The sequence below is a fragment of the Argopecten irradians genome, chromosome 1 (assembly GCF_041381155.1).
Source record: "Argopecten irradians isolate NY chromosome 1, Ai_NY, whole genome shotgun sequence".
NCBI lineage: Eukaryota > Metazoa > Mollusca > Bivalvia > Pectinida > Pectinidae > Argopecten > Argopecten irradians.
Window position 1 is genome coordinate 71,455,961 of NC_091134.1, and position 120,031 is coordinate 71,575,991.

At 37.7% G+C, this 120,031-nt stretch overlaps 2 protein-coding genes and 1 long non-coding RNA gene across 3 annotated transcripts; all 3 read left to right on the forward strand.

The window, feature by feature from the left end:
- Positions 1–6,102: 6,102 nt before the first annotated feature.
- Positions 6,103–47,632, forward strand: LOC138307414 (uncharacterized). The gene is made up of 3 exons (XM_069248157.1): positions 6,103–6,386; positions 37,406–37,472; positions 46,504–47,632. Exons 1-3 carry the CDS (start codon positions 6,267–6,269, stop codon positions 46,788–46,790), a joined length of 474 nt encoding a protein of 157 aa, XP_069104258.1. The 5' UTR covers positions 6,103–6,266; the 3' UTR covers positions 46,791–47,632.
- Positions 10,658–16,492, forward strand: LOC138307430 (uncharacterized). The gene is made up of 4 exons (XR_011205988.1): positions 10,658–12,272; positions 14,631–14,905; positions 15,173–15,262; positions 15,458–16,492. It is a non-coding gene; the product is annotated as an uncharacterized lncRNA (long non-coding RNA).
- Positions 47,633–53,433: 5,801 nt separating the features above from the next.
- LOC138307269 (uncharacterized) lies at positions 53,434–74,198 on the forward strand. The gene is made up of 5 exons (XM_069247919.1): positions 53,434–53,689; positions 61,617–61,674; positions 62,215–62,277; positions 62,667–68,712; positions 68,953–74,198. The coding sequence occupies exons 1-5, from the start codon at positions 53,645–53,647 to the stop codon at positions 70,208–70,210; spliced, it is 7,470 nt and encodes a 2,489-aa protein (XP_069104020.1). The 5' UTR covers positions 53,434–53,644; the 3' UTR covers positions 70,211–74,198.
- Positions 74,199–120,031: the final 45,833 nt, after the last annotated feature.

A 120,031-nucleotide genomic window follows, 5' to 3' on the forward strand; every position in this document is an offset into this window, starting at 1 on the left:
CTCCATTGATATGATGTTAACAGTGCATTAGCATACCTATAAACTCCATTGATATGATGTTAACAGTGCATTAGCATACCTATAAACTCCATTGATATGATGTTAACAGTGCATTAACATACCTATAAACTCCATTGATATGATGTTAACAGTGCATTAGCATACCTATAAACTCCATTGATATGATGTTAACAGTGCATTAGCATACCTATAAACTCCATTGATATGATGTTAACAGTGCATTAGCATACCTATAAACTCCATTGATATGATGTTAACAGTGCATTAGCATACCTATAAACTCCATTGATATGATGTTAACAGTGCATTAGCATACCTATAAACTCCATTGATATGATGTTAACAGTGCATTAGCATACCTATAAACTCCATTGATATGATGTTAACAGTGCATTAGCATACCTATAAACTCCATTGATATGATGTTAAAGTGCATTAAACTATAACTCCATGATATGTTAACAGTGCATTAGCATACCTATAAACTCCATTGATATGATGTTAACAGTGCATTACATACCTATAAACTCCATTGATATGATGTTAACAGTGCATTAGCACACCTATAAACTCCATTGATATGATGTTAACAGTGCATTAGCATACCTATAAACTCCATTGATATGATGTTAACAGTGCATTAGCATACCTATAAACTCCATTGATATGATGTTAACAGTGCATTAGCATACCTATAAACTCCATTGATATGATGTTAACAGTGCATTAGCATACCTATAAACTCCATTGATATGATGTTAACAGTGCATTAGCATACCTATAAACTCCATTGATATGATGTTAACAGTGCATTAGCATACCTATAAACTCCATTGATATGATGTTAACAGTGCATTAGCATACCTATAAACTCCATTGATATGATGTTAACAGTGCATTAGCATACCTATAAACTCCATTGATATGATGTTAACAGTGCATTAGCATACCTATAAACTCCATTGATATGATGTTAACAGTGCATTAGCATACCTATAAACTCCATTGATATGATGTTAACAGTGCATTAGCATACCTATAAACTCCATTGATATGATGTTAACAGTGCATTAGCATACCTATAAACTCCATTGATATGATGTTAACAGTGCATTAGCACACCTATAAACTCCATTGATATGATGTTAACAGTGCATTAGCACACCTATAAACTCCATTGATATGATGTTAACAGTGCATTAGCACACCTATAAACTCCATTGATATGATGTTAACAGTGCATTAGCATACCTATAAACTCCATTGATATGATGTTAACAGTGCATTAGCACACCTATTAACTCCATTGATATGATGTTAACAGTGCATTAGCATACCTATTAACTCCATTGATATGATGTTAACAGTGCATTAGCACACCTATAAACTCCATTGATATGATGTTAACAGTGCATTAGCATACCTATAAACTCCATTGATATGATGTTAACAGTGCATTAGCATACCTATAAACTCCATTGATATGATGTTAACAGTGCATTAGCACACCTATAAACTCCATTGATATGATGTTAACAGTGCATTAGCACACCTATAAACTCCATTGATATGATGTTAACAGTGCATTAGCATACCTATTAACTCCATTGATATGATGTTAACAGTGCATTAGCACACCTATAAACTCCATTGATATGATGTTAACAGTGCATTAGCATACCTATAAACTCCATTGATATGATGTTAACAGTGCATTAGCACACCTATAAACTCCATTGATATGATGTTAACAGTGCATTAGCATACCTATAAACTCCATTGATATGATGTTAACAGTGCATTAACATACCTATAAACTCCATTGATATGATGTTAACAGTGCATTAGCACACCTATAAACTCCATTGATATGATGTTAACAGTGCATTAGCACACCTATAAACTCCATTGATATGATGTTAACAGTGCATTAGCATACCTATAAACTCCATTGATATGATGTTAACAGTGCATTAACATACCTATAAACTCCATTGATATGATGTTAACAGTGCATTAGCATACCTATAAACTCCATTGATATGATGTTAACAGTGCATTAACATACCTATAAACTCCATTTATATGATGTTAATAGTGCATTAACATACCTATAAACTCCATTGATATGATGTTATGTATTAGTCATTATAACTATAACATTTCATAGAAATTGTTTTCTTTTCATTCTTACTTAAATTTTCGAGTTACAAGTTCTGTAAAATCATGCAATCTTATCAATATCAGTCTATTGTGTATTTTATTTGATTTTGGTATACAATAACAATAATGGCGTAAATATTTTGTTTACTTCAGAAGAGAAAAAATACGACAAAAGTGTAATGGAGTGATCATTTCGCGGGTTTCAGTCGGCAAACATAAATATGTGTCAGGGGCCACTTCAGCCCAATGGCTGATCTGTCTGATCAAAATAATCAATTGATCTACCCTCAAATACAATTTCGATAAATCAAAATATAACGGTATGCGGCATGTTAGTCAGGGAATTCGAACTCAGTGTATTTATTCTCAGACTATCAGACCGTCCGACATGGGCCTTAAGAGAGCTCTGCATTGTAATACTTGGAGCTAGCTTAAAGGATTTGTGCAGCCAAATTTTTTTTTTGATAATACGTCAGGATATTGCTTTGGATGAATGAAAAATTAAGTCCCACCCAACGAATCGCCTAGCTTTTAGCGCTATCGGTTGGTTTTGGTCGTGATTTACGGGTAGTGTCGACTATGGTTCAGAGATAATGAGCTAGGTGGTCACGTGGTCTTGTGATGTCACAGTAGTCCGCGGCTACACAAGGTAAGCCTAGTACTATACATATATACAGCATATATACGTATATGTTAGATCTACGATTTGAGTTTTTCGAGTAAATGGTTATTCTAGCTTTATGATGTAGATATTTTCAGTTTCAAAACATTCCATTTACACCATTTCAAAAATTAAAACAAGCATAATATAACTTTAGATTAGATAATCAGTCCAATTTGATAGTGATATCAAAATGATGTTCGGATCAGTCTGGACTGAGATGTAGATAGCATATGATGTAAATTTCAGTGTAATAAAAAACAGTATAATGTAACACTATCTTTTTACGAGTAGAATCCCAAAATTTAGCATGAATATATCTAGAATCCGTGTTTTTATTTCAAACTTCTGCTATAACGATGCAAACACGGCACAGTTTTTGAGTAAAAGTAAAATGTTGACGGTTATCAGTTATGTGATATTGGAGTAACAGTACCGAACTTATACCGAAAATAAAATGTATATCTATATTGTTGCGTTTGAAACCATCCATAACGTTTACTAAAAAGCAGAAATACATTAATGGTATTTCTGATATATGTTCCTAAATTACAGTTTAAGTGTAGATTTAAATTAAATCCTTAAAATAGTATATTTATTGTCGACCGTTTTGTATATGGTACCGAGATTTGATAGTATGATATATAAACATTTATCGTATAATCCAAAAAGTAACCACATAAAGTGTTCAAATGAAAATTGAAATTACTTGTATACAGGCATTATAAATAGATATATCTTGTACTTTTTTAAAAATATACTAAGTGATATTTAAATAAGTATATTTAGTGTGATAATGCTGTAACCCTTCTTGTATTTAGATTCGAAACGATGAAACTGATACATGCTTAGAATTTTTACTAATACCTTAGAAATTACGGAAGATTGCTATATGCCACGATTCCGTAATTACAGTACTAGACTGGAATAATAGTTGAAATAGTTTTTAGAACTATTTTTATTTCTGAATAAGTCACCTTCCATTTTTGTTTTACCTGTGCACGACGAGTGTAGGACAAAAGCCCCCCCGGACAAAAGCCCCTTGGGACATAAGCCCCTAGGACAAAAGCCCCTCTGGACAAAAGCCCCTTAGGATAAAAGCCCCTCCAGACAAAAGCCCCTTCTTTATAAAATAATCTTTTTTTTTCTTATTTTTATTTATCTAAAAAAAATATTTATCTGCTATATGGTACATTTTGATGTTATTAGAGAAGAGTGTCAAACATAACAAAAATACATAATTATAATGTGATCATTTGAATTCTTTTCATTTTTGAGTTATAGATATCAAAGAAAGATTAACAAAACATGTACACATATGTATACATAGACATTTGAATGTTATATATACAGCCATTAATGTTTTCTTTATACTAACACACCTACCAGGCTTGATGTTTTCATGCATAGGATTATGTAGATAATTAGGAAAGTATGTTTAATTCCAAAATATTTTTATCATATAGTGTCATAATTAGTGTAACATTATAATAATTTTTACTTTTTTTCTTTTATAAATCATTAAATCAATTTATCAAAATTTTATCAAAGTTTCAATAATCCAGTAAATTTCTATATTGTGTCTTATTTTTAACTATATTTGAAAAATAAAATTATTTAAAAATGAAAAATAATTTTCTATTACTAATTATAATTCTTTTACTAATTATAATTTTCTATTTCTATTTTTTAAAAAATGAAGGGGCTTTTGTCCTCATATCCATTATGTTACATGAACGAATAACAGAAATGAGAAACCAGCAGCTAAATTCAAAACACAATTTAATTATATATACAATATTATACAGAGATGGTTTACAATATCTAAAGTAATTGGTGGTGGTACAAGAGTAATACGATGATTTAAAGTGTTACTTATCTGTATGCGAATGTCCTGGTATAATCCTTGATCCTTCCAGGTTTCAAATTAACAATAATCAAAAATCCACGAGAAAAATGAATGTCCACAGATGATTTGTAAAGTTCCAGGCAATATGAATAAATCCACACAAAGTGTTGTAATAATCCACAGATCAAGTCACAATAGCTCTCCCAATAGAATCTTATATGGCGCTGTACAATTCTTGATATGTCTAATTACAGGTCTCATTACAGTTCTGATTAGCCTTGGACAGCTGGAGTATATATAGCTAAACCCTAATTCAAGAATATTGGAGAAAACTTCTACTTCTAGAAATATCTAACTAAAAACAGTAAACAAATAAACACACAGAACTTTCTGGAAATAGATCATTCTAGATCTCTACTTTAAATCAACATGTTTACAAACATATTTGTTTATACATGATAATATTCTAGAAAGTTCTATAACCTAAATCAATGATATGACCTTTATAGGATGTATTGATAATAAAGCTATAGGAGTTATCTCCCTTATCTAATATATCATACACATAACAATTAGTATGGAGGGGCTTTTGTCCAAGGGGCTTATGTCCTAGGGGCTTATGTCCTTAGGGGCTTTTGTCCGGGGGGGGGGGGGGGGGGGGTTCCGTACCCCGTGTACGACATATATATATATGTGTATGTAACAAGTAAAAAAGATCCGTGTCCATGTGATGTGTCCCTAGCGCGGTGACGGTTGAAGTAAGTGAGCTACACGATGTTTAAATGGAGTTTCTACAAAGTAAGGGTCATGACACCTCCAAAGGAGATTGTGGATTAACACAGTTATGGGTACTGTTTACCACCACAAGCGTAGATTTTGTGATTTTGGCTTGGTTTATGAGGTACCCATTAGAGCCGAGACGACATTTCGACCGGACAGGGAAATGTCTACCTAGCATATTTTTCGTAAATTTCCCGATTCATCAAGCCATAACTTCGTCAATACTTGGCCAATTTTGTTCATCAAGCACTCAATGGAAAGATAAATTATTTCTCTTTAAGGTAAGATATCCGTCAATGTTGTATAGAACCCATTTATTAAAATAATCACGATTTTAAAAAAATAGGTCCGTTTTTCTCGACCGCCGAGTTCATACCCTTGATACTATAATATATATATGTATACTATTGGTTAAAAATTTTCGTGCCACGTCCCTGTGTAATAAAGCCATTTCCAGCATAAACTGAAATTACCATTTTTGACTGCACAAATCCTTTAATAGGTTCGTTACATAATGTATGTACATAATATGTAATAGGGAACAGAATGTATTGTAAACATCTTCATGTGTATAGTGTGTCCGCGAATCACAACTGAGTCAAACGTGAGAAGGTTGTATAACTAGCACATGTATATTTTGATTGGCATGACCGAATATTAACTGTGCTATATATAGCCACAGCCTTGTAAACATGTGTGAGGAAATAAGTGAACATTATTAAAGACGCTGAGAGCACATCGTGCGCAGTGATTTCATTTTAGGTTTGAGGACAACAGTTCCTCTAATACAAAATGTTAGCCACCTCGAATGTCGCTAGACGAGTCGTCCACCATTTCATTAGGACAGTTACATCTTCAGGATGTAAACAGAACCTCGAGGTCGTAGGCCCGGATAACGCGAGCACGAGGACGGTGAGTCTGGTATTAAGGCAATGTTTACATCGCAAATCTATAAGTTTAAGTTATAGGATAAGTTTGAGTGTTATACGAGCTGTTTACTATAGCACACACGTTAGGGGATGTTTTTTTGTGTTTACCTGTGTACTATAACACACGTTAGGGGATGTTTATTGTTTTTACCTGTGTACTATAGCACACGTTAGGGGATGTTTTGTGTGTTTACCTGTGTACTATAGCACACATTAGGGGATGTTTTGTGTGTTATACCTGTGTACTATGCACACGTTAGGGAATGTTTTGTGTGTTATACCTGTGTACTATAGCACACGTTAGGGAATGTTTTGTGTGTTTACCTGTGTGCTAAAGCACACGTTAGGGGATGTTTATTGTTTTTAGCTCACCTGGTCCGAAGGGCCGGTGAGCTTATGTCATGGCGCGGCGTCCGTCGTCCGTCGTCCGTCGTCCGTCCGTCCGTCAACATTTCCTATAAATCGCTACTTGTCCTAGAGTTCTGCATGGATTGTAACCAAATTTGGCCACAAACATCCTTGGGGGAGGGGGAACAGAACTTGTATAAATTTTGGCTCTGACCCCCTGGGGGCAGGAGGGGCGGGGCCCAATAGGGGAAATAGAGGTAAATCCTTTAAATCGCTACTTGTCCTAGAGTTTGGCATGGATTGTAACCAAAATCAGCCACAAACATCCTTGGGGGAAGGGGAACAGAACTTGTATAAATTTTGGCTCTGGTCCCGGGGGGCAGGAGGGGCGGGGCCCAATAGGGGAAATAGAAGGTAAATTCTTTAAATCGCTACTAGTCATAGAGTTCTGTATGGATTGTAACCAAATTTGGCCACAAACATCCTTGGGGGAAGGGGAACAGAACTTGTATAAGTTTTGGCTCTGGCCTCCCAGGGGCAGGACGGGTGGGGCCCAATAGGGGAAATAGAGGTAAATCCTATAAATCGCTACTTGTCCTAGAGTTTTGCTTGGATTGTGACCAAATTTGGCCACAAACATCCTTGGGGGAAGGGGAACAGAACTTGTATAAATTTTGGCTCTGACCCCCCGGGGGCAGGAGGGGCGGGGCCCAATAGGGGAAATAGAGGTAAATCCTTTAAATCGCTACTAGTCATAGAGTTCTGCATGGATTGGAACCAAATTTGGCCACAAACATCCTTGGGAGAAGGGGAACAGAACTTGTATAAGTTTTGGCTCTGGCCCCCCAGGGGCAGGAGGGGCGGGGCCCAATAGGGGAAATAGAGGTAAATCCTTTAAATCGCTACTAGTCATAGAGTTCTGAATGAAATGTAACCAAATTTGGCCACAAACATCCTTGGGGGAAGGGGAACAGAACTTGTATAAATTTTGGCTCTGACCCCCCGGGGGCAGGAGGGGCGGGGCCCAATAGGGGAAATAGAGGTAAATCCTTTAAATCGCTACTAGTCATAGAGTTCTGCATGGATTGGAACCTAATTTGGCCACAAACATCCTCTGGGGAAGGGGAACAGAACTTGTATAAATTTTGGCTCTGACCCCCCGGGGGGCAGGAGGGGCGGGGCCCAATAGGGGAAATAGAAGGTAAATTCTTTAAATCGCTACTAGTCATAGAGTTCTGTATGGATTGTAACCAAATTTGGCCACAAACATCCTTGGGGGAAGGGGAACAGAACTTGTATAAGTTTTGGCTCTGGCCCCCCAGGGGCAGGACGGGTGGGGCCCAATAGGGGAAATAGAGGTAAATCCTATAAATCGCTACTTGTCCTAGAGTTTTGCTTGGATTGTGACCAAATTTGGCCACAAACATCCTTGGGGGAAGGGGAACAGAACTTGTATAAATTTTGGCTCTGACCCCCCGGGGGCAGGAGGGGCGGGGCCCAATAGGGGAAATAGAGGTAAATCCTTTAAATCGCTACTAGTCATAGAGTTCTGCATGGATTGGAACCAAATTTGGCCACAAACATCCTTGGGGGAAGGGGAACAGAACTTGTATAAATTTTGGCTCTGGCCCCCCCAGGGGCAGGAGGGGCGGGGCCCAATAGGGGAAATAGAGGTAAATCCTTTAAATCGCTACTAGTCATAGAGTTCTGAATGAAATGTAACCAAATTTGGCCACAAACATCCTTGGGGGAAGGGGAACAGAACTTGTATAAATTTTGGCTCTGACCCCCCGGGGGCAGGAGGGGCGGGGCCCAATAGGGGAAATAGAGGTAAATCCTTTAAATCGCTACTAGTCATAGAGTTCTGCATGGATTGGAACCTAATTTGGCCACAAACATCCTCTGGGGAAGGGGAACAGAACTTGTATAAATTTTGGCTCTGACCCCCCGGGGGCAGGAGGGGTGGTGCCCAATAGGGGAAATAGAGGTAAATCCTTTAAATCGCTACTTGTCCTAGAGTTTAACATGGATTGTAACCAAAATCAGCCACAAACATCCTTGGGGGAAGGGGAACAGAACTTGTATAAATTTTGGCTCTGGTCCCGGGGGGCAGGAGGGGCGGGGCCCAATAGGGGAAATAGAAGGTAAATTCTTTAAATCGCTACTAGTCATAGAGTTCTGTATGGATTGTAACCAAATTTGGCCACAAACATCCTTGGGGGAAGGGGAACAGAACTTGTATAAGTTTTGGCTCTGGCCCCCCAGGGGCAGGACGGGTGGGGCCCAATAGGGGAAATAGAGGTAAATCCTATAAATCGCTACTTGTCCTAGAGTTTTGCTTGGATTGTGACCAAATTTGGCCACAAACATCCTTGGGGGAAGGGGAACAGAACTTGTATAAATTTTGGCTCTGACCCCCTGGGGGCAGGAGGGGTGGGGCCTAATAGTGGATTTAGAGGTTAATATTAAAATTCCTTCAGAAAAGAAACAATGAACCTGTATTCAGAACATTACTTGGCATTGCAAACCAGGTGAGCGATACAGGCCCTCTGGGCCTCTTGTTACCTGTGTACTATAGCACACATAAGGGGATGTTTTGTGTGTTATACCGGTGTACTATAGCACACGTTAGGGGATGTTAATTGTGTTTACCTGTGTACTATAGCACACGTTAGGGGATGTTTTGTGTGTTTACCTGTGTACTATAGCACACGTTAGGGGATGTTTTGTGTGTTTACCTGTGTACTATAGCACACATAAGGGGATGTTTTGTGTGTTATACCTGTGTACTATGCACACGTTAGGGAATGTTTTGTGTGCTATACCTGTGTACTATAGCACACATTAGGGGATGTTAATTGTGTTTACCTGTGTACTATAGCACACATAAGGGGATGTTTTGTGTGTTATACCTGTGTACCATAGCACACGTTAGGGGATGTTTTGTGTGTTATACCGGTGTACTATAGCACACGTTAGGGGATGTTAATTGTGTTTACCTGTGTACTATAGCACACGTTAGGGGATGTTTTGTGTGTTTACCTGTGTACTATAGCTCACGTTAGGGGATGTTTTGTGTGTTTACCTGTGTACTATAGCACACATAAGGGGATGTTTTGTGTGTTATACCTGTGTACCATAGCACACGTTAGGGGATGTTTTGTGTGCTATACCTGTGTACTATAGCACACATTAGGGGATGTTAATTGTGTTTACCTGTGTACTATAGCACACATAAGGGGATGTTTTGTGTGTTATACCTGTGTACCATAGCACACGTTAGGGGATGTTTTGTGTGTTATACCGGTGTACTATAGCACACGTTAGGGGATGTTAATTGTGTTTACCTGTGTACTATAGCACACGTTAGGGGATGTTTTGTGTGTTATACCTGTGTACCATAGCACACGTTAGGGAATGTTTTGTGTGTTATACCTGTGTACTATAGCACACGTTAGGGAATGTTTTGTGTGTTTACCTGTGTACTATAGCACACGTTAGGGGATGTTTTGTGTGTTTACCTGTGTACTATAGCACACGTTAGGGGATGTTTTGTGTGTTATACCTGTGTACCATAGCACACGTTAGGGAATGTTTTGTGTGTTATACCTGTGTACTATAGCACACGTTAGGGAATGTTTTGTGTGTTATACCTGTGTACCATAGCACACGTTAGGGAATGTTTTGTGTGTTTACCTGTGTACTATAGCACACGTTGGGAATGTTTTGTGTGTTTACCTGTGTACTATAGCACACGTTAGGGGATGTTTTGTGTGTTATACCTGTGTACCATAGCACACGTTTGGGGATGTTTTGTGTGTTATACCTGTGTACTATAGCACACGTTAGGGGATGTTTTGTGTGTTATACCTGTGTACCATAGCACACGTTAGGGGATGTTTTATGTGTTATACCTGTGTACTATAGCACACGTTAGGGAATGTTTTGTGTGTTTTACCTGTGTACTATAGCACACGTTAGGGGATGTTTTGTGTGTTATACCGGTGTACTATAGCACACGTTAGGGGATGTTTTGTGTTTACCTGTGTACTATAGCACACGTTAGGGGATGTTTTGTGTGTTATACCTGTGTACAATAGCACACGTTAGGGGATGTTTTGTGTGTTATACCGGTGTACTATAGCACACGTTAGGGGATGTTTATTGTTTTTACCTGTGTACTATAGCACTCGTTAGGGGATGTTTTGTGTGTTTACCTGTGTATTATAGCACACGTTAGGGGATGTTGTGACTACACAATGTGTCTGTTTTACCGTTAGAACATAAGTTATGTGACGTCAAAATGACACTTACCTGTATGAATTATAATGTTTTAAGACCCCGTTTAAGCTAGTGATTGTTGCATGCCTAAATATCACTTCTTAGGTACATAACAATTTGATATAAAGTGTTTGTGCATCCGTCCTAACCTTATGTATTACGGTTGATCCGTAAATTGTTAAGCTGTTGGTAAATTTTTCAATTTGCAAAAAAAAAAAAAAATATGTACATTTCAGTTTTGCAAGTCCGCAGGTTTGGCGCATATGTCTGTCACCAACTAATCATGACATTATGTTTACTAGTGTTTATAGGGGCACTGGTTTGACCGAATTCGACCAGTCGACTTCACAGGGACCAACTCAATGAAAATGGATGTTGTCATACATCTTTTTATATTTGGAGGATGGACTTATGAGTATATATGACAGTCATGTGATTTTTTTGGGTTTTTTTTTTCAAAAAATATGAGATTTGAAAAATTATAAAAAAATCGGGATATTTACTATAAAACAGGCACAGGGGGCCAACTCAATGAAAATGTATGTTGTCATACATTTTTAACACTGCGCTAGCATAGCGCTTGTGTTTATGTCGTCTGGTTTGACCTCATTTGTAAGATGAGTTGTAGGACTTGCCCCACAACGACACCTAGTGGTGATTTTGTGCACTATTTCATTCATAAACTTCCATTCATTTCCTTTCAACCAATCAAAATGCTGTCTTCCAATTACTGCTTTACTAATCATTTTATTGAATGTATAAAATAAGTGAATAAAATTATTAAAACAATAATAAAGGTTTGCTGTATTTTATTGCACGCAGATTCGCATCGTATTTGATATATTTCAACGGAAACCTTACACTAGCTCGACCGTATTACAGTCATATCGTTACCTGAAATATAGTTCTGTGTTCTGCACATGCAACATTACTATTGTGCACGGAGAAGAATTATGGAGCAACCAAATTACATAATAAATTAAAGAGTAAAATTGTTAATTGGGTAGTCTAATGTGTATAATAATAATTCGTACACGTTAGTAACTAATTCGCCATCGCGTATTGATTTTAATCGGGCTTCGCTGCCATTCTGAACTCTTCGGGTGTCTCGAACCTGTCGAGAATCTAATCCTATTTCCCGAGGAGTTCCGGATGTCTTCGCTGCAAGGTTGTTCCACCTTCGACCCGGAAGAGATATCCACTAACACCACATGTATTTGCATCATCGACTGCTAAAAATGTAAGTAATGTATAAGAAAACATTTCGTGTGCCATATTTTACATGCCTGGATATTGTATTTCATTAATAATACTTTTGCGAGATCCATTTTTATCGCACACTTTCACCATCCAAAGTTATCGCCATGACAGTTGACTGATGCTGTTTATCAACATTCAGCAGTTCAGCTCATGGCTATGCGTCTATCACACTCTGACAGTATCTATGTGAATTAATGACGATGATTTTTTGACATTTGCCCAGTTCTGATAGGATTCGACTGAAAAACGATTGATTAATGCAGGTGCTCGCTTTGACGACATTTGTTATCTAAACGCTTATTTGTTGACATTGAGAACTCTCGACTAATCAACGTGCCTACACAGACTACTGAACTTGGACTCAACCAGTGTGTCTAGTCGTTACGGAACAGTAGTCGTGATTGTTTACATATTCTTCTGTGAATCCAGATTTCCGAATGACTGGAACTGCTAGCAAATGCTTCATGATAGGGTTGTTTTGTTTATGTGGAAGTAATGTGTTTTATGAGATGCTAAGAATTAAATTTTACCCAAATCATGACTACTGTATGTTCGTTCACGACTACAGCGTCCCATTAGCCTATTCTATCTTTAGCTAGAATTTAAATAGTGTTTCAGATGTTTAGCATTGTTCCCAATACACATGTATTCAACAATGTAAATATGCGACCATATGTTCCATTTCGACATGTTTTTAGTGCCAGTTTACCCCATCTTGTTTCTAGACACAAATTAATTTTGATTTTAACCCCCCCCCCCCCCCCCCCCCCCCCCCCCCCCCCCCCCCCACTGGCATCTTATTATTTTATTCATGGGTTAATTTTAGTCCTGTACTAGAATTTACAAATGTTAAATAATATTTATTTTGGGAGAAATGTAAACTGCATCTATTTGATAAATATGATTGTGCATGAGATTTTTTTGTCAGAATAATATCTGGCTTATTATATAATAATAGACCATCAAATTTTCAAATGACATTTAATTTGTGGTGTACTTTCATATTTAAAACATCTTTAGGCTACTACATCACGTCTTTATGTTTTTCAGAGATGAAATTTATATTCTTAACCAGATATTGAGATTGTAATTAAATCCTGATGTGAATATAAAATTAGTCCATACAATGGTTGATTTACAATTATACCTGAGCAAGAAGGCGTGTCATTTGGCTAACAAAATACAAAACAGGTTAAAAACATACAAAAAAAAAAAAAAAAAAAAAAAAACAACAAAAAAAAACCTGTCCAATCTTATTCAATTAATCCTTATGATTATCATTATCTTATCAAATTTCAAATATAATTTTAATAACTGATCAGTGATAATGATTGGCACTAATATGATAGTTGAAAGATGTTTATTCTAAAGATGGATTTAATTACATCTCGATAAACTGATATGTCATGAACAATATTGACCAACAGAAAGCTGACATATAGTGTTGGGAATCAATTGAAATTTATGGTCCAATCACAGGGGCCCGTAACTACTGTTTATATTATAAGATGTATTTTCTGTCACTGGGTACGTTATATCCCAGTATTGGGACCGGATATAACGTATTGGGATATACCATACCCAATGACTGAAAATATATATTACAATATAAACAATTACAATATAAACAGTAGTTACGGGCCCCTGTGGTCCTCATCAGTTTTATTTAAACCAATCAATGATCGATTAAAATTGATTATTTTATTCCTTGATGTGTAAACATAGCCTTCAAAGGCTAACTGGCTTACGATCGCGAGGCCTCTCTGTGCTGTAATGTTTTAATGTCGATTATTTTCTTCACAAATCATGCTCATCTGAACATTTAGATTACTACGTAGTGCTTATAAAATGCGCTCTTCAATTCGCTTAGACATTTGAATTGATATGAGTGACAACCACATACAAGGGAACGATTTTAACGAGCTTTCTATGATTTTTTTTGGCATGTTTTACTGATCAGCTACCTTTATACTTTGGTTTATCATGGTGTCGTAAAATTCCCACGAAACTGGATTACAGATTTCTTACTCAATTAATTGATCAAACACCTCTAACCTTACGATACTCGATGAACTCCATTAATCTGAATACCACTATTATCATATAATAATACATTTTTTATGTGATTATATGCATAAAGTGTGAACCTTGTTTTATGATGTTCAAATAGTGCATATGTTTGTTAAAAGTTTTTGCTCAGATCAAAGTGAACATGTGTTTCTCTTGCATTCTATCAACCGGCAACCCTCTGTCTTAGTGTTTCAGTATACCTAAAGTGCTAGCTACCTTTGGAAATATTTATTATCCTATCAGTGCAGTGTTTTTCATCTTTTAACAGATCCAGAAACCTGATGCATGAACTGTTCGGCAGATCAATATACGAAAGTGGCAAACAACCAACTTCACATGATCAGATAACCTGGTCCATAATTCAACTACTTGTGATGCCACCCAGCATTACTGAAGGAAAGGACCATGGAACTATCGAATCCTTTCACCATTGAGCAAAATTATCCTCGGAAAGATCACAGATCAAGAGATGTCTAGATATTTTAGCCGCCAGATGTCATCATATCTTGCCATATCAACAAGTGGCAGAGACAAGGTCTCAAGGTAGATATAGTCCATATAAGCTAATATTAACTTGCATGCGAGGAAAACATCTGTTTTACAATGTCATTTAGGATACTTTTATCTTGGATAGAAGACAATAATAAAAGATATATTAAAGTATACTACAAATTGATATTTTAGCACTGCATATCACTTGTTTTAAGGTATGTTAACAATTCATAATATATACTATCATAATGATATAATATCATAATAAATGATACTACCAGTCATTTCATTCTAACAATTCATCTTCTTTTATTTCAGCACAAATACTTGGTTTGGAGAATGGTACATGACTTTCCGACAATATGAATAGATAAAACCCCTTTAAAATTCATAAAGAAAATGCTATTGGTAAGTATTACAAAACTTTTTTTCCCGAACTTACATGTTAATTTTGATGTATAAATAAAGTGTTGCTAAAAGTAATATATCTGAGCAATTGTTTGATGCATTTGCAAGACATTCTCAGACTAGCAACAATAGGAAACTAATGTGTTTAATAATGATGCATATTTGACTCATTGAAAACTATTTCTTTTCTTCCAGATAAGAAAAATTAATGAACTGGAACAATAAACTTGACAAGTCAACAATTCTTCCCTTGTGAAACTGAAACAATGACCTAACATAAATTATAGAAAATTCTACGAGACGATTTATTAGCTAGCAGCAAAAGGAGTTCAATTTTATCATGGAAATAATTTATTCTTGGCCTGAGTGAAAATCATTGGAAATTGCTTGAGAAGAATCTACGTGATTGTTATCAATTTCCAATTAATGATATTGCAGCTATAATTCTGTAATAAGTATGTAATTATTACATATTACATACTGTGAATTGAACATTTTATTGAAAGAAATGTGTACCATTATGCATGTAATCCATGTATCTGTTTTTGTTAATTTCTGAATTGTATGTATTTAGGCCAATTTCCACAATATCAATAACAAATATCAAAAATTGAATGGCATGTTAAGATCATGTTACAAGAATGAGGTACATATCAATTTACCTGATGTTGTAAACTTGAGCTAAGCAAAATATCCTATTCCTAACAGCAGTGTTACCGGTATATAAGCAGAACTTTGACAGCTCAAAATGCAACATTTACACAATTAACAGAAATATTACATGGAAATACAATAACCTTGTGACTGCAAAACTGTGCATAACATGTTATTTAAACGTGGTACAATTGTGAAGTTATCCTTGTCTGTGATTTCTATTTGTTTCAAATATGCAGGATTAATTTACAGTGATGCTTATCATTAATAATTCATATTAATTAATCCATATTGTTGATGTTTACAATTAAAAAGTATTGAAACACTGTCTTGATGGCAAGTTAACTTAAGCACTCGTAAAGGTATGGCTTTAAATTCCGTCTATGTAAATGTATTATCAATGCATACATCTTAACATATGAACAATTTGATGCTAAATGTGTGAGGTTTTACATTGTGTGATATTTGAAAATTGGTTGCAAAGGCTGCAGCATTAGTTGTATCCTAAAATTGAAAATATATTCACGTGTTCCTTTGATATAATATCAATGTGAAAATAAATATGCAATACATGAACAGATTATTTCTTTGTTTTTTTTATGCTTTTGTCATTTCAAATTTCCTTAGTCACATCACATATTGACCAAAAAGGATACTTGCAGGAAGGTTACAGTGATTTCAACTTCCATTCAAGCAACAAATACATGTTCTTCAGATTTCATTGTTGAAAATAGAAGTCAACAGTGAAATATAATGTCTTAGTAGCTTTAAAAACTGTTTATTACTTCCATGTATATCAAAATCAAAATTTCAAAGATCTCTTTGAACAAAAAATTATTTTAAATTAACTAGGTTAGACCACAGGGGCAAGTAAATTATTCATTAAGTATAATAGTCAAAGTGCATCATATCCTTTTTTTAATTTTTTTTTTCTTTTTGCATAATTACATTACAAAACAATGTACACAGTCACATAAAACAATATACAGGTACACATATATATGTATTCACAATCACATATCACTCGCGAGCACACATAAAAACACACATACACACACCCACACATCCTCACACCCACACACTCCCACCCACACACTCACCCTTACACACACCCACATTCGTGCAAGAATGTACACACAAATATTTCATTTTAAGGGAAAATTTTAGAATTGAATTTTATAATTGTTATAAATAGCACAATATTAATATCAAGTGTATTGTTGTACTAGTTTAAAATACGTATTTGAACAGGCAATGTATTTTCAATCGCAACTTACAAAATCAGTTATCCAGTAATAAAAAGATTATAATGATTTATCTTGAAATATCTTATATATTTTACTCAAATGACTTGGTAAATATCTAATGAAAAACACATTTCTAATACTCAAATGTACATGTATCATTGTACTCTCACACATATTCTCTGCCTCAAGCGCATACACCCACACACAGTAATCACGGATGTGCATAATGATATATTACATTTACATGATACGCGAAAAAACATAAACATTTTTGTTGCCATTTATTTTTTGTGCATCATATCTTAATATTAGGATATGACATAAGGTGCTGATACCACTTTCAAGATCGACAATATTTAAACCATATTTATGTGCCCCTGTGATTTCAAAATGGTACCGGTAGTCAGTGTCTTTATGGCTGATCACAACTTTGTTCTGAATTTTGTCTTATGGAAGTCCAGTATAACAAACTCGTATTAAAGGAATATCTTTGTTGTAGTTATACAATAAAAAATATGTTTATTATAATAGCACTACAATAGAATGCAAAGTTGTAGAGATCAAAATGGAAAAATGTTTACTCTGCTTTTCCTGTTGAAAAAAAATGATGTACAGGAAAAGGAAATATCACTTCCAAAACTGTGTCCAATTGCATTGTCGTGACCTATAACTACAAGGACATCACATAATTTTCGTTCACCTTGTAATCAGTTTAACAGGCATATTGATTTCTTTAATGACTGTCTCTACATAATTGGGTTTGAAACCTTTAAAGGTGCTCCACTGCGGACAGCATAAACAGTACTATTAATATTAACAATAATTGGTGTTTAATTATGTATGTATATGTCTAATTAATACAACAATTAACATAATGTAATATTTGTGTTATTTCTTACAGATATAGCCCTGTAGACGTATTCTTACAACAGGACGAGACCACCATGCTTGATTCTTCTGTTTATTATATCTGCGCATGCTCATACAATTACATACACATATCCGGTTACACTAATAGTTAGAAACGGGTACGGTACGGAACCATCCGGATATTACGTTATCATTACATCTTCCCTTTCTTAAAAAGAAAATTAAACTTAAAGACTGTAGGGAATTAATTTTCTTGATAAATCATTATATGATATTAATACTGAATTAAGCATTATATTTTAGAAAATACCCAAATGATGTTATGCATGTTGTAAATAATACTTTCATTACTTTGTATGATTGTAATCATGAATCACACTGTCCATTAAACTTAATGATTTTAAATGTCTTTAAATTGTCAATATTTTGATTCACCAATTAACTTGTACCTATTAACTGACTAGACTGATTTGAAACTGAAATGTCAATAATCATAATGTACACTTTATACAGTCATTGAGGAGTGAAATGTTTACCAATTAAGGTCATTTGAGATTAAGGGTCATTTTGAAATGTTGATATTTCAAGTTAACATTTACCATTTGTTTTTTCACATATCCTCAATCAGTCTGTGGCGTGGAGTTACAACACGACCTGACCTCGTGGTTACTGGCACTGGTTTCGTCTGGTTGACGTACGTTTCCTGAGTAGATTGCGGAATCAGTTCGTCTTCGCAATCGTAAAGAAAGTGAATTGTTCATCATCAACAGGATCAAGTTCCTCGTTAATATTGACGGGGGATTACATTGAAGCAAACACACCTACCTACCAACAATGAGGTCAACCCGACAGACAAAGGCACTTACGCCATCTAATATTAAAAAGAATGAGAAGCCCCAGTATCTCTCAAAATCTTCACACGGTTTTCCAAGTTGGATGATATCACAAGTAAGTGAAACAAAACCTTCAGACATGAAGGGATAGTACTTCTCCAAAGACCACTATCAGACTCTGAGCTCTTAATTTCAACAGACACTTTAGAATCTTCCACAATAACACTAAGTTTTCTGACAAGGCTTTTGACCATAGCTAACACAGAAGTGAACTGACTGTTTACGCCTTTGCAACCTTACGCTGGAGAGAATAACACATCAGACATAGTAATGACCCTACTTACTTGCAGTAATTACAAACAGGACCAGAAGGAGACCCCACACCTGCCCTATGATCTGTTTTAGAATCCAGACTTAGTCCCTTATCACCTAATTTAGGTTTGTCGTTCGAGAGGGCCACTAAAGGTTGGGTTCCTAGGCTGATCCAAATTTACTAGTACCTGTGGTACTGTTTTTTGTTCTTGAGAACTGTTTAAACAAAAGTAGCCTTTTTGAGGGTGGAGAAAGCGTGTTAATCATTCAGCCATTGTAGATGCTTCGCATCACTATGTGTTCAAACTTTTCTCCTCATCTAAATGAATTTTTATGTTTGTTTGGAACACACGTTTTTAAACTCCTCTATCAACAATAATTGCCTTCATTTAGCCAAATTCCTCATCAAATTCTTTAGAATCACACCACCTATTAAATAATTTGATTCTTTTGCTCTGGGCCAAATTCTACATGAGTTTTGAGTTCACACTCTTTTCTCTTGATTTTCCGAAATTTCTGGCGGTAAGCCTCAGGAGCTAACACAACAAGCTATTCAAAATAGCTTTCTTGACTACGTTGGATAAATTTGAAATATCATCTACAGATAAAGAATAATAAATATCTCTAGCTTTTACCAATCAGGACACTTTTGGATAAGCAATGAAATCTGTATCGTTCAGGCTCTAATATAAATTATTGCAATTCATACTATCAGCTATTATTACACAAATGTAGAAAATACATTGTCAACAAATTCAATCTCTTGAAAAAGGAGGAACTAACCTAATATTTCAACTGACGATCAACCACCTCAGTTTCCATTGTAAACCCCCTAAAAAGTTGGATTACCTGACACCGACTGGAGAAGCAAGCTCTAATTCATTAATTCTAATTTCTGTTTCAGCTTGAATTTTTCTGCTTTCTCTAGTTCTAAATATCTGTATCTCTCTCGCGATCTCATTATTCTTTTAAGAATTTTCCTTTCAATAACATCAATATTTCTCATTAACTCCTTTTCTAATTCTCTTTCTCTACATATCTTCTTTCTCAATTTTGTTACAATATCATTTCATGTTCAAGTTTCCATTTGTCTAATTAGAAATTCTGAACAGAATTGTTTCCTCTATACTAATCTAATGCACTAGAGTCAAATTTGCCAATTGACAAACAAAAATAACTTATAATAATTACATTCCCGAAATTATCAGCTTTCCCTCAATTAGATATTTGACAGCTAGGCCTAAATGTTTACTCAATAACCAGTACATCCTTCTTATTAAACTTAGCAAAAGGTAACTATCAGGGATGGTCGATTTACCAAACGAGTATCTACCTGAATAGTAAAGTCCTGTTAATGTACTCTCGCTGTTGGTTTCAAATGTAAAGCTTCCAAGTTTTAACACAAAATATTGAAATTATCTTAATTAACTTTTTCAAAAGCTTATATTTCACAAAAATAAAAAATATATCTGATCCCGCGACAAGAGCCCCCCATTCTGATTACATTAAACTAATAACAGAAATGGAGAAACCAGCAGCTAAATTCCAAAACACTATTTAATTATATATACAATATTAATACAGAGATGGTTTACAATGTCCTAAAGTAAATTGATTGTGGTGGTACAAGAGTAGTACGATGATTTAAAGTGTTACTTATATCTGTATGCGAATGTCCTGGTATAATCCTTGATCCTTCCAGGTTTTCAAATTAACAATAATCAACAAATCCACAAGGAAAATTGAATGTCCACAAGATGATTTGTAAAGTTCCAGGCAATATGAATAAATCCACACAAAGTGTATTGTAATAATCCACAACAGATAAAAGTCACAATAGCTCTATGGCACTCCAATAGAATCTTATGAAAATGGACAGCTGTACAATTCAAGATTTGGTTTGGTTAATATACGTCCTTATTACAGGTAAGACGTGCCATGGTGGAGGAAACGGAGTACCGAGAAAAACCACTGAGCGGTTAGCCTTTGGCAGTCTCCCAGAGGAGGAGGGCTTATATATCGGACAGCTAAGCTCTGGCCACCGTAATTCAAGAATATTGGAGAACCTTCTACTTCTAGAAAATATCTAACTCAAAACAGTAAACAAATAAAACACACACATAACTTTCTGTGAAATAGATCATTCTAGATCACTCTACTTAAAAATCAACATGTGTTTACAAACATATTTGTTTTATACCATGATTATATTCTAGATAAGTTCTTATAACCTAAATCAATGATATGACCTTCATAGTATGTATTGATAAAAAAAAGCTATAGGAGTTTATCTCCCTTATCTCATAACTTACATGTATTTAGTGTCAATACATAACACAACCCGCCCCCTCCGTAAAGTGAAAAGAAAGTTTATCTTTGAAAAGGAAACTTTACGTTACACATTATCAAGTAGTTATATTTAAATTCCTTGATAAAGCATTCACATAAGAAATCATTGTACTTTGTCCCTTTAGCTATGTATTGATGTCAATATTGAGTCTCATTCTTGCAAAGTCAACTCCCCACCTGAGAATCTTTCTTTGGTTTTTTTTTTTTCATTCAATATTGCCCAACTGAAACTGTATCACAGGGTTGTGGGTCGGTGAAGACCAACACAGTCACAACTGGTAGTGCAGATAAACACAACAGAATTGTGTTCAAGGCCAAAATCAAACAAACGCATTAAAACATTCTTTCCTCAATGGTGGGGATATAATTTTCTCTGTTGTTTGTCAAACTTATTATCGAGAAATAACAAATATGCTGGTTCCATTTTTTCAAGCACCATTCTTGCATCAAAACATCACCAACACCTACAATCACTGGCGTCAACAAACAGTTTAAAACTGTTTAATAAAAATCTGGATCAGTCCAGACAACGGGTGACGTTTGAATAATATTGCTTACAATTTCTCAAATGCAGACCTTTCTACATTCGTCTTGACCAACAACAAATTTGTACATTTTATCTTTCTTTTAAACAAAGCAGTAAGTGGAGCCTGCTAAAAACATAGAAATTATGACAAAATTTTCTGTATGTAATCCAGCCGATAACCAAGAAATCTCATCAGCTCTCTCTTTCCTCCAGGACGTACTGGAAAATCTATAAGTGAATACTACTATAGGCCATAACAGTGTTTAAAACCTGCCCTGTCCCTACAACCTGGCCTAAAAAATTCAACAGTTGCATGACAAAAATTCACATTGTCAATGAAGTTTTTACAGTTCAATTTTTCATGGTAGTGGATTCATTCGCAATGAAAAATTTTTTTTTTTCAACAATACCGGTTAGTATGGTCTTCCCACGTGTCGGTGTAGTTGATTACGTCATCGATGTAATCCATATCACAGGCCTCATCCAGGACTGATATCACGCTGTTAAGAAAGGACGTTGACAATGTGCCGTGGCATTCTTCATACCAAACGGCATAACTTTGTACAGGTACATAACCCATGTAAAGTTACTAACTGCAGACACTTTCTTTAGCACTTTATCTGTTAATGGCACCGTGCCAATATCTCTTTCAAACAGTTCAAACTTGCTAACATGACTTAGGAGCGTTTTCAACTTTGTCAATACACACTGAGGTCACTCCTTTGGAATTTGCTAAGAGTTCTGTTCTACTGACAGAGTTTTACTTTTCTGAAGACCCAGTACAAGAACCGGTATGTTCTTGTCCTGCCTTTTGTACCAGAACCACACGGAGAAGCACCATTCACTTTTGCCTTGGTTCAATTAATATCAATATTCCCCCAACATTGTATTGAAAGTTTATTCTTTAAGTGTTCTTCTTTCAAAGGAATTACTACGGTAAATGATGTTAGTCTTGATCAGGTGGCGCATCGCCTACATCCACGTCGATTATATATAGCAATCTTGTTCTCTATGAGCCTGGTGTATCCGGTAAACAAATGTTTCGAAAACTCAAGTATCAAATCTTTCAGTTCATTTTGCGTTTTTCTTTCAGATAGATGACAACAGGTTCTTGTCCAAGTTTCGCGAGCACATCTGAATTCCGTAACTTAACACCACAGTCCTAAACCTACATCTTGTAACAACCACCATCTAAGTCCCAAATTTTACAAATATCAGCTGTACTTTCAACTTGTGATGGTACAGAGGTCCGAAATGTAGCAATAGGTTGAGAGGTCTTGCTCACGTGTCTCTATCTACATATTTCATAAGCATATAAACATGACATAATATGCGAGTTTTCCTTGTGCCATCCCTGGATTTTTGAACAAATGTAGTTAACACCCATCAACCTTATTCTCAACAATATAAGTCCCAAAATATCTAGTTTTGCTAAAGGCTGACCCGGTATTTGTTAATAAGAGCCAAAAATTTGTCACCTGGATCAAAACTTCCATGCACGGCCAACTTTTATCATACCTATGTTTTTCATTTCTTGGTTTAGAGTAAGGGTCCCAAATATCCTTTTGCCAATTCATCATGCCTATAGTCAATACCTTGCCTTAAAGTTACACAGTGGGGAGCATAAGCTAAAGAATGATTCCACTTTAGCAATTCTTCGTCCGCCCCCCCCAAATTTTTGTCTTTTCAAATAATTTCAAAGGCATCCACGTACAGATGATGTCCCAAAACACAAGTTCAAACATGGACTTGAACCAAGAGGATTCTTGTACAGATTCTCTAACGCCAAACAACAACATGTGTAATGGCCTTCGTCCCCAATCTCTTTTGTTTTTTCATAAACAATAAGAATCTCCACATAATCTTCAATGTCTGCGATTGAAAACGGTTCCTATACGCACCCTGAGACTCTGGATTGATAAGCACTAGACTTAATACAATGCTTGAATCTGGAGCTGGTACATGACTTGTTAGAAAAATACCAGACATTCTAAATTCGAAACCTTGGTCCGATTGGACAGCTTTTGGAAGACCAACCAATGTAAATGAATTTAACCAAAAGCCATGACTATGTTTAGGGGCTTTAAAAATTTCCTGAGTGGAATGGCTTCAGGAAAGCGTGTGGAAGCACACATAATAGTTAAAAGATACACCATTTCCCAGACTTAGTTTTGGGTAGAGGACCTACATCAGTCTATAATGACTCTACTAAATGGTTCGCTTCAAATGCTGTGAATGGTGGTGCAAAGTGTGCAACAGGATTTTTACTGATTAGGTTTTCCCTACCACCTGACAATATGACAAGACCTACAAAAATCAGCCACATCCCTTTTCAAACTTGGCCAAAATAGAAGTGATCTAAGATCCTGTTATAAATTCTTGGTCACACCTAATGCCCTGCATAGGTACTTCATTAGACAAACAGCAGAAATATCTTGCCTATACCTCGTTGTGACAAACTATTTGATTGTGACAACCTTCCAGTCTTCCTCGGAGACACATCAGGGGGGCAGCCACTTGCGCATCAACACGCCCTTGACCTTGACGGAAGTACACAAACCGGGACTTTCTCAGCCTCTTCCTCACTCAAATCCCGATTACACAATAAGGAGATTTCAGGATCTTTTTCCTGTTCTACTATAAGCTCCTCTCTAGACAAAGATGATTTGCTCATCATGTCAGACAAAGAAGTACCCTTGTTAGGAACAACTCTATCACTATCAAAGTCTACAGGATTGCTCAAAAGATCACACTTGCTCCCGACATCCTCTATATCATGAGCCAAGAAAGTGTCACCTAACCCTGGACTATAATGATCCTCAACTACTGCAACATCAGAAACCTTCTTACTCATTGAACGAGTTACAGCACAAGAAGGGAAAATACCAGGAAATTCCTGTTGAATAGTCTCAGCATCATCTGTTTTATCAGGGATACTGGACACTAAGGGATCTACCCTAACTTTCTCTCCAGCCAAGTCATTGCCTAAAATGAGCGACACGCCCTCTATGGGAAGTTCCGGTCTAACACCAATGGTGACAGGCCCAGTAACCAAGTCTGACTTTAAATAAACACAATGGAGAGGCACATTAACAAAACCTAACTCTACACCTTGAAGCAAAACACTACTACCACATGAGGTCTCCTCAGACAAAGGCACTACGCCATCTAATATTAAAGAATGAGAAGCCCCAGTATCTCTCAAAATCTTCACAGGTTTCAAGTTGGTGATATCACTAGTAAGTGAAACAAAACCTTCAGAAATGAAGGGAGAGTACTTCTCCAAGACACTATCAGACTCTGAGCTCTTAATCTCAACAGACACTTTAGAATCTTCCACAATATCACTAAGTTTCTGACTAGGCTTTGACATAGCTAACACAGAAGGAACTGACTGTTTACGCCTTTGCTCCTTACGCTGGAGAGAATAACATTCAGACATAGTATGCCCTACTTTCTTGCAGTAATTACAAACAGGACCAGAAGGAGACCCCACACCTACCCTATCATCTGTTTTAGAAGCAGACTTAGTTTTATCACCTAATTTAGGTTTGTCGTTGGAAGGGCCACTAAAGGTTGGGTTCCTAGGCTGACCAAATTTACTAGTACCTGTGGTACTGTTTTTGTCTTGAGAACTGTTTTTAACAAATGAGCCTTTGTGGGTGAGAGCGTAATCATCAGCCATTGTAGCTGCTTCACTAAGTGTTTCAACTTTTCTCTCATCTAAATGAGTTTTTATGTTTGTGTGGACACAACGTTTAAACTCCTCTATCAACAATAATTGCCTCAATTTACCGAAATCCTCATCAATTTCTTTAGAATCACACCACCTATTAAATAATTGTTCCTTTTCTCTGGCAAATTCTACATGAGTTTGTTCATCTCTCTTTCTCGAGTTTCGAAATTTCTGGCGGTAAGCCTCAGGAACTAACTCATAAGCTTTCAAAATAGCTTTCTTGACTACTTGGTAATTTGAAATCTCATCTACAGATAAAGAAGAATAAATGTCTCTAGCTTTACCAATCAAGACACTCTGAAGAAGCATTGTAAGCTTATCTTCAGGCCATTTCATACTGTCAGCTATTTTCTCAAAATGCAGAAAATACTTGTCAACTTCTTTCTCTTGAAAAGGAGGAACTAACCTAATATTTCTACTGACATCAAAACCTCTGTTTCCTTGTAAACCCCTAAAAGTTGGATTACTTGAACTGTCTTGAGAAGCTAGTTCTAATTCTTTAATTCTAAGTTCTGTTTCAGCTTGAATTTTTTGCTTCTCTAGCTCTAACATCTGATCTCTCTCTCGATCTATCTTTTCTTTTCTTTAATTTTTTTCTTTTTTCTTAATTCTCTTTCTTTGTTTATTTCTTTTTCTCTTAACTCTCTTTCTATTGGTCTTATTTCTTTTCTCTTTCCTTTTCTATTTCTCTATCTCTCATTTCTTTCTCTTATTTGTTTCATTTTCATTTCATGTTCAAGTTCCATTTGTCTAATTTGAATTTCTGAAGTGACTGTTTCCTCTATACTATCTAATGCACTAGAGTCAAATTTGCCATTGTCAACAAAATATCTTATAATTACATTCCTAATTTCAGCTTTCCTCAAATTAGTTTTGATAGTAAGGCCTAAATGTTTACCCAATAACAGTAAATCCTTCTTACTAACTTGCAAAAGAACTTCCAGGGATGGCGCTTTAACAAACTGTTCTACCTGCATAGTAGTCATATTTATCTAGCTGTTGGTTTCAAATGTAAACTCAAAGTTTGTACACAAATTTTGAAAATTTCTAAATTAATTTTTCAAAGTTAGATTTCACAAATTAAATATCGATCCCGGACGAGCCCCCAATTCTGTTACATTAACGAATAACAGAAAGGAGAAACCAGCAGCTAAATTCAAAACACAATTTAATTATATATACAATATTATACAGAGATGGTTTACAATGTCTAAAGTAATTGGTGGTGGTACAAGAGTAGTACGATGATTTAAAGTGTTACTTATCTGTATGCGAATGTCCTGGTATAATCCTTGATCCTTCCAGGTTTCAAATTAACAATAATCACAAATCCACAAGGAAATTGAATGTCCACCGATGATTTGTAAAGTTCCAGGCAATATGAATAAATCCACACAAAGTGTTGTAATAATCCACAGATAAAGTCACAATAGCTCTCCCAATAGAATCTTATATGGCGCTGTACAATTCTTGATATGTCTTATTACAGGTCTCATTACAGTTCTGATTTGCCTTGGACATCAAGTTCCTCGTTAATATTGACGAATATTGGATAATTCACTTTTTTACTAAAGTCCAGTCTTTTCGATTTCGACGAAGATCTCTCTTAAAATCAACAGTTTTTAGTTTTGATGACATGATGATCTCTGGAGCTATAACCTCAATGAGACCTTTTTACGACTGCTAGGGGGTTGTCCCAGGCAGTAACTCTGTCAACACGTCACGGATTCTAACTGAATCTCCTTGGCGTAGGGGAGGTAACTCGCGCACAGTTTTGTCATAGTATTGTTTTTGTTTTTCCTTGACAAGCATTTTGTTTTTCAGATACTCATCAGGATTCACCTTTACTGGTGTTCTCAACATCTGGTCGTTGATAGGGAGATTTGAACGGATCGTACGGCCATATATAGAAGCTCGGCGGGAGATTTTCCGTTGATAATAGGTGTTGACCTATAGCTTAGTAACCCTAGGTAGAAATCACTTCCATCTTCCTTCGACTTTTTGATGAGATTTTTCACGATGCTCACAGATTTTTTCCACTAATCCGTTCGATTGTGGAAAATTGGGACTTGACGTTTTGTGACTGAAATCATATTCTTTCGAGAATTTCTCAAATTCACCACATGCGAATTGAGGGCCATTGTCACTGAAAATGATTTTTGGAATTCCTTGACCCGCAAACACATATTTCATTGCATTTATCACAGAATTTGAACTTAGGCTTTTCAACCTACACACTTCCGGATAATTTGAATGATAATCACACAGAACAAGGTAGTTGTCTCCCTTGTATGAACAGATATCTGCACCAATTTTTTCCCATGGATAAGTAGATACAAGGTGTGGTTTAAGCGGTTCGGCCGCTTGTTTCGGTCGATATTTCGAGCACGTTTGACACGATGACACAACATTTGAGATGCTTTGATTCATTCCGGACCAATACATTACTTGACGAGCTCTTTTACGACATTTCTCGATGCCTAAATGCCCCACATGGATTTTCTTGAGCATATCATGCCGTAGTTTCCTCGGAATCACGACTTTGTTGTTTCGCATGATGATTCCATTCACGACACTTAATTCGTTACGTACATTCCAGTAATCATAGATTTTCGGTGAACAATCGGATGTTTTGTCGGGAAATCCATTTAAGATGGTTTCTGCCAAGACATTCATCTCCTCGTCGTTTTGAGTTTCGAGTTGAATTTCCTCCAGTTTCCTGTCTGAGACTTGGACGTTTGACATGACGAAGTCGACATATGTCTCGATTTCTTCCTCACCGGTTTTGTCAGACGGAATTGTAGTGGTGTCATACGCTCGTGACAACGCATCCGACGTATACATGAATTTTCCTGGCGTGTACGACACATCAAGACTGTACTTTTGTAGTCTTAACATGAGTCTCTGTATTCTCATAGGACAGTCATTTAAGGGTTTTTTGAAGAGCGTGATGAGTGGCTTGTGGTCGGTTTCCACAGCAACATCTTGTCCATGGATGTACTGATGAAATCGTTCACATGCAAAGGTGATGGCTAACATTTCCTTTTCAATTTGCGCGTACCGCGTCTCGGCTGACGTCATGGCTCGCGAAGCATAAGCTACAGCAGCCCACGATTCATCATGTTTTTGTAGTAACAAGGCTCCCAACCCAGATTTCGAAGCATCCGACGATATCTTGATCTCGCGATCTGGATCGTAGAATTTCAAAAGAGGTTCTGTACTGAGAATGTCTTTGATATTTTGAAATGCGCTTTCTTCCGCGTCACCCCAAATGAACTCATTTTTGTCGTCCATCAGGTTTCTCAGCACTGTTGTTTTCGTTGACAGATCGGATATGAACCGTCCTTGGTAATTAACCATACCGAGGAATCGTTGAATGTCCTTTTTCGACTCGGGTCGTTTGAAGTTCTCAATGGCCTTGACCTTGATCGGATCAGGGCGCATACCCTCGGAAGAGATGACATCGCCGATGAATGTTAGAGAAGTTACACAGCACTGACATTTGTCCTTGTTGAGCTTGAGGTTAGCCTGTTTTGTAGCCTCGAGTACCTTTGTGAGTCTTTCATTATGTTCCTCTAGTGTTCTACTCCAAACAATAATGTCATCCATTGTTATCGAAGCACCCTCAATATGTTCGTAAATCATATGGATTGCTTTGTGGTAGACTTCAGGAGCTGATGAAATGCCGAAAGGTAGTCTTAAAAATCTAAATCGACCTAAAGGAGTATTGAAACATGTCAGCTTTGATGATTCTTCCTCTAATAATGCGTCGAGCTTTGTGAAATAAGCGGCGTCTTTAAACTGAGCCATTATCTCTTCGCGGGTAGGTAACTTAAAATGTTCTCGAAGAATTGCGCGGTTTAGATCTCGCGGATCTAAGCATATTCTGAGCGATCCATTTTTCTTTTCGACTATTACCATCGAATTAACCCATTTTGTCGGTTGGTCTTCTCTAATTATTACACCAAGTTTCTCCATTCGTTCAAGTTCTTTTTTCAGACGGTCCTGAACAGCAAACGGAACTTTACGACATGGATGAATAACCGGGTCGACTTTCGGATCGACTTTGATCTTGTGCTCTCCTAGAATACAACCAAGTCCTTCGAACACATCGCTATAATCATCAATTATTTGTTGAGCTGTTTTCGGAGTTTGCGGTCCGACATTTTCGACGTTGAGGACGCGTTTGATCAACTCGAGCTTTTCGCAAGCTTTGATACCTAATATCGGTGTACGGGTTTCATTCGCGACATAAAAATGCATTTTTGTCATTTTGTCTTTCACGCGAACACTTAGGACACATGCACCTGCGACCTGAATTCAATTACCACTGTACGACATGAGTTTGACATTTGTCGAGTGAAGCATTGGTTTTGTGTGAAGTTTCTTGAACCTGTCCATCGGAATAATGTTCACAGCGCTTCCGGTGTCTAATTTGAATGACATGTTAACACCGTTTGTCTCAACATTTGTACGCCATTCCTCTTTGTTGTCGGTATTTATCGAATCGACGAAGAATTCATCTTCGGAGTCAGTGTTCGTAGAGTTAATGTCATGTACCTTTTTGTTTTTGTAGAAGCACATTGTACCAAAATGATCTTTCTTTTTACAGACTGGACAGGTTTTACCCATCGCAGGACACGAGTCTAGTTTGTGTTTTGTACCACACCTAAAACAGTTCGGATTTTGTTTTCTGTCCTTGTGTTTTGGTTTGTTTTGTACATGTCCACCTTTGTTGAACTGAAAGTTCTTTTTATTTGTTTTTGGTTTGACAGCATGGACTGGGGTTTCTTTATGATCATCGGCCAAATCTTTCATACGTTCTTTTGTGGATTCAGCTGCTCGACACATTGTAATAGCAGCTTCTAGGTCAAGTTTTTGTACCCTGAGTAACCGTTCACGAAGATTATTGTCCGGAATACCACAAACGATTCGGTCTTTGATCAACGAGTCAGTCAGATCTCCAAATACACATGATTTGGCTTTTGTTTTTAGTTCGTTTACATACTGATCGATTGTCTCGCCTGGTTTTTGCACACAAGTAAAGAATTTATGTCTCTCGTAAGTTTCATTTCTTTTGGGCGAGAAATAATCCTCGAATTTCTTTTGGATTTTTTCTAATTTCATTTCATCACCCTCCGCTTCAAATGTAAAGTTATTGTATATTTCAAGCGATTCTTCCCCTATAACGTGTAAAAGTAAACACGCTTTGGTTTTATCCTCTTTTCCCGCCATTCCGCTGGCTTCGAGATAGAGTGCGAATCTTTGCTTGAACCTTTTCCAATTTTCAGCGAGATTACCCGTTGTTGACATACTTGCCGGGGGTTCTAACTTTTCCATTGTGTGTTTTTAAAGTCTCTTTTTTGACACCATGCGATATTTGTGTTATTTCTTACAGATATAGGCCTGTAGACGTATTCTTACAACAGGACGAGACCACCATGCTTGATTCTTCTGTTTATAATATCTGCGCATGCTCATACAATTACATACACATATCCGGTTACACTAATAGTTAGAAACGGGTTACGGTACGGAACCATCCGGAATATTTTTTATCATAGTGCCATGGATTTTTTACGGGATGCAATTAACTGTTTTTAATATTTTTTATCTTTTAGTAGAATTAGAAGCTCAAACTTTCCAATTGTGATTTATCTGTAGTAGAATTAGAAGCTCAAACTTTCCAGTGGTGGTAATAATGTAAAGTAAGTAACTGAAGAAGAATACTTATTTGTCGTCTCCTGTTTTTGATAGAGAAAGCATACCATTTTCAGCGGTGGAGCATTTTTAAACCATAATGATAATTCTCTATACTACTGAGTATCATACAGTTGGTATGTCATACACAACTGTAAAGGATCCATTGAAACATTTAAATTTGAAAGGAAGTTTAAAGAGACAATTCAGTCTAAGAGTACTTTAAAATTTGCATATGTATCGGAAAGAAACCAATTTTAACGGAAATTAGATTAGTTGGTTTAACTGTCAAACCCTGGCTCTTGTCAGCGTATACGTAGTAAAGCAATTTCTGTCTAGAACTACTCAAATCTTTCTTACAGTAGTGTGTTAGATGCATGTTCTTGTCTAAATCTTATTTCACCAACTCATCAGTGGTTATGTATTGCATTTGTTCAACGTACGTGACTTTGGCACGGGTATGGGTACAGTATACATGTTATGCCTGAATATCGTGTTGATCAACGGTTTAGAATTTCATCGGTATCAATCAAAATACTTATGAAATTTAGCAATATTTTTTGTTATATGTTTTATAAAGAATGTCATATTTTGCTTTGTGGTTATGTAACAGAATTAGCCTCATTGTATTGTCCTTGTAGTCACTATTACAAAACATACATTTATATATGGATATGGTTATACAAGTGTATGCATATATGAATGTATAAATACAGAACATGTAATCAAACAATTTCAATATATGGCAAATTATTAAAAAGATAAGCAAAAATTAAAATATAAATATACATATATCATTAATTCAAAAGAAATTTCAAGCGTTGTCTCTTCACTAAATAATACATTTACTTATCTATGACGATTCACTATTCAGGAAAATAGGAAGATAATGAATGATAATGGCTCATGTATTCTAATTATGAAAAGACATTTGATTTCATTAAAAATTTTCTGTTTCTGTTGCGCAGTGTTTTCAGTACTTTCAGTACTTTAATTTGTATTTAGAGAATGGACTGATGGGTATATATGACAGTCATGTGATTTTTTTTAAAAAAAAATACGAGATTTGAAAAATAATAATAAAAAAAATCGGGATTTTACTATAAAACAAGCACAGGGGGCCAACTCAATGAAAATGGATGTTGTCATACATTTTTTTTGTATTTGGAGGATGGAATGATGAGTATATATGACAGTCATGTGATTTTTTTTCAAAAAATACGAGATTTGAAAAACTATCAAAAAATTGGGATATTTACTATAAAACAGGGAAAGGGACGACAGTCGCCATATTGGATTTTTTACCCCCAACTCGATTAAAGTTCATTTTTTTCACAATAATATACTTTTTTCCTAGAGTCATAGTCACGCATCAGTCCTCCGATAATCCATAATCACACACATACCATGCAAAAGCATACAAACGATGTCTTTATAGTCGAACGTAATATTTTAATCCAAAATTACCGGCGCTTTCTGACTTGTGACATCGAAAGCATTGTCCTAGTAAAGAGCGACTAGAGTGACTTCCCCTGCAGTGTAGTCCAATCGGTTTAATCAGAGATATTCCTATACGTTTGTTTTCGCGGAAATTTTAAATATTAAAACGTATCGGAATACCTCTGACTAAACCCATTGAATGACATTGCAGGGGAAGTCACTCTAATCGCTCTTCACTAGAACGTTGCTTTCGATGTCACAAGTTTTCATTGAGTTGGCCCCCATAGTAAAATATCCCGATTTTTAAAATATTTTTTCAAATCTCGTATTTTAAAAAAAAAAATCCCATGACTGTCATATATACTCAACAGTCCATCCACCAAATACAAAAATGAATAACAACATCCATTTTCATTGAGTTAGCCCACTGTTTCATAGTAAAATATCCCGATTTTTTAATAATTTTTCAAATCTCGTATTTTTTTGAAAAAAAAAAATCACATGACTGTAATATATACTCAACAGTCCATTCACCAAATACAAAAATGAATAACAACATCCATTTTCATTGAGTTGACCCCATGTGGTCGACTTTACAAAGGCATACACATCGAGTGCTTTTTTACCTTATCAGGATATATAGTATATACGGGACGTCCCAATTGATACTAGTGTACATCTTGCTATACATGCCAATATACGTGAAGTTAACACCGGATTCGGGATTCGGAATTCGAATAACAAATCCGGTGCCAGCACCTTATTCGCTTATTTTAACTTATCAAAAATGAACAAATAAGTAACAATTTCAAAACATAAAAAGCAGATAAAAAAAATTTCATAACCCTAAAAAACTAAAAACATCGATAAATTGTTGAAGACTTGAAAGTCGTAAAACACCTCCTTAGATCGTTTTTCGTTATTCAGTTTGAATTACGGTGGCTAATATTGAAAACCTAATAGCGAATACGGTGCTGGTACCTTATTCATTATTCTTACTGAATAACGAAAAATGATCCAAGGAGCTAGTAGTCCGCTAAACCTGCCTATATTATTAGGCTTTTATAAAAAAAGATTGCCTAATATATGCCTAATATATATATTAGGCAAAAATATATATCAGGCAAAAAAAAAATATTAAAAAAGCCTAATAATATAGGCAGGTTTAGCGGACTAAGGAGCTAGGTGCTTTCGTTCAAGTCTTGGAACAATTTATCGAGGTATTTAGTTATTCAAATCCCAAATCCGGTGCTGTTCAATTTTCTGAAAATCTGCATGTTTTGCCACAAATACGGCAGTTAAACATTTTTTTTTCTCAAAACCTGTCTTTCTTTCCTGTTCAGTGATCATAAAAGTATATAATAGACCTATTTCAGATGAATAAAATGCCTTCCTTTATCAAAACAAATTATGCCATATTTACATCAAATAATTTACAACCGCTATTTTCCGGTCCGCCAAGTTAAAAAAGGACTCTGTGCGTATGCCTTTGTAAAGTCGAATTCAGTCAAATCAGGGCTCCTACTACATGCTATAGACACTAGTAAACATAATGGCATGGCTATTTGGTGGCAGAAATATTTACTGAACCCTGTGGACTTGCAAAACTGAAATGTACAAATTTATGCATATTTTGCCAAAATTTACAAACAGATTTGGACGTTTTTGTGTATAAGTTATACTAGTAGCGTCTGGTTTCTGCACGTGTTCATTGTCATATTGACATTCTATCTGCATGAATTAACTGACGGCATTGGTGAGAAGCTCTATGTTGACGAAATACCTACATTTTATATTGTTTATTTTGATTAAATGTATATTGGGACAATATATACATAACTGATCTACCTAAACATAATGTTTGCTAGTTCTAAATATAGATATGTGTGTAACGGTTGGTGTTGAGAAGAGGGACAATATTTAATTTAACTTTTAGATGTAAATGTTTTCAATACGCAAAGCAATTCGAAATCTTTAAAGGCCCTCTTCCTCTCTTAAACGGCTTGTAAAATGGGACTGTAAAACGAGATTGATAATTGTGGAGTCGTAAAAGTTATTGCCTTATCGTTTTACTACACTTATCAACACCTTCAGAACAATTTAGTAAAATAAATTCAATGCTAATTTTCATAACGCGGGTCACATTTCCTGTCGTCGCCCTTATTACCGCGCGTTTCTTCAATGTTAATATAGATTACAAAGAAATCTTGCATATGTTAGCCCATGTAATGTCGTCTTAGATATAAATCTTCTTAAATTATTTTTGTTTTTAAGAAACCATAATTTCTTGTTTCGGAAATGTGGACCTTTAAGAGTTGTGATTGTAGAAAAACTTCAGGCCTTGGTTCGTCTTCACCTGAGCCAGGTGAATAGAATGTCGGTGAATTAGTCGTGTATACATACTCCTGAATTGGATGTACACAAATCAACCAAGTCAATAATGAAACAGACCTTTTCATGTTGGCTTTCCACGTTATTCAGCTTATATTACACTGTCCTCGTCAAATATAGTGCCAGCAAAGCGTGACTGACACTATAATACATTGGTAATGACACACCATATCTCACCCGAGTTAGTGGTATCATGGGTATATCAGACTTTTCTGACACTTTAGGCTTGCAAGCTTGGATTCCATTAGTAAAACAATTCTTTAATATTTATACAAGATCTCAAATTGTTCAGATCTTCAAACTAATTATCAAAAATAAATTGTATATTAAACCAAATTACTTCTAGAGAAAAGTAAATCGTCCATTAAATCGTGACTAAATCATTTCTAGAGATTCAAAGTAAACTGTTCAGGTACTAACATAAAATCGTGACTATGAATCGTTTCTAGAGAAAATTGTACATTAAATCGGGACCATCTACCACACTTAAATTTCGAAAAGTTACTGTTTTCTGGTATTCAGACATAATTAGTAATAATGCCAGTTCATGATCGATGTCCTTGATTCATGAGTGTGTGGCAGAAGAAGGTTTTGTGAACAATGAAGCCAGTGATTTGATTTCTGGTGACAAACTATATAGCTATATTTACACTTGCTAGGCTTGGTCACTATACGCTAATACTAGCCGATTTTGTTTACCATAACTGCATGGTAACATTGAACTTTGAACTTGCGTAAGGAAATGTTCTGTGCAACGTAAAAGGACTACTTTTTTTTAAAAAGAAACACATGGCCTTGTTTACATTTTGACGCAACATTACGTGTATATTGTTGTTTTTCATAGAATTTTGGAAAAATGTAAACAATATATACATGTTTTATATTTATATATGATTCAAACAATTTTTAAATTAACAATTGTATAAAGAAACGGAAAAATATCCCGACCGGGGCGACGTGCTTTCATTTTTGTTAAAAATGATGGGTGTCAAATGTAAACATTACCTCTGTGCCTATGTTCATCCTACGATCGAGCCTTTGGGATGGACGGGTGTGAGACACTCTGATAGAGGTCAGTTATAAACATATCCTCTTGTCTTTGTTCTTTGAGTATTTAATCATGTGTATTATAAAACATGCACCGCTAATAATCCACGTGTTGACAGTTCCGCGTCACCACAAATACATTGTATCCATCGAACACAAGTGAATTTGTTTCATCTATCGATGGCGATATGGATCTAAGCGTAGATTATATAATCACATGGCTCCAAAGGATGTAATACCGTCAAGTCAGACGACATCTCAAACACATTGAGCTACTTGAAAATCGGTGTTTTGCCAACTTCGGCAAACTAAAGTGTGTAAGCGTGCGTCAGCTTGGCCTCGCTGCACAATAACGGTCACCGAGTTCACACATGTGGCCGTGTACAAATTCTTTATGTTATTACGCTATATATTAACTTTTAGCAAAATTGAATATGTATATATTTAAAGTTCTGATCTGATTAAATAAAATTATCTCTGAAATTTACTTTGTTTGTCATGTTTATTTTACACTAAAATATTGAACTTTTTTGTCGTCGCGGAAGAATAATTCTACCTTACGTGAAGCGTCACCATTCGCTGTTCAAATGAGTAAGCTCCTCCCACTTTTGACCGACTTTTATTGAATAATTACGTCACTTTCAAATGACGATTTTATTGCATAAAATATAAATAAAAAGTCGTGTGAGTGTAAATATAGGGATTGGATTTGAGTGTAAATCTAGGGATTGGATTTCGTTTTTATGTTAACCATGCTTGTATGGAGGAATTCCGCTAAGAATATATCCAATATGGGGCGCTAACGCGCCCCATAGAATATATTCTTAGAGGAATTGCTCCACACAAGCATGGTTAACATAAAAACGAAATCCAATCCCTATATGACAAGATGGGGTAAACGCCTCTATGATTCACGGACTGTACTTTTTTTGTGGAAATCATCTGCATCTCTAATAAGACGAATTAAAGGTTGAATGAATGAATAGCTTCACTTTCAAATAAATGATAATTATAGGCGTTTTCTTGTTTTTACTTCAGGCTTGCCCAGACATTCAGGGATTGGGTGGTGACAGAACTACCTCCGCCGACAAACATACCCCAGAAGGTAGGCTAATAGTAAATACACTCAAGCTGGCTCCATCTTATTGGGAAAAAACCACATGTCATTTTAGGCTAATTATAAATACATTGTACAATCAAGTTGGCTTCATGATATTGTAAAAACGCATGCCATTTTAGGTCAATAGTGAATACCAAGTACGTTCAAGATGACTCCATGATATTGTAAAAACACATGACATTTAAGCCAATAGTGAATACCAAGTACATTCAAGGTGGCCCCATGATATTTCGAGCTTTTTCAATTTCCGCCTTCCGGTCGTTTGTCATTTGCGCGAAAAAAAGGTCGACCGGGAGCGGAATGCGTGTCATACTTTTAATATAATAACCTTTCAACAATTTTCTTTTCATAAATTATTCTAACGTAAATATATGGATTGAATATATTTTTCTAATTTTCATGGCCGCTATGTAAATTAGAAAAATACATTCAATCCCTATATGTAAAAAATGATGTCTCGATGAAAATTTGATATTTTATACGGTTCAGATTTATTTCCTAGTAGGTAAGAGATATAGCAAGCTTGATAAAATGCTTACAAACGTTTTAATAATGGTTTGCATAATCATTACTTTACTCCATTAGCAGTAATAGTCGCCGATTATAGCTGTAAAGACGACAACATTATCTACAAGCCTTTTGAGTTACAATATTGCAGCTAGGTGGCTCCATGATATTGGAAAATTTAGGCCAGTTATAATTACCAAGTACACTCAAGATAGCTCCATGATATTGGAAAACCCATGCCATTTTTAGCTCACCTGGCACAAAGGGCCGATGAGCTTATGTCATGGCGCGGCGTCCGTCGTCCGTCGTCCGTCCGTCCGTCCGACAACATTTCCTTTCGCTACTAGTCATAGAGTTCTGCATGGATTGTAACCAAATTTGGCCACAAGCATCCTTGGGGGAGGGGGAACAGAACTTGTATAAATTTTGGCTTTGACCCCCCAGGGGCAGGAGGGGCGGGGCCCAATAGGGGAAATAGAGGTAAATCTTATAAATCGCTACTTGTCCTAGAGTTCTGCATGGATTGTAACTAAATTTGGCCACAAACATCCTTGATGGAGGGGGAACAGAACTTGTATAAATTTTGGCTCTGACCCACCTGGGGGCGGGAGGGGCGGGACCCAATAGGGGAAATAGAGGTAAATCCTTTAAAACGCTACTTGTCCTAGAGTTCTGCATGGATTGTAACCAAAAATAGCCACAAACATCCTTAGGGGAAGGGGAACAGAACTTGTATAAATTTTGGCTCTGAATCCCCCAGGGGCAAGAGGGGCGGGGCCCAATAGGGGAAATAGAGGTAAATCCTTTAAATCGCTACTTGTCCTAGATTTCTGCATGGATTGTAACCAAAATTAGCCATAAACATCCTTGGGGGAAGGGGAACAGAACTTGTATAAATTTTGGCTCTGACCCCCCGGGGCAGGAGGGGCGGGGCCCAATAGGGGAAATAGAGATAAATCCTTTAAATCGCTACTAGTCATAGAGTTCTACATGAATTGTAACCAAATTTGGCTACAAACATCCTTGGGGGAAGGGGAACAGAACTTGTATAAATTTTGGCTCTGACCCCCTTGGGGCAGGAGGGGTGGGGCCCAATAGGGGAAATAGAGGTAAATCCTTTAAATCGCTACTTGTCATAGAGTTCTGCATGGAATGTGACCAAATTTCGACACAAACATCCTTGGGGGAAGGGGAACAGAACTTGTATAAATTTTGGCTCTGGCCCCCCGGGGGCAGGACGGGTGGGGCCCAATAGGGGAAAATCGAGGTAATCCTATAAATCGCTACTTGTCCTAGAGTTTTGCTTGGATTATGACCAAATTTGGCCATAAACATCCTTGGGGGAAGGGGAACAGAACTTTTATAAATTTTGGCTCTGACCCCCTGGGGGCAGGAGGGGTGGGGCCCAATAGGGGAAATAGAGGTAAATCCTTTAAATCGCTACTAGTCATAGAGTTCTGCATGGAATGTGACCAAATTTCGACACAAACATCCTTGGGGGAAGGGGAACAGAACTTGTATAAATTTTGGCTCTGCCCCCCCGGGGGCAGGACGGGTGGGGCCCAATAGGGGAAAATCGAGGTAATCCTATAAATCGCTACTTGTCCTAGAGTTTTGCTTGGATTATGACCAAATTTGGCCATAAACATCCTTGGGGGAAGGGGAACAGAACTTTTATAAATTTTGGCTCTGACCCCCTGGGGGCAGGAGGGGTGGGGCCCAATAGGGGAAATAGAGGTAAATCCTTTAAAACGCTACTTGTCCTAGATTTCTGCATGGATTGTAACCAAAAATAGCCACAAACATCCTTAGGGGAAGGGGAACAGAACTTGTATAAATTTTGGCTCTGAATCCCCCAGGGGCAAGAGGGGCGGGGCCCAATAGGGGAAATAGAGGTAAATTCTTTAAATCGCTACTTGTCCTAGATTTCTGCATGGATTGTAACCAAAATTAGCCACAAACATCCTTAGGGGAAGGGGAACAGAACTTGTATAAATTTTGGCTCTGAATCCCCCAGGGGCAAGAGGGGCGGGGCCCAATAGGGGAAATAGAGGTAAATTCTTTAAATCGCTACTTGTCCTAGATTTCTGCATGGATTGTAACCAAAATTAGCCACAAACATCCTTGGGGGAAGGGGAACAGAACTTGTATAAATTTTGGCTCTGACCCCCCGGGGCAGGAGGGGCGGGGCCCAATAGGGGAAATAGAGATAAATCCTTTAAATCGCTACTAGTCATAGAGTTCTACATGAATTGTAACCAAATTTGGCTACAAACATCCTTGGGGAAGGGGAACAGAACTTGTATAAATTTTGGCTCTGACCCCCTTGGGGCAGGAGGGGTGGGGCCCAATAGGGGAAATAGAGGTAAATCCTTTAAATCGCTACTTGTCATAGAGTTCTGCATGGAATGTGACCAAATTTCGCCACAAACATCCTTGGGGGAAGGGGAACAGAACTTGTATAAATTTTGGCTCTGGCCCCCCGGGGGCAGGACGGGTGGGGCCCAATAGGGGATTTAGAGGTTTATATTAAAATTCCTTCAGAAAAGAAACAATGAACTTGTATTCAGAACATTACTTGGCATTACAAACCAGGTGAGCGACTAATAAGTCTTATTTTCTTGCATTTATCATTTAAGTTTCAAATCTATGAAGATAAAAAAACAACATTTTTGTTTCTGTTAGAAGAACATAGTCTCAATTCTGTTGGGTGTTTTGGTCTCGATCTTGTTACGATAAAGCAAAATGGGTAACTGTTTATGTTAACTATCTACACCGGGACTGAATAGTGTTTTGATTGCGTTAAAGGTGGTATGAACGCAAGTGGATACATACGTATTCTACATGTAGCGCTAACACGATTATACTGGTTAGTCTTAAGAAAAACGGTATTGGTCGCTACATGTATGTTGGGTAACTACGGTAGTCAACATGACCAAAGATATGTAGTCCCGCTTGTTGAACGTAATAACTGACATTTTATTAGAAATGTGACATTGACACTTTTCAGTTTAAAAAAAAAGTTTTCCTAATTCCAAAATCTGATCGTATATCAATAATGTCCATTAAAAAAATGGAGATAACCAAAGCGGAACGACTACCGGTATGTATCGCTGTCAGAGTAGAGATAGGCGGAACGACTACCGGAATGTATCGCTGTCAGAGTAGAGATAGGCGGAACGACTTCCGGTATGTGTCGCTGTCAGAGTAGAGATAGGCGGAACGACTACCGGTATGTATCGCTGTCAGAGTAGAGATAGGCGGAACGACTTCATTTCCATGAACTTAACATACTTAGGGTCCAAATGAGATGACGTCAGAGTCACGTGATTCAGAGACTAGAGTTATTTGGATTCAGTTAGCAGTTTTGTTTTCTACTCCTGTTTTTACCGTTTATTTTCGAGGATATCTACGTTTTCTGTGATCTAGATTACTAGATCGGGACTTACGAGTTTACACTCGTTATTTTAACAGTGATCTCAGGACAGCCGACCCTCGTGGTCCTTTGTTATGATTGTTTTGGGTCATCGCTTCGAGGTCATCTCGTGAACTGTCGACGTCATGACTGACCCACAAAGATTGACTCTTGTAAACACCATTTCTGGTGGAAATGACTCGACCATTTCTGGTCACATACCTCCCATTCCTGGGAACGTCTCCAATAACGGACCGGCATCTCTGCCAACTGTGATTATGTGTGACTCGCTCACAACACAGGCCACGATCACCAATGTGGATAATCGCCATTTTGATGGGTTAATTCCGGCATCTTCATCAAGCAGCATAAATTATGCAAATGAGCGGACTCCGCGAGATCTCGCGAGCTTCACAGCGAATTCCCGAGACAATACGGGATCCAATATGGCTGCGCCCGTGCAACAAAACAACACGGTTTTAACTGATGATTTTTGGAAGCAATTACTGGCTCAAAATCAATTAATGCTGATGATTTTGTCAAAACTTAAAAAGAATCAGACAACGATTCACAGTGAAACGCCGACGACACCGTGTACGAACAATATAGACAATTTTAGCGACCTTCAGTCCAACGATGACAGTGTTGATGATCACCGGTCCCTACACGATGTAAGCTCCGATGAAGAAGATACAGACTTTGATACTCACGATTTCTTAAAAGATCTTGATCAACAATTTAGTAAGGACAATACTTTCTCGCCGAAAGTACACGACGGGTTGGCAAAAATAGTGAATGACGGATTCAAACGTCAGTTAGATCATAAACAACGGAAAGAAAATTTCCAAAAACATTTGTGCCCAGAGAACTGCAATTCACTAGTGGTTCCAAAAATCAACAACAACGTCCTAAACACGCTGAAGAGTTCCCACAGGAATAGAGACAGTGGTCTCAGATTGACACAAACATACATTTGTGGAGCAATGTATCCACTAATTCACCTCACTAACATCTTGACACAAGGCAATAAAGGACTGCCACCGGCAGCAGTGAAAGACTATCTGTCACTGGCCCATGACACATTTCGACTTTTACAAGTGGGGTTCAGTGACGTAACCTACAGAACACGTCAGGCCTTAAAACCAATCTTACACCCTGACTTCAAAGCTCTCTGCCATAGTACAGAACCACCAACACAATGGTTGTTGGGTGATGACCTTGGAAAACAAAATCAAGGAACTGTCAGATGCACAACGCATCAGCAAAAAACTGGAAAATCGTCAAATAGATATTCACCATACCAAACCTACAACTCTGGCAACCGAGGTGGTGGTTATCAATCCACAACATCCACACGTGGAGGACGTCATTATCAAGGACAACATCAACGCCATACCTTGAACACGCATAGAGGCAGAGGAAACCACCATAAACCCAGCCAGTTTTTAGGGGATCGTCAGAAACAAAAGAAAAAAGAATGACAAATACTTCCCAAGAACTAGAGAAGAGGGATTCACCAAATGTAAGTACAGATCGAGACATCTTATCAAATCTTGTCCATACACCTGAGAATTTTCATGCTGGGAAGGTCAGTCTGTACACAGATGCGTGGAAATGTCTTACATCTGATCGTTGGCTATTATTTCAACTACAAGGATATTCCATAGAATTTGTGCAAATTCCGTACCAACACAAACACCCACCTAATATTAGGTTTTCTAAGGAAGAACAAACATTCATTCATGAAAAAATGAACAAATTGATTGAGAGAAAAGTGGTAGAACCAGTCGGACCTTCAGACAGAACATCATCAGATTTCATATCCAACATTTTTCTAAGACCAAAAAAGGATGGGTCATATAGACTTATTTTAAATCTCAAAATACTGAATAATGATGTGGAACACATCCATTTAAAGATGGAAACGCTGAAATCGGCCATAACGCTTATGACAAGAAATACCTCAGATATATATGGAATGAGACTTGTTACCAATTCTGTTGTTTACCATTCGGCTTGAGCTCTCCGCCACGCGTTTTCACGAAAGTCATGAAACCAGTGTTTTCAACATTGCGAAAACAAGGACATGCCAATGTTGCTTACATAGATGACACTTTATTAGCTAGCAAAACAAAGGAGGTCTGTCACAAGAACATTCAGGACACAGTACTCCTTCTCGATTCCTTAGGATTAACTATACACCCAGACAAGTCAGTACTGATACCAACACAGGACATTGTTTTCTTAGGGTTTATACTTAATTCTAAGACAATGACTATACAGTTTACACCAGAAAAAGCAGTCGACATACAGAAGAGATGTCGTGAGATGTTAGAACGTCAAGAATATTCAATTCGACATGTCGCTCAACTGGTAGGCAAACTAGTAGCCTGTGAACCCGCGGTTCCTCATGCAGCGCTATTTTATAAGCCATTGGAACACGAAAAGGACAGTGCTCTTAAAGCAGCTAAAGGGAATTTTGAGGAGAAGATGACATTTTCATGGTGGATAGACAATATTGCAGATAGCAAAAAACCAGTTCACTTCAATCCCTATGATATTTCACTCGAATCGGACAGCTCAAGTACAGGATGGGGTGGCCTTGTTCGTGGTGATGAAAGGCTAAAAACTGGAGGTCATTGGTCGTACACTGAACAATCTCAACTATCATGAACTTCAGGCAGCTTTTCTCACACTTCAGTGTTTCTGTAGTACAAAGTCAAACATTCATGTTCGATTATATCTGGACAATACTGTGGCCGTAAACTACATCAACAATATGGGCGGTAAGACTACCGCCTTAACCACCTTAACATAGAACATTTGGATGTGGTGTATACGTCGTGACATTTGGTTATCTGCATGTCATGTTCCAGGTGTACAAAATACAGAAGCTGATAAACTCTCTCGTTCATTATCGGACGACATGGAATGGTCTTTGGACACATCTATTTTTGAACGCATCTGTGTACAACTTGACACTCCCTGCATTGAACTTTTCGCGACTCGAGTTAATGCTAAAGTTGACACTTACATTTCTTACTTACCTGATCCAACGGCTGTGGCCATTGATGCTTTTACACTTTCATGGTCACACTATAATGTCTGTTATGCATTTCCTCCCTTCAGTGTTCTCGGACGTGTTCTACAGAAGATGGAGGAGGAACAGACAGACCTGATTCTGGTGGCGCCGCTATGCACAACACAACCATGGTTCCCAACATTGCTACATCTATTGGTGGACACGCCAGTTCTACTACCCAACAGACATCCGATCTTACATCTGGCCAACAATCCAACCAAGAGGCATCCCGTCAGGACTCTTCGACTGACAGCCTGCAGATTGTCCGGGATAACCTCAAAGAGAGAGGAATTCCAGAGGCAACTGCAGAGATCATCTTGGCAGCTTGGAGAGATTCTACCAGGAAACAATACGGGGTCCATCTCCGCAGATAGTTGTCATTTTGTGGTGAACGGGAAAATGATCCGCTTTTTTCCATCTATAAATAGTGCTTTCGAGTTTCTACAGCAGATGTTTGATAGGAATCTTAGCTATAGCTCCATTAACACTGCAAAATCCTGTATAAGTTCCTTGTTAGAAATAACTAACTCTAACAGCATTATGCAAGACAAAATAATACATCGATTCATGAAAGGTGTTTTTCAAAAACGTCCGGCGTTGCCTAGATATTCAGACACTTGGGATGTTTCGATCGTATTAGGATACCTTGAAACTTTAAACCCTGTACATACCATCTCTTTTCGTTTACTTTCATACAAACTGATTATGTTGTTAGCCATATTCACTAATCAACGTTGTCAGACATTACATTTGTTTGATATAAATGATATAAGTGTGTCGTCAGATTGTGTGACAATAAGAGTGACAGAGTTGTTGAAACAATCACGTCCAGGGCATCACCTGGAACCAATTCCGTTGAAAGCTTTTTCAACAGATCATAGACTATGTGTGGTTAAAACTCTCCAGGAGTATCTTAAACGTACACAGGAAATGCGCACGGAGAGTCAAACTCGCTTTTTCTTGCTATTAATGCATCCCATCAACCGGTATGCAAACAGACACTATCTAATTGGATTAAAACCGTTTTGATGTTGGCAGGTGTAGACATATCGATCTACAAATCACATAGCACCAGAAGCGCTTCCGTATCGGCGGCAAACAAGGCACATGTGCCTATCTCAGTTATCCTCAAAACTGCTGGTTGGGCAAATGACAATGTTTTCAAAAAAATTTACAACAAAGAACTCTATACCAATTCAGCAGTGGATGATCCAAGTGTGTGCGAAAGCATCCTTTCGAACTATGCAAACAATTTTTCACCTTGTAGATCATACATCAGAGTTAACTAAACCAGTTTTTAAAAGACTATGTTCATGTATATATGTTTTTAGTTGATGTATACAACTTTTTTCTAGAGTTAAAGCTGTGTTGTTTGATTTTATGCAATTTGATCTGTTTACAACACTCTAAAATCTCATTTGGACCCTAAGTAGGTTAAGTTCATGGAATTGGAAATTAAATGAGCTTTCTCCGAAAGCGAAATTTGAGATAAATTCCATGCCCAACCCTTTCCCTCCCTAGATCAAATTCCTGATTATTCGTGTTGTACTCTGAAGACTGAATCACGTGACTCTGACGTCATCTCAATTGAACCCTAAGTAGAAGTTAAGTTCATGGAATTTATCTCAAATTTCGCTTTCGAAGAAAGCTCATTTAATTTCCAATTTTTTCGAGCTTCTTCATTTTTCAAAATTGATATTATTGCGATCAAATTTTGAAATTGACAAAACTTATCTCTAAAACATTTGAAAGTTATCCTTACTGTATTTTTATTCGCAACATTGAAATTATCGGTATCCATTTGCGTTCATACCACCTTCAACGCAATCAAAACACTGTTCAGTCCCTATTTGAATCCCGTTCTCGCTGATAATTTTTCTTCACCACTTACATAGCTTTACATAGTTCGACTGGTTAAAATTTGTTCTCAGATCACGAATCACCATCATTAAGATTTACCATCTGCAACATTCGAAGTAACATTTACGCTCATTATTTTCTCTCTTTTTCAGTGTTTCCTAAAACATGGCCCGTATGGGATGCGAAAAGCGAGCGAGTGACTTTCCTAAATATGGACTGCAGTGCCATGGATACGAACATGCCGTTAGATATGTTTGAGGTGAAGGTCAAAAGTGACGTGGAACAAATGACCCCTGAATGTGTATACATTCAACAAGTGAGCCGTGACGTTTACACGAGGAGACTGGTTCCACTGCTGTCGGGGCTGGGGTACGAAAGTCACAACTTTCTCGGAGACGTCACTGGACAGGCCACATTCTACAGAAAACAAACAAAATGACAATGGTCTGAATTCAGGCGGGATTTTAATCTCATAAATTAGAGACAATCTAAATCTGTTTTTGTCAGGATAAGTAATCAACTGCCATACCACAAGGTCAGTTTTAGATGTAAAGATATTCGCTTTTGGAAAAGCTATTAGACATTGAGAATTAACGTGATTAATATATTTTACTCGAGAAAGTTATAGCAGGTAATGAGGTAATGAATGTCCATATATAATATAGGTAGCCCTGCCTTTACTGGGGATTAGGTTTGATGATAGCAATATGTGCTACCTGGTTGGATATTTGTTAGTGACAATAAGAATCGAAGCGTCATTTCAATGAAACATAGCAGCCTTGAATGATTATTAAATAGTCGTGCTACTTTCTCTTTATCTAATTCCTTATCAGAATTCTATTTTGAGAAACACTTAATCTTTTGTTTACTGTAAGATTGTCAGTTTCTGGGTTGATTCCTATATTGTTCTATTCAGTTTTAGCGTATTATAGTCATCTATCCTTGCAGGTAGTTATCGATTGTGATGTCTTTAGTTTTTTAGTGAAATCTACGTCGTTTTCACCGAAAATGTGACATACTTCTCACAAACACATGACGTAGCAATCAATACCTGCGAGGGCAGACAACTCTGTAATGTATAAATAAGGAAATGGTATGGTTTTATTGTTGTTAGAATTGTATTAAGGTTCTACATGCCAAAGGCATGCTATTTTTATTATTTATTTCCCAGTTGGAGTTTTGCACTATCTTGTTGTTTACATGGAAATTGTTTCCCGTCAAGCGTTGTTATATTCTGCGAATTCTTTTGTGATAAACTTACAATAAAATGTCAAACAGATAGGGATCGATTGTTCAATGATGTAACATGGAATTCGAGTCATCAGAGTTGCTGATCGATAATCATTATCTATACTAGTCAAAAGCCATGGTAATCTCTTACCTTTTTTGGTCACCTGAGACGAAGTCTCAAGTGACCTATTCTAATCGCCTTTTGTCCGTCGTCGTGCGTCGTCCGTCGTAAGGCCGTAAACAATTTATATTTTCGACTTTTTCTCCAAAACTGCTAAAGCAATTTCAATGAAATTTTGCACAAACCTTCTAAGGCATAAGGCCAATCAAAATTGTGAAATATATGGTCCCCACCACCCAGGGAGCTATGGGAGGGGCAAAAAGGGGGTAAAATTGACTAAAATTTCAAAAATCTTCTTCTCCACTCACAGATGTGATGGAATTATATACTCTTCATAGATAGAAAGGTCCTAAGGTGTTTTATGAAAATTGTGAATTATATGACTCTGGGGTCTCAGGTTTCCCCCTCGGGAGGGGATTAAGTTTACTATAGTTTATATAAGGAACACACATTTTTGAGTATTATTGGATCATTTGTGATAGGAAATGAGTCAAATATTGCCAGAATTATCAGTATGAGATGGCCATTGAATCATATTAACCAATTTTCCATGACTGACTCCCAGGGGCCTTAGGGGCGGGGTCAAAAGGGGTCAAATAGCTTGTAACTTCAAAAATCTTCTTCTGAAATTCTGGAAATGGTAGAATCACATACTCTTTATAGATGGAAAGTTCTTGAGGTCCTTTACAAAAATTGTGAATTATTTGACCCTGAGGTCTCACGTTTCCCCTGGGGAGGGGTCAAATTTACTATGAGTCAAACTTGTTTAGAATTATTAGCCTGAGATAACATTTTAATATCGTATCTATATTGGTCCTGGTCAAACCCTCGGGGCAGAGGGTCGGGGCAAAAAGCGGCAAATAGGCTAAAACTTTAAAAATCTTCTTCTTAAATTCTGGAAATGGTAGAATCAAATACTCCTCATAGATGGACAGGTCTTAAGGTGTTTTATGAAAATTGTGAATTACATGACCCTTTGGTCTCAGGTTTCCCCCTTGGGAGGGTGTTAAGTTTACTATAGTTTGTATAGGGAAAACACATTTTTGAGCATTATTTAGTCATTATAATAGGAAATTAGTCAATTGTAGTCAGAATTATCCCTATGTGATGGCCATTGAATCTTGTTAACAAATTGTCCATGACTGATCCCCAGGGGCCTTAGGGGCGGGGCCAAAATGGGTCAGATAGGCTAAACTTCAAAAATCTTCTTCTGAAATTCTGAAACTGGTAGAATCAAATAATCTGCATAGATGAAAAGGTCTTAAAGTCCTTTACAAAAATTTGTGAATTTCATGGCCCTGGGATCTCAGATTTTCCCCTGGGGAGGGGGTCAAATTTACTTTAGTTTTTATAGGAAAAACTTATTTAGGAACATTATTTGCTTAGTTTTCATAGGAAATTAGTCAATCTGGTTTAGAATTATTAGCCTGAGATAGCATTTTAACATCATATCCATATTTGTCCTGGCCGACCCGCAGGGGCCATAGGGGTGGAGCTAAAAGGGGTCAAAATGGATAACATTTCAAAAATCTTTCTTCGGAATTCACAGATTTGATGGAACCAAAAATCATTGATTAAAAAGTCAAATTTATAAAATCACTGACTGAGTTCAAGGGCCTGATGGGCCAATATATAGTGTTTATACATGTATGCATGTCTTTGTTTCATTCTGTATCTGAACTCAGGTGACCGTTAAGGCCCATGGGCCACTTGTTCATTCTTATTGGTTTCTTTATGTAGTGCAAGTGTCTCTCATCCTCGATCTGCAGGGACTACTACACTATTTAAGGAAGCCGAGTTACATAAAATTTACACGGGCTCCATTATCATTATAACCTCATAACCTCAACAAAATAAAAATCTATTCCTTATATTTACAGTTTTTCACGTAAATGAATATTATTAGTTATTCTCGCGACAGTTGCATATATTTTATCAAAATACCCATATTTTTTTCTCTCCCGCACGTATTGTACTATCATTATACACTGATAATGATAATACAAGAAAGCATGGTTATTGAGTCCATGTCAGTGCAAACTGTAAATATTGATAAATGATGATTTACAAAATAGGGCCAGGACTACTAGGTTTTGTGATTTGATAATCTTCACCTGGAGAAATATTGTGATATAATGAACCGAGTGATGGTATAACTAAGAACGATCTGGATAAGTGAAATGACGCATGAATCCAACAATAATTTAACTGTCGATATTATCGGGATTTATAGAATCTTTCATGGGTCTGTGAAGTGGCCAGGGATATCTCAACCCGAGTGAAAGATTTTGGCCGGTCAACCCGAGGCTTGCCAAGGGTTGACGGCCAAAATCTTTCACGAGGGTCGAGATATCCCTGGCCACTTCACACACCCATGTTTGATTCTTTTTCTCCCATACTTAGTAGAAAAAATGATGAAATTCCACTTGGTTTCCAGCTTTTTCATCGCGCCATGATCGCAGGAACGTTGTTATGCGTCAAAATTGATGACGTCATCTACAATGCGCGCCGCAGAACTTACGCCGCATGTATTGATGACGTCATATTATTGTCTAGCGCGTGTGAGCTGTCTTACACCCCCCTGTGTAAGATAGAGATTATCTTCCCTTGCAACCACGGGATATCCCTGTGAAGTATGGGAGAAAAAGAGGATATTCATTGTTTATTAATGAATAAGAGACCTATTTAACACCTGTTACACTACCCCCCGCCCCCTTCCCGCCTGTTTTCTTCAGATTTAACCACCTTCCATGTGTTATTTTAGTTGGGCGCCAATGAAGAAGAACAGCGAAAATACACATTCCTGTTGAGTGCGTCGACCAGGAATGGAAATCAGCATATGCTCCGTCAGCTGAGTGACAGAGACCGTCTTCGTACAAACAACACCGACCCGCTCCTTTTACAAAACTATAGGTTTGATACTCTCAGATTTAAAAGAAAGATAGTATGTAATGTTTGATAGGCATGAATATGTTTGTATATAGAATGAATGCCTATTTATCGGGATTGTTTTATACTGGAATTAAACACGGTGATTGAAGTGTTTGTATATTGCTTGAAACGGTGAGCACAAACAAGACGATTAAAGGGACATAACTCCCTTTGTATATAATAAGATCGCAAATGTTCAATATTAACCTGCAGATGTCGTTATTTTATGTACCAAAATGGCTGATTTTAAGGTTCTTACATATACACATACTTTATTTGCAATAGGATCAATAGACAAACATTTTAATTTTGAATCCTACTTGCAGAATTTGTCTGAATCCTTACTTTTGAAATATATTGTCATTTATGAACTTAATTAAGAAAAATACGGTTTAAACTAAACTTTCTAATTTGTGGAAATAATATGCATATGTCGGGTTGCATACACAGATTTCTATGATTCATTACTATTGTCTGGTCCTTGGCCAGATATACGAAGAGGCGTACGCGTTATGACCCGTCGATGTGTATATCGTGTGTGGAGTAGGAGAGCCATCCATGTTCACGAGGATAAGATCTCAGTTGATGTCCACACAATTACTTACTCCACAGGAGTTCAACGGGATTCCCATTTCTTCTTAATTATACATCCCTCTTGCAAGCATCGAGGCCACAAGAGCTTTTCGTATATAATAAAGAATTTTCATCTTGACATGTGTTCTTCCAACATTCCTGTCAATTTATATCTAGAAACATAAACGTTACCAACAAAAAAATGATATTTCAACGTTAAACGAGTGTAAAATGTGCGCTAAAAACTGAGATAATCAAACTGCACAAAACTAATAGTAATAACCCAAATATGAAGTATGTGTTGCTTTAGTTTTGACGATACAATGTGAAAGAGAATCGGATAGGTTGGTTGATTTCACTTTTAGTTTCTAAATAAACTTGTTGATCAAACTCGGAATATTTCAGTGATCCATACCACACCACAAATCTGCACACCACAACGATTCATTGATCCCTGTAACACACCACAAGGATTCAATGATCCCCGTAACACCCCACGACGATTCAATGATCCCCGTAACACACCACAACGATTCAATGATCCCCGTAACATCCCACGACGATTCAATGATCCCCGTAACATCCCACGACGATTCAATGATCCCCGTAACACACCACAACGATTAATTGATCCCCGTAACACACCACAACGATTCAGTGATCCCCGTAACACACCACAACGATTCAGTGATTACCGTAACACACCACAACGATTCAATGATCCCCGTAACACACCACAACGATTCAATGATCCCCGTAACACACCACAACGATTCAATGATCCCCGTAACACACCATACACAACGATTCAATGATCCCCGTAACACACCACAACGGTTCAATGATCCCCGTAACACACCACAACGATTCAGTGATTACCGTAACACACCACAACGTTCAATGATCCCCGTAACACACCACAACGATTCAATGATCCCCGTAACACACCACAACGGTTCAATGATCCCCGTAACACACCACAACGATTCAGTGATCCCCGTAACATACCACAACGATTCAGTGATTCCCGTAACACACCACAACGGTTCAATGATCCCCGTAACACACCACCACGATTCAATGATCCCCGCAACACACCCCAACGATTCAATGATCCCCGTAACACACCAAAACGATTCAATGATCCCCGTAACACACCCCAACGATTCAATGATCCCCGTAACACACCCCAACGATTCAATGACCCACCTAAAACACACACGTTCAATGATCCCCGTAACACACCCCAACGATTCAATGATCCCCGTAACACACCCAACGATTCAATGATCCCCGTAACACACCATAACGATTCAATGATCCCCGTAACATCCCACGACGATTCAATGATCCCCGTAACACACCACAACGATTAATTGACCCCGTAACACACACACAACGATTCAGTGATCCCCGTAACACACCACAACGATTCAGTGATTACCGTAACACACCACAACGTTCAATGATCCCCGTAACACACCACAACGATTCAGTGATCCCCGTAACATACCACAACGATTCAGTGATTCCCGTAACACACCACAACGGTTCAATGATCCCCGTAACACACCACCACGATTCAATGATCCCGCAACACACCCCAACGATTCAATGATCCCCGTAACACACCAAAACGATTCAATGACAACGATCAATGATCCCTCACACACAACCACTAACATTCAATGATCCCCGTAACACACACACAACGATTCAATGATCCCCGTAACACACCACAACGATTCAATGATCCCCGTATTACACCGATTCAAATCCCGATTCAATGTGATCCCCGTATTACACCACAACGATTCGATGATCCCCGTATTACACCACAACGATTCGATGATCCCGTAACCAAGGATTTATCTCACTTATAAATCCTTGCAGTAACACACCACTAAGCATCCATAACAACAAACAGATTTATTACACCACAAAGATACAATTATGCACGCCTAATAAGATACATGGATATTAAATATATATTTGTGTGGAGTTCCACAACCATACCTGGTGTTTACTGAGTGTACCCATACCCTGTAAATATCTGAATCGTGTATACTGGGTAATTTCTTTCTTCATTTGTATCACTTCCCGTCTATCTCATCGCCCCATTGTCCGTACGCCGAACTGGTTAAACACTTTAGATGTAATTGGCGCGATGAAAGGTCGACCGAGTTACAATAGGGTTATCGCCACCGACTTGCGCGCATGCATGCGCTTTGTACGTGTATATATTAATTAAAGTAGACTCATGCGAATGTTTATGATCCCGAGGAGCGCTCGTCTGCATACTTGGCTGTAGATCGGCCCTACCGGAAGTGCTGTGACGTCACCGTCTTAGTACATCTGAGAGCCCTTACTGTCTACACACACACAGGAGGCTACAACTCTAGGACCTTAGTAGATATGGATTTGTGAAAAAATTAACAATGGCGTGGAGAATATTATACACAGGAATGGTAAACTTTTATCAGGTACGTTCGCACGTGTTTTACCTTAACGATAGCTAAATACACATGTAACTAGTGTTTAACTTGCTTCCTAGTGAATACAATTGGTCCTATCTGCTACGGCTTAATTTCTCCAACTTTATTTCTGTTTTGAAATGCTGTCCTGAAATGCATCGACATCACTCATTCTACAAACTAATACATACTTACAGATATTACTATATATAACTAGACCTAATTCAACACATATATGCGATAAGAATATATTAAATTATATATGCAATATAGTACCTCTTATTCTTCCAAAAATACGCCAAAACTTTCGGAAACTGGAAATGAGGCAGGTGGTTTTGACATGAACTTAAACTTGACTTCCAGGTTTGACGGAATCAAATGGCTTTCAAATGCTCTAGATACTTCATCTGAGAAGAAGACCAATACATATGTATTCTTTGGATGTCCATTGTCCGCCTTCCTAGTATATTGCATTCCGTGGATGTCCATTACCCGCCTTTCTATCATATTGTTTTCCGTGGATGTTCATTACCCGCCTTCCTATTATATTGTATTCCATGGATGTCCATTACCTGCCTTTCTATCATATTGTATTCCTTGGATGTCCATTACCCGCCTTCCAATTATGTTGCATTCCGTGGATGTTCATAACTCGCCTTCCTATTATGTTGCATTCCGTGGATGTTCATTACCCGCCTTCCTATTATATTGTATTCCGTGGATGTTCATAACTCGCCTTCCTATTATATTGTATTCTGTGGAGTTTCATTACCCGCCTTCCTATTATATTGTATTCCGTGGAGTTTCATTACCCGCCTTCCTATCATACTGTATTCCGTGGATGTTCATTACCCGCCTTCCTATTATATTGTATTCCGTGGATGTTCATTACCCGCCTTTCTATTATATTGTATTCCGTGGATGTCCATTACCTGCCTTCCTTTCATACTGTATTCCGTGGATGTTCATTACCCGCCTTCCTAGTATAATGTATTCCGTGGATGTCCATTACCCGCCTTCCTAGTATATTGTTTTCCGTGGATGTTCATTATCCGCCTTTCTATTGATGATGGTGGGCTATTCAAATCACTTTTTGTCCGTGGTCCGTGGTCCGTGGTCCGTCCTTACGTCAGCCCGTCCGTCTTTCCGTCCGTCCGTCCGTCCGTCCGTTAACAATTCTTGTTATCGCTATTTCTCGGAAAGTACTGGAGGGATCATTCTCAAATTTCATATGTAGGTTCCCCTTGGGCCCTAGTTGTGCATATTGCATTTTGGGACTGATCGGTCAACAAGATGGCCGCCAGGCAGCCATCTTGGATTTTGATAGGTAATGTTTGTTATCGCTATTTCTCAGAAAGTACCAAAGGGATCATTCTCAAATTTCATATGTAGGTTCCTCTGGGGCCCTAGTTGTGCATATTGCGTTTTGGGACTGATCGGTCAACAAGATGGCTGCCAGGCAGCCATCTTGGATTTTGATAGTTAATGTTTGTTATCGCTATTTCTCAGAAAGTACCAAAGGGATCATTCTCAAATTTCATATGAAGGTTCTCTTGGGCCCAAGTTGTGCATATTGCGTTTTGAGACTGATCGGTCAGCAAGATGGCCGCCAGGCAGCCATCTTGGATTTTGATAGTTAAAGTTTGTTATCGCTATTTCTCAGAAAGTACCAAAGGGATCATTCTCAAATTTCATACATAGGTTCCCCTGGGGCCCTAGTTGTGCATATTGTATTTTGGGAGTGATCGGTCAACAAGATGGCCGCCAGGCAGCCATCTTAGATTTCATCGTTGACGTTTGTTATCACTATTTCTCAGAAAGTACTGAAGGGATCATTCTCAAATTTCATATGTAGATTCCCCTTGGGCCCCAGTTGTGCATATTACCTTTTTGGACTGGTTGGTCAACAAGATGACCAACCGTCTGCCATCTTGGATTTCATCGTTGAAGTTTGTTACCGCTATTTCTCAGAAAGTACTCAAGCGATCTGTGTTTTTTTTTCGTGTAGTATTTTTTAAAAAGTTTGAAAAGCAGGGAAAAGATCCCTCTTTCCATTGTCAGACATAGATCATTCTTAGGTGGGCGCCAAGATCCCTCTGGGATCTCTTGTATTGTATTCCGTGGATGTTTATTACCCGCCTTTCTATTATATTGTATTCCGTGGATGTCCATTACCCGCCTTCCTAGTATATTGTTTTCCGTGGATGTCCATTACTCGCCTTTCTATTATATTGTATTCCGTGGATGTCCATTACTCGCCTTTCTATTATATTGTATTCCGTGGCCTTTCTATCATATTGTATTCCGTGGATGTCCTTTAGCCGCCTTCCTAGTATATTGTATTCCGTGAATGTCCATTACTCGCCTTTCTATTATATCGTATTCCGTGGCCTTTCTATTATATTGTATTCCGTGGATGTTCATTACCCGCCTTCCTAGTATATTGTATTCCGTGGATGTCCATTACCTGCCTTCCTATTATATTGTATTCCGTGGATGTCCATTACCCGCCTTCCTATTATATTGTATTCCGTGGATGTCCATTACCCGCCTTCCTAGTATATTGTTTTCCGTGGATGTCCATTACTCGCCTTTCTATTATATTGTATTCCGTGAATGTCCATTACTCGCCTTTCTATTATATTGTATTCCGTGGCCTTTCTATCATATTGTATTCCGCGGATGTTCATTACCCGACTTCCTATTATATTGTATTCCGTGGATGTTCATTACCTGCCTTCCTAGTATATTGTATTCCGTGGATGTCCATTACCCGCCTTTCTATTATATTGTATTCCGTGAATGTCCATTACCCGCCTTTCTATTATATTGTATTCCGTGAATGTCCATTACCCGCCTTCCTAGTATATTGTATTCCGTGGATGTCCATTAGCCGCCTTCCTAGTATATTGTATTCCGTGAATGTCCATTACTCGCCTTTCTATTATATTGTATTCCGTGGCCTTTCTATCATATTGTATTCCGCGGATGTTCATTACCCGACTTCCTATTATATTGTATTCCGTGGATGTTCATTACCCGACTTCCTAGTATATTGTATTCCGTGGATGTCCATTACCCGCCTTTCTATTATATTGTATTCCGTGAATGTCCATTACCCGCCTTCCTAGTATATTGTATTCTGTGGATGTCCATTACCTGCCTTTCTATTATATTGTATTCCGTGGATGTCCATTACCCGCCTTCCTATCATACTGTATTCCGTGGATGTTCATTACCCGCCTTCCTAGTATATTGTATTCCGTGGATGTTCATTACCCGCCTTCCTAGTATATTGTATTCCGTGGATGTCCATTACCCGCCTTTCTATTATATTGTATTCCGTGGATGTCCATTACCCGCCTTCCTATTATATTGTATTCCGGCGATGTCCATTACCCGCCTTCCTATTATAGTGTTTTTCATGTGATGTCCATTACACATGATACGTGACTGAGTACACGCATATTATAGAAAATATAACTACACGTAGATCAAACTATCTAAGCTTTATGTTCAAATACATCTTAATTATCTGAATTAAATAATCTGCTATTGTTTCACCTTACCTACTCCTCCCAGTTTTGAATTCATTATCTTCGTTTTTGTTTATTTATTATCGTTGTATAGTTAGCCTTATGTTTAATAAAACTGAACAAGAAACTAAAGATTTGTTTCTGAGTTGTGTGCCGAAAATGTTGATCACTCCTAAGTTAAGTGGGTTTGTTTCCGGTCTAGACTAATCGTCATTATAAAGTCCAGTGGACCGGAAGTTGTCCTGATGGTTAGACGATTAGTAAGATTGACGGGACACCCATCATTGGTGACGGACTTATTTGAAGTTGGAGTAGATACTTAAATACACTGAATATGAAACCTCCTTTAAAGTGAATCATAACTGTCAATGGCAAATCATTTTCTTATTTCGATAAACTTATTATAGAAATAAATGATAATAATAATGATAATAAACAAAACAATTACAAAAACAAACAAACAAACAAATAAACCAACAAATAAACAAACAAAACAAAAACAAACAAACGAAACAATAACAAAAACAAATAAACAAACAAAACAAAAAAAACAAAACAATTACACAAAGAAACGAAACAATAACAAAAACAAACAAACAAAGAAACGAAACAATAACAAAAACAAACAAACAAATAAACAAACAAAACAATTACACAAAGAAACGAAACAATTACAAAAACAAACAAACAATAAAAAAAAAGTTACACAAGCAAACAAACAGTCGAAACAAACAAAACAATCACACAAACAAACAAACAGAACAATTATACAAACACATAAACAAACAAAAAAAAACCCACCAAATACACAAACAAACAAACAATTAACAAAAAAACAAAACAAAAATCAATTACACAAACAAACGAACAACATCTGCATTTTATATTTAGTCCAGAATAATATCGAACAAACGTAAAAAGCTTTCTTAAGCATACATAATCTTTGAATTATTGTTATAATAAGTAAAATTCTTTGATTTGTTGATTTGTTTAATATTGGTATAAGTTTCAATAGTTTTTGCTTATTTTTTGTTGTTGTTTTTGATTCGACGATTCAACAATAAAAACCTGAACATAATTCCAATACCTTGTGCTACAATATCAACAGCCATCTTATTTTACCAAACTGATATTTCTTACCTTTCTAAATAATAATAAAATATATTCAAATTGTTAAGACGTTTGTGTGTATTTCATCAGTCCTTCCATTTAAATGTAAAAAAAAACCCAGTAAAAGTGAAGACGTATTATCCTAGGTCTCTCGTGTAAATCACGCGCGGAATTTCGTAGACACTCCTAGTAGGATAGGAGCGAGGGGGGGGGGGGGGGGGTGGCTATGTTGACTACAGAGATTGACATATGACAGGAAACGTGGAGAAGACGTTAACATCAACAGGTTTCTGTCGGATTTACACAGAACCAACATGATTCACGTGACAGGAGAAATATATGGAACCTTATGTACAGAACGTACCGTAGTAACGCTGTTAAACTCACCATGCGTTATATACATATCTTAATAATATTGTGGTAAAATATCTTAGATTAAACTCTTTCAGATATGAAATGTGTACGTGCACATATCGTAGATATTTTTTTTAAATTGTTTACACTCTATTTTGGCTAAAGATTACCGTATTTGGAAACTATGAAATCCTTCCAGATTATTCTTATACTCGTACCGCAGCTTGTCTGTAGATTAAGGTTCATGTAATGGCTTTAACCAGTGATATTTTGCAAGCCTAAAACGCATTACTGTGCTGCAATTGAACGGAACTAATTTCATTAATTGTTGGTATATACCCTGGCTAACTGTCAGTCTTACTGTTGATAAGTAATTTGTGAAGCTGCTTGTAAATTTCAGTAAAATAAGAGAAAAATGTATATTTCTGGAGAAGACATTAAACTCGTGTGAATTGCATTGATGGCACCAAATAAACATGCTATCGTGTTCAGTAGTGACTATGCCAGGTACTCCAACAGTTTGTTTGGCAAAATCGGACCAGCAAATAGCGCAGGAGCCTATTGTTGTAAATGCAAATGGCTGCTTTAAATGGCGGATCACAAATATAGCATATAAGAAGACATTTTAATTGATACAAGTGCTCTTATATACACTATAAGGTACTCTGAACATGACAAGAAGAATATTTACGAAAAAAAATAGTTAAAATGTGGACTTTGAGGCTCTTTCCGGAAATTTGCATTTTTCGCCCCAAACAGATTGTTTGAACTATTTTTTTCGTGAAGAGTCTTCTTGTTATGTTCAGAGTACCTTATGGTGTCTATAAAAACATTTGTATCAATTGAGATGGCTTCTTATATGCGATATTTTCGATCCGCCATTTATAGCAGCCATTTGCATTTACTACACTAGGCTCCTGCGCTATTTGCTGGTCCGATTTTGCCAAACAAACTGTTGGAGTACCTGGCATATTCTCAACTGAACACGATGGCATGATTATTTGGTTCCATCAATGCAATTCACACGAGTTCTATGTCTTCTCCAGAAATATACATTTTTCTCATATTTTACTGTATTTTACACGCAGCTTCACAAATTACATATCAACAGTAAGACTGACAGTTAGCCAGGGTATATACCAACAATTAATGAAATTAGTTCTGTTCAATTGCAGCACAGTAATGAGTTTTAGGCTTGCAAAATATCACTGTTTAAAGCCATTACATGAACCTTAAGCGTACTTCACCAAAGTTTGCGTACCGTAGCTTGTCTGATAAACTTTCCCAGATTTTGCGTACCGTAGCATGTCTGATAAACTTTTCCAGATTTTGCGTGCCGTAGCTTGTCTGATAAACTTTCCCAGATTTTGCATACCGTAGCTTGTCTGATAAACTTTCTCAGATTTTTGCGTACCGTAGCTTGTCTGATAAACTTTCCCAGATTTTGCGTACCGTAGTTTGTCTGATAAACTTCCCCAGATTTTGCATACCGTAGTTTGTCTGATAAACTTCCCCGTGTTTTTCATACCGTAGCTGTCTGATAAACTTCCCCAGATTTTGCGTACCGTAGCTTATCTGATAAACTTCCCCAGATTTTGCGTACCGTAGCTTGTCTGATAAACTTCCCTAGATTTTGCGTACCGTAGCTTGTCTGATAACTTCCTCAGTTATTGCGTACCGTAGCTTGTCTGATAAACTTTCCTAGATTTTGTTGTAGTGTAAACGTCTCCTAGACAGGTATAACGTAACACACAATGACAAGGTGTAATGTAAACTTCTCCTACACAGGTATAACGTAATACACAATGACAAGGTGTAATGTAAACTTCTCCTACATAGGTATAACGTAATACACAATGACCAGGTGTAATGTAAACTTCTCCTACACAGCTAAAAGGTAATACACAATGACCAGGTGTAATGTAAACTTCTCCTACACACGTGTAACGTAATGCACAATGACAAGGTGTAATGTAAACTTCTCCTACACACGTATAACGTAATACACAATGACCAGGTGTAATGTAAACTTCTTCTACACAGGTATAACGTAATACACAATGACCAGGTGTAATGTAAACTTCTCCTACACAGGTAAAAGGTAATACACAATGACCAGGTGTAATGTAAACTTCTCCTACACACGTATAACGTAATACACAATGACAAGGTGTAATGTAAACTTCTCCTACACACGTATAACGTAATACACAATGACCAGGTGTAATGTAAACTTCTCCTACACAGGTAAAAATTAATACACAATGACCAGGTGTAATGTAAACTTCTCCTACACAGGTAAAAGGTAATACACAATGACCAGGTGTAATTTGCCCCGGAAATTCCTGTGTAACATCAAACTGATCAATATAATCAGTAATAACTTAATTTATCTATCTATGCGCGCGAGGCACACGTGCGATTCCAGAAAGGGTAAGGAGCTATATAAGATAGTAAAGTTCCAGATAAGAGCGTTAGCTGTGTTAAAGCCGTGATTGGTAACCTGACTCAGAGTACACATGTACTAGTGGCACAGGTAAAATACTCGGCCGTTTTCGTTTGTTGAAGTCATTATTTCCAGTATAAATCCTGACGGACCTGCAGTTTTTGAGACAGTTCTGTGAGGGCTTTGTCAAGGCTCGTCTGAAAACAATAAAACAATCAACAGGTCCGTCTTTAATTAATAAACGAACAACTAGGTCCAACCAGTCGAACCGTATAATCAAAGACGGCCATGGTGACGCGCAGCATTCAGGAATAACCAAGGAACAAGAGTGAAACTTTAACCAATTGTAAATGATGATTTACAGATGTAACAGGCGTGTATGTCAGAAGGGAAAACCTAAACATGTATCTATAAACCAATAAAAAGAGCAAGAAAAGGAACAAATAAACAATTTAGGATGGTTTAATATTGACAATGTTTTTGTTTGTAGATATCAGTGGGCGTGGTCCTTTGTTTAGGGGCGTGGTCAGTAATGGTCTCTGCTGCAGGTAAGTTGTACTCGCCGCTTGGCGAAAACAATTTGGTAAAATTGGAATAACTAATTACGAATATTTTGATAAACTAATATTAGTCCGCATTTGCAAGTCTTCATTAGTTGGGAAAATAATAAATCGGCTAACGTGTCCGGTATTTATTGCAGATATTAAATTTCGGAATATTTTATTAGTCATTAACAATTCTATGAAAAAAACTGCGAAACCAGAATTAATTTCTCTATCCTTATAACATAGCTGTCTTTATTATTTGAAATTTGTATTTATTTACTATCCTTTAAACAACCCAAAAAGTATTGGTGATATCAGTTGTGCCGTTGTAACGATGAAAATCAACTACAAATGCTTGTGCCAATTTTGTTTTAATTAATAAAAAAAAAACCTTATGTCAAATATGGTTTTCGTAATTCACATTGCTTAGGTTAATACATGTCCTTAGGTGTTTGGAGATAAGTAACCGATGACAATTAATGACAACTCCAAATCTCCTACAGCTCTAATATCGGTAAATATATCAAAAGTTCTGATTTTCAGATCGAGCTCACGGATATGGACTCCATCTTGGATCTCAAAGTCGACGAGGTGGACAGAATGAAGGTTGGTTTAAAAAGTGTTTTGTTTATATTAAGTAATGTCATAATGTCAAAAACGGATCCTTTGTTCTTACTCCGTTTCATAGGAGATCTGATTTGTGATATTCATATATGCTGTACATCAGATCAAATACAAAGAATGTTACAATCTCTGGACTAGTCCGCTTTAATTTCAGTAATTTGATTGACCAATTTGAAAATTTACCAGAACGTGACCTCCAATTGTATGCGTTGATATCCTCTATGAAACGAAGTGAGAACAAAGGTATGTAGTTTAATAAGACAACAGACAAAATATTGCTTCATTTTGTTCGAGCATGCTTCGTTCATACTTTTAGGAATGTCCATAATGTAGTAGTTAGTGTTCTGATAATGTCTGTTTCCCTTTCACAGGATGTGATACACAGTGTGAGATCAATGGGATGACTTTTGACGGGAACAGTGACTTCAGTTTAAGAAACGGATGTATCGAGTACTCAAAGTGTCGATGTTTCTGTGACGGAAACTGGAACTGTTATAATGGGATTGATATCTGTAACCCTGAAAACAACGCACCTGACCCTAACGCGTGTGACGAATGTGAAGTAAAAGGCATCTACTACCCGAGTAACCGTCCGTTTGACTACCGGCGGGGATGTGAGGAACTGACGGGCTGTTTCTGCTATTGTAATGGGTCATGGACATGTCAGACAGCCAGGAACACGTGCCCTGATCGTCAGTCTGGCACGCGCCGAACAGGGTCAAGGACCGAGTATTCAGGCTCATCAACATCAAGGGGAAATGCTGGTCAATCTTCATCCTCATCTGGACGAAAAACTGGTCAAACTTCATATTCATCCAGTAGAAATGTGGATACTAGTCGAAACACAGGAACATACTCAACATCGGGTAGTCATCCTGGCAGATCATCTTCATCCTCATATACACACTCCTCGTCATCTTCATCCAGTGAAAGAACATCGTCTTCATCATCGTCAGGCCGTTCAAGTGGTGTAGGAATACGGACGAGATCACGTGACGGAAGTTGTAACACCAACTGCTTTGTGAACGGACGGGAGATTCCGACTAACTCGTACTTTAAGTATACCAATAGTTGTATAGAATACCAGTCCTGTTACTGTAGCTGTACTGGATTCTGGCAATGCTCAGCTGAATCTGGAATCAACACATGCTCTGGCACGGACTCGAATGCAGATCGTGGACTTGGCGTATTCACAGGACGACGGGACGAGCGGGGTTGTTTCTCGTGTGACGTCCACGGCACGTTTTACTCTCCCGATACGTCCTTCACCTACACGAACGGCTGTGTGGAGTGGCAGGAATGTCGATGTGAGTGTGACGGTGGCTGGCAGTGTCAACCTAACCGTGCCCGATGGATCTGTAAAAATGTCTGTCGCCAGTGCGAAGTAGACGGACAGATGTATGATGGCAATACGGAATTCCTGTATCAGAAAGACTGTGTAGAGTATAGTAACTGTTCGTGTAATTGTGATGGCTCGTGGAACTGCCCAGCAGAGAACGGTCGCTGGATATGTACTGATCGCTGTTTACAATGTGATGTGAATGGTCAAATCTACGAAGGTGGATCAGACTTTGTATTCCGAGAGGATTGCTGGGAATGGGACCCATGTATATGTAGCTGTAATGGTTCTTATCGCTGTCCAAAGGAAAACGCTAAGTGGGTGTGTACTGATCGCTGTCTGACGTGTAACGCTAACGGCAACTCCTACCCCGGTAACACACAGTTTCAGATGCAGGACGGGTGCTACCAGTACAACTGTGACTGCGCATGTGACGGAGCATGGAACTGTCCCGCCAACAGAACCGTCGATACATGTAATCAGAATGCCACGACTGGTTGTTTCTATTGTAATGTTCATAATGAGCGATATGAGGGCAACTCCTTCTTCTCCCACACGGATGGCTGTATACGGTATGAGGGCTGTACGTGTCGGTGTGACGGATCTTGGGACTGCCCTGGTGAGAATGCAGTTGATACCTGCAGGCAAAACGCGACAACAGGCTGCTACTCGTGTGACGTTTACGGTAATCCGGTGGAAGGTTACTCGAGGTTTCAGTTGGAAGAAGACTGCTGGCGGTACGAGTGCCAGTGTGACTGTGGAGGTGGGTGGCAATGTTCTAGCTCACAAATAACGTATCTCTGCGGATCACGACAACAAGTTTCCTCTGGCTGTCGTGACTGTCTTGTGAGCGGAAATAGGTACGCCGCGCGTAGTGTTTTTAATCTACAGTGGGGTTGTATCAACTACAGTTGCCGATGTAGTTGCGATGGCCGGTGGGAGTGTCCTGCAGAATCGGCAACAGTATCTTGTGCCGGCGATTACTTCGATCAGTTCCAGATTCAATCTGTCAGTAACATTCCGGCGTCTTGGTGTAAAGAATGTATTATCAACGGACATACATATCCTGGTAATACGCAGTTCGACTACCGAGAGAGGTGTATCAATCACCATGTCAGATGCTACTGTAACGGCGGATACAGAACCTCTACCTCAGTGGACAACGATTGCCTCACACAGTCACGAGTTACATCAATCTCAACCACAACCAGGAACAGATGTCGACAGTGTAAAATGAACGGACGGACATTTGCTGCCCGTGCCCAGTTTACAATTGGCGTGGGATGTACAACTTATAGTTGTAGATGTCGTTGTAGCGGTCTTCCTGAATGTACACCAGGCGGGAATCTTGCCTGTGGCACAGCTGTTATATCCATGGGATCTCTTGGAAGTCGACCAGGTAATACAGTGATCAGGACTAGCGGCAGCAGAACAAGCAGTGGTGGCGGCGGGAGTTCAAGCAGCAGCAGCAGTTCCTCCACGAGGATAACGCGTGTTCAAGGTACAATCGTTGATTCTGGAAGGACGGTGAATAGAGAAGGGAATGGTAGAGTGACGAGTGGAAGCACGACTAATACCGGCGGACAAACCACAGGTACTAACAGAGGAGGAGGAAGTGTGAGAGTGACCACAGGTACAACGTCAAATAGAGGAGGACGTGTTAGGGTGACAAGTGGTACTACAACAAATTCAGATGGTTCAGTCAGGGTGACTACAGGAAACACAGGCGGGCAGGGATCAGTCGTCACTAGGGAAAGAACAACGACTGGGGGCGGAAACTCGTACGGGGTTTTTGTGACCCCCGGGCGAAGTACTAATAGAGACACGGGATCCAGTAGTAGTCGGACAATAACTACGTCAACAGTTGTTAGAGGGGGTACAGGTGGTACAACAGTTGTTACTGGAAACACAGGAGGCGAGTGTTCCATATGCATTGTCGCTAATGTACAGTATGCTCCAGGCGCACAGTTTGACTACAACCGAGGGTGCATTCGATACGCATGTACATGCACATGCAGTGGAGAAGCCACATGTAAACCAGCTGGTTTCAACGATTGTCAGTCTCGGAATACAGCAGTGGGATGTAGAAGATGCGTTGTGGAAGGGAGACGTTACGCACCGTTAAATCAATTCAAATTCAGGAAGGATTGCATCACTCTTTCGTGTTTGTGTGAATGTAGTGGTCGTGCTGTATGCATCCAGACCCCTATCCCTAACTGTAACCCGGATAGACCTTCCAACACAGGTTGCAGGGAATGCCGTGTTGATGGTCAAATTTTCCCGCCTAATTCAATCTTTAACACAGAAAGGGACTGTTTAAGATATACGTGTCAGTGTGGATGTAATGGTCTCCATAGGTGCACGGCTCCCGTTAATATCTGTGGAACCTCCGTTGGCCAGCCCCCACAGGTGTGCCGGGAATGTGTTGTTGCCGGACGTACTTACACAACTAACCAGCCACTTGTACTCCAACGTGGATGTTGGCGACAACAGTGTACATGTAGTTGTAATGGTCAGCCAGATTGTGATACTACAACCTCTGAATACACTTGTGATGACGACGATGAAATAGACAATGATGGTTGTTCCCCTTGTAGAGTCAATGGTAGAGACTACCCGCCAAATAGCAAGTTCGTCAATACCGAAGGCTGTATGGCCTTTAAATGTCACTGTTTCTGTAATGGCAATCATTACTGCGTGGGTAGAGGGACAGATGTTTGTGGTAATAATCGCGGCACTGTGGTTAATGTAGATCAGGGAGGGACCAATGTAATCGGCAGCACTACTATTCATGTCGGCACTAGACCAACTGGGACCATTACTAGCTCCGGGGGATCAACCTCAACGCGCACTGTCATCACATCAGTTGAAACCTCAAGCACTCGCGATAGAAGACCAAGTCGTGTTGAAACGTCTAGGACTGTAACTGAACGGCAGGAGGAGATACGACGCAGAGAGGAAACATTACGAAGGGAACAGGAAGAGGCTACAAGAGAAGCAGCAAGACGAGAGATCGAAGAAAATGAACGTCGCCGACAACGCGAAAATGAAGCCCGCCGAGAAATGGAAGAATTAGCAAGTCGAAATCGTGAGGAAACTGAACGAGTAAGACTCCAAGTAGAAATTGAGGGACGTCGAGTTCAAGAAGAGACTGAACGACGTCGAATGCAAGAAGAGATTGAACGTCGTCAAGTGCAAAAAGAGGCTGAACGGCGTCAAGTGCAAGAAGAGGCTGAACGGCGCCGATTGCAAGAAGAAGCTGAACGGCGCCGGGTACAGGAAGAGACTGAGCGCCGCCAAGTGGAAGAAGAGGCTGAACGGCGCCGAATACAGGAAGAGACTGAACGGCGCCGAGTGCAAGAAGAAGCTGAACGAACACGAGCAGAGGAGGAAGCTGAAAGACGTCGATTGCAAGAAGAGGAAGAGAATCGTGCTGAATTCGAGCGTAACGAAAGGGAAGAAATTGCCCGTCGGGAGAGGGAAGAAGCGTTTCATCGAACGAGAGAGGAAGAAGTACGTCGAGAAAGACAGGAAGCTATCCGTCGAGCTAGAGAGGAAGCTGAAAATCGAGAACGTTTAGAAAGAGAGGAAACTGCTCGCCAACAGGAAGTGGAGCGCGCTCGTGAACGAGAGAGAGAGCGTGATAGAGCAGTCGCAGAAACAGACGAGACAAACTGCAAAGTGTGTGTTGTTGACGGAAATAATTACCAAGTGAATGATAATTTCAATGCAGACCGACGCTGCAAGCGGTATAAGTGTACATGCTATTGCAACGGTCGTTATGCCTGTAGAACGGAAAATCCTATCAATATATGTGATGAGAATGGCAACATAATTGAATCTTACAAAACCTCAAGTAGAGTAGAGACCACTCGTACAGACAGTAATGGACGGCAAACCGGTGGGACTGGCAGTACATCAAGTCGCACGAGAACTACAAGTACTTCATCTGGAAGGAGGACAGGGACAGGTACCAGTACATCTAGCCGGACGACATCTACCAACCGAGACACGGTCACTACTTACTACGAGACATTTGAAACCCGTCAAGGTAGTTCAGTGACAAGACGAAATGGTGAAGATATCCGAGCCGGTCGATGTGGTCCGTGTGTTATCAATGGGAGGAGCTATCCTGGCAGGCGAGAATTTCAACTAGACGACGAATGCAAAGGTTTTCAGTGTAACTGCAATTGTGATGGGTCATGGTTTTGCCCTCGACAGAAACCTTTACGCCTTTGTGGTTCATCCTCGTCCTCTTTAACAGGGTCTTCACAAACGGTAGAACGTACGACTTACTACGAATATGAAGTGCGTCAGGGTCGTTCAGAGGTTATGATGAGCAGGGATGAGATTGAAGCCGGTCTATGTGGCATATGTGTAATTGACAATCAGCCATACAGAGGTGATGATGACTTTTACTATACTGATAACTGTAAGAGGTTCCGATGTACATGTTCTTGTGATGGCTCCTGGAACTGCCCAAGGCAAATACCAACATGGGGATGCAAGGGTGGAACTGTGACTGTACCGCAAGGGAATCATAACACTCAGACATCAGGATCACAGACGGAAGAGACTCGGACATCTGGCTCCCGCACGGTTAGTACACAGACGTCCGAGTCAGGAATAGGTGACACCTCATCCACGTCATCAAGCAGTTCCGGGTCATTTGAGAGAACTGTTTCAAGAAGTGGGCATTCGTCTGGAGGAAGTAGAACGTCTGGAAACAGGTCTGGGTCAACATCAGTTTCCTCATCGTCATCTTCCTCTTCTTCTTCCTCCTCGTCGTCGTCAATGACATCGAATTCGCAGCTGTTTTTCTATGAATATGAGGAGCGCCAAGGTACCAGTGAGGTACGCTGGAACACAGAACGCCAGGGATGCGGTGTATGCGAGGTGGCGGGGATGGTATATAACGGTGGGTCGACCTTCCAGTATGATGACGACTGTAAGGGCTTCAATTGTTCATGTAACTGTGATGGATCCTGGTTGTGTCCAAGTCAGAAACCTAGGATCCTGTGTCCAGACCAGTGCAATTCATGTGAAGTGAGGGATGAGATACATGCGTTCAACTCAAGGTAACCTATTCTTTACTATATTTGATTAATTGCATTTGTGATAAATCTACTGGTTATATTTTGATAAGTAATATGTTATGGTGTTGTTTTTGGTCAATACAATCATAATTATCAATTATAGAAATGTTATTTGAAACGTAAAGGTTATTATGTTTTATGAAATATCATATTATGCGTACTGAATATTATACGAGTATACATGGATTAAATTGTCAATCAGTCATTTTGATATTTTTTCAGATTTGTTGTGAAGTATGACGAGTGTAGAAGTTATATGTGCACGTGCCACTGTAATGGTCGATTCACTTGCTTGCCTGATGATGTCATCAACACGTGTGAGACAGGGGTGGATGACCAGGATGAAGACTGCACGACCTGTTTGGTGAACGACGAAGTACGACAGCCCGGTTCGAGGTTCCAGTATGAAGTAGGCTGTACGCGGTTTGTGTGTACGTGTGACTGCACTGGACATCACGAATGCTCTCAGGAGAACGTCTGTTCGGACGCGGGGAGATCTGACGGCTGTCGTGACTGCGTGATAAATGGCACTCACTATTCACCTAACTCAGACTTCCGCTACACTAAGGATTGTTATAGGTTTAATTGTGACTGCGCGTGCGATGGTTCCTACGACTGCCCAAGTCGCGACACAGAATATGTGTGCGATGGTGGATGTCAGAATTGTGTTGTAAACAGCCGACCCTATCGCGGAGGCTCGCCATTTCAGTATCAGGATGGGTGTTTCTTGTACAATTGTAACTGTAGTTGTGACGGGTCGTATAACTGCCCTGCTGAAAGGACAGTGAACACGTGTAATGCACCTAAGCGCTGTAGGAAATGTCATGTGAACGGAGAGTCATACGATCCCGATTCATTTTTCCAATATGATGACGGCTGTTTACGATTTAACTGTGACTGTTTCTGTAACGGATCTCACAGCTGCCCTGCGAGCAGGACGGAAAATATGTGCGGGGCCGCGGTTGGATCGAGACCTTGTACTCAATGTATGGTTAATGGAACCGTCCAACAACCGAATACGGATTTCTATCGCACAAGCGACTGTAAGCGGTACCGCTGTCACTGTGACTGCAATGGTTCTTGGGACTGCCAGTTCGAGTCCAACATTCGTAACTGCCACGGGGATGGTACAACTATTAGACGCGACAGGGAACGAGGAAGACAGCGATGTCGCGCATGCGTTGTTGGAGGTAGAAATTATCGTCCCAACCGTCGATTTCAGTACACGAAAGGATGCGACAGGTTTGGTTGCGAGTGTGGCTGTGATGGTTCCTATAACTGTCCCGCTCGACTGACTCGAAATGTCTGTGGAGGCGAAACCAATTGTAAAGACTGTAAAGTACGTGGGACGAAATATTCCGGAAACTCTGTGTTTGTGTTACGTGAACGCTGTCTTCAATATCAGTGTTTCTGCAGCTGTAACGGAGAATGGGACTGTCCGGCAGAACGGGCTATTGACACGTGCTCTGGTCGAGGCTAACTCAAATACAAGCAGATTTAACACGTATAGTAAAACAATCACGTGGTCACGCGCGTGTTGGACTTACACATACACGCTATATCGAAAGTTGGGTGTTAGTTCAAATGACTTTTTTCAATGGATCGTGACATGTTTACAAATCACCCGTAAACAGTACTAGCTTTTCAGCCCACCATCATTCATGAGATGATGGACTTTTCAAATCGCCTTTCGTCCGTGGTCCGTCCTTCCATTCTTCCGTCTGTTAACAATTTTGGTTACTGCTATTTCTAAGAAAGTACTAAAGGGATATGTCTCAAATTTCATATGTAGGTTCCCCTTGTTAGTATTAGATATGCAGCTGTAACCAAATAAAAGAATAGATTATTTACTCTATGCTATGATATCGCGTGTTTTAAATACAAGTCATATATCTATTTACACTGTACATGATATTTTAAACTGTCAATATTTTTTTCTCAAAAATATGTTTATTGAGACAATGTAACAGCACAAACTGTAAATATTACAATCCGTTTCGGTTTGTTTTCTACATATACTCAATGTAGCCACGAAATTTAATTATATTAATACATTCATAAGATTACATTGCTATAATATACTTTTTTTAAAAATTATTCTGTTTGGGATATTATTGAGTTATTTCCGGATTTATTACTATAATTAGTTGTATCATATTATTTCCGGTGGGGAATTTCGAACGTTGACATTGAATCACGTGCAGTACATGCCGATCGATAGTTTTCTTAATATTGAGGATTGACCTACTAATGCTGTCAATTTATTTTAATGAGATTTATATTTATCTACGGTAAGATATTACTGAATTATGGCACACTTTACTAACCCTTGTATATTTTATTTTTAAAATACTGGTAAAAACTTATCGGGCTTAAGCTAATTATAAAGACTCCAGCTAGAAAAACAGTCACATACACAGCTGTTAAACGGATACTCAGTAAATAGGAAGATAAACTGATTACTACATATATCGATACTATTACTACTGGTTATGTGTGACATACATGACCTACTGAGTATAGATAGAGTTACTTCCCTTCGCCTGTATGCGGCCTGTGGCAATGACTAAGAGAAATTTGGATAATGTGACCATTGTATAGCACCAGGAAGCAGATATAGAATAAGACACACAATAGAGGATTAACAGTAAATAAAACTATGTAGATATAAATAATAACAGTTTTAGCACTTTTAATACCGTATAATACATTCACTGTGTATGCATGTTCTTAGGTGCTTTGTTACTTATTACCTACATGAATGTACTGTACATGTATGTTATATGTACCAAAGCACCTAAGAACATACATACAAAGTGTATGTATTGTATCAAATAAATTGAATATATTGAATATAACAAATATCGAATATAACTTCAATATGCTCATATACAGTCATATGCAAATGTCATATGCAAATTTAGAATTTTATTGAATATAAGTGGAATTTATGCACTATAAATGAAAATACCAGTACATTGAATACAAATAATCAAAATGGTTTATTGAATAATGCAACGGTCGAAATGCTATAACGAATGCTAAGGTATTACAGTAGCCCCTGTTTAAACTTGTGAATATTTTGTATGCCTATATCATTAGTTACACAGTTTGTTAGTAACCTAATACGGAAAAATATTGGGTCTAAAATAAAATTGTATCGGGCGAGGCGAAGCCGAGCCTGATACATGTAACTGCAAAATGCATTATGTACTGGGTTGGCGACCCATTATCGTGATTTTGAATGGCGCGATATACAAAATGCGATTTTTATGATTTTCTTGTGTGTAAAAAGATAACACACCAAAATTATCGAGAATATTTTCAAGTTTTAGAAGAAAATTCAAATACTTAGATAAAAATGGCGAATTTCAGTAAATCTTACCTCACAAGAATGACATTAGTCAGGAGGGAAGCATGGTATCGGCTTTATTCTAAGATAAATAGGCCCGATTAATATATCGTCTGCTTCCTATTATGTCAAACAACAGCGTTCGAAAAACGAAAGTTGGAAGGGAGATAATTCAATTTTAATAACTTGACGCAGAAGAACGCTGGTCGGGGTCACGTAAGCGCTTTTGACCAGACGACAAAATACAAGGTAGACCACTATGTTAATTTTTTTATTATTTATTCAGAATGCCAAGCATTCATGAAGACAAGTTAACAATATTCGTTATTTTGCCAGAGAGTACCCTTGAAGGCCCAATATTCGTCAGGGTCATCAAATCTTCCGTATATCAACAAACCAGCAAGAAATGAAAATTGACGTAATTCCTAATAAATGTTGAGCAGCAAGCGCTTGTGAGACCGTGTTTAAGCTGAAAATTTCTTTTTGTTACATCGCTTTTAAGTCTTTAAACCTCTTGGTCATGGAAAGTGGCGACCACATCTGTTAACTACCGCACCAAAAATTTCGGGTACGTTGAATCGCCAAAATAATTTGTAATAACCCTAAATCTGGGCTATGAATCACATGATTAGACACGTGACTTCCGGTACATTGTTGATATACTGCTGATCAGTGCACATGGACATTCAAACGCTGACGGTAGGGTTTTAAAGTTTCATTTAAAATACCTTCATTTTGGGGTATATTGCTACATCGTTTTTATAAAATCACTTGGTTATAGCACACAACCTGTTTTAAGCAAGACAAATCTTCCTTAATCAAATCTGCTTTGGCAGACGACACTCGGTATGAAATCACGCGATATTTCATGAGATATAAGTAAAATTGAAAAAATGACGAAAACAGGTCCCTGACGAATTTAGGGCACTTGACCATACATCGTGAAATGGCGGGCGTCATAACCCCCGTGATGTCATAATCGATCGTAATCTTACGATATGACTGGTGACAAACAAGGCGTGTTCTCTCTTTTGCATGAAGGTTTTCACATCAAATATTTTAAAAAATATTTAGATATTTGTGAATATATTGATATTAGATTTTATTTATTTCATCACACCAAACTATTTTTAATATTTTTTTGAAAAAAATCACGATAATGAGTAGAGTAACTTGACGTGATCACGATATGTTACGGCCTTTTCCAAACGACTGCTTTTGTTATAAAATTGGTTATAAATTGATGGAACTGTTATTAACTGAACTGTTGGGAGGTAAAGATTATTTAGATGCCTAAAAAACGTCTATTTTTTCACGATAATGGGTCGCCAGCCAGTACGGAAACCAAAACGACTCAAACTTAAACAATTTTCACCTAATTGAAGACTCGAATGCGTTGTCATGGTCCATTTCTGTTGAGTAATCCTAAATAAGTGTTGCCGATTTCGGTTTGCTTTGAAAGTGGTCATCAGCGCAATTATTCAAACATTTTGTCTCCATGTCTTACTTGACCGCCATCTTGTTGCTACTGACGTAAGGGGCAAAGAACGATAACTCTATCGTCCAAACCTGAATCAGAAACTTACATTTTTTTCTCTGAAAAACAGCATTCCCGCTTTTCTCAGATGACACTATAACATTGAATTCATTTAGGTGCATTGGTTTCAGTTGGAACACCTACATATATACTGGTATACCATATTTGCGTGATACAATTTACAACTTCATGACAATGTCAAAATTCCCACTTTGCTTCTGCTCCAGTGAAAAATGGCTTATTTAATAAAGTTAATAAAAATCTTCAAGCAAACTGTTGTTTGCAAACATTTTGGACAGCAAAAATCAGCAATAATGGTACTGAAAAAGATTTCAAATTATTTATGATATCGGCGAAATGCGGCCGTGGAACAACCAGCCTTCAGATTCTGTGATGAAGGCCACAATTCATAAAAACATGGTAGCAAGATATCGCTACATGTAATAAAGTGCAGCATATCGCAATATTGAATAAAATATCACATATTATTCTGCAATGTGATTTTCACAGGCAATATCCACCACTGAAAACTAATGTTTTTTGAGATTACTCGATGAAATAAAATACTTTTTACTGCAAGATTTCATTGATTTTTAGGTCACCTGAGACGAATTCTCATGGTGACCTATTCTTCTTGCCTTTTGTCTGTCGTCGTCCGTCGTCCGCCGTCGTCCGTCGTCCGTCGTGCGACGATAAACACTTTTTACATTTTCGACTTCTTCTCCCAAACCACTGAAGCAATTTCAATGAAATTTTGCACAAACCTTATTATGGCATAAGATCAATCAAAATTGTGAATTATATGACCCTCATTCCCTAGGGGACTGTGTGTGTGTGTTGGGGGGGGGATTGACTAAAATTTCAAAAATCTTCACCTCCAGATATGGTAAAATCAAATACTCTTCTTTGGATAGAAAGGTCTCAACACACAGGGCTAACGAGAAAAACAAAAAAGAAACAGGTTTTATCAATTGGTTAATGAACAAAAAGCCAATAATGTATGCTTACAAGAAACACACTTCACCAAACAAATAATTAAATTCATCAATACAGAATGGCAAGGGGATATGATACACAACTATGGCACTAGTCAAAGCAGAGGTGTTTCAATCATTCTAAGAAAGAATTTGAATCATGAAATAATGAATACATGGTCTGATGAAAATGGGCGTTGTATTATGGTCAATTTAAAAATAAATGAAAACATATTTACCATTATCAACATATATGCACCAAATGACAAGCATTATAGAAATAGGTTTTTCATACAGATCACCTAGCAGTGTCAATAATAATAGATAACACTAATCCAAATAGGGGCCCTGGCTACTGGAAATTTAACAAAAATCTCTTAAGCAAAAAAAAGAGTACAAAGAACTTATTAAAAACACTATAAAAATTACAACACACAAGTCAATAACAAAACCATTGACGCTAACACTGCATGGGAACTATGCAAAATTGAAATAAAAGAAACATCAATTGCATTCTGATATACTTTATATTCATATTTTTTCTTTTGTTGGAAAAAATTTGGCATTCAAATTATTTCTTATAAAGTTTCTATTATTGTGTAATGATATCGAACAAAATCCCGGTCCTCTGCGCACTCTTCAAATTTCACATGTTAATGTAAGATCACTTAGAAATAAATTAGATATAATAGATAGTGAGCTGACTGAAAATGATATAATATGTCTTACTGAAACACATCTTGACCCGTTAGTTCCGGACTCTGACCTTGTTTTAGACAGTTTTAGTAGTTTTCATCGAAGGGATAGGCAGGTAGGATTTGGTGGTGGCATTATTATATATACAAGAGATACTGTAATCTGTAAGCGAAGAAGAGATTTGGAGTCTAACAATATTGAAATTATTTGGTTAGAAGTTTTAGTAGATAGCCATAAGTTCTTACTAGGGTGTATATATAGACCAGAATCTAATGTAGAATACTGGCGAAAATTAGATGACATGTTTAATATTGTTTTTGATGATAATAATAATGATGTAGTTATAACTGGTGATATAAATGTTGATATGTCAAACCTTCAGCCACACTCTCATCTAGGCCGATTACTTACAAAACATAATCTAAACAGTTTTATTAAAGAACCCACTCGCATTACTTCTACTTCTTCTTCTTCTATTGACATTGTTCTATCTAACAACAATCACCTTATAAGGGATACAAATGTTCTTGCTCCGATTTGCAGTGACCATTGTCTTATTAACTTCTGTATATCATATTCAGTATATAGACAAACTGCATATAAGAAAACGATATATGAATATGATGGTGCTGACATTGATAGGATTAATGATAATATTAGTAATATTGACTGGATATCTATCTCACAAAATAATGATGTAAACGAATTTAATAATATTCTAGTTGAAACAATTAACACACAAATAAATGACCATGTACCACAAAAAATAGTTACAGTGCGACCGAATGATAAGCCTTGGTTTACAAACACAATTAGATTAAAAATTAGACAGAGGAACCGCATTCACAAAAAAGCTATTAATTCAAACTCACCTACTCAATGGGAAAGGTACAGATTAGTTCGAAATGAAACTATTAACCTAATTAGAGAAACAAAACAAAATTATTTCATGAAACTTGAATCATCGTTAAATAATAATAGCTTGTCTCCAGATAAATGGTGGAAAATTGCTAAATCTTTGTTAAAAATTGATAATAAGCAAACGTCTATCCCCCCTCTAAAACACAATGAGTCTTTTCTCCAACATCCTTTTGAAAAAGCGGAACACCTAAATACATACATACTTCTCTTCAATCTCCACTTCTTCTAATGATCTTGATCCTCTTCCCCCTCCTCCCGAGTTTCCTTTTAAGATTGACAATATTGTATTTACTGAACAGGATATCAAAGATCAGCTTTCTAATCTTAATGAAAAGAAACCTGCAGGACCTGATGGTATCGTCCCAAAATTCATAAAACTATTGACACCCTCTATTTCTATTCCTCTTACCCTTCTCTGCAATAAAACTATGGAAACCGGTTGTATTCCCTTGCCATGGAAAGCTGCTAACATTAATGCCATATACAAAGGGAAAGGTGATGTAAATGATATTTCCAACTATCGACCCATTTCTATCACCTCTTGCTTCAGTAAAATAATAGAAAAAGTAATTTTTAAGTATCTCTATAATTACCTACGTGACTGTGAAGTAATCACCAATCATCAGTCCGGCTTCATTCCCGGTGATTCAACTGTAAACCAACTTCTTTCGATATACAATAATATCACTAACTCATTAGACAAAGGAAAAGAAGTCCGGTCTGTTTTCTGTGATATAAGTAAAGCCTTTGATAGAGTGTGGCATGATGGACTATTATTTAAATTAGAATCTTATGGTTTTAAAGGGAAATTATTAGGGTGGTTTAGAAATTATCTTACTGATAGGAAGCAACGTGTTTTAACTGAAGGCATTTTCTCTACATTTAAAACTGTTAACGCTGGAGTCCCTCAGGGATCTGTCTTAGGCCCTTTTTTATTTCTATTATATATTAACGACATAACTAATATTGTTACTAGTGATTGCAAATTGTTTGCAGATGACACTTCGATTAGTGAAGTAATTGATAATAACCAAATCTATGCTGCCCATACACTTTCACAAAATCTTTCGAATATAAGTACCTGGGCTCTGAAATGGGACATAAAGTTTAACCCCACTAAAACTGAATCATTAATATTTTCAAGGAAACGAAACGTCATTCATCCCGATATATACTTTGACAATAACACGGTTCATACAGCTAGCACACATAGACATTTAGGGAGTTCTACTTTCTGACGACTGTAAATGGACTCACCACATAGATTATGTATACCAGAAAGCATTTAAAAGGATAAATATTTTAAAAACATTAAAAAAAAGAGTGTCACGTAAAACTCTTTTAAACATTTATAAAAGTTATATTTTACCTATTTTAGAATATGCTGATGTTTTATGGGATAACTGTACTGAACAATGTAAACTTCTGTTAGAGTCTGTCCACTTAGAAGCCGCTAGGATTATAACGGGATTGCGCAGAGGTACCTCCCATGATATACTTTATAAAGAACTAGCTCGGGAATCTCTTTCTGATCGGCGTCAAAAACACAAACTTATTCTTATGTTTAAGATACTCCGTGGATTTGCTCCACAGCATTTGATTGAAATTGTACAACCATTTTTATATCAGCCTGAAAATGAGAGATATCCACTAAGGATGACAAGATATTTTAATATTCCTATGTGCAGAACTGCAAGTTACTATACTAGTTTTTTTCCAAGTACCTTTAGAGAATTTAATTCTTTCGCTTTAAACTTTGACTTATCGAATGTTAATACTGTTGCACAATTTAAAACACTCCTTTTTAACATTAATAAAATGGAACCTGATATAACAAATACCTTTATAAACAAAGGTTCTCGAATTATAAATATTACTCTGTGCCAGCTCAGAAATTCCTCTAGCAATCTAAATTCTGACCTATTTCACGATCATTTGAGAGATTCTCCAATTTGTTCTTGTGGCCTTGGTAATGAAACAGCCGAACACTATCTTTTCATATGTCCTTTATTTAATGAACAAAGATCATCACTCAGAACCAAAATACATAACTCTAATATCCCCCACTCGCATTTTAACGCAAAAACTCTACTGCATGGCTGTGACAATTGTGATGAAGAAAAAATACATATTTATTGCAATGCATATATATAATATATATCTGAAACTAAAAGATTTTTTTAGATTTTTCTTCTATGATAGGTTGGGGAGATACACTAATAATAATATTCATTCATAATGTAATGTTAAATGTTAAAATATTTTGTTGATAATTGTACTATACCGGATTTGTTTGGAGATGGCTAATATAGGCTTTGCCTGTTGCCAAATCCATTTGCATATTATTTGCAATAAAAATTTTTGAAATGAAATCAATTGCATTCAGTAAAAAAATTGCAAAAACAACCAAAAATGAAGTAGAAAAAATTGAAAAATCACTACAAAAGTTAAACGGAAAACAAGAAAGCGAAAATAATACCATTATCAAAAATGAACTTGAGACTAAACTAGAAAACCTATACAGTAAAAAAGCATATAGAGCACAAATAAGATCAAGAGTTAACTGGATAGAAAAAGGAGAAAAAAACACAAAATATTTTCTGTCTCTAGAAAAAAAAGACAAATACAAAAAAGCCATAACAAAAATCAACAATGAAAATAAAATACTGCTAACCAAACAAGAAGATGTACTCAAAGGAATAACACAATATTATCAAAAACTATACACAACTAATAACACTGATCGGAAACAAATATTATCCTACATAGAGAATACACAAATTGAAAATTAATTAAAAAAAAGAAGATAGCCAATCCTGTGATGGACTCATCAAAACTGAAGAAATAAAAGAAGCTATAAATCACATGAAATTAAATAAGTCACCAGGTATTGATGGATTGACTGTTGAATTTTACAAAGAATTTTGGCCACAACTAGAAATCATATTACTAAAAAGCTTCAACGAAAGCTTCAATAAAAACGAATTAACAACATCACAAAAACAGGGTATTCATTCATTATTGTACAAAAAAGGAGACCCATTAAACCTAAAAAACTGGCGCCCAATAACACTATTAAACACTGACTATAAAATATTAGCAAGATGCTTAGCGCAAAGAATGAAAGCAGTTCTTCCACAAATAATAAACTCTGATCAAAATGGTTTCATTAAAGGGAGATACATTGGGCATAATATAAGGCAGATCAAAGATATTATTGACCATACAAGAAAAACGAAAAATTCAGGGAGCAATACTATTTTTAGATTTTGCAAAAGCATTTGATACTGTTGAATTGGAATTTCTTTATCAAACACTCACTAAATTTGGCTTTAACAATCACTTTATAAAATGGATTAAAATACTCTATAATAACATAAACAGCAAAATCTGCAACAATGGATGGATTTCAGAACCAATAAACATATCTAGAGGTATTCGGCAAGGTTGCCCTGCATCATCACTACTATTCGTAATGGTGGCTGAAATCATGGCAACAAGAATAAAGAATGACAAAACCATATTAGGAATAACAATTAAAAATAATCAAACACGACCATACAAAATATCCCAACTGGCAGACGATACCACACTATTTTTAAAATCAAAACAAGACATACACAAATCACTAAACATAATAGAAACTTTTGGCACATATTCAGGACTGGTGCTCAACAGAGAAAAAAACAAAAGGAATAAGACTAGGAACTAATACAAATATTGAAGATAACTTTGAGAACATCACATGGACTGAGGAAAAAATTAAAGCACTAGAAATACAATTCTGTCTCAATCATAACAAAATGCTGGAAATAAATTGGAATGAAAAAATAGACAAAATAAAAAAATAATAGACAACTGGAAAATGAGAAAACTAACCATAATAGGAAGAATACAAGTAGTAAAATCCCTACTATTACCACAACTTACATTCCTAATTTCAACATTATATATTAACCAAAACACAGTCAAACTCATTGAAAAAGTAATTTACAACTATATCTGGGATGGTAAGAAGGAAAAAGTAAAAGGAAGAACAATGATGAAACCATATGTTGAAGGTGGTTTAAACAACATAGACCTACAAGCACATATAGACACAATAAGAGTAAGCTGGTTAAAAAATTGAAAACCAAAAACACTGCACTATGGAAAATTATCCCTCAGCTTGAGCTAAATAAATTTGGTCCAAACTATCTTATATGTAAAATGAACAATGATTATTTAAAAAACATTCCAAAAAATGAAAATCTTACAAAATAGATGATAACGATTTATTTCGAAAAATCAATCAAAAAAGTAATTGGTTATCAGAAATATCCAAAATTAAAAAAGCCATACCCAAGACATGGCTTGAGGAAATATCGAATAGTAATGTCAACATACAAAATTTCACAATAAAAACTAAAGATGACCTTGTAATAAAACTCCCAAAGCAAGAACCAATTAAATTAGAAAAATGCAAAAATCAAACTATATATCAGTATTTTGTAAATCAAAGATCCGAAAAACCTATAGCTACCATTTACTGGGAAAAAAACTAACAGTAAAAGATATAAATATCATGGTAAGATCATCAAATGAATTCATCTTTAATGAATTACAAAACAACAAATTAAAAGAATTTAGATGGAAACTTTTGAATAAAATCTTAGCATCAAAAGAAGCATTGCATAGATGGAAAATAAGCGAGTCACCAAATTGTAATCACTACAACATTAAAGAAGACTATGAACATTATTTCATTAAATGTAAATATCTAAAACCATTCCACAATAAATTAAAACAAATCTTTGAAACCCTAGGCTACAACAGAGACATGATAACTTTAAAAAATCTAGTATTGGGATACAAAATTGCACACCCAAAATACAAAGAAATAAATAAACTTTTAACAGTAATAGGCTACAATATATACAAAGGATATTACATCAGTGAAGCAAAAACAAAACAAATTAACATAACAAACATTTTAAAACAAAACATACAAATAATAATTGATGAGAACAAATACAGAAAAATAAACTGTAAAACCTTCCTAGAAGCTGTTCCTCTTCTCTAATGATTACATAAACACAAAACTCCAATTCTCTTCAGGCACATTTCTTTACTATTCTTAAATCCTTGTTTTTTGTGAACCTGGAATAAAACAAAAATGAAATAAACTATAAAATTAAATAAACAAAAAAAAAAAAAAAAAAAAAAAGAAAGGTCTCAAGGCCCTCTACAAAAATTGTGAATTGTATGACCCTGGGGTCTCCGGTTTTCCCCTGGGGTGGGGGTTAAGTTTACTATACAGTTTACATATGAAAAACACATTTTTAATCATTATTTGGTCATTTGAAATAGGAAATTAGTCAAATTTTATCAGAATTATCCCTATGAAATGGCCATTGAATTCTATTAACAAATTTTCCATGACTGACCCTCAGGGGCCTTAGGGGTGGGGCCATAAGGGGTCAAATACTTTAGTAGGCTAAAACTTTAAAATTCTTCTTCTGAAGTTCTGAAACTGGTAGAATCAAATACACTCTTCACCGATACAAGGTCTTAAGGTCCTTTTCAAAAATTGCGAATCATATGATCCTGGGGTCTCAAGTTTCTCCCTGGGGAGGTGGTCAAGTTTACTACAGTTCATTTATGAACTTTATTTGCTTAGTTTTCATAGGAAATTAGTCAAACTGGGTTAGAATTATTAGCTGGAGGTAGCATTTTAACATCAATACTGGTCCTAGCTGACCTTTAGGGGCCAGAGGGGAGGGGCCATAAGGGGTCAAAATGGCTAAAATTTCAAATATCTTCTGAATTCACAGATTTGATGGAACCAAATAATTTTCATAGATTAAAAAGTCAAATTTATAAGATCATGACTGACTTTAAGGGTCTGGTGGGTCAATATATAGTGTTTATATGTCTTTGTTTTATTCTGTATCCTAACTCAGGTGACCGTTAAGGCCCATGGGCCTCTTGTTCAATGAATCATTTTCACTACTCAGTCCCAACGTCCAATGTATCGAAAAGTTTAACAGCAATGTGATGAATTAACATGTCTTATCTGAGGAGGCCAGGGCTGAAATGGTAGAAGCCATGAATTTATCGGAGATTGACAGTTGAGGACGACCGGAAAATCAACACAGGATAACCAATATTCTGAAAAGATCTAAAACCCCGAGACAGTCTAAATAATAAAAAAAAAACACGAATGGGAGATGAAAATGTTTCAAGATACGCTAACAGGGACTCGAGCCTGGATCATTTTATAAGAGAACACTTTAAAGTTATATGCACCTAAAATGTTGACATTTCATTCTTTCTTCAGTAAGCTATTGAAAACCATAACGTTCGCTGAATTAAGCTGTGAATAGCAGTAAAAAAGACAGAGAAAAAAGTGGTTAAGATGTCTCGGCATATTAACACAAGTCCTCCACCTCTGGGTCGCGAGTTCGAATCCCATGTGGGGCAGTTGCCAGGTACTGACCGCTAGTCGGTGTTTTTTCTCCAAGTACTCCGGCTTTCCTCCACCAACAAACCTGGCACATGACCCTGGCTGCTTATAGGACGTTAAACAAAAAACCCAAACCCAACAACAATGCTTACTATAATTTTAATTACCTAGTATCCAATGGTCCAAGTTCTCCAGAGTTAGCATAGTCACAACCAACAACAATGTTTACTACAATTTTCTTACCTAATACCCAATGTTCAAAGTTCTCCTGAGTTAACATAGTCACTACCAACAACAATGTTTACTACAATTTTAATTACCTAGTACCCAATGTTCAAAGTTCTCCTGAGTTAACATAGTCACTACCAACAACAATGCTTACTACAATTTTAATTACCTAGTATACAATGGTCCAAGTTCTCCTGAGTTATCATGGTCACTATCAACAACAATGATTACTACAATTTTAATTACCTAGTACCCAATGGGTCCAAGTTCTCCTGAGTTAACATAGTCACTACCAACAACAATGCTTACTACAATTTTAATTACCTAGTACCCAATGGTCCAAGTTCTCCTGAGTAACATAGTCACTACCAACAACAATGCTTACTACAATTTTAATTACCTAGTACCCAATGGTCCAAGTCTCCTGAGGTAACATAGTCACTACCAACAACAATGCTTACTACAATTTTAATTACCTAGTACCCAATGTTTACTACAATTCTAATTACCTAGTACCCAATGGTCCAAGTTCTCCTGAGTTAACATAGTCACTACCAACAACAATGCTTACTACAATTTTAATTACCTAGTACCCAATGTTCCAAGTTCTCCTGAGGTAACATAGTCACTACCAACAACAATGCTTACTACAATTTTAATTACCTAGTACCCAATGTTTACTACAATTCTAATTACCTAGTACCCAATGGTCCAAGTTCTCCTGAGTTATCATAGTCACTACCAACAACAATGCTTACTACAATTTTAATTACCTAGTACCCAATGGTCCAAGTTCTCCTGAGTTTAACATAGTCACTCAACAACAACAACATTTTTACTACAATTTTAATTACCTAGTATACCCAATGGTCCAAGTTCTCCTGAGTTAACATAGTCACTACCAACAACAATGCTTACTACAATTTTAATTACCTAGTACCCAATGGTCCAAGTTCTCCTGAGTTAACATAGTCACTACCAACAACAATGCTTACTACAATTTTAATTACCTAGTACCCAATGTTCAAAGTTCTCCTGAGTTAACATAGTCACTACCAACAACAATGCTTACTACAATTTTAATTACCTAGTACCCAATGTTCCAAGTTCTCCTGAGTTAACATAGTCACTACCAACAACAATGCTTACTACAATTTTAATTACCTAGTACCCAATGTTCAAGTTCTCCTGAGTTAACATAGTCACTACCAACAACAATGCTTACTACAATTTTAATTACCTAATACCCAATGTTCAAAGTTCTCCTAGGTACATAGTCACTACCAAAAACAATGCTTACTACAATTTAATTACCTAGTACCCAATGGCCCAAGTTCTCCTGAGTTAACATAGTCACTACCAACAACAATGCTTACTACAATTTTAATTACCTAGTACCCAATGTTCCAAGTTCTCCTGAGGTAACATAGTCACTACCAACAACAATGCTTACTACAATTTAATTACCTAGTACCCAATGGTCCAAGTTCTCCTGAGTTAACATAGTCATACCAACAACAATGCTTACTACAATTTAATTACCTAGTACCCAATGTTCAAGTTCTCCTGAGTTAACATAGTCACTACCAACAACAATGCTTACTACATTTAATTACCTAGTACCCAATGGTCCAAGTTCTCCTGAGTTATCATAGTCACTACCAACAACAATGCTTACTACAATTTTAATTACCTAGTACCCAATGGTCCAAGTTCTCCTGAGTTATCATAGTCACTACCAACAACAATGCTTACTACAATTTTAATTACCTAGTACCCAATGGTCCAAGTTCTCCTGAGGTAACATAGTCACTATCAACAACAATGCTTACTACAATTTAATTACCTAGTACCCAATGGTCCAAGTTCTCCTGAGTTAACATAGTCACTACCAACAACAATGCTTACTACAATTTTAATTACCTAGTACCCAATGTTCAAAGTTCTAATGAGTTAACATAGTCACTACCAACAACAATGCTTACTACAATTTTAATTACCTAGTACCCAATGTTCCAAGTTCTCCTGAGTTAACATAGTCACTACCAACAACAATGCTTACTACAATTTTAATTACCTAGTACCCAATGTTCAAAGTTCTCCTGAGGAACATAGTCACTACCAACAACAATGTTTACTACAATTTTAATTACCTAATACCCAATGTTCAAAGTTCTCCTGAGTTATCATAGTCACTATCAACAACAATGCTTACTACAATTTTAATTACCTAGTATCCAATGGTCCAAGTTCTCCTTAGGTAACATAGTCACTACCAAAAACAATGCCCACTACAATTTTAATTACCTAGTACCCAATGGCCAAGTTCTCCTGAGTTAACATAGTCACTACCAACAACAATGCTTACTACAATTTTAATTACCTAGTACCCAATGGTCCAAGTTCTCCTGAGGTAACATAGTCACTACCAACAACAATGCTTACTACAATTTTAATTACCTAGTACCCAATGGTCCAAGTTCTCCTGAGTTAACATAGTCACTACCAACAACAATGCTTACTACAATTTAATTACCTAGTACCCAATGTTCAAAGTTCTCCTGAGGTAACATAGTCACTACCAACAACAATGCTTACTACAATTTTAATTACCTAGTACCCAATGTTCAAAGTTCTCCTGAGTTAACATAGTCACTACCAACAACAATGCTTACTACAATTTTAATTACCTAGTACCCAATGGTCCAAGTTCTCCTGAGTTAACATAGTCACTACCAACAACAATGCCTTACTACAATTTTAATTACCTAGTACCCAATGTTCCAAGTTCTCCTGAGGTAACATAGTCACTACCAACAACAATGCTTACTACAATTCTAATTACCTAGTACCCAATGTTCAAAGTTCTCCTGAGGTAACATAGTCACTACCAACAACAATGCTTACTACAATTTAATTACCTAGTACCCAATGGTCCAAGTTCTCCTGAGTTAACATAGTCACTACCAACAACAATACCCACTACAATTTAATTACCTAGTACCCAATGGTCCAAGTTCTCCTGAGTTAACATAGTCATTACCAACAACAATGCTTACTACAATTTTAATTACCTAGTACCCAATGGTCAAAGTTCTCCTGAGTAACATAGTCACTACCAACAACAATGCTTACTACAATTTTAATTACCTAGTACCCAATGTTCAAAGTTCTCCTGAGTTAACATAGTCACTACCAACAACAATGCTTACTACAATTTTAATTACCTAGTACCCAATGTTCAAAGTTCTCCTGAGTTAACATAGTCACTACCAACAACAATGCTTACTACAATTTTAATTACCTAGTACCCAATGTTCAAAGTTCTCCTGAGTTAACATAGTCACTACCAACAACAATGCTTACTACAATTTTAATTACCTAGTACCCAATGTTCAAAGTTCTCCTGAGTTAACATAGTCATACCAACAACAATGCTTACTACAATTTTAATTACCTAGTACCCAATGTTCCAAGTTCTCCTGATTACATAGTCACTACCAACAACAATGCTTACTACAATTTTAATTACCTAGTACCCAATGGTCCAAGTTCTCCTGAGTTAACATAGTCACTACCAACAACAATGTTTACTACAATTTTAATTACCTAGTACCCAATGGTCCAAGTTCTCCTGAGTTAACATAGTCACTTACCAACAACAATGCTTACTACAATTTAATTACCTAGTACCCAATGGTCCAAGTTCTCCTGAGTTAACATAGTCACTACCAACAACAATGCTTACTACAATTTTAATTACCTAGTACCCAATGTTCCAAGTTCTCCTGAGTTAACATAGTCACTACCAACAACAATGCTTACTACAATTTTAATTACCTAGTACCCAATGGTCCAAGTTCTCCTGAGTTAACATAGTCACTACCAACAACAATGCTTACTACAATTTTAATTACCTAGTACCCAATGGTCCAAGTTCTCCTGAGTTAACATAGTCACTACCAACAACAATGCTTACTACAATTTTAATTACCTAGTACCCAATGTTCAAAGTTCTCCTGAGGTAACATAGTCACTACCAACAACAATGCTTACTACAATTTAATTACCTAGTACCCAATGTTCAAAGTTCTCCTGAGTTAACATAGTCACTACCAACAACAATGCTTACTACAATTTAATTACCTAGTACCCAATGTTCCAAGTTCTCCTGAGGTAACATAGTCACTACCAACAACAATGCTTACTACAATTTAATTACCTAGTACCCAATGGTCCAAGTTCTCCTGAGTTAACATAGTCACTACCAACAACAATGCTTACTACAATTTAATTACCTAGTACCCAATGTTCAAAGTTCTCCTGAGGTAACATAGTCACTACCAACAACAATGCTTACTACAATTTAATTACCTAGTACCCAATGGTCCAAGTTCTCCTGAGTTAACATAGTCACTACCAACAACAATGCTTACTACAATTTTAATTACCTAGTACCCAATGGTCCAAGTTCTCCTGAGTTAATCATAGTCACTACCAACAACAATGCTTACTACAATTTTAATTACCTAGTACCCAATGTTCCAAGTTCTCCTGAGTTAACATAGTCACTACCAACAACAATGCTTACTACAATTTTAATTACCTAGTACCCAATGTTCAAAGTTCTCCTGAGTTAACATAGTCACTACCAACAACAATGCTTACTACAATTTTAATTACCTAATACCCAATGTTCCAAGTTCTCCTGAGTTATCATAGTCACTATACAACAACAATGCTTACTACAATTTTAATTACCTAGTACCCAATGGTCCAAGTTCTCCTGAGTTAACATAGTCACTACCAACAACAATGCTTACTACAATTTAATTACCTAGTACCCAATGGTCCAAGTTCTCCTGAGTTAACATAGTCACTACCAACAACAATGCTTACTACAATTTAATTACCTAGTACCCAATGTTCCAAGTTCTCCTGAGTAAACATAGTCACTACCAACAACAATGCTTACTACAATTTTAATTACCTAGTACCCAATGGTCCAAGTTCTCCTGAGTTAACATAGTCACTACCAACAACAATGCTTACTACAATTTAATTACCTAGTACCCAATGGTCAAAGTTCTCCTGAGTTAACATAGTCACTACCAACAACAATGCTTACTACAATTTTAATTACCTAGTACCCAATGTTCCAAGTTCTCCTGAGTTAACATAGTCATTACCAACAACAATGCTTACTACAATTTTAATTACCTAGTACCCAATGGTCCAAGTTCTCCTGAGTTAACATAGTCACTACCAACAACAATGCTTTACTACAATTTTAATTACCTAGTACCCAATGTTCCAAGTTCTCCTGAGAAAATAGTCACTACCAACAACAATGCTTACTACAATTTAATTACCTAGTACCCAATGGTCAAGTTCTCCTGAGTAACATAGTCACTACCAACAACAATGCTTACTACAATTTTAATTACCTAGTACCCAATGGTCCAAGTTCTCCTGAGTTTAACATAGTCACTACCAACAACAATGCTTACTACAATTTTAATTACCTAGTACCCAATGTTCCAAGTTCTCCTGAGTTAACATAGTCACTACCAACAACAATGCTTACTACAATTTTAATTACCTAGTACCCAATGGTCCAAGTTCTCCTGAGTTAACATAGTCACTACCAACAACAATGCTTACTACAATTTTAATTACCTAGTACCCAATGGTCAAAGTTCTCCTGAGTTAACATAGTCACTACCAACAACAATGCTTACTACAATTTTAATTACCTAGTACCCAATGGTCCAAAGTTCTCCTGAGTTAACATAGTCACTACCAACAACAATGCTTACTACAATTTTAATTACCTAGTACCCAATGGTCCAAGTTCTCCTGAGGTTAACATAGTCACTACCAACAACAATGCTTACTACAATTTTAATTACCTAGTACCCAATGGTCCAAGTTCTCCTGAGTTAACATAGTCACTACCAACAACAATGCTTACTACAATTTTAATTACCTAGTACCCAATGTTCAAAGTTCTCCTGAGTTAACATAGTCTACTATCAAACAACAAACAGGGGGGGGGGGGGGGGGGGGGGGGGGGGGGGGGGGGGCGGGGGCGGTGGAGGGTGTGGGGGCGGGTGGGGGGGGGGGGGGGGGGGGGGGGGGCGGGGCGGGGGGGGGGGGGGGGGGGTGGGGGGGGGGGGTGGGGGGCGGTTGGTGTGGGGGCGGGTTGAGGGGTGGGTTTTGGGGGGGGGGGGGGGGGGGGGGGGGTGGTGGGGGGGGGGGGGGGGGGGGTGGGGGGGGGGTGTTGGGGTTGGTCTTGAGATTGGCGGCGGCGGGGGTATGGTGGGGGGGCCGGGTGGGTTGGAGGGGGGAGGGGGTGGATTGGGGGTGGGGGGTGGGGGGGGGGGGGGGGGGGGGGGGGGGGTGGGGGGGGGGGGGGGGGGGGGGGGGGGGGGGGGGGGGGGGGGGGGGGCGGGGGGGGGGGGGGGGGGGGGGTGGGGGGGCGGGGGGGGGTTGGGTGGTTGGGGGGGGGAGGGGGGGGAGGGGGGGGGGGGGGGGGGGGGGGTCGGGGGGTGGGGATTTTTCACATTTGGTGGCGGGGGTGGGGGGGGGGGTGGCGGGAGGGGGGTGGGGGGGGGGGGAGGGGGTGGGGGTGTGGGGGTGGGGGGGGGGGGGGGGGGGGGGGGGGGGGTGGGGGGGTTGGGGGGGGTGCTGGTTGGGGGGGGGGGGGGGGGTGGGTGGTTGGGGGGGGGGGGGGGGGTTGGGGGTTGGGGGGGTGGGGGGGGTGGGGGGGGGGGGAGGGGGGGGGGGGGGGGGGGGGGGGGAAGGGGGGGGGGGGGGGGCGGGGGAGGAGGGGGGGGAGGGGGGGGGGGGGGGGGGGGGGGGTGGCGGGGGGGAGGGGGGGGGGGGGGGGGGGCTGGGGGGGGGGGGGGGGGGGGGTAGGGGGGTTGGGGGGTGGAGTTGGGAGGTGGGGGGGGGGGGGGGGGTGGGGGGGGGGGGGGGGGTGGGGGGGGGGGGGGGGGGGGGCGGGGGGGGGGGCCGGGGGGGGGGGGGGGGGGGGGGGGGGGGGGGGTGGGGGGGGGGGTAGTGGGGGTGGGGGGGGGGGGGGGGGGTGGGGGGGGGGAGGGGGGGGGGGGGGTTTGTCGTGTGGACGGGGTGTGGGGGGGGCGGGGGAGTGGGTTTTGCGGGGGGGGGGCGGGGTTTTTTTTTGGGGGGGTTGAGGGGGTGGGTGGGCGGGGGGGGGGGGGGGGGGGGGGGTGGGCGGGGGGGGTGCGGGGGGGGGGGGGGGGGCGGGGCGGGGGTTTGGGGGGGGTGGGGGGGGGGGGGGGGGGTGGTGGGGGGGGGGGGGGGGGGAGGGGGGGGGGGGGGTTATTTTTTTTCCACGTGGTGGGGGTGGGGAAGGGGAGGGGGTTTTCTTTTTTATTTTTTTTTTTTAGTGGTAATGTGTGTCTGGGGGGGGGGGGGGGGAGAGGAGGGGAGGGGGGGGTGGGAGGGGGGGGTGTGGGGGTGGGGGGGGTGGGGGGTGGGGGGGTGGGTTGGGGGGGGGTGCGGGGGGGGGGGGGGGGGGGGGTTTAGGGGGGGGGGGGGGGATTAGGGGGTTTGTGGGGGTGGGCGGGGGGGTGGGTGGGGAGGGGGGGGGTGGGGGGGGGGGGGAGGCTCTAGTGGGGGGTGGTTGAGGGGGGGGGTCGGGGGTTTGGGGGGGTATTCTCATAGGCTGGGGGGGTGGGGGGTCATGTGGGGGGGGGGGGGGGGGGGGGGATGTGTTGGGGTGGGTGGGCTGGGGTACCCAATGTTCAAAGTTCTCCTGAGTTAACATAGTCACTACCAACAACAATGCTTACTACAATTTAATTACCTAGTACCCAATGGTCCAAGTTCTCCTGAGTTAACATAGTCACTATCAACAACATTACCCACTACAATTTAATTACCTAGTACCCAATGGTCCAAGTTCTCCTGAGTTAACATAGTCACTACCAACAACAATGCTTACTACAATTTAATTACCTAGTACCCAATGTTCCAAGTTCTCCTGAGTTAACATAGTCACTACCAACAACAATGCTTACTACAATTTTAATTACCTAGTACCCAATGTTCCAAGTTCTCCTGAGTTAACATAGTCACTACCAACAACAATGCTTACTACAATTTTAATTACCTAGTACCCAATGGTCCAAGTTCTCCTGAGTTAACATAGTCACTACCAACAACAATGCTTACTACAATTTTAATTACCTAGTACCCAATGGTCCAAGTTCTCCTGAGTTAACATAGTCACTACCAACAACAATGCTTACTACAATTTTAATTACCTAGTACCCAATGTTCCAAGTTCTCCTGAGTTAACATAGTCACTACCAACAACAATACCCACTACAATTTAATTACCTAGTACCCAATGGTCCAAGTTCTCCTGAGTTAACATAGTCACTACCAACAACAATGCTTACTACAATTTAATTACCTAGTACCCAATGGTCCAAGTTCCCCTGAGTTAGCATAGTCACTACCAACAACAATGCTTACTACAATTTTAATTACCTAGTACCCAATGGTTCAAGTTCTCCTGAGTTAACATAATCACTACAAACAACAATGCTTACTACCATTTGAATTACCTTGTACCCAATGGTCCAAGTTCTCCTGAGTTAACATAGTAGCTACCAGCAACAATGCTTACTACAATTTTAATTACCTAGTACCCAATGTTCCAAGTTCTCCTGAGTTAACATAGTCACTACCAACAACAATGCTTACTACAATTTTAATTACCTAGTACCCAATGGTCCAAGTTCTCCTGAGTTAACATAGTCACTACCAACAACAATGCTTACTACAATTTTAATTACCTAGTACCCAATGGTCCAAGTTCTCCTGAGGTAACATAGTCACTACCAACAACAATGCTTACTACAATTTTAATTACCTAGTACCCAATGGTCCAAGTTCTCCTGAGTTATCATAGTCACTACCAACAACAATGCTTACTACAATTTTAATTACCTAGTACCCAATGGTCCAAGTTCTCCTGAGTTAACATAGTCACTACCAACAACAATGCTTACTACAATTTTAATTACCTAGTATCCAATGGTCCAAGTTCTCCTGAGTTAACATAGTCACTATCAACAACAATGCTTACTACAATTTTAATTACCTAGTACCCAATGTTCCAAGTTCTCCTGAGTTAACATAGTCACTACCAACAACAATGCTTACTACAATTTAATTACCTAGTACCCAATGGTCCAAGTTCTCCTGAGTTAACATAGTCACTACCAACAACAATGCTTACTACAATTTTAATTACCTAGTACCCAATGTTCCAAGTTCTCCTGAGTTAACATAGTCACTACCAACAACAATGCTTACTACAATTTTAATTACCTAGTACCCAATGGTCCAAGTTCTCCTGAGTTAACATAGTCACTACCAACAACAATGTTTACTACAATTTTAATTACCTAGTACCCAATGTTCCAAGTTCTCCTGAGTTAACATAGTCACTACCAACAACAATGCTTACTACAATTTAATTACCTAGTACCCAATGGTCCAAGTTCTCCTGAGTTAACATAGTCACTACCAACAACAATGCTTACTACATTTTTAATTACATAGTACGCAATGTTTACTACAATTCTAATTACCTGGTACCAACAACAATGCTTACTATAATTTTAATTACCTAGTACCCAATTCCAAGTTCTCCTGAGTTAACATAGTCACTACCAACAACAATGCTTACTACAATTTTAATTACCTAGTACCCAATGGTCAAAGTTCTCCTGAGTTAACATAGTCACTACCAACAACAATGCTTACTACAATTTTAATTACCTAGTACCCAATGGTCCAAGTTCTCCTGAGTTAACATAGTCACTACCAACAACAATGCTTACTACAATTTTAATTACCTAGTACCCAATGGTCCAAGTTCTCCTGAGTTAACATAGTCACTACCAACAACAATGCTTACTACAATTTTAATTACCTAGTACCCAATGGTCAAAGTTCTCCTGAGTTAACATAGTCACTACCAACAACAATGCTTACTACAATTTTAATTACCTAGTACCCAATGGTCAAGTTCTCCTGAGTTAACATAGTCACTACCAACAACAATGCTTACTACAATTTAATTACCTAGTACCCAATGTCCAAGTTCTCCTGAGTTAACATAGTCACTACCAACAACAATGCTTACTACAATTTTAATTACCTAGTACCCAATGGTCCAAGTTCTCCTGAGTTAACATATCACTACTACCAACAACTCCTGAGGTAACATAGTCACTACAATTTAATTACCTAGTACCAAATGTTCAAAGTTCTCCTGAGTTAACATAGTCACTACCAACAACAATGCTTACTACAATTTAATTACCTAGTACCCAATGTTCAAAGTTCTCCTGAGTTAACATAGTCACTACCAACAACAATGCTTACTACAATTTTAATTACCTAGTACCCAATGTTCAAAGTTCTCCTGAGTTAACATAGTCACTACCAACAACAATGCTTACTACAATTTTAATTACCTAGTACCCAATGGTCCAAGTTCTCCTGAGTTAACATAGTCACTACCAACAACAATGCTTACTACAATTTTAATTACCTAGTACCCAATGTTCCAAGTTCTCCTGAGTTAACATAGTCACTACCAACAACAATACTTACTACAATTTTAATTACCTAGTACCCAATGTTCAAAGTTCTCCTGAGTTAACATAGTCACTACCAACAACAATGCTTACTACAATTTTAATTACCTAGTACCCAATGGTCCAAGTTCTCCTGAGTTAACATAGTCACTACCAACAACAATGCTTACTACAATTTTAATTACCTAGTACCCAATGGTCCAAGTTCTCCTGAGTTAACATAGTCACTACCAACAACAATGCTTACTACAATTTTAATTACCTAGTACCCAATGGTCCAAGTTCTCCTGAGTTAACATAGTCACTACCAACAATGCTTACTACAATTTAATTACCTAGTACCAATGTCAAGTTCTCCTGAGTTAACATAGTCACTACCAACAACAATGCTTACTACAATTTTAATTACCTAGTACCCAATGGTCCAAGTTCTCCTGAGTTAACATAGTCACTACCAACAACAATGCTTACTGCAATTTTAATTACCTAGTACCCAATGTTCAAAGTTCTCCTGAGTTAACATAGTCACTACCAACAACAATGCTTACTACAATTTTAATTACCTAGTACCCAATGGTCAAAGTTCTCCTGAGTTAACATAGTCACTACCAACAACAATGCTTACTACAATTTTAATTACCTAGTACCCAATGTTCCAAGTTCTCCTGAGTTAACATAGTCACTACCAACAACAATGCTTACTACAATTTTAATTACCTAGTACCCAATGGTCCAAGTTCTCCTGAGTTAACATAGTCACTACCAACAACAATGCTTACTACAATTTAATTACCTAGTACCCAATGTTCCAAGTTCTCCTGAGTTAACATAGTCACTACCAACAACAATGCTTACTACAATTTTAATTACCTAGTACCCAATGGTCCAAGTTCTCCTGAGTTAACATAGTCACTACCAACAACAATGCTTACTACAATTTTAATTACCTAGTACCCAATGGTCCAAGTTCTCCTGAGTTAACATAGTCACTACCAACAACAATGCTTACTACAATTTAATTACCTAGTACCCAATGGTCCAAGTTCTCCTGAGTTAACATAGTCACTACCAACAACAATGCTTACTACAATTTTAATTACCTAGTACCCAATGGTCCAAGTTCTCCTGAGTTAACATAGTCACTACCAACAACAATGCTTACTACAATTTTAATTACCTAGTACCCAATGGTCCAAGTTCTCCTGAGTTAACATAGTCACTACCAACAACAATGCTTACTACAATTTTAATTACCTAGTACCCAATGGTCAAAGTTCTCCTGAGGTAACATAGTCACTACCAACAACAATGCTTACTACAATTTTAATTACCTAGTACCCAATGTTCCAAGTTCTCCTGAGTTATCATAGTCACTACCAACAACAATGCTTACTACAATTTTAATTACCTAGTACCCAATGGTCCAAGTTCTCCTGAGTTAACATAGTCACTACCAACAACAATGCCCACTACAATTTAATTACCTAGTACCCAATGGTCCAAGTTCTCCTGAGTTAACATAGTCACTACCAACAACAATGCTTACTACAATTTTAATTACCTAGTACCCAATGTTCAAAGTTCTCCTGAGTTAACATAGTCACTACCAACAACAATGCTTACTACAATTTTAATTACCTAGTACCCAATGGTCCAAGTTCTCCTGAGTTAACATAGTCACTACCAACAACAATGCTTACTACAATTTTAATTACCTAGTACCCAATGGTCCAAGTTCTCCTGAGTTAACATAGTCACTACCAACAACAATGCTTACTACAATTTTAATTACCTAGTACCCAATGGTCCAAGTTCTCCTGAGTTAACATAGTCACTACCAACAACAATGCTTACTACAATTTTAATTACCTAGTACCCAATGGTCCAAGTTCTCCTGAGTTAACATAGTCACTACCAACAACAATGCTTACTACAATTTTAATTACCTAGTACCCAATGGTCCAAGTTCTCCTGAGTTAACATAGTCACTACCAACAACAATGCTTACTACAATTTAATTACCTAGTACCCAATGTTCCAAGTTCTCCTGAGTTAACATAGTCACTACCAACAACAATGCTTACTACAATTTTAATTACCTAGTACCCAATGGTCCAAGTTCTCCTGAGTTAACATAGTCACTACCAACAACAATGCTTACTACAATTTTAATTACCTAGTACCCAATGGTCCAAGTTCTCCTGAGTTAACATAGTCACTACCAACAACAATGCTTACTACAATTTTAATTACCTAGTACCCAATGTTCAAAGTTCTCCTGAGTTAACATAGTCACTACCAACAACAATGCTTACTACAATTTAAAAGTTCTCCTGAGTTAACATAGTCACTATCAGCAACAATGACCTTACTACAAATTTAATTACCTAGTACCCAATGGTCAAAGTTCTCCTGAGTTAACATAGTCACTACCAACAACAATGCTTACTACAATTTTAATTACCTAGTACCCAATGGTCCAAGTTCTCCTGAGTTAACATAGTCACTACCAACAACAATGCTTACTACTACAATTTAATTACCTAGTACCCAATGGTCCAAGTTCTCCTGAGTTAACATAGTCACTACCAACAACAATGCTTACTACAATTTTAATTACCTAGTACCCAATGTTCCAAGTTCTCCTGAGTTAACATAGTCACTACCAACAACAATGCTTACTACAATTTAATTACCTAGTACCCAATGGTCCAAGTTCTCCTGAGGTAACATAGTCACTACCAACAACAATGCTTACTACAATTTTAATTACCTAGTACCCAATGGTCCAAGTTCTCCTGAGGTAACATAGTCACTACCAACAACAATGCTTACTACAATTTTAATTACCTAGTACCCAATGGTCCAAGTTCTCCTGAGTTAACATAGTCACTACCAACAACAATGCTTACTACAATTTTAATTACCTAGTACCCAATGTTCCAAGTTCTCCTGAGTTAACATAGTCACTACCAACAACAATGCTTACTACAATTTTAATTACCTAGTACCCAATGGTCCAAGTTCTCCTGAGTTAACATAGTCACTACCAACAACAATGCTTACTACAATTTTAATTACCTAGTACCCAATGGTCCAAGTTCTCCTGAGTTAACATAGTCACTACCAACAACAATGCTTACTACAATTTTAATTACCTAGTACCCAATGTTCCAAGTTCTCCTGAGTTAACATAGTCACTATCAACAACAATGCTTACTACAATTTAATTACCTAGTACCCAATGGTCCAAGTTCTCCTGAGTTAACATAGTCACTACCAACAACAATGCTTACTACAATTTAATTACCTAGTACCCAATGTTCAAAGTTCTCCTGAGTTAACATAGTCACTACCAACAACAATGCTTACTACAATTTAATTACCTAGTACCCAATGGTCCAAGTTCTCCTGAGTTAACATAGTCACTACCAACAACAATGCTTACTACAATTTTAATTACCTAGTACCCAATGGTCCAAGTTCTCCTGAGTTAACATAGTCACTACCAACAACAATGCTTACTACAATTTTAATTACCTAGTACCCAATGTTCCAAGTTCTCCTGAGTTAACATAGTCACTACCAACAACAATGCTTACTACAATTTTAATTACCTAGTACCCAATGGTCCAAGTTCTCCTGAGTTAACATAGTCACTACCAACAACAATGCTTACTACAATTTTAATTACCTAGTACCCAATGGTCCAAGTTCTCCTGAGTTAACATAGTCACTACCAACAACAATGCTTACTACAATTTTAATTACCTAGTACCCAATGTTCCAAGTTCTCCTGAGGTAACATAGTCACTACCAACAACAATGCTTACTACAATTTTAATTACCTAGTACCCAATGTTTACTACAATTCTAATTACCTAGTTTCTCCTGAGTTAACATAGTCACTACCAACAACAATGCTTACTACAATTTTAATTACCTAGTACCCAATGGTCCAAGTTCTCCTGGGGTAACATAGTCACTACCAACAACAATGCTTACTACAAATTTAATTAACTAGTACCCAATGTTCCAAGTTCTCCTAGGGTAACATAGTCACTACCAACAACAATGCTTACTACAATTTTAATTACCTAGTACCCAATGGTCCAAGTTCTCCTGAGTTAACATAGTCACTACCAACAACAATGCTTACTACAATTTTAATTACCTAGTACCCAATGGTCCAAGTTCTCCTGAGTTAACATAGTCACTACCAACAACAATGCTTACTACAATTTTAATTACCTAGTACCCAATGGTCCAAGTTCTCCTGAGTTAACATAGTCACTACCAACAACAATGCTTACTACAATTTTAATTACCTAGTACCCAATGGTCCAAGTTCTCCTGAGTTAACATAGTCACTACCAACAACAATGCTTACTACAATTTTAATTACCTAGTACCCAATGGTCCAAGTTCTCCTGAGTTAACATAGTCACTACCACAACAACAATGCTTACTACAATTTTAATTACCTAGTACCCAATGGTCCAAAGTTCTCCTGAGTTAACATAGTCACTACCAACAACAATGCTTACTACAATTTTAATTACCTAGTACCCAATGGTCCAAGTTCTCCTGAGTTAACATAGTCACTACCAACAACAATGCTTACTACAATTTTAATTACCTAGTACCCAATGGTCCAAGTTCTCCTGAGTTAACATAGTCACTACCAACAACAATGCTTACTACAATTTTAATTACCTAGTACCCAATGTTCCAAGTTCTCCTGAGTTAACATAGTCACTACCAACAACAATGCTTACTACAATTTTAATTACCTAGTACCCAATGTTCCAAGTTCTCCTGAGTTAACATAGTCACTACCAACAACAATGCTTACTACAATTTTAATTACCTAGTACCCAATGTTCCAAGTTCTCCTGAGTTAACATAGTCACTACCAACAACAATGCTTACTACAATTTTAATTACCTAGTACCCAATGGTCCAAGTTCTCCTGAGTTATCATAGTCACTACCAACAACAATGCTTACTACAATTTTAATTACCTAGTACCCAATGGTCCAAGTTCTCCTGAGTTAACATAGTCACTACCAACAACAATGCTTACTACAATTTTAATTACCTAGTACCCAATGGTCCAAGTTCTCCTGAGTTAACATAGTCACTACCAACAACAATGCTTACTACAATTTTAATTACCTAGTACCCAATGGTCCAAGTTCTCCTGAGTTAACATAGTCACTACCAACAACAATGCTTACTACAATTTTAATTACCTAGTACCCAATGTTCCAAGTTCTCCTGAGTTAACATAGTCACTACCAACAACAATGCTTACTACAATTTAATTACCTAGTACCCAATGGTCCAAGTTCTCCTGAGTTAACATAGTCACTACCAACAACAATGCTTACTACAATTTTAATTACCTAGTACCCAATGGTCCAAGTTCTCCTGAGTTAACATAGTCACTACCAACAACAATGCTTACTACAATTTAATTACCTAGTACCCAATGGTCCAAGTTCTCCTGAGTTAACATAGTCACTACCAACAACAATGCTTACTACAATTTTAATTACCTAGTACCCAATGTTCCAAGTTCTCCTGAGTTAACATAGTCACTACCAACAACAATGCTTACTACAATTTTAATTACCTAGTACCCAATGTTCCAAGTTCTCCTGAGTTAACATAGTCACTACCAACAACAATGCTTACTACAATTTAATTACCTAGTACCCAATGGTCCAAGTTCTCCTGAGTTAACATAGTCACTACCAACAACAATGCTTACTACAATTTTAATTACCTAGTACCCAATGTTCCAAGTTCTCCTGAGTTAACATAGTCACTACCAACAACAATGCTTACTACAATTTAATTACCTAGTACCCAATGGTCCAAGTTCTCCTGAGTTAACATAGTCACTACCAACAACAATGCTTACTACAATTTTAATTACCTAGTACCCAATGTTCCAAGTTCTCCTGAGTTAACATAGTCACTACCAACAACAATGCTTACTACAATTTTAATTACCTAGTACCCAATGGTCCAAGTTCTCCTGAGTTAACATAGTCACTACCAACAACAATGCTTACTACAATTTTAATTACCTAGTACCCAATGTTCCAAGTTCTCCTGAGTTAACATAGTCACTACCAACAACAATGCTTACTACAATTTAATTACCTAGTACCCAATGGTCCAAGTTCTCCTGAGTTAACATAGTCACTACCAACAACAATGCTTACTACAATTTTAATTACCTAGTACCCAATGTTCCAAGTTCTCCTGAGTTAACATAGTCACTACCAACAACAATGCTTACTACAATTTTAATTACCTAGTACCCAATGGTCCAAGTTCTCCTGAGTTAACATAGTCACTACCAACAACAATGCTTACTACAATTTTAATTACCTAGTACCCAATGGTCCAAGTTCTCCTGAGTTAACATAGTCACTACCAACAACAATGCTTACTACAATTTAATTACCTAGTACCCAATGGTCCAAGTTCTCCTGAGTTAACATAGTCACTACCAACAACAATGCTTACTACAATTTTAATTACCTAGTACCCAATGGTCCAAGTTCTCCTGAGTTAACATAGTCACTACCAACAACAATGCTTACTACAATTTTAATTACCTAGTACCCAATGGTCCAAGTTCTCCTGAGTTAACATAGTCACTACCAACAACAATGCTTACTACAATTTAATTACCTAGTACCCAATGGTCCAAGTTCTCCTGAGTTATCATAGTCACTACCAACAACAATGCTTACTACAATTTTAATTACCTAGTACCCAATGGTCCAAGTTCTCCTGAGTTATCATAGTCACTACCAACAACAATGCTTACTACAATTTTAATTACCTAGTACCCAATGGTCCAAGTTCTCCTGAGTTAACATAGTCACTTCCAACAACAATGCTTACTACAATTTTAATTACCTAGTACCCAATGGTCCAAGTTCTCCTGAGTTAACATAGTCACTACCAACAACAATGCTTACTACAATTTTAATTACCTAGTACCCAATGGTCCAAGTTCTCCTGAGTTAACATAGTCACTACCAACAACAATGCTTACTACAATTTAATTACCTAGTACCCAATGTTCCAAGTTCTCCTGAGTTAACATAGTCACTACCAACAACAATGCTTACTACAATTTTAATTACCTAGTACCCAATGGTCCAAGTTCTCCTGAGTTAACATAGTCACTACCAACAACAATGCTTACTACAATTTTAATTACCTAGTACCCAATGGTCCAAGTTCTCCTGAGTTAACATAGTCACTACCAACAACAATGCTTACTACAATTTTAATTACCTAGTACCCAATGGTCCAAGTTCTCCTGAGTTAACATAGTCACTACCAACAACAATGCTTACTACAATTTTAATTACCTAGTACCCAATGTTCCAAGTTCTCCTGAGTTAACATAGTCACTACCAACAACAATGCTTACTACAATTTTAATTACCTAGTACCCAATGGTCCAAGTTCTCCTGAGTTAACATAGTCACTACCAACAACAATGCTTACTACAATTTTAATTACCTAGTACCCAATGGTCCAAGTTCTCCTGAGTTAACATAGTCACTACCAACAACAATGCTTACTACAATTTTAATTACCTAGTACCCAATGGTCCAAGTTCTCCTGAGTTAACATAGTCACTACCAACAACAATGCTTACTACAATTTTAATTACCTAGTACCCAATGTTCCAAGTTCTCCTGAGTTAACATAGTCACTACCAACAACAATGCTTACTACAATTTAATTACCTAGTACCCAATGGTCCAAGTTCTCCTGAGTTAACATAGTCACTACCAACAACAATGCTTACTACAATTTTAATTACCTAGTACCCAATGGTCCAAGTTCTCCTGAGTTAACATAGTCACTACCAACAACAATGCTTACTACAATTTTAATTACCTAGTACCCAATGGTCCAAGTTCTCCTGAGTTAACATAGTCACTACCAACAACAATGCTTACTACAATTTTAATTACCTAGTACCCAATGGTCCAAGTTCTCCTGAGTTAACATAGTCACTACCAACAACAATGCTTACTACAATTTTAATTACCTAGTACCCAATGGTCCAAGTTCTCCTGAGTTAACATAGTCACTACCAACAACAACAATGCTTACTACAATTTTAATTACCTAGTACCCAATGGTCCAAGTTCTCCTGAGTTAACATAGTCACTACCAACAACAATGCTTACTACAATTTTAATTACCTAGTACCCAATGGTCCAAGTTCTCCTGAGTTAACATAGTCACTACCAACAACAATGCTTACTACAATTTTAATTACCTAGTACCCAATGGTCCAAGTTCTCCTGAGTTAACATAGTCACTACCAACAACAATGCTTACTACAATTTTAATTACCTAGTACCCAATGGTCCAAGTTCTCCTGAGTTAACATAGTCACTACCAACAACAATGCTTACTACAATTTAATTACCTAGTACCCAATGGTCCAAGTTCTCCTGAGTTAACATAGTCACTACCAACAACAATACCCACTACAATTTAATTACCTAGTACCCAATGGTCCAAGTTCTCCTGAGTTAACATAGTCACTACCAACAACAATGCTTACTACAATTTTAATTACCTAGTACCCAATGTTCCAAGTTCTCCTGAGGTAACATAGTCACTACCAACAACAATGCTTACTACAATTTTAATTACCTAGTACCCAATGTTTCAAGTTCTCCTGAGTTAACATAGTCACTACCAACAACAATGCTTACTACAATTTTAATTACCTAGTACCCAATGGTCCAAGTTCTCCTGAGTTAACATAGTCACTACCAACAACAATGCTTACTACAATTTTAATTACCTAGTACCCAATGGTCCAAGTTCTCCTGAGTTAACATAGTCACTACCAACAACAATGCTTACTACAATTTTAATTACCTAGTACCCAATGGTCCAAGTTCTCCTGAGTTATCATAGTCACTACCAACAACAATGCTTACTACAATTTTAATTACCTAGTACCCAATGTTCCAAGTTCTCCTGAGTTAACATAGTCACTACCAACAACAATGCTTACTACAATTTTAATTACCTAGTACCCAATGGTCCAAGTTCTCCTGAGTTAACATAGTCACTACCAACAACAATGCTTACTACAATTTTAATTACCTAGTACCCAATGGTCCAAGTTCTCCTGAGTTAACATAGTCACTACCAACAACAATGCTTACTACAATTTTAATTACCTAGTACCCAATGTTCCAAGTTCTCCTGAGTTAACATAGTCACTACCAACAACAATGCTTACTACAATTTTAATTACCTAGTACCCAATGGTCCAAGTTCTCCTGAGTTAACATAGTCACTACCAACAACAATGCTTACTACAATTTTAATTACCTAGTACCCAATGGTCCAAGTTCTCCTGAGTTAACATAGTCACTACCAACAACAATGCTTACTACAATTTTAATTACCTAGTACCCAATGGTCCAAGTTCTCCTGAGTTAACATAGTCACTACCAACAACAATGCTTACTACAATTTTAATTACCTAGTACCCAATGGTCCAAGTTCTCCTGAGTTAACATAGTCACTACCAACAACAATGCTTACTACAATTTTAATTACCTAGTACCCAATGGTCCAAGTTCTCCTGAGTTAACATAGTCACTACCAACAACAATGCTTACTACAATTTAATTACCTAGTACCCAATGGTCCAAGTTCTCCTGAGTTAACATAGTCACTACCAACAACAATGCTTACTACAATTTAATTACCTAGTACCCAATGGTCCAAGTTCTCCTGAGTTAACATAGTCACTACCAACAACAATGCTTACTACAATTTTAATTACCTAGTACCCAATGTTCCAAGTTCTCCTGAGTTAACATAGTCACTACCAACAACAATGCTTACTACAATTTTAATTACCTAGTACCCAATGGTCCAAGTTCTCCTGAGTTAACATAGTCACTACCAACAACAATGCTTACTACAATTTTAATTACCTAGTACCCAATGGTCCAAGTTCTCCTGAGTTAACATAGTCACTACCAACAACAATGCTTACTACAATTTAATTACCTAGTACCCAATGGTCCAAGTTCTCCTGAGTTAACATAGTCACTACCAACAACAATGCTTACTACAATTTTAATTACCTAGTACCCAATGTTCCAAGTTCTCCTGAGTTAACATAGTCACTACCAACAACAATGCTTACTACAATTTTAATTACCTAGTACCCAATGGTCCAAGTTCTCCTGAGTTAACATAGTCACTACCAACAACAATGCTTACTACAATTTTAATTACCTAGTACCCAATGTTCCAAGTTCTCCTGAGTTAACATAGTCACTACCAACAACAATGCTTACTACAATTTTAATTACCTAGTACCCAATGGTCCAAGTTCTCCTGAGTTAACATAGTCACTACCAACAACAATGCTTACTACAATTTTAATTACCTAGTACCCAATGGTCCAAGTTCTCCTGAGTTAACATAGTCACTACCAACAACAATGCTTACTACAATTTTAATTACCTAGTACCCAATGGTCCAAGTTCTCCTGAGTTAACATAGTCACTACCAACAACAATGCTTACTACAATTTTAATTACCTAGTACCCAATGGTCCAAGTTCTCCTGAGTTAACATAGTCACTACCAACAACAATGCTTACTACAATTTTAATTACCTAGTACCCAATGGTCCAAGTTCTCCTGAGTTAACATAGTCACTACCAACAACAATGCTTACTACAATTTTAATTACCTAGTACCCAATGTTCCAAGTTCTCCTGAGTTAACATAGTCACTACCAACAACAATGCTTACTACAATTTTAATTACCTAGTACCCAATGGTCCAAGTTCTCCTGAGTTAACATAGTCACTACCAACAACAAGCTTACTACAATTTTAATTACCTAGTACCCAATGTTCAAAGTTCTCCTGAGTTAACATAGTCACTACCAACAACAATGCTTACTACAATTTTAATTACCTAGTACCCAATGGTCCAAGTTCTCCTGAGTTAACATAGTCACTACCAACAACAATGCTTACTACAATTTTAATTACCTAGTACCCAATGTTCAAAGTTCTCCTGAGTTAACATAGTCACTACCAACAACAATGCTTACTACAATTTTAATTACCTAGTACCCAATGGTCCAAGTTCTCCTGAGTTAACATAGTCACTACCAACAACAATGCTTACTACACAATTTAATTACCAAGTACCCAATGTTCCAAGTTCTCCTGAGTTAACATAGTCACTACCAACAACAATGCTTACTACAATTTTAATTACCTAGTACCCAATGGTCCAAGTTCTCCTGAGTTAACATAGTCACTACCAACAACAATGCTTACTACAATTTAATTACCTAGTACCCAATGGTCCAAGTTCTCCTGAGTTAACATAGTCACTACCAACAACAATGCTTACTACAATTTTAATTACCTAGTACCCAATGGTCCAAGTTCTCCTGAGTTAACATAGTCACTACCAACAACAATGCTTACTACAATTTTAATTACCTAGTACCCAATGGTCCAAGTTCTCCTGAGTTAACATAGTCACTACCAACAACAATGCTTACTACAATTTTAATTACCTAGTACCCAATGTTCCAAGTTCTCCTGAGTTAACATAGTCACTACCAACAACAATGCTTACTACAATTTTAATTACCTAGTACCCAATGGTCCAAGTTCTCCTGAGTTAACATAGTCACTACCAACAACAATGCTTACTACAATTTTAATTACCTAGTACCCAATGGTCCAAGTTCTCCTGAGTTAACATAGTCACTACCAACAACAATGCTTACTACAATTTTAATTACCTAGTACCCAATGGTCCAAGTTCTCCTGAGTTAACATAGTCACTACCAACAACAATGCTTACTACAATTTTAATTACCTAGTACCCAATGGTCCAAGTTCTCCTGAGTTAACATAGTCACTACCAACAACAATGCTTACTACAATTTTAATTACCTAGTACCCAATGGTCCAAGTTCTCCTGAGTTAACATAGTCACTACCAACAACAATACTTACTACAATTTAATTACCTAGTACCCAATGGTCCAAGTTCTCCTGAGTTATCATAGTCACTACCAACAACAATGCTTACTACAATTTTAATTACCTAGTACCCAATGGTCCAAGTTCTCCTGAGTTAACATAGTCACTACCAACAACAATGCTTACTACAATTTTAATTACCTAGTACCCAATGGTCCAAGTTCTCCTGAGTTAACATAGTCACTACCAACAACAATGCTTACTACAATTTAATTACCTAGTACCCAATGTTCCAAGTTCTCCTGAGTTAACATAGTCACTACCAACAACAATGCTTACTACAATTTTAATTACCTAGTACCCAATGTTCCAAGTTCTCCTGAGTTAACATAGTCACTACCAACAACAATGCTTACTACAATTTTAATTACCTAGTACCCAATGGTCCAAGTTCTCCTGAGTTAACATAGTCACTACCAACAACAATGCTTACTACAATTTTAATTACCTAGTACCCAATGGTCCAAGTTCTCCTGAGTTAACATAGTCACTACCAACAACAATGCTTACTACAATTTTAATTACCTAGTACCCAATGGTCCAAGTTCTCCTGAGTTAACATAGTCACTACCAACAACAATGCTTACTACAATTTTAATTACCTAGTACCCAATGGTCCAAGTTCTCCTGAGTTAACATAGTCACTACCAACAACAATGCTTACTACAATTTAATTACCTAGTACCCAATGTTCCAAGTTCTCCTGAGTTAACATAGTCACTACCAACAACAATGCTTACTACAATTTTAATTACCTAGTACCCAATGGTCCAAGTTCTCCTGAGTTAACATAGTCACTACCAACAACAATGCTTACTACAATTTTAATTACCTAGTACCCAATGTTCAAAGTTCTCCTGAGTTAACATAGTCACTACCAACAACAATGCTTACTACAATTTTAATTACCTAGTACCCAATGTTCCAAGTTCTCCTGAGTTAACATAGTCACTACCAACAACAATGCTTACTACAATTTTAATTACCTAGTACCCAATGGTCCAAGTTCTCCTGAGTTAACATAGTCACTACCAACAACAATGCTTACTACAATTTTAATTACCTAGTACCCAATGGTCCAAGTTCTCCTGAGTTAACATAGTCACTACCAACAACAATGCTTACTACAATTTTAATTACCTAGTACCCAATGGTCCAAGTTCTCCTGAGTTAACATAGTCACTACCAACAACAATGCTTACTACAATTTAATTACCTAGTACCCAATGTTCAAAGTTCTCCTGAGTTAACATAGTCACTACCAACAACAATGCTTACTACAATTTTAATTACCTAGTACCCAATGTTCCAAGTTCTCCTGAGTTAACATAGTCACTACCAACAACAATGCTTACTACAATTTTAATTACCTAGTACCCAATGGTCCAAGTTCTCCTGAGGTAACATAGTCACTATCAACAACAATGATTACTACAATTTTAATTACCTAGTACCCAATGTTCAAAGTTCTCCTGAGTTAACATAGTCACTACCAACAACAATGCTTACTACAATTTTAATTACCTAGTACCCAATGGTCCAAGTTCTCCTGAGTTAACATAGTCACTACCAACAACAATGCTTACTACAATTTAATTACCTAGTACCCAATGGTCCAAGTTCTCCTGAGTTAACATAGTCACTACCAACAACAATGCTTACTACAATTTTAATTACCTAGTACCCAATGGTCCAAGTTCTCCTGAGTTAACATAGTCACTACCAACAACAATGCTTACTACAATTTTAATTACCTAGTACCCAATGGTCCAAGTTCTCCTGAGTTAACATAGTCACTACCAACAACAATGCTTACTACAATTTTAATTACCTAGTACCCAATGTTCAAAGTTCTCCTGAGTTAACATAGTCACTACCAACAACAATGCTTACTACAATTTTAATTACCTAGTACCCAATGGTCCAAGTTCTCCTGAGTTAACATAGTCACTACCAACAACAATGCTTACTACAATTTTAATTACCTAGTACCCAATGGTCCAAGTTCTCCTGAGTTAACATAGTCACTACCAACAACAATGCTTACTACAATTTTAATTACCTAGTACCCAATGTTCAAAGTTCTCCTGAGTTAACATAGTCACTACCAACAACAATGCTTACTACAATTTAATTACCTAGTACCCAATGTTCCAAGTTCTCCTGAGTTAACATAGTCACTACCAACAACAATGCTTACTACAATTTAATTACCTAGTACCCAATGTTCCAAGTTCTCCTGAGTTAACATAGTCACTACCAACAACAATGCTTACTACAATTTTAATTACCTAGTACCCAATGGTCCAAGTTCTCCTGAGTTAACATAGTCACTACCAACAACAATGCTTACTACAATTTTAATTACCTAGTACCCAATGTTCCAAGTTCTCCTGAGTTAACATAGTCACTACCAACAACAATGCTTACTACAATTTTAATTACCTAGTACCCAATGGTCCAAGTTCTCCTGAGTTAACATAGTCACTACCAACAACAATGCTTACTACAATTTTAATTACCTAGTACCCAATGGTCCAAGTTCTCCTGAGTTAACATAGTCACTACCAACAACAATGCTTACTACAATTTAATTACCTAGTACCCAATGGTCCAAGTTCTCCTGAGTTAACATAGTCACTACCAACAACAACAATGCTTACTACAATTTTAATTACCTAGTACCCAATGGTCCAAGTTCTCCTGAGTTAACATAGTCACTACCAACAACAATGCTTACTACAAATTTAAATTACCTAGTACCCAATGTTCCAAGTTCTCCTGAGTTAACATAGTCACTACCAACAACAATGCTTACTACAATTTTAATTACCTAGTACCCAATGGTCCAAGTTCTCCTGGGGTAACATAGTCACTACCAACAACAATGCTTACTACAAATTTAATTAACTAGTACCCAATGGTCCAAGTTCTCCTGGGGTCACATAGTCACTACCAACAACAATGCTTACTACAATTTTAATTACCTAGTACCCAATGGTCCAAGTTCTCCTGAGTTAACATAGTCACTACCAACAACAATGCTTACTACAATTTTAATTACCTAGTACCCAATGGTCCAAGTTCTCCTGAGTTAACATAGTCACTACCAACAACAATGCTTACTACAATTTTAATTACCTAGTACCCAATGGTCCAAGTTCTCCTGAGTTAACATAGTCACTACCAACAACAATGCTTACTACAATTTTAATTACCTAGTACCCAATGGTCCAAGTTCTCCTGAGTTAACATAGTCACTACCAACAACAATGCTTACTACAATTTTAATTACCTAGTACCCAATGGTCCAAGTTCTCCTGAGGTAACATAGTCACTACAATTTAATTACCTAGTACCCAATGTTCAAAGTTCTCCTGAGTTAACATAGTCACTACCAACAACAATGCTTACTACAATTTTAATTACCTAGTACCCAATGGTCCAAGTTCTCCTGAGTTAACATAGTCACTACCAACAACAATGCTTACTACAATTTAATTACCTAGTACCCAATGGTCCAAGTTCTCCTGAGTTAACATAGTCACTATCAACAACAATGCTTACTACAATTTTAATTACCTAGTACCCAATGTTCCAAGTTCTCCTGAGTTAACATAGTCACTACCAACAACAATGCTTACTACAATTTTAATTACCTAGTACCCAATGTTCCAAGTTCTCCTGAGTTAACATAGTCACTACCAACAACAATGTTTACTACAATTTTAATTACCTAGTACCCAATGTTCAAAGTTCTCCTGAGGTAACATAGTCACTACCAACAACAATGCTTACTACAATTTAATTACCTAGTACCCAATGGTCCAAGTTCTCCTGAGTTAACATAGTCACTACCAACAACAATGCTTACTACAATTTTAATTACCTAGTACCCATTGGTCCAAGTTCTCCTGAGGTAACATAGTCACTACAATTTAATTACCTAGTACCCAATGTTCCAAGTTCTCCTGAGTTAACATAGTCACTACCAACAACAATGCTTACTACAATTTAATTACCTAGTACCCAATGTTCCAAGTTCTCCTGAGTTAACATAGTCACTACCAACAACAATGCTTACTACAATTTAATTACCTAGTACCCAATGGTCCAAGTTCTCCTGAGTTAACATAGTCACTACCAACAACAATGCTTACTACAATTTTAATTACCTAGTACCCAATGGTCCAAGTTCTCCTGAGTTAACATAGTCACTACCAACAACAATGCTTACTACAATTTTAATTACCTAGTACCCAATGGTCCAAGTTCTCCTGAGTTAACATAGTCACTACCAACAACAATGCTTACTACAATTTTAATTACCTAGTACCCAATGGTCCAAGTTCTCCTGAGTTAACATAGTCACTACCAACAACAATGCTTACTACAATTTTAATTACCTAGTACCCAATGGTCCAAGTTCTCCTGAGTTAACATAGTCACTACCAACAACAATGCTTACTACAATTTTAATTACCTAGTACCCAATGGTCCAAGTTCTCCTGAGTTAACATAGTCACTACCAACAACAATGCTTACTACAATTTTAATTACCTAGTACCCAATGTCCAAGTTCTCCTGAGTTAACATAGTCACTACCAACAACAATGTTTACTACAATTTTAATTACCTAGTACCCAATGGTCCAAGTTCTCCTGAGTTAACATAGTCACTACCAACAACAATGCTTACTACAATTTTAATTACCTAGTACCCAATGGTCCAAGTTCTCCTGAGTTAACATAGTCACTACCAACAACAATGCTTACTACAATTTTAATTACCTAGTACCCAATGGTCCAAGTTCTCCTGAGTTAACATAGTCACTACCAACAACAATGCTTACTACAATTTAATTACCTAGTACCCAATGGTCCAAGTTCTCCTGAGTTAACATAGTCACTACCAACAACAATGCTTACTACAATTTTAATTACCTAGTACCCAATGGTCCAAGTTCTCCTGAGTTAACATAGTCACTACCAACAACAATGCTTACTACAATTTTAATTACCTAGTACCCAATGGTCCAAGTTCTCCTGAGTTAACATAGTCACTACCAACAACAATGCTTACTACAATTTTAATTACCTAGTACCCGATGGTCCAAGTTCTCCTGAGTTAACATATAGTCACTACCAACAACAATGCTTACTACAATTTTAATTACCTAGTACCCAATGGTCCAAGTTCTCCTGAGTTAACATAGTCACTACCAACAACAATGCTTACTACAATTTTAATTACCTAGTACCCAATGGTCCAAGTTCTCCTGAGTTAACATAGTCACTACCAACAACAATGCTTACTACAATTTTAATTACCTAGTACCCAATGGTCCAAGTTCTCCTGAGTTAACATAGTCACTACCAACAACAATGCTTACTACAATTTTAATTACCTAGTACCCAATGGTCCAAGTTCTCCTGATTAACATAGTCACTACCAACAACAATACCCACTACAATTTAATTACCTAGTACCCAATGGTCCAAGTTCTCCTGAGTTAACATAGTCACTACCAACAACAATGCTTACTACAATTTAATTACCTAGTACCCAATGGTCCAAGTTCTCCTGAGTTAACATAGTCACTACCAACAACAATGCTTACTACAATTTAATTACCTAGTACCCAATGGTCCAAGTTCTCCTGAGTAACATAGTCACTACCAACAACAATGCTTACTACAATTTAATTACCTAGTACCCAATGTTCCAAGTTCTCCTGAGTTAACATAGTCACTACCAACAACAATGCTTACTACAATTTAATTACCTAGTACCCAATGTTCCAAGTTCTCCTGAGTTAACATAGTCACTACCAACAACAATGCTTACTACAATTTAATTACCTAGTACCCAATGTTCCAAGTTCTCCTGAGTTAACATAGTCACTACCAACAACAATGCTTACTACAATTTAATTACCTAGTACCCAATGGTCCAAGTTCTCCTGAGTTAACATAGTCACTACCAACAACAATGCTTACTACAATTTTAATACCTAGTACCCAATGTTCCAAGTTCTCCTGAGTTAACATAGTCACTACCAACAACAATGCTTACTACAATTTTAATTACCTAGTACCCAATGTTCAAAGTTCTCCTGAGTTAACATAGTCACTACCAACAACAATGCTTACTACAATTTTAATTACCTAGTACCCAATGTTCCAAGTTCTCCTGAGTTAACATAGTCACTACCAACAACAATGCTTACTACAATTTTAATTACCTAGTACCCAATGTTCAAAGTTCTCCTGAGTTAACATAGTCACATACCAATTACAATGCTTACTACAATTTTAATTACTTAGTACCCAATGTTCCAACAAATACATATCAGGACCATAAAATTCAATATAAATCAATATATGTAGTTATTTCTACGCAGGAAATGAAAAAATCGGATTTTAAGCTCAAAAATTTTTAGCAAATTTTTCATATTTGGCTTTACGCAGCTATAATTGTTTCCCAACAAGAAACTATTATTTGTAATCAGTTATTTGACCACTTATCAATTAGTAAAAACAACAACAACAACAATATATAGAAATGCAAAAGAGAATTATTGTTATACCATCATTTGGTATACAAAACATCACCGGGTGCGTATACAGGGTATATGATTGCTGTTTTTTCCAAACCGCTGACACTACAGTTTCCGGATGTCTTAGAACTTCCTGAAGATAACATTGGCAATTGACGATCCATATCTTAACACATTTGAATTATAAGTTGGCTTAATATCTAAGTTGGACTTTACAATTTCCTAACAAAATTCATTTTCATGTTCGAAAGTTTGTAGACTAGTAGCGTCTCAAAATGAATTTTTACTGCACAACGCCAACTAATAGGGTATCAAATTAAAACTGAAGAAAGCATTTGTTTCCGTTAATACCACGACATTTTCCGAAATTTGTTTCTTTTAGAAATAGCGCATCCACTGTTAACTTTATTTTTCTGTGTGTAACGTAAGGAAATGTCAGATGGTTACTGCAGTATCACATATTTCTTTCAATAGTGCTTAATGATAAGCATTATCTTTGTGCGTGCTTTCTCGCCAGAGTGTCGATGAGCTGATGAGCTGATGTGACATTACATTACCGGTTTACCATCGTGGTTCTAACTTGTCAACCGTCCATGGCCAGAGGTAACATCAAGAACATCGGGTTCGCGGATGTGGGATCTCATCTGGTTTTCAACCTAGTGATTCACATATCGTATACGATGTTCCAGACCTCTCCGGTAGGATGGAAAAGACACCAGAGCCACATTCTGCGAAGGGTTGAGTTGCATCTCCTTAATTCGTATGAAGCACAATTCCTCATTCTTGTGAACCCTCAGTGACCATAGATGACACAGGTGAATTATTTGAGGTCATAAATGAGGTCTACAGTGAAGTTCCTCTCTTTGCCAAGTCTGGAGAGCACTGTAGAAAACTTTTTCTGGAGAGTCTTCAATGGTGTATCCACGCATACACCAGATGCGACACAATCTCTACCTTCAAGGGACATGGGAAAGTCTGACCAATGAAAAACATTTAACATTTATGACCTCATTAAAGACCTCTAGGATATTACCTGTGCCATCTATAGTCGCACGAGTGTCCACAAGGTTAATGAATGGTGCTTGAATCATTCCACCATTCGAAGAATCTGGATCTGGTGTAATTTCCTGAGAAGTCTGAAACAGCATATACGATGTGTTAGAATCTGAAGGAGATCCCACATCCCTGAACCTGTTGTTCCTGATATAAACTCTGGCCATGGATGGGCCATGAAAGATGACAGGCTAGAACTCCACTGGTAATGTAGTGTCACATCATCTCATCGACATCGAAGACGACGCCCTGGCTTTCGACGAATTGGATACTGATATCTCGATTACTCTGATTTGGACTGCATGTACCAGCTACCAGACATGCCGAGTCGTGTCAGAGGATAGTGCAGTGAGGTGGGAAAGCACGCACAATGATAATTGAGAACCAGTGAAAGAAATATGTGACATTGTGGTAACTATCTGACATTTTGCTAATAATATGCATAGGAAATAAACGAAACTGTGACTTGTCCTACCCGAGGCTAGATATTCTGTCAACTTTACATTCATGTTTCCTACTTATAAATCGCCAATAGTCAAACTTATTTAAGGAACTTGTAATACACCAGGAAACTGTAGTGTCAGCGGTTTGGAGTTAGAAAAATAGCATATACCCAGTATACCCACCCGGTGATGTTTTGTAAACTTAATGATGGTATAACAATAATTCTTTTTTGTATCTCTATATATTTTTTTGTTTTACTGAGTGATTAGAGGTCAAATAACTGTTTACGAATAATAGTTTGCTGTTGGTAAACATTTTTGCTGCGTCAAGCCAAATATGAAAAATTTGCTAAAAATTATCATTTTTGAGCTTAAAATCCGAATTTTTCATTTCCTACCTAGAAATCACTACATATATTAAATTGTGTGGTCCCGATATGAATTTGATGTTCTATTATGATCATTTTGATACCTCATTTGTCTACTTCGGTTGAAAAATGTTAATGTTATTACTATTTTTCAATTGTTAGTGAAATTCGAGATGGCGGCCATCTTGATGACGTCATAACCGGAGCTTATACAATGTTAACATTGTTTTTTTTTTGTTGGTGTCGTTTTTACTTATTGATAAGAGGTCAAATAACTGATTAGAAATAATAGTTTGCTGTTGGCAAAAATTTTTGCTGCGTCAAGCCAAATATGAAAAATTTGCTAAATTACCATTTTTGAGCTTAAAATCCGACTTTTTTCATTTCGTGCGTAGAAATAACTACATATATTGGATTATATGGTCCTGATATGTATTTGTTGTTCTATTGTGGTCATTTTGATGCCTCATTTGTCTTCTTCGGTTGAAAAATGTCAATGTTATGACTATTTTTCAATCTTTAGTGAAATTCGAGATGGCGGCCATCTTGATGACGTCATAACCGGAAGTTCATCCCAGTTTATACAATGTTACCTCTCGATTTCGTTATCAGTGGGTCATAAGGCTTCAGAAAAACATTGGTTCGTTAAGTTGTGGGGGGGGGGGTGCACGTAGACCCCCCCTAGATCCCGGCCTATTACTAGTATCATTCCACAGTAAGTGTATGTTAGACTGTTAATCCAACCAAGTTAGGGTTTTACCGGGGGAAATGTAACATAGTGGATTTCTGTGGTAGTTTGATATAGACATGTTCTTTAACAGAATCTACCAAAACCTTCCTGTGTGAAATCATCGTTATCTATCGTCTTTATTTGCGTGACCAAAATAAGCATTGTTTAATAAACGTACAAGTTTGGAATAACATATTTAAAAAAATCTAAAATTAATATTTCATAAGAAACGATTTACTTCCTTTAATAGTATGTTTGTGAATAATAAACAAATTGTAATTAAAATCACTGGTAACGATTCCACAAAAACATTGTACACGAAGTCATTATTCATAATAAATCATTAAACGATTGGAGAGTTTACGTCTTATAACATTTGTCAGTCTGATAAAAACAAAAAGTATTCAGAAGGATATACAGGAACAGGATGAAATATAGGTGAACATTTTAAGTTAGATATGCTTTCACTGATGGTTTATTTAACTCTTCGTTCTATAGATGAAATTCAAATACATGAACAAGCAAGTTTGCATCCACAGCCAAGATTAACTTTCTCTGATAAAGCTGATGTTTTTTTTCCTTACAGAAAGAAAAAAAGAAACATTGAAGACAAGACCTAGATACCTTAAAGAAAGAAAAAAAAGAAACATTGAAAACAAGACCTAGATACCTTACAGAAAGAAAAACAGAAACATTGAAGACAAGACCTAGATACCTTACAGAAAGAAAAACAGAAACATTGAAGACAATACCTAGATACCTTACAGAAAGGGAAAAAAAAGAAACATTGAAGACAAGACCTAGATACCTTAAAGAAAGAAAAAAAGAAACATTGAAGACAAGACCTAGATACCTTACTGAAAAAAACCCATGGAAGACAAGACCTAGACACCGACCTGGCGTAACGTCACACCGGAAGTGACTACCAGTTTGATGGTTCTAGACAACGTTACGTCACACAGAGGAAGTGACGTTTCCAGTATAGGATAATTAGTTTGGCTATTGTACTAGACATTATACCACATTATATAAGATGTCTGGTGTGGAGAGTCATATGAGTGTGGAAGATCATGACAATAATAGCAGTGACGTCATGTGCGACATCTGTCGATGCCAATTTTCTCAAACCTGGCAGCTGTCCTTACATTTAAAGTCGCACAAAGGGGCGAAATCATTTCCGTGTGACGTGTGTGGGAAGAATTTGTCTAATAACAGTCATTTGTCGGATCACATCAAAATACATAAAGAGGAAAATGTGACGTCTGTGGTAAGGTGTTTCCCAACCAAAAACGCCTGTCCGACATGTAAATAATGTAAAAGGGAGCATGTTGATACATGTCAGAATACATACAGGAGAGAAACCATTTAAATGTGATATCTGTGACAAAGAATTTACTTCAAAAATTCAACTTTGTAAACATGTTAAACTACATTCAGGAGGGAAACCATTTAAATGTGATGTTTGTGGGAAGACATTTTCTTATAGAAGCTATCAGGTAAATCACGCCAGAATACATACTGGGGTGAAACCATTTAAATGTGACATATGTGGTAAGGATTTTACTTTCAAATCTAGTCTTTTGAAGCACGTTAAAAGACATACAGGAAAGAAACCATTTAAGTGTGAAGTCTGTGGAAAGATGTTTTATGAGAAGAATGTCCTATCACGTCACATCAAAGTACATACCGAAGAGAAGATTAAGTGTGATACGTGTGGTAAAGAGAAAAGTAAAAGTGACAAACTGTCTAAACATATCCAACCCATATAAGGCAAAAGAGAATTAAGTGCTGCGACATCGGAGGGCTGAAGTTGGTTGCGAGTTCCTAGTTCCTAGTTCCGTTTAATAAACGGAACTAGGAACCAGACCCGAGTTACGTTTAACTTAAACGGAACTAGGAACCAGACCCGAGTTCCGTTTAAGCTTATACGGAACTAGGAACCAGACCCGAGTTCCGTTTAACAAACATACTGGCCAACGAGCGGAGTTCCGTTTATTAGGATTCCTATCTCTCACTGCATGTTCTATTACCTATTATATACAGGAATCGAACTTAGAGCTTCCATGAATAATACAGCACAGAATTAATCTCCTTAACACAAGTTTCCTTAAACGGATCTGACACCTAGACTCCAGTTCCGTTTAACTAAAACGGAACTAGGAACCAGACCCGAGTTCCGTTTAAGCTTATACGGAACTAGGAACCAGACCCGAGTTCCGTTTAAGCTTATACGGAACTAGGAACAAGACCCGAGTTCCGTTTAACAAACATACTGGCCAAATAGTGGAGTTCCGTTTATAAGGATTTCTACATCTTATAAGATATTAAATAACATATGTTAGACAGGAATCTAGCTCTGAGCTTTCTGGAACGATACAACTTATACAATTTATCTCTATAACACAGATTTTCTTAAACGGATCTGACACCTACATCCTAGTTCCGTTTAACTTAAACGGAACTAGAAACCAGACCTGAGTTCCGTTTAACACAAATATATTGGTCAATGAGTCGAGTTCCGTTTATTAGGATTTCTGCATCGTATAAGATATTAAATTCAAATGATATAAAGGAATCTAGCTCTGAGCTTTCAGGAATGATACAACAGAGAATTAATCTCTATAACACAGATTTTATCAAACGGATCTGACACCTAGACCATTCCGTTTTGCTTAAACGGAACTAGGAACCAGACCCTAGATCCGTTTAACACAAATACTGGTCAACCAGCCGGATTCCGTTTATTAAAATTTCTACATGTAATAAGATGTTTAATTACCATTATAATTCTGAAATCGAACGTAAAGCTTCCATGAATAATACAACACTTAATTAATCTTTATAACAGAATTTCTTCAGCGGGTTTGACACCTAGACCCCAGTTCCGTTTAACTAAATCGGAACTAGGAACCAGACCCGAGTTCCGTTAAACACAAATACTGGTCAACCAGCCGGGTTCCATTTATTAGAATATCTACCTCTAATAAAATGTTTAATTACCATTGTAATACAGGAATCGAACTTAAAGCTTCCATGAATAATACAACACAGAATTTCTTCAACGGGTTTGACACCTAGACCCTGGTTCCGTTTAACTTAAACGGAACTAGGAACCAGACCCGGGTTCCGTTTAAGCTCAAACAGAACTAGGAACCATATTCGAGTTCCGTTTATTTGATCGGAACTAGGAACCAGACCCGAGGTCAGTTTAGAGCCGACGCTTGCATAGATGTGACTTTTTTAGATTTATTTTTACAGGAATTGTCTTTGAAATTTCAGGACCATGTAATCAAAGTAAAAATCATTGCAGTGTAGATTTCTTTACACGAAGTCGACAACGAGACCTGTTCTGTTCTGTTTAATATTATGCGGATCTAGGAACTAGTTCCTAGTTCTGTTTAAGCCGATGTTGGCCTATACATTGCCTTTAAAGACTTTAATGAATATCCTGATGCTTAATAGTGCCACGTATCGCAATACGGGTGCCTTATAGTAATCAGGTTGTCGGTCTATCTGTCCGTCCGTCTGTACGTCCGTCCGTCCGTCCGTCCGCCTGTCCTTTTTAGTTCTTTTTTTGTTACCAAGAAGTCTTAAATTGCAGATGTAGGTTACCTTAGTGCCCTTGTTCTGCATATTACATTTTTGGGCCAATCGGTCAATATGATGGCCGACAGAGAAACACCTTTGATTTTGGTAGTTGATATTTATCTCTATTAAGCACCAAAGGGATCTGTCTGAAATTTCAGAGGTTGGATTCCCTTAGGTTCCTAGTTGCGTATAAGGCATTTTTGAACCGATCTATCTACAAGAAACCCCCAAATGGGCCATACAACTCAATCAAACAAAATCAAATGATGGCCAAGAGGCAGCCATTTTGGATTTTAATATTTATTGTATAAAAAGCAGAGAAAATATTCCTCTTTCGTCAGACATACATCATTCTTTGGTACGCGCCAAGAATCCTCTAAGATATCTTGTAATATATACTGTCATCAATCATTTCGAAATCAGAGCTTCAATTTTACATTCCATTGTCAATATGTTACTTTTCCTAATCGCAAAGCATCTTGAGCGGGGCCTATTTGAAGTGTCAGTATTCTAGTATTTTACAGTAATCGTCTTCGGAACCTTTAGGAACATATAATCACAGAAAAACTCAATATAGCGTAGAAACGGAGTCGAAAAACCATGCCCGATTTCCGTTTAAGATCATACGAATCTAGGAATTAGACCCGAGTTCCTTTTAACCCAACGCAATCAAATTCCATATTCAGTTCACGTACTTTTACTGACCAATGAGTTCGTTTATTATGATTCCCACGTGTAATAAGATGTTTAACTGGATATTTTCATTGGACAATATGACGGGTGTTTATCTAACAAGGAAAAGTGGTCAATGGCATTCATATCTTAACTCGACTTATGAAGAAGAATTTTTCCTCATCTCGCACGCTTAAGTTAACCCTGTTGCACCTAAGTTTTGGTCAAAGGTTCAAGCCCCTGGTTATGCAATACACGATAGACTGCCGTCCTCTTTGTCTGCTAAGCTTGAGTGTTGAACTCTGGAAACTTGGTCAATGAACCAGGTAGTGTTCGGCTCCAAGGAGCACCACACGATGGAGAGGCTGTTGCTTCTCTCCATCCAGAATGTCATATATAAACTTGAAAACTTCTGCCCTGAACAGGACATTGAGAGGATTGGCTTCTTTGAAGGTGTCATTACTCGTCAATGTCAGACGTGGTCCCTTCTGCCTTTTTTGAAGAGAATTCAGACGTTGAAGGCCATTACCTCACAGAGGTCAGCACCACCAAAAAAGAAGGCTAGAAATTCTGCTCCCACTGTTATATGCGACCGAAGTCAAAGCCTTATTTCAATGGTAACATTGGGAAGGGTAGGAAGAGTACAAACCATCATTTGGACAAGACGAAAAGTTCCTGATTCGTCTCTCCGTCCTTGATCGTTCCATACGAAAGGTCTGTTCTTGAGAATTCAGCCAGTCTCAGATTCAAGTCCTCCTCTCGTAAATTAGGGTTTGGGTAAGGCAACAATTCTCCATCTGTGAAGGTCTCGATATTCCTCGTTTTCATCTTCCTGTAGGAGATCGTCAGTCCACCTTCTAGAGTCAATGGAAGGATATCACCCAGGACCCTTGAGCCTTTTCTGTAGTGAAGGAGCGGTTTGGCATTCCATACTTGCGGCATCTGCACTTTGTGTCAAAGTATGTATTTTTTCCCTCCTTC

Coding starts and splice junctions, on each gene's coding strand:
- LOC138307269 (XM_069247919.1), top strand. CDS start 53,645: ATGGCGTGGAGAATATTATACACAGGAATGGTAAACTTTTATCAG. Junction 61,675..62,214: donor AGTAATGGTCTCTGCTGCAG/GTAAGTTGTACT, acceptor TCTGATTTTCAG/ATCGAGCTCACGGATATGGA. Junction 62,278..62,666: donor ACGAGGTGGACAGAATGAAG/GTTGGTTTAAAA, acceptor TCCCTTTCACAG/GATGTGATACACAGTGTGAG.
- LOC138307414 (XM_069248157.1), top strand. CDS start 6,267: ATGTTAGCCACCTCGAATGTCGCTAGACGAGTCGTCCACCATTTCATT. Junction 6,387..37,405: donor ATAACGCGAGCACGAGGACG/GTGAGTCTGGTA, acceptor TTTTTACTTCAG/GCTTGCCCAGACATTCAGGG. Junction 37,473..46,503: donor CGACAAACATACCCCAGAAG/GTAGGCTAATAG, acceptor TCTCTTTTTCAG/TGTTTCCTAAAACATGGCCC.